The sequence below is a fragment of the Tyto alba genome, unplaced genomic scaffold, assembly GCF_018691265.1.
Source record: "Tyto alba isolate M040663 unplaced genomic scaffold, T.alba_DEE_v4.0 Super-Scaffold_1, whole genome shotgun sequence".
NCBI classification, from domain to species: domain Eukaryota; kingdom Metazoa; phylum Chordata; class Aves; order Strigiformes; family Tytonidae; genus Tyto; species Tyto alba.
In genome coordinates, this window is record NW_024881261.1 from 39,009,170 (window position 1) to 39,131,554 (window position 122,385).

General features: G+C 44.3%; 1 protein-coding gene across 9 annotated transcripts; it reads left to right on the forward strand.

Annotated features, from left to right (window-relative positions):
* Nucleotides 1-10,254: 10,254 nt before the first annotated feature.
* Nucleotides 10,255-111,377, forward strand: SGMS1 (sphingomyelin synthase 1). Of its 9 annotated transcripts, XM_032986682.2 has the most exons (7): nucleotides 10,271-10,313; nucleotides 39,440-39,558; nucleotides 95,750-96,586; nucleotides 102,025-102,142; nucleotides 105,662-105,815; nucleotides 106,546-106,712; nucleotides 108,720-111,377. In XM_032986682.2, the coding sequence occupies exons 3-7, from the start codon at nucleotides 95,970-95,972 to the stop codon at nucleotides 108,897-108,899; spliced, it is 1,236 nt and encodes a 411-aa protein (XP_032842573.2). In that variant the 5' UTR covers nucleotides 10,271-10,313; nucleotides 39,440-39,558; nucleotides 95,750-95,969; the 3' UTR covers nucleotides 108,900-111,377. The 9 variants fall into 9 exon arrangements, with proteins under 9 accessions (XP_032842571.2, XP_032842573.2, XP_032842578.2 ...); XM_032986680.2 differs by lacking the exon at nucleotides 39,440-39,558 and having other exon boundaries at nucleotides 10,255-10,313; XM_032986687.2 differs by lacking the exons at nucleotides 10,271-10,313; nucleotides 39,440-39,558 and adding an exon at nucleotides 11,856-11,959.
* Nucleotides 111,378-122,385: the final 11,008 nt, after the last annotated feature.

Below are 122,385 nucleotides of genomic sequence, written 5' to 3' on the forward strand. Positions count from 1 at the left end.
CAAGCCCCCCTATCTCCTCCAGCCAGAGTTCTGTCATGTTAGCCAGAAGAGCCATGCATTTTCACCCAGGGCTTTAGCCTCCGGTCTCAGTGCAAGAGTGCTAGCACTTCAGCAAACTCCATCAACAGGAACAGGAAGCCGAGCAAGCACGAAGGGCAGCCTGTGTTCCTCCTGCTGGGAGATCGTGGCAAAGATACGGAGCTCGGGGCCAAACCCACCCTTTCTCTCCTTGACTCAGGGAGAAGGAGGAGGGTTCAGCAAATCAGAGACAGCATTTGGCCCGCTGATGTTTTTGCACACTGTAGGTTGTGGGTCTTAGGTGGAGAAAAATGTTCTTTAACCAGCATCTTTCACTTTATTGCAATTAACTCTGTTATGCTAATACAGTCCTACTGATTAAAGACCCTAAACTTCCCTCTAATAGTCCCGAATTACTGCTAGGATAACAAGATTGCCATTTCTAAATGTCCTGTGCATGCCACCCAAATCACATTTGTATTCATGTACATATCCAATATGAATTATTCTTGCAACATTTACATCAAACATTCCTCCTGCTTCAAAAATACCATGCCACACTCAGTTAAAAACAGCTTTTCCATGTTTTAGCGCTCAGCTTAATACTATTCTTATCAGTCCTGCATTATAGCTGCAGTGTATTTAAGCGGACGTTGAAGGATGTTTGCAACACTTGGGGTACAATGCTGAGCTCTGGGGGACGTGGGACAGTGGGCGATGCCGATGAGCTATCCACTGTGCCTGATAGATCCTCATTGCACCAAGGGTGCGCGTCCGGTAGTACTATCACACCCGGTGCCCTGTGAGAGTGAAGCATGGAAATCAAATTCCCGATGCGGAGATAATTGCTTCTAGCCAGTGGCAGAGGCAGGGCTGGAGTGTGTCATGACAGCCACGCCACCGTGAAAGCGAGCGCAGCAAAGAGAGCGATCACCGGGAGGTCTGACAGTGCAGCTGCCGTACCGGCAGTGGCGTTCGGCGCAGCTGTGTCACACTCCCCGGCCCCGAATCTGCCTCCCAGCCAGCGGCACAGCACTGATGTGCACAGCCCATCTAACAAGAAGTGTTTGAGACACTTACAGCTTGTTTCAGGAGGGGGCTGCTGTGCTGACCTGAGCTTTAGATGATCTCTCGTGATGCCATGTCCACCATCCGCATTTTTATCCCAAAACGTAGCACAGCCTCTCACTTTGCTGGCTGCCAGGTTACCTGGGTGTTGTAGCACCTTTCAGGAGCAAGCCCATGACCTGGCTGACTCAGGGGGCTTCAGATTTAATTTTGTGCCTGCTGTCTCATTCCAAATCAAGAGCAAACATTTTTTGCTATGATAGACGATATATTAAATGTTAAAAAGATGGTGGCTGTTATTAATGAAATCGCAGTCTTTCCCAGCTGTGAGTCACCATAAAATTGGATCTGAGCTAATGTAATCTCAAGGAAACATAATATGCTGCGATCTTAGATAGCAGCAAGAGGCCAAACATATTACATATCTTCTTTCATGGTCTTCACAATATTAGTCCAATTTGCAGAACAAACACATTCAACCCTCAGCCCTTGTGCCGTGACCCGTGAATAATACTGCTAATAGGATTGACACGTCTGACCTGCACGCCGGGACAAAACTCGGGAATTTGATGGGAGCTGTTCCACTGCCTGCGTTCTTCCTGCGAAACCTTTGCCATCGTCTCCTCTGAGAGGCACTCGCAGCCCAAGCGAGGGAGGAGCGAGCTGCAATAATATCTGAGCCACCTGCAAGACAGATGCACTTTGCAGTTGTCTTGTCTTTCTTTCTTTAGCAGAAGCGTAAACAGTATTTTTTTACCCTGATAAATTTTGTAGCTACCCCGAAGGGGTTAGGCTCTTCCACGCTTGTCAGCAGTGAGGAAGTTACATGATTCTGAGTTTTCTAGGGTTTATACTATTTTCCAGTCCTACTCAAGTAACGTATGCTAGCTCCACTTGGATTTTGGTTTTAAATCTTCAAGTTACCAAAATTTGCCATCAAAATGAGAACCTTAGCATCAGTTTCTCTCCTTCTTCTCTCCTGCTTAAAGGCAGCATCAGATTATTGTATCTTAAGGCTGTTAGAGTAAAAACTACTAGCACTGAGGCTGGAATAACTTCTGATGCTCATCCTTGCATGGTGCCCCATAGATTTCTCTGACTTTATACATAAAGTTGTTAAGAGGGCCTCTGTCTGCTTTATGAGAGGATCTGGTGTTTCTCTGAAGGGTACAGAGGGAACTGGGCAGAGATTTATTCTGTTTGAATCGTGTCATTAATTTCCTTGGCTTGCTGCATGACAGCACCGGTGCTGGGAAGGGCGTTCTGGAGATCTCCAGTCCAGAGCACGACTACTGCCCACACTCGATCAGGACAATCGTAGTATCTTTGTTATTATTATTACAGTAAAGGGAGGCTTGATTTATAGACCTTATTCTAATTTGAGGAATAGGGCTCGCATGGTGACACAAATCACTCAGCAGCTTTAGGCAGTGAGTTGAACATTAACATAAATGATAACTACTAATCCTGCTGAGTACAGGCTCGTGCTGATGTTAGTCCTGTTATCAGAGCTGCGTTCACTAGGAACAAGAATCAATTTTTAAAATACAGATCTTTTTCTTCCTTTAGACTGGCTTGAAAGGCAAGTACTGCCCCTACAGGGAAAACTCAGAAAATCCAGTCCGAGAAAGAACTGGTGCCAACACCGCAAGGACAAAATCCCCAGAGCATTTGGAAATGGCAATTCCCCAAATCATGTCAGGTGAAGGATAATACAGGGTGCAACCAGAAAAAGCCTCCAGGATTGGATCCTGGGACTGAGCAGGAAGGAGAGCTGTCGCTAAGTGATGGGAACATCTCTGGGCTCAGCAGAAAACCACACTGGAGCTTGACTCCCGCTATCAGTGTGCTCCTCCTCCTCGGATGCAATGGATGTGTCACGGTCTGGAGCTCAGTGGCCCAGCACAGGGGGACAGCCCTGTACCTGTGCACAGTTTCACTCCAGACAGGTTCTGCCGAGTCTCCAGGTGAGGTGACTTGAAGATGATCTGGAGGCATCATCCTGTTTTTCAACCTGATGCAGGGTAGATGGCAGGTTAAGGGGGGGGACCATGTCTTTCTGCTCTGCCCCGGGGAGGCCACATTGGGTACTGGGACCAGTGTGGGGCTCCAAGGGATCTCCAAAGCAGCGTGAGCCTGAAGACACCCTGGCAGTGGTGGGTGGGGGCTTCACATCCCCAGGGATGCCCTGGCTCGCTCGGACACGGACCCCAGTGACCACGGACCCCACTGGTCCTGCTGGGAGCAGGGCTGGGCCGGAGACCCCCACGCCAGGGTTCCTCCAGCCTGCGATGGCCCATCTGACCCCGTGGTGGGACATTAATTTCAAGGTGACCATCTCCAGGACTTGCTGGAGAGCTCAGAGCTCCATGCTGGCTGGGAAGGACTCCTAGCAGACGGATCCATGGAGTTCCTGTGTGACTGTGGTAGGATGGAGCTGGGACATCACCGCTTCTGCAGCCGTGAAGCGCCCAGTCCCCATTTGTCTTTCTTCAACGTAACTGTTACACTGCTTTGCCCCAAGAAATCTGCCTCTTCCCGGCCTCTGCCATGCTGCAAATTCACCCTTGAGCACTTACAAAGATATTTCCTCCCATTCTCCCACGATTTTAGCCTGCTGCTCTCAAAATAAGCCTGCTGGCAAAGTGAATAGGAGGAGCATTCGCAAAGTAATCTTCTCCTCTTTCAAGAGCTGGGAGCTAATCAAGGCTCCTCCCAGTCAGTACAGACACAGTTGTGCCACTGCCCCTGTGAAATCCCACCTCGGTGGTGCCACTTTCCCAGAGCAAGGTTTTTGTCTTCTTCTAACTCCTGCCCACCACCTGGTTAAGGTAAATTGAGTTTTAACCATTCTGTAATTAACACCTCTTCAGCTGCTTTAGAGCCCTGCAGGGAGGAGGGTGCTGCAGTGGATTAGCTCAGGGCGGGTCAGCTCGGGTTTGCCCCAATAGTTCCTGTGTGTATGGAAAAAGACAATTTACCCTTGTGGGGTTAAATGTAGGTTTTACCAGGAAACGGGCAAGCAGAGCCATGCAACAGCAATGATTCAAACCTGCCTTTATGTTTATTTATTTACAGTTAACGTTAGGGGTAGAGGAAAAAAAAGCTTTTTGAACGAGCAGCACTAGCAGCATGGGAAAAAACAAGGGCTGCAGCATGTGAGGTGCGGGTCTGATAAGAGTTTCAAAGCAAATCAGATCAAAACTCCTGCCAGGGCCTGCAAGAGCACAGAGATAACGGCCCTGTCAAGCTGCTGCTGTAGCGCTGCCGTACCCCTCTCCTTGTACCACTCGCCACCCTCCTGCATGGAGAGGGCAGCGCGGTGCCCTCCATCAGCTGCGCTCCTTCTCCTCGACTCGGCGAGTGACGGCGTTAAAATCCTCCCGGCAAAAAGCACAGCTAAAAGAATTTGCTCCATGAACTGGCGCTGGGGGGCTGCTCTGGTGAGAAGCGACACACAACGGGGGAAAGGGTTGTGGGTTTTGCCAAGCCTCGCCGGGAGCCAGCGCTCGCTCCTTGGAAGAGGAGGCAGCACAGAGCCAGAGCCAAAGATGATGGAGAAAAGGGGGTGGGGGGATACGAAAAACCTGCGAGCCGCTGTTCTCAGGAAACACACCGCTGCCTGAAAACACTTTTTTTTTTTTTTGACCTAACAAGAGCAGCAAACCCCATTAGCAGTGATGGAAACAGGGAGGAGAATAATCTCCTGTGGTTGTCATGTGCTGTGGCGTGGGGGTCCCTTCGGGATGCTGGTGAGAAGCGTGTCGCTGGCTGAAGGGGCCGGGAGCAGCGATACCCGTGGTGGGAGACACAGCCCCATGGCTACTCATCGTCTCCCACCTGCCTCTGCCTGGCAGCAAGTCTGAGCTGCAGCTTTGAAACAAAAAAAGGCCCAAACAATAGGCCTCAAACCAAAGTTGACTTCTGAGTGAATTCCCCGACCAGCAACCAGCATCTTATCAGCAGCACGAAGCAACCAGCATCTTATCAGCGTGAAATGCAACCCTGGGGACAATCCCTGGGAACTGTAAGTAAACAACAGGAAGTCACTATAAATCCCAAATGTAAAGAAAAACAGAGACTCCTCAGAGGTGCCCGGATCCTGGCCAGATCCAGCCACGCCTGAGTGAGGCATGTCAATCCACCAGCTATCTCCCGTGCATTCCGTATAGACTTGTTTGTTAACCTGTATAACAGCCGGGCCCCCTCCCAGCACAGAGACCTCCCCTACGAGCGGGCGCCCTGCGTGGGACTTCCCAGCTGCCGGGACAGGCTCTGCGACCCTTCGCTGGGACGGGGCTCCCAGCTGGTGCACGGGGCGGGGGGGTGGGAAAGTAGGAGGGCAACTGGTGATGGATCTTTCTTAATCACTATAGCCAGCTTTATGTAGCAATGACTAGGTGCATTGGCTTGCTTATTCTTTCTGCTGCTTTACACTAAAGTAAAATAAGCCTATTTCTTTAGCTTGGTGTCTGTGTCCTTTGTGTTAACCCCGTCAATTGGCAAAACAAGCTTTTATTTCCTAGCCATTTTTAGGGGATCCCCTGTCATCCCTGTCACTATCTGAAGGGAAACACTTAGCATGGCACTAAAGGAAAAGTTGTACGGCCCACCGAAGGGATTAAATGGTGGTGCCATGGGCTCTCCTCTTCGTGCTCCCAAAGCTCCAGAGCGGTGGCCCAGTCCAGCCGGGATACGCTGCTTGCACTGGGGATGCTCCGAGCAAGTCAACGAGAGCCCTGCGCCAAGCACAGCTGGCCTCCAGAAAACCCTGTGAGTCCTCTTGGTAACTGTTGGATTGTTGCCTCCTCTGAATTGTCTTTCCTTCTGTCTTTCATGCCTCTTTTTCATTTTTCTTTCTTATTCTATTTATATGGGGAAATGGTTGCTATTACACTTTCTCTGTTAAGCGTATCTCCTTTTATTTCAAATTTCGACGCGTTTTCCCCCAAAGACACATGCTGTTTTAATGAGGAGCAATCAGCCATTAAAACCAAATTAACTAAAGAAATGAGTTTACGTATTTTTCTAACGATCTGAAATGAACAGGAGGAAAACTCTACAATCTTGCATTTATAATGCCGTTTGCAACAGATCACTGGATAATATCGCTGATCTGAGAAGGTGATGCCATCTCACCATTAATCACTTGCTTGAGCAGTAAAACAGCTGAATCGGAATCTACTGCATCCTTTGGAAACACGTATTTTGGTCTCTTGTACCATTTATATTGCAGGTAAGAGCCCTGCTCTGCAGTTTCTTAAAACCATGACATGTGAACGCCATGTGCCCTTTGCTTGACTCCATTCACGATGTATTTAACTCTTATTTTTCACTCTGCTGCCGCTACTGTTGTCCTTAACACTGCTTGTCACCATCAGGGGACAGGGACAAAGCCCCACAGGACTGCGATGTGCTGCACAAATTCGGAGCAATGACTGCTCCTGCCATTTCTAAGGCTTTTAAAAACGTCATGGTCAGTGCAACCCCATCTAGCTTCAGTGTTACCATAAAGTCACTGAAGAAATGATGTCATGTGGTGTCAAAACGATCCCAAAATGGCATCACGGAGGCACTGAGTTGATGATGCCATTCAATGTTAAATGGTATCACGGATAAATCCACTAAATAAATGATGCGACCTACGCAAATTCTGCAACCTACATAAATGACGCCACCTGATGTGATGTCATAAATACCATCAGTGAGTAAATGACATCATATGGTATCAAGTGGAGGTGTAAACGAAGGGACTGGGTAAATGGTCATTGCTGTACTGAAAGATGTACCTATAGTGAGTGTGGTAAGACAAAGAAGGTTATTGACATTTTATTTAAGTTAGTTTAATATTAGTTCATTAATAAAGTTTTGTGTGCTCATAGCAAATGTATTACATCTAAATAAAAATATATCTTCAAACTGAATAACATTTATTAAGTATTGATCCATGCCTAATGATTATTAATGATTGTGATCTATTAGCTTGTGATCTATTAGCTTGTGATCTACTGTTGATTCACTCATACGTACATTGATTCTGAATAATTGATTTAATCAAAGTATCAGCAGGAGAAACCCCTCCTGCTCCCTCAAGTGTACCTCTGTCCCACAGCAAGCCCCCCGAAATAATGTTTTCTGGTGCTGGCACACCCTCCCAGCCTCTTCCCCACCCTCGGCGCTTGGGGACTGGCTGTAGTTTGGCGGGAAAGGTTGTTTTCAGGAGCACAAGTGGCTCAGCAGGATTAACGCCAGGCAGCAGCCCGGGACAGCGATTTCTAAGCCTCTCAGACAGCCCTTTGTCATTCCCAACAGGGAGGTCAGGCTCCTCAGGCATCAATTTGCACAGCCTTCAGGTTCATATTATTCGCTGGAAAATGCCCATACAAGGGGAACAACCCTGGAAAGGAGGAGTTTATTATATGGTTACCCTGGGTGAAGTGTCAGCGACATTAATCCTATTATAGCATTAGTAGGATGGAGTCGCAAGAAATGATAGTCAGGGAGAAAACAGCACCCTGCTGAAAAGCAGGAACCGCCATTAGGAATATCTCTGTCTTGATAGCATCGCACAAGGGCAGCAAATACAAAGATGTAACGTGATGGGGATTGTGAAGTCCCCCCGTAGGCTCCACTGCCCCAGGGAGGACCCACCGGCACTCCCCAGCAGGCATTTTGTCCCTGGCATGGCTGGGTGGGAGCTTGGCACTTGCAGCAACAGTGAAGCCAGGCACTGCTTCCAGCAGGTCCCCTCCACCCTTGCCATCAGCCTTCCTGTTTTCCAAGCAGAAATGAGGCAGGGAGCGGTGAGCTGGCCCAGTTCCCTATTCCTCGTGCCTTCCTGGTGCAGCCATGCTCGGGCAAGCCAGCCTTGCAAACCTTTGGTAAGAATCAGATTTTAGGCCTGATCAGCTTGGGAAAATAAGAGAACCAAGCAGCTGGTATTAAATTCACTCACAAATAAATCCTTCCTCGGGGATGAGAGAATTGAAGCTGTTGACTCCTGGGTTGTCTTCTGTGAGAAACCCAAAAAAATATGAAGCAACTGAATCAAAAACAAGGCTGTGGCAACAAGTGCAAAGGGGGAGGAAGGGACCTGTCTGGAAAGGGGCAGGAGAGGAGAGTCATTTGCAGGCTGTGCCAGTGATACACATGGGGTTGGGCCTCCCTGAAAACTCTTTGCTTAAGGCAGTATTTTGTTAGCTCAGAGGATTTACAAGGTACCTTCTTGCTCTATAGGAAAATATCAAGGAGTTCTGGCTCAGCTCTAGAGGACTCTTGTCCTGTCCATGTGCCTGGAGAAAACCTCCTTTGCTTATATGACTGGCTCAGCATTGCCAAAAAGTTGGGTGACCCGACCATGGCACCTGCATTTCTCACTCATTTCCATGATGACTTCCAGGAGGTGTCTAGCAAAGAGTGGTAAAACAGTGGCCAATAAAATGCTCAGACTCTAGTCTCCTATTCAGATGAAAACGCTCCATTTATATTTAGCCCATGAAAACTGCACACAGACAACCAGGTGAAAAAAAAAAAAAAAAAACAAACAAACGAACAAACAAATCCACAAACTGCTAATTATTTGCTTGGGAGAAAACTCAAATGAAATCTCATGCTGGATTTCCCCAGACCTCTTCTCCTAAGCCATCCTCTTCCATCTGAATTTCCCCTCCTAACTACTAAGTAGTTTGCACAGGGCAAAAGCTGTTGCCTGGATCCTGAGGTCAAACAAAATTCGTTCCCTCTTCATCAGCACTGATGAAAAAGTGTTAAGAGCTGCAGGTCATGGCCGATTGCAAAATGTAACTTTCACACTGGCTCTAAATTGAGTTTCATTACACAGAGAATTCTCCCTCTTAATGGCTAAACTACATTTTAAGAAGCTGCAGTATTCGGTAGTTCTTTACAGAGGACCAGGACACCGTTGTGTTTCACCTGTCCTAGTGCATAGTTTACTATTTATCCAAGCTCTGTTTTCATTTTGCTTGGGTAATATCTGCAATCACTTGTTAATTAGGCTAAGTCATGAGGAGTTTTTTTATATTTCTATATGTTTACATGCCATGATCAGCAAAAACTGTCTCTTGCTTAACATTACGGTGACATACCAGCACATCCAGTCCCTCCCACACGTGTTTTCATCTTTCTCCTACCTGGGACAAGGGTAGCTGGATGTGGTGTGGCTCTGCTATCTCCACGATCTGCTGGCTAGCAACCACCTTGGAAAGATAACGAACGCCTGAAATACTGGAAAAGTTTTAATCAGACCTTGCAGATCTTCCCACACTGGGGAACAGACCAACAGAAAACCAAGCTCAGTGCACACAGGTATCCCCACTGACTCTGTGGGCACTGCAAAATGCTTTTGACTTTTCTGGATTGGGAAAAAAACCCAACTTGTTTGTATTAATAAGGCATAATTTGTGAAGCATGAGATTTGAAATAGGATGTGAGACATTGATGTTCATGAAACTAAATTTTACAGTTTCTACCTGGAGAAGATAATGTCCAGAAGCCGTCCACAAGCTAAAATGTCCTGTGACTTTAACTAAGATTTTATTAATAACAGCTGACTTCTCACATCTCCAGAGCACTTAATGTTACAATAAAGTGAGAGGAAGCCCAACGGCCAGGAGAAGCCCCGTTTGAGTGAAATAAAAGCAGACACCAGTTGGCTCCAACACCGCACCCTCTGGCCTTGCAGCTCTCAGGGTAGGACACACTTGCCCCAGCCCCGGATCGCATTTTCCCTGCAGAAAGGGAGCAGTTTCCCCATACCGACACGGAGCACAACCTCACCTCCTGAAGGACAAGGCTGTTGCCCGGTCCTGCTCTGTCAGGGTGCCAGCAGATGTAATACAAGAGCTCCTCACACCCTGCTGCACCTCAGCTGCTCCGAATAAGTTAGGCTGATGCCAGATTTTTTTTTTTTTTTTTTTCCACACTCTAAAGGCCTCCAGGTGGCTTGTTTTAAGGGAAAACAGTGGGTTTTTTTTTCCACAGCGCGGGGGTAACTCCCCTCGGCAGCGCGGCTTCTGTCAGCAGCGTTCCCACCCCCCAACCCCCCGGCCCCGGCCGCGCACAAGATGGCGGCGTGAGGTGACACGGCGATCACGTGACGCGCGGTGCCGCCCGCCGCCGCCGCCGCCGCCCGAGGGATCCGCCCGCCCGGCGGCAGCGCCGACCCGGCCCGGCCCGGCCCGACCCGCCGCGGGGCTCCGCGACTCCCGGTGAGCAGCGAGCCTCACTGCCGTCGCCTCAGCGCGGGGCCGGGTGGTGGGGCCGGACGGAGGCCCCGGGGGGGCGGCGGCGGGACGGGGCGGCGGATGACAGCGGGGACGCGGCCGCTGCTGCCCGAGGTCGGGCCGTGTAGCGGTGGGGACGGGCCGTGTCTCGGGGGTCCCGGCTTCTCAGCCCGGCGACGGTCCCCGGCAGCCCCGGGAGATCCACGGGGGGTGTCCAGGCCCCCTCACCCCCCCGGGGACGGCTGCGGTCCCTTCAGCCCTAAGTGCTCTGGGTAACTCCGGTCCCTTCAGCCCGGGGGGCCTGAGGGAGCTCTGGTCCCCTCAGCTCGTCGGTATCTGGGCCCCTCAGCCCCGGGGGGAAGCTCTGGTCCCCACAGCTCGGGGGGCTGCAGTCCCCTCAGGGATGTAGGAGCGGCTCTGGTTTTCCCAGCCCAGGTGCTTGGTGGGGTCTGTTCCCCTTCTCCCCCGAGTGTCTGAGTCCTCCCCGAGGTAAGATCCGGACCCCCCTACCCCAGGGGGTGTGGGGGGTGTGTGGTCCTCTCCGCTCGGATGGGACCGTGAGGGTGAGACCGGTCCCCTCAGCCCGGGGGGCTTCGGCCCCCTCAGCCTGGGTGGGGGCTTAGGGCCCCCCTCAGCCCGGGGCTTGCCCGGCCCCCCGCAGCTCGCTGGGGTGCGAAGGCTTTCCCGCTCCAGAAGAGGCCAGAGGCGCCTGCTGCGAGTGGGGAGGGGACCCGACCCACCCTGACGGCTTTTGGGGGGCCGAAGCGGTGGCGTTAGGGCTGTGCTGCCTCCCTGGGTCTGGGTGGCAAAGAAGCTGGAAGGCGGGACGGGGTAAGGAGAAGCCTCGCCATCATCAACGCCTTGGCAGGCGGGTGTGCTCCCTTTTTGCTTGTGAAATGGCTTTCTGAGTGATGGGCTGGATTATTTGGATTTTCTCGGGTGTATAATGCACGTGGCTGTCTTTTTACTCTGTTCCTGCTGGAGGCCCTGTTTTGATCAAGGTTTCTAATTTATTATGTCTTGTGTGAAAACCTCATTAAAGAAAGAAGGCCTTGGTGCCTTCAGGCACCATAAATACATGAGGCAAGGATGGAAAGAGAGAGAAAAGAGTATTATTTGTAAAAAATGGGAGCTCTGCCATACTGACATGGTGCTTATGAAGTTTGCTGATGCAGGCAGCCTCTCTTAGCGGAGCTGGAAATGGGATGTCGGTGATCGTCCTCGTGTCACTTTGGCTGGTGGCAGCACTGGTGCATCGCAGTGTGACGACAAGTTTTGTAGCGGTTCCTTTAGACTCTGTTCTTCCACTTCAGGTCCACATGAATGAGAGTTATTTCTGTTGGCTTTCATGACTGTTTGTGAACCAGTGTAAAATACAGATGTGCTGCCTGAGAATTCGAGTCGGTGGAAGCTCCGCTGTTGATCTTGGCGGGTTTGGGCTTGGCTGTGTTTATTTGTTTCGGGAGTGGATGTTGCATTGGAGTAATGTGCCCTTCTGTTTTATTTCATGTAGTATTTTGGTGGGCATTGGAATCACTTCAGCTTTGTGAAGTTGTTTAGAGTTTGGAAGGAGAACTCAATCAACTCTGGGTGGTGGCAGACAAAAGATAAAGGCTACTTTTACAGTAAAGGTAATAAACCCCCTTTAAATCCAGAGAGATTGCCTTGATTTTCTGGGTTTGTGCATGTGGGACAGGATTAAATTTAGCTCAGATGCCTTTAAACTGTGTTTGTGATCTGTGCAACAAGCTGCAATTCCCAAATCATTTATCACGCTTGTCTTTCACGTATCAACCTAGAGACAGCATGTTTCCACAGGTTTAATTAGCATGAAAACTTGCAACACTTCTAAATTTAACAAAACAAAGTACATGGATCATTTTCAGGACTTGGAGGTATTAATAAATACTGTTTGGTTACTGAGAGTTAACGGTATCCTTAAAAGTCAGTGTCTTGTTAATAGCAGCTTCTGTGTGCCTGTTCTCCCTCTATATCATTGCCTCTCTCAACACTCCTCAAGGTTGAATAGGTGCTGCTTTTAATGAAATAATTATTGAGTTCTCTTGAACTGAACATGTGGAGGAAGATCACTTGCGCTATAGGTGATGGCAACTTAAAAATTCTTCCTGTCTTCTGCTTGCTGCTGCTCTGCGTCGTTCAATGTTGGTTAATTAGTGCACTAACTATGGGTGGCCTGGGACTTACTCAGATTTAATAGCAATTTCAGTCTGGCCGTAAGGAATGGTTGCCAAATTTAAGACTTTTTAATTGGGGCAACAGGACATCCTGTAAAAAAAAAAAAAAATGCTCAGACAAAAATAATCCAGACCCTTGCTCTCCAGCATGTCAGGAATGGCCTGTTGGTAGTTAAAAAAAAAAAGTCTGTATAGCACCACCAAAAATCAAACTAGGAGACTTACACATGCATGTGAATGCTCGTTCTGTTGAACCTGACATGATCTCCTTCTCTCACAGTGTGGTTCACAGACACATATTTTGCAGGAAGGATTTTTAAGGCTTCATAGTGAGGTAGGTCCAAACTGTTCTTTGCTGAAATAGAGCAGAGCACCTGAATGCTATTTCAGCTGTAATTCAAGTGCAACACATCAAAAACAACTGTACCTGGACAAAATGCTCTGAAGTAGAGGCGAGCTTAAAATGAGCTCAAAAACCTCAGTTTTGAGAGGGTTTTTTTTTAGAATCTGAGGGTCACAAACTGAGCTCGTGTGTACTGTCAGTGTTTTCTGAAGGATTTTGGTGTCATCAGAGGCTTTTTGCACCCAGGACACCATCATGCAGACAGTGGCAGGCAGCCCTCTGAAGGCTGATGTTCTGCAGGGCTCCTGTGCTGTGGATTGGAAACTCTAGCTTTTAATACATCTTAAATTCCCAAATGTGTGGCATCATTCAAGTTAGTAATTAAATGCCCTTTTCCCTCCCTTCCCCTCAAAGGAAAAAATAAAGTCTGGGGGAAATGCAGAAGACTGAAGAACCAACTGGCTTTTGGTGGCACTTTCATCCCAAATATATTTTATATTTTTGAAAATCTACTTAGCAGAGGCAGTGTTTGGTGCAGGTTACTTGGGTTTGTTTTTTGTTGATAAAAAGAACATCCATCCCTAATAAGCTACTAAGTGTAACTGGTTTCCCTGTGATGTGTGTAGTTCATTAACATAAATGAATATTTAAACATCTTTAAAATGTTTGTCTGTATTGTTGCTGGTCTTATCACATGTGTTAATGTAGTTGTGGGGGGAAAAATCCCTGGGAGTACCACCTGAGCTTTGTTCTGATACGTCTTGACTGAGAGCTGTTAAGAGGAAAAAAAAAAAAAAAGTCTGATTTAGGAGACTAACATGTCTCTTGACTACATTTTAAAAGCTGCAGTTTTTTATTGCTGTTGCTGGTCTTTACGGTTTGCTCTTCCAAATCAGAGGAGCAAGACTTGTGTGGAGCAGAACATATCCTGTTGATGCTTCCTTCATTGGCTTGTGTGGTGGCTGCTCTGGTATCCAGTTACACATCCATATCCGAAGAAAAACACCAATAAATTTTGATTGCGAAAGCATCTTCACTAACCATAGGTTTTGCTTGTGCTAATTTGCTTAGTTTTAAACAAACAAAAAATACCTTCCTCTAATTAACCGTGCTTTTTTCTCTCTCAGACTTCCCAGCATGGTCTGCCTTCTCTCTCCCTGATTTTGAAGCTCTTTGGAGGTAGCTCGCTTTATTTCAATGGAGTTAAGGCGGTGCATAATGCCACTTGGAAAAAAGACTTAAAAGAGTCCCTGAAGTCCAGTAGCTTTGGGTTTTTCTAATGCAGGAAGCATAGCTGTGTGGAAATGAGCATCTTTCTTACCAAGCTGGGTGAGGCGCAGGTGTGCAGTGGGAGGCAGGGTAGCAGCATTCCTCGGGTGTGCTTGCTGGGCTGGTTTCTTGGGGTGCAGTGTGCGGTGCTGCATCCTTATGAGCTGTCTGGGACGGGGCTTGGAAAACTTAGCACTCCTGTGAGCATCGGTTGGTGTGGGTCAGGGGAAGGGTGGAGAGTGGGGCTCATCAGAAAAAGAGGTAGGAGGAAGCAGAAGTAAAAACAGCAAAAGGGGTTGTAATTCCTGGCTTAAGAACAGGAACAGCCTTGCATTAGGTATTTTGCCCCACAAAACCCAGCAGTTTGGAAGGAGATCTTGCCGAGTAGAGCAGCTGCTTTTCTTCTTTGCTTTCATATTGTGTGCAGCCGTAGCTATGTGGTGTATCTGGAGAGGGGAGTTTTGGCAGCCTTAGTTTAAGAAGGGTTTTTAATAGCTGTCATCTTTCCCTGTCCAGTGTAGGCTACACCTGTAATTTCCTTGACTAAAAAAAGAGCATCGTGTTTTGGAGTGTCCTACAATTTTCCTTGCTGGTCCATTAGTGTATTAGCTTAGCTTCGTGTGTGTTGAATGCCATTAAATGTCACTTGGAAATTTAATGTTGGGAGCACTGAGATTTGTGCTAATTGAATTTAAAGTCTTATACCTGAATTTGTTAAAATGGCAGATATAGACAATTGAAATGCTTTAATGAGAGAGTGTATAAGCGTTTGCAAATTTGCTCTTGTAGGTGAATCTAACAGTGCATTTGAGCAGACAGATCAGGTTTCAGTGAGGCTTTACTATTTTTTTTTTTTTATTACGATGTCGTGATAGCTGGCAAAATCCAGTATGTTGAATGTCTTCATGCTTGACGTCTGTTCAGGGTCGTCGTTGACACTAACTTAACCGTAAATACATCTGTAAAAATGGTAGAGATTATACAGTCTTTCAGTTCAAATTAAATTTCTTCTGCTGCTGCAGCCATAGTTTGAGGTACTAGTGGAAAAAGGGTAATCGCTCAGGCTGTTGGTCTTTAAACTCTGTTGTGCTTTTTTCAGTTGTCCGTGGGTCTGACTTCTATGTTTTTATGCATGAAATAACACCTTCTGTACCCGAGGGTTTTTTGGGTTTTGAGGGGGTTTAGGGTTTTTTTGGTTTGTGTTTTTTTTTTGGGTTTTTTTTGTTTTTTTTTTTTTTTTTTTTTGAGAAGACAGTCTGCACAAACTCTCTGGCATTTAACACTTCTTACTTATTCTTAACTTCAGCAAAATAACCAAGGATTAAATAGATGTAGAAGCAGCTCTCATCATCTACAGAAAACCCTACTGCTGTGCTTTTTGCAAGGTAGAGTGTTAAAGATACTACCCTTGATTGGAAAGGAGTCATAAAGATTTGTTCCTAGGCTTTCTTAGCAGTATAAATCTGTGCCTCCCTAGATAGCACAGTGCTTTTAGGAAGTTTGTCTTGAAACACTTCCATAAAATCTCTTGATACCACACTTTGACCTTCTGCCACTGAGCTGGCATTTTCATACGGGCTTCTGGCATGAGCTCTCCTGCCAGTTTCAAGTAAAAATCTAGCAGGCATTGAAAAGTTTGACTCTGCAGTCGAGCACTGTGCCAAGGTATAAAAGCCCTATTTGTACACAGAATGGCTTTTTGCTTGCTCTGAAGGCTTGGGTAGCACTTCAGTAACTGCGTAGGAATGGCTCTGAATCTACATACTAATGAAACAGCTCTGTCTAAATCGAGCTATAGTGTCTCTTATGGTCTGAAATCTGTACTTTGTCTTCCTTGGGCCCCTGTTCTTCTGCATTGAGTTTTATGTAGTCAGCTTATTGCTCTGGAAAACTTTGTCAGGGAAGTTAATTTAAAACTATTTGAAAGGCTTAAAAATTACTCCTGCTGTTATGATGATGAAAAAGACCTTGAAAGTGCCTTGAGGGCGATTGCTGCAAAAATACCTGCTCGGGTATGTGAATGGCATACGGTGCTCACCATTCACTGGTGAGGTAACTCCAAGGTGGCCACCTTCAGCACAAGTGCTGTTAGCCAGCTTGGCTAGTGATGGTACATCAGGGCTCAAGGTCTGCTTGCTTTAAATGGGAGTGAAAAATCCAGTGCCAACAGGTGAATCAGGCAGCGTGGAGCTCAGGGTGAACTTTGCTGCTACCAGGGGGTGTGTGAAGAATATAAAGTGCCAATGGCCTGTGGGTTTTCAGTGTCTGGGGAATAAGTTTTTAGTCAAATACCTAAGTGAACTAAGACTTTGAGGAAGGAAGAGGAACATACATGTTCTTAAAATGTTGAAGTTGGGTGTTGGGGAGGCAGGGTGCTGAGCAGAGGCAGTGGTGGGGTAGGTGATGTTGAAAGCTGCACTGTGACCAAAGCAAGAATGGACAGAAAAAGGTGAATGCAAGCATGTGATGGTCTCTGCGAAATAACTTGACAGAAGACATTGTTCTGTTTCTATCAGTACTTTTGGGATGCCAGGATATGCATTTAACAGAAACATGGTTTTATGGAGACTTGCTGTGCTAGGAGAAGCTCTCATTTGCCGAGAGCAATACTTAGTAATGGGCTAGGGTTTCTTATCTACTCTTCATGAAACAGTGCAAAAGCCTTATTTTGCAGTAATGAGCAATTATCCGCAAATTAACAAAATGACTTCTCAGATATTGCCTTTGTTTTTGTGCATGTACAATTTCCTATTTCAGTTTTTCTCCCTTTCGAAATGTAAATAGACAGTTTATCAAAGGACATCTTAAAAACAAAAAGAGGGCCTAAAGCATGCTTATGAACAGCAGATTATTTGCAGTCTGATACTTTGTTCAGAATTTCTTTGAGAATGTTTGCAAGAAGATGAGTATGTATGCTGAGAAGACACAAACCCATGTAGCCACATGTCTTGTCTCCAAGCAGCTGTAACGTTTTTCAGGGGGAATGCCAGAGTTCAACTGAGAGCTCAGTAAGTATAAGTAAGTGATTATGAGAATATTTGTATAGATGACAATCACAAACAAATTTATGTTACTCCTGCTCAGAGCAAGACTAACCTCAGAGGTACATCAGGTGTTTCAGGGCCCACTTAGGTTTTGAAAATCTCCAAGGAAGGAGATGTGTTGCTGTGAGAACCTAATGTGGGCTTTGGGGTCCCCACCTTGTGTGTAGAGACAGTCTGTCCCGCAAGCTTTCTTCAGTGTTTCTCAGTGCCAAGGTGGGATGGGAGTGGAGGAGAGGGAAGAACCTGAGATACAGATGATACTTAAGATACAGGTACACCAGATTTATGCAACAGAAAAGTCTGGTTTCTTCTCTGTGCCCGCCTAGCTGAGCTGATGTTCTCAGTGAACTACCAGTTACTTCTTAAAAATCTTAACTTCAGAACGGTCCTGCTTAACTCACAGTTCACCACATCACAAGTGAATCGACCAGCATCATTTTATAACTGCCTACAGGGAACTTTCCTTGGCCATTTTATTGAATGGCTGCCAATCTTTAAAATCCTTTTATGATTCTTCCCATTAGACTACTTCTTTGCTAATATCACACGAAGTACTTAAGAAGTTAAAAGAAGATTGTTTGCATTAACTTTATAAGCCCTTTCACACTGGTAATAGTGCTTTAATACTGTCGATTTGTAGTTGGATATGAGCAAATACTTAAAATAATTGTCCACTCTACAAAAAAACTTGTTGGCTTCATGGATTGTTTTGCATTTTATTCATTAACAATCTGGGAATCGTGTTTCCATGTTCAAGATTTCCTTTTTTGTCTTTTCACTGTTGTAGACTGAAAGCAGACTATATACTAGAAATCCCAGGGAATTTCTCTATTCCTTCAAGTGGTTCCACTGTAATAGCTATGTGTTGAAATTCATCTGGCAAGGTGCGATGCCATAATACTAAATTAATTATTTGTGTTTACATGCAGATTGGGTAATAACCCAGCCGGTTTGGCCCCTCTGCTCTAAGCTTTGCAAAAACTGTAAATAATGCTTTGCCTGCTTCCATCTAGCTGCTCTTTTTAGCACATGTTTTAGTGTGTGATCTTTATATTCGTGCAAAGATATCCTGACACCATTGTGAATGGGCTTGTACAAATGTTCCTGTTAAATGCTGCTGTGGGGACACTGAAGCTCTAACCTTTCAAGGTGAAGCTTCCAAAATCTGCCCTCGCTGTGTGTGCAAAACTCGCCATAGCAAATTAAAAAGCCAAAGCAGCTTGATAATTATAAAAATCCAAGTCACGTTTGAATTTACATAAATTTTTCTTGGAATCGGGTACAGTTTGTCTAGACAGCTTAATAATTAACAAACTATATCTGAACACTTCAAAGCACAAATAGGTTTGGAAAGACAATTTTTACACTGTGTGAGAAGGATTTATTTTTCTCGTGACCTGCGTTGAGGTGAAACCTTTATATGTTTTGTAGGTAAGGTGCTACTGCTTGTAATTGCCTTGTGTTTCCAGCTGCGTTGTGCATAGTTGGACTTTACAGGGTGAAGTGATTTCAAAGTAGCTGGATATACAAATGTACCCTCCAATAAATATACCTTACCCCTTTTTGAACATCAGAAAAAGTAACTACACCTTATAGTCTTGGTTGGGGCACACAGTTCAGTCCCATCTCTTCTGTAAGTTCATGCATAAATGCTATCATTAAGACTTTGACTAACTGCATGGCGTTTAATGTCCATGCAAATGCTAATCAGGATGGCACGTTACTTTCTCAAGGATCCTAGCTGACTTACTACATGTTTTCATTTAAGTAACAGTGAAAATCTTTTTGATATGTTCAGCATGTGGACCAACTCCAGATGTTTACTGGAGATGAACCGCTCGAATTTCCTAGATTGAGGGAGACTGGTTTTCACCATTACTCTCTGAGCTGGTGGTTGCAGTGGCAGGGTGGCTCGTGGCAGGCGGAGGCCTCCTGCCCTCGGACCCAGGTGAGGTGTGGAATGCCTTGGAGCTGTAAACTCTAATCCCTATCACTAAATCCCTGGGTTTAGGTGGAGAGGCTGTAGATTCAAATCCCAGAGAAACCAAAGGTTCAGGTACATCTGTTCCAAGTGAGCTTTCTGGGATGAGTTAACTCATGATGGTCATAGAGCTGATTTCGCTGCCTGCCTTCTCTTCATCTCCCCAGCTTCCAGCATTAACCAGTGTCCCAGGAGGTTGTGGAGAAATGCATTGTGGTTTATCTAGCAACGCAGAGTAGGACCTTATCACAAGGGAAATAGCAGCACAGTCAGTATCAGCATGTGGGATGGTGCCCACGTTTTCTGCCCTCACTAGCACTGTAGTAACTGACTTTTCTTCCAGGTCTGTCACGCAAAATACTCATGGCAATCTTTGGCCACCCAAGTGGAATAACTTCTGCAGTAACTGTGTCAACAAACATTGTGACTAATGTGGTGGTGGTGTTTTTTTTTTTTTTTTTTTTTTTTTGTTGCTTTTTTTAAAAAAAACACACCAGGAGAGGCAATTGTGGGTCTGTAGTAGACCAAACTGAAGTGAGTATTGCTTTTGTAAGAGGTGGCAACTTAAAGTGCTAGCAGGCAGTGAGTAGCCAGTGCAGTGACACGACCTGTGAGGACAGCTGGAAATGCTCAAACTTGCTCCTTTCCCGGTACTTACCTGTGTTAGGATGGTTAGGATAAAGCCCAATGCAGTCTTAAGTGCTTGTAGGTGTATTTTAATGTAACTCTCGTATAACGGACTATGTCATGTTCCTTTAGTGCAACTCGCTGCTATCGGAAAGAAGCGCCCCAGTGCTGTTGAGTCTCTCTGCCTGGCCTTGGTGGGTTTCGGGGTGCTGGAGCAATGCTTTAGCACATCATCATGGGGAACTGGGAGATCTTTTCCCTCTGGGATAAGGGTCCCTCTGCCCAGAGCAGTCCTGTCCCTCGCTCCCCCAGGAGATGCCTGGGGATTTCTCTGAGCCGGGGCACAGCCTTGGTGCTTTGGCACTGGAGAGGGTGTGGGGCTGGTGGAGCACCATGTTCTTCTTTCAGCAGAAGGGGTTAAAGTGAACAGAGGTGCCATGACTGGGGTATTGCTAGGAAAGGATCTGCTGTCAGGGGAGGAAGCAGAAGAGCAATGGTGGAGGACACATGCAAGATGTCATTGGGGTATTAGTGGTGCCTGGTCTTAGTAAGATACAATTAAGATACTGATGCTCCTACACTGGTGCTGTAGCAGCCTTGACTAGCCCATCCTGTAGGAAGGGATTTCAGCACTTGTAGTGCCAATTCTCTGTATTGTAGGTAAAGTGTATGTGTGTGTGAATGTATGGCTTGCCTTTGGTGTGTATCCTAGACACAAGTAAGTATGAAATCAGAAGTATGATTTAGGGTGAGAGCTTGCAGGCACAAGGGCTTCGGATGTGCAGCTGTGTATAGTTCTCACATCCTTTTGTCTTTGCTCTTAATGGTGCTGATAGAGGCAACACAAACTTCAGCTAGAAGGAAGGAAAAGTCTGTTTATTTCCACAGGCACTGCGAAGTAAAATGTCTGAGGTATATGAAGAGCTGAACACGCTGATTTTTCTGTGTTTGTAGCTTTAAAAATGGGGGAAGAATTAAAATAAACAAAAAGAGGAACGGTCTCTATATTGGCTTCTCTGGAGGCAATATTATTTTCTACTGAATTGGAGGATTTGTTTTTTTTTAAGGACTGCTTTAAAAATGTTTCCGCTTTTTACAAAGCAGAGGTGAATTGCTCTGTGGTCATTTATGTGAAATGACTTGCCTATGCTTAATGATAACCCACATACTTTATTTGTGCTGTACTTTTTGGAAAAAAAAAAAAAATCTCAAGTCAGCCCCTTAGGAGACAGATTGTCTTGTACAGGGCATGTTAGATTGTCTTGAACAAAATACCTTTCTTTAATTGATATTTTTATTGCTATGGTTTACATTCACAGGGTGAGGGCAGCACTGTTCCTCCAGTGGCTCAGACAAGTGTTAACCACAGGGAGGAGGAGGAGGAGAGCTGTTCCCTTATCTTAGATACCTACAAAGCTGCATGCTTAACTTATTCCTCAGGTGTAAGTATTGACATGCAGTATATGTGCAGTAAAGTGACACGTTTTTAAGTACAGCGTTTAATAGAAGTATTCTCAGCATGACTTTGCAAATATTCCTGATTTGAACCTCCCAGTTGTGGTGGTGCTTGTCATCAAACTGAGGGGAGGTTTGTACAAGGCTCTGAAATGCAGCCAATATCACACACTTTCGAATCATCTCTTAGAGTGGTCCTTCTGGCCTTCCTGGACTGGTCTTCTCACCGTTCCTCCACATCTTCCACCTCCTTGTGTCCATTCCTGCCTTCCCAAAGCCTTGTCATCCCCTGTGAGACATCTGCTGCCACCACCTTCCCCCTGGGCTCATAGATGTCCCTGAGAGATGGCTGCTACCCGAAGGGTAGAGGGAAGGAAGCAGAAACCAAGACTCTCCAGCTACTTGTCATTAAAGAGCAGGGACAGCAGGGGGATGCGGGGAGCCCCAGCTGAGTGCGCGGCAGGGAAATCAGACCCCGAGTCATGGAGGAGCATCTGCTGCTGTGGAAGGAGAGTGCCTTGGCTCCTGCTTGGAAAGGGTGAGCCTTGGCCCCACCGGGAGCACATGGCATAGGTACTGCTAGTCCTGCCTTGCTGCCAGGGGGGATCCGGTGCTGCGTTTGGGGCTTTGGATAAGGTGAGAAGGGAAGGGGAGCTTGAGATTTAAACAACAGCTGCCTTTGCCAGATTAGTCTCCAGGTCTGTGTGGTGTCTGTATACTCAAAATGTAGGAATACTGTTCTGGCAAGTGTTGTCAAACTCAGATTCTCTTTTCATGCTTACAGGCAATTCATTTCCTAGAAATTTCAGGGAGGGGATGAAAATGTTGTTGTAGATTGTTTGTAACAACTGGCAGTATGTGCAGCTGATCAAGCATAAACTGAGGGCTGTTTTTTGAATGTGCTAAAGCAGGAAATGGAGCCTGGCTTGGTAAGGTCATCATCAGAAATTTAGTGTCTGTCTTGATTTTTCTTTTGTATTATAGTTTACAGATAACGTTTAGTTTTTTTCCTTTTAATGAAACTGCTTTTGCAATGTGTGTCAATCCATCTTTAATCCTACGTAAAGAGACCCATGGCTATATCTGATGAGAGCAGAATCTTTTGGGACTTGAGATGTCCCTTTTGCAGCTACCAGCTCAGCAGTTAAGCCTGTTACAGTAAACCCTTTCGTTGTGCCATCCAGGTTGTTTCTCACCCTTCCCCCGGTCAGGCTGTTCAGCAAACACCCCTCCAAGTTCAGGGTTTGGGAGGACACAGGAGGATTCTTTGCCACAATTACTGTCCCTTCCTTTAACAACCAACAAACAGTATGCAGAGCTGCAAGGGAGAGGAGGGAGGATCCTCATCCTGTTCGTTGCAAGTGTGCACGTTTGGATTTTCACCAAGCTGTCTGCGATGAGCCTGAATAAAACTAACATGTGAAGGCATCCCAGTTATGCTCTCACCCAGGTTATACATGCCACTGTGCCGTGCTTGCTCTGCAAGAGATCACCCTGCATTTTACACCCATAAGTGCAACCAGGATCATAGTTTCTGGGTTTCAAGGAGCTCTTCTTTACCCAGCAGACGTACGCGTGAGGCTGGAGTCAGGGATAAGCATCCCCCAAGGGCATGGGAGGGAGAACTGGCTGCAACTCCTGGCTGGGCAGGGCTGCCTCCCCTCCCTCCCTGCAGAGGGGATGGTCCCATTCCAGCAATTAAGGGGAATTAGCAGTTGCTTGGCAAGCCCCAGGACTTTGCCGATGGCCTTTAGAGGGTGGAACGGATTCCTGTTCCTGACCCTGAGGTGTGTCTTAGTTTTGGAGCCTGTGGTTTGGGGGAGGTGGATCCAAAATCCATGCTTTTGCCAGATCTGAGGCCAACTCGCTAGTCAAGTCTGCAGTATAAACATTTCTTTTGCTGAAAAATAGAGTATGTTGTGCTGCTGATATTTCTAAGGACCTGGGTGCTGATGGCACATAAATTTCTTGCTTATGTTGGGAACTGAAAGCGGGCGATTCCAAAAACAAATCCTATAAAGCAGAACTGGTGGGTTAATGTCATGTTGGGCTGCTCAACAGAAATGGCAGGAACAGCCATTTTCAGGTAGGTTAGTTTAATGTGATTTAGATGTTTTTATAGCACTAGCACTTTTTTTTTTTTTTTTCATTGTTAGGTTACTGTTAGCTCTTTTGAACAGGAAGTTGTGGGGTCTTCTGTGCACATGGGGGAAGCACCTTCCTACTGACAGTGACTCCTTGCTCCCAAGCACAAGATTGCTCTGCAGCTGCAGCAGCACTTTCTCCTTTTCAGGAAATTGTAGCTCAAGTTTCCTCTGTCTTTTCCATTATTTTTTTGTTTTTTTTTTTTTTTTTTCAGCGAAAATATGTGGTTTTGTTCAGGTCAATTTTGCAAGTACATTGCTGGAACTCAGTTTTCCCCTTTTCTGCCAATTTAGTGGTTTAGCACCTTTCATAAGTCATTTGATTAACACTTAAGACCGGGAGAGGCTGTTTGGTGTTTATAAAGCTAATGGAAAACTTGAGTAACAGTTGCATTCTAGAAGATGGCCTCTCAAAAAGGGAAGTAGTGCAAAAGCCAGTAACGTTTTCCTTGTTGACAAACTTGTTTGGAAGAGATTATTAATCCCTTATGTCTGTGCAGATGCAGCTTTTAGGCTTCCAGCTCTTAGTATTTTTAACAGGAGCAGACCACAGCAGGGAATTCCCCCCTCAGTCCAATCCAGTACTTTGGTTTCTTCAGGGAACTTGCTTGTCACTCTAAAACCACAGCTTGGTAACTGGATACGATATCAAAGTTTGCCACAGAAACGCAGCTCTTGCTGAAATACTAAAACCACAGTAAAAACTCTTAAAAAAAAAAAAAGTGTAAAAGCATTGAGGTTGCATGGTGAAAGTGGGGGGATGAAGATTAATACATGGGGAGACACCGGGGACACTGAGTTGCTAATGCAGGTCAAAAGTAGGATGGTTATACTTCTGGCTTTGGGGCCTGAGACTTTTAAAATAATGTTGGTGATGGGGAGGCAGTAACTTGGCAGTTCCTCTCTCCAGAAGAGCTGGCTGTGCCCATCAGCCCCGTTTGGTTTGTGCAGCAGGAGACCTGTCACATCTCTTCTTGTGTGGCTCCTCTTTGGAAGTGGTCAAAGTTAAATCAGAATCTTTATGTATTTAAACTCCAAGTGTATGTTTGTTAGTTACATCAGTGGCAACTCTCTGTATTGAACTGTTGCTTCTGGGAAAGAGCCTGCTGCGGAATAGCCAAGGCGTTGTGAGGTGCCCAACAGCTACACAGGAGCCTTCAAGTGCATCTCGCAGTTGCTTTTGTAGCACCTGCCCAGGTTTGCTTGTCCTAAAGGGTTTTGCTCTGCCTTGAAGGCAGAGGTTTAGCAAACAGAGCTCTCTCAAAAGCAAACTCTTAAAGTCTATCTTTTTTTATAAGGAGTTCCTAAATGAATACCGATCATGGTTTCCCTGAAGCCTGGGAGGTAACCATCTCTTACCATTTATTTAACTGCATGGAGAGATGTTGCAGTATGAATGAATGCTTTTCAATGCCCAGAAGAAACAAGATTAAAAATCAATTGCTGTAACCTGGCAGGGGTGTGGTCTATAAAATTCACCTTCCAAATGGATTGCTTTTTGGTCAAGACAGGGTAAAAATCTTTAAGTATGTGAAACAAATTTCTGCTGTGAACTATGCGAACCTTTGAAAGTTGGAGTAACTTTTGTGACTGGGAAGTTTCAAATATTTTTTTTTCTTCCTTAGAGCTCAGCTGTACTTTGTTGCAGGTGAATCAGAGTTACTTTATTGATGGACACATTGTTCTGTCCTCCAACAGAGATGACCCCTCAACTTCCCCCTGCCCCCTTGCGATCATCTGTCACTTGTTAATGTGTGTGTTAAGCCCACTTAAAAAGCATTCCTACTGAGATTTAGGTATCATTTGTATCAGGCTAAGGTCGTATTGATTTCTAACAGAGTAACTGTTGCCCATCAGCCACTCTTGCACACTGCTTTGTAGAGTAAAGCACCCCTGTCATTCTCACAGCCATAGTCTCCTAACCTTGCTTTTTGCTTGCAATGAATTAGTCAGGTTCAAATCCAGCTTGAATTCATTGCCCTCGGTGCATGTATGTGCAGGTCTCCCTTCAGGCCACTGCAACAAAACAATAAATGAATCGCTCCTCCCAGGAGACTCAAGTCCCCAGTCTCAGGAGAAAAAAGTTTCAGCTGAATTTGATGTATGTGGCAGGTGGCAGCAAAGCCTCACTGGGATTTTGAGGTCCATGGCTCCTCTGAGCACGGCATATTGTCAGGAGGGTTGCTGCTGAACTGCTGTGTTTTACAGCCACGAGGGAATAAACCACTTCCAGCACACTGATGCAGAGCCTCTGCTTGCTTGGCCTCCGAAGACCCAGGGAACAGGCACGGTTTGTGAAACTAGGGAGCGGGCTGCACCTCAGCCAGGTGACCGAGCTCCTCTGCAGACCCTGCCGTGGCATTTAATACTCCCAGAGGGCAAGTATGTATTGAATTACTGTGCCATTACCTGTATCATGCTGCTCTGGTGAACAGATCTGCCTTTCAGCTTCCTCCTCCTTCCCACTGATAACTATGGCACTAACACAAATAGCAAAAAGGAACATGTAAGACAATTTTAGTGTAATAGCTCCACTTAACCCCTGACTTGAAATAGGTATGAGAGATTTGAGAAGTTTGAAAAAGAAAAAGCCTCACTGAAACAGGGGAGGAAGGAACTGCAGCAGAGCTACAGGCTGTCAAAGCTTGTACTTCTGGGTCTGCTTGTACTTCTGGGTGTGCATCCCTTCGTGGCTAGCTGTCCGAGGTGAAAATTAGCTCTCTATCAAGAGAAGCTGCTTCAGGAAAAGGTGTGCTTGATATTGGCCAATTGTCTTCTTTTTCCTTAGCTTTACGTTCCTCCCTTACACAGAACTTGCTGCCCATGTCTCAATGTGTAGCTCTGTTGCTTTGATGCATACTTCTGGTGTACGTTTCCAGTGACCTGAGAATAAAGTTCCTTAACTGGTGGGAAGCATCGCGTGTAGGAAGGGAGCAGGCCGCTGTGGGAGGATCACTTTGTATTTAAACATTGTGTGAGCTTAAAATGGAGGTCTGGTGTTGTATGCTTCTGTACCTTCCTCCTTCAGACCCGTGGATTCTCCCCAGAGCCAAGTTTTGTTACTGCCTTTGGCTCACATAACTTGTAGTTAGGAACGATCTTCGCTAACTTCTAAATTCTCATCCCAGAGATTTCCCTGCTGAACCACCACTCTGGAGTCACCTGCTCAATAATACCCTCTGGGTCTTCCTCTTCCATACCTGACCTAACTTCTTCAGTTGTATTGGTTCCCTATTAAGCAAGAGGTAAAAAAGTTCTAGTTTGCAGGATGGCGACAGGCTCTTTGTAATCAGCTTGTGACTGCAGGGAAACAACATGTGAAGGTGACATCAGTGTGACAGTATAAATCTTGCCACCGTGACTCCAGAAGTGCTGAATGTGAGTTGAAGGTATAGCTAATGTAACTAAATGTGAAATGCAAATGTCTCGTTTTTGGCGTTTCCAAGTTTGTTTTCAGTGCTGTTGTGCCTGTGCCCACCCTTTCTTTCCCTCCTGCATCAGATGTTATAACCTAAAAATAAAATGTGTTGTGTAGAGGAATGGGAAATGAGATAGCACAACCAATTTCAGCTTTCATTACTGTCACACCGGTGTTTGCACTGTTTGGAGAGGCTTTCTTCTGGTCAGTGAAATCCATCTAGGTCAGAGCAGTGCAGACTGTTCATCTGCATGACTCTTGAGACTGAGCTAATGCTCATCTGCTCTCTGGCCTGTAATTAATTCAGACACACACACACACACACACACACACACACACGCACCCTCCCCGAAAAAAAAAGGGTGAGGATTGAAGAAGGCAAAAGGTTGTTAAAACCTGTGAGCATAACCCTTGTAAATCTCTGAAAGTGAAGGGAATAGATTTCTTTTCTATGCTGCCTTCTTCTGCAGTGACTTGAAAAGGTCTCTTGGTGAGGGGGTGATGAACTGCAATGCCACTAATTTAAACCACTGATAGGGCACTAGCAGTGGTTGTTTGCTCTGTCTGTGGTAGACCGATGACTTAATTGGACTACCCGTGATAGCTGTGTCATTTTACAAGTGTTTGGAGAACAATTTGAGTGAACAGGGAGGTTGAAGGTCACTTTTATATTCCAGCCTCTTTGTCTACTTCAGTATTGACATGTAAATTTAACAGTACAAGGCAACTTTGCCTATTGCTCTTTGTACTGGCAGCAAAGACTAAAATCTCTATGGCTTTTAGTTTGACACACTTGAAAATTGCTACAGCACAGGTGCTGTTTGCGTGCCTACTTACAAGTGTTTCAGAATCAGGCTTTCTCTCCTAGTGGGTTTGTAAAGCATGTGTCTCTGGAGAAAGAAAGAGATGTCACTTAAAGATTTCAGGGGTACTGTGAAACCTGGAGGTACATGTGATCCTTTTGGTATGAGAAGCCTGCCTTTCTGCCCCTTCTCTGCTTTCAGAAGTGGAGTACAGTTGTTCTTTTTAATAGTTTTTTTTTTTTCTTCTTTACACTAGGACTTGAAAATCCTGTGTGACTTGCTGCTTATGTTGTTCGTACTTCAGGAGTGCTGCAGATGGTTTTGGTTTTGGATGTTACATTTGAGCAAACCAGCTAATTCTGGCATTTAATATGCCTGGTGTTAACTACTTTTCTCCCTGGTGTAAGAAAAAACCCTGGAAAATTAAGTCTGGTTTTACTGTCATGTGGCTGTGATGTGCTCTTGATCTTGCAACTTGTTCAATAATAAGCAATAATGCACTCTTTAGCTTTTTAGAGCAAGACTGAGATTCTCAGTGTTCTCAGGTAAAAGCTGTGATTATTTCTGCAGGCTAGTGCCAGAGGTCTCATCAGAGACCCATAATAAACTTGCTAGTTTTTGCTTAAATTCATGTACCTTGTCTAGTATTCTTATATTTAAGTGTTGTACAAGACTAGTCTTGAAAAACAATCTTGTAGTGCTGAAGTTAACCTCATGGAGGGTAAGTACCAAGTTGACCAAAGTTTATTTCAACTTACTTTTCTGGTGGTTTTTTTGGTGTATTGGATTGTCTGGGTTTCACTACTTGCAGTTCCTGTTTTTCTGGGCTCTCTGATCACACCAGGCAAATTGCAGCTTGTAAGGCAGTATGAGTAAAACCTGTGTGAAGGTCCATGCATTTTTTAGTACCTTAGATGGAAATGGCTTATCAAACTCTAGGGCTTATTTTTATGCACATACATTTTTGGTAATGTCAAAACTGCCCCAGTGCTGTATAAAATCTCCTAGTGTTTTTTTAACATAAAAATATGAAAGTATGTAGTATTACCTTGCTGTAAACTGGCATATAGTGAAGTTAACAGAACAGGGAAACATTTTCTTGCCTTCTAGCTCACTGTTTTAAAAGCTTAACTTTTTTTTTTTTTTCTGTGTACGTTTGGTTAATTCTACATTTGTCATGTAGTTTGAGATAAGTCTATTGATTAATTAGCCAGTTTATGGAAGTGAGGAACTGGTGCAGAACCAGCCTGTGTCTGGGAATTCCTGGCAGGAGCAAACAATGAATTCACACCCCAAGAAAAGCATAAACCTGGGAGCCTGCAGAGCTAAGTAAGGAGTCAGTACAGAAAAATTCACTAATCAATAGCTACTACAGAACCAGGGGCTGGAGATAACTGTTCCCTACCCCCCCCTTTTTTTTTTTTTTTAATGTTGTTAAACCCAAGCTAGGTATCCTGGCCTTAGCAAGAGGGTACAGCGCATCTGATTTAGCCTTTGCTGCTCTACTCAAACAAGAATCAGGAATCAGGTATGTTGAGAGCATGGAGCATGTCCACAGCAGGTCTTTAAATGAGAAGAACTCTGAGATGGAAAGGGAGATGCTTCTTTGCTGCTTTTGAAGAACAACATTCTTAATATTCCTGTCTTATAGTTCTGTACCGCTGGGATAATTGAGTTGTGCTGAATTGTGATTGTTGTTTGAAAATCTCCCCTGTCAACTGTCATGCTTTTGTCTCTGGTGACCTATGTGGTTAATTCCTCTTGTCTTAAATAACAGCCTAACTAATGTGCTTTGTGCAGGTTTGTTTTTTTTTAAGGTGGGTATGACTGTTGTAAGACTAAAGTGTGGTAGATGATCTGCTGGCTAGCTGGATTTCGCTACTGCAAGTTAAATTATGGACCAGGATGCAGAGAAACACCATTTACTTTTATATTGGCTTTGCAGAGCCCACTTATTGGTGAAGACCCTTTGAGTTTTGGTTTGCCCTGCTGCACCATCAGGTTTTTCCTAATGATCAATACGATGATCTGCTCTGAACAACATGAACAGGAGTGAAATGGCATCCTTGCTTTGTCCTCTGCTTGTTCTCAGCCTTCATATAATAACCCTTTTTAGCATATTCTTAAGAGCATTACACTTTGCTTTCTGTTTGTAGTTTTGCTTTAGCAAAATAAGGCTTTACAGCTATAAAAGACCAAGGAGGAAAGTTTCTGCCAATATCTGTAGGAGTTGCAGTTCTCTACTGTGCAAATGCTGAAATCTATGTCTTGCTTTAATGTTTCTTGGAGCTAAAATATTTTTGGATAAACAAAGCTTTTCACACACTATATAAACCTCTTACAAGCAACCTTTACCTTCAGAGTGAAATGCAGCCATCGTGAGCTCTGCAGTGTGGACAAGGATGTCTAACATAGTTGAGGGCCAGGAGTGGGATGTAGTGGGACAACGTGTCATATCTAAATGTTAATTTTGATTGGCTTATCACATTCCAAGCCATTTATTGTATGAAAAATTACTGGCATCCATAACCAGATTAATTTTTATTTACGGCACAGTTTACAGTAGTTTTTCTCCCTCAGATTGCCACTGAATATTGCTGTGCAGTAAGCAGGAGCAGCTAGACATGTATTTGAGGAGTGCTGGCTTAATACCAGCCTGATCAGGTTCCACTGTAGAAAAATAGACCACAAGTGATGGCAGAAATGCATTGGTAAGTAGATCTGGTAGGTATAAACCATAGCACTGACACTAGCAGATGTGCGTTTTCCTGGTGTTAGCCAGCGGCGTTGTCATTTGTCTTTCAGGCAGTGCCTTGCTCGGCTGTCATCTGTTGGGATGGTTGTGGCTCTGTCCTTTTATTCTGTAGGCTGTTTAAATCCTACTGGAAATATGAAATATCTTGTTGACATTTGTTGAACATTGCTAGCAGCATTAGAAGCCAAAGTGATCAGGTTTTTGGAACATTGAGATACTTTTGCTTTGCCAGAGGTGATGCCTCATGAGTGAGTGTAAAAATCAGTTGTTCTGTCACTTCTAGTGCTTGAAAATCTTAACGTGGCATTTTAGGAATCATGGAGGAACCTACTGAGATAAAGTCTTATTTCTGTATAATCTGTCTTGCAGAGGAAAGGTACATTTCTGATATTTGTTATTTTATGGTAAAAGTTTTCTAAAACATCTCCCATGTGTTATTACAGAGGGGAAGAATGTCCTCAACCTGTGGATTGTAACCTGGTTTGTGTTTACGAGAGAGCACTGAGGGAGGAAACCCGACAGCTTGTGACAACTTAAAAAAGTTAGACAGTAGTGTAAACATACCTGCTTGAATCTGTAAGCAGCCTAGAAACCAGAAACAAGGGTTTCTTTCTACCCCATCTGTGTGGGAGACGGGATGTGGCAGTAATCAGAACCCCAAGGAGTGGGCAGTGGCACGCAGACTCCCCTCTCCACACAGTGACAGACGTGTCAGGCTCCTTGCCAGATAATGCAATGGACACAAAAAGTTTAAATGGGATCAAGTTGGGGGGTGGGGGGGTGGGGAGGGAAAGCTGAGCAGGTATTTGGATGAGAGATTGCCCAAGGGTTACTAAATAGAGGCTCAGTAAACTGGAGCTGAAAGTACTCAAAGCCTCAGAGCCTTGTCTGACACAGGGCATGCTGTTCTAGCTGCTCTTACACATTGATTCAACTGATGTAGCAGAACAGCTTTGAGGTTGGTTGGTTTTTTTAATGTGTATATTTGTTTTGTTTTGTTTTTTGTTGCGTGGGCATATAATGAAAATAAAAGCCCTGAACCTTGGGGTGAACTGAATTTGAGGGTTGTAATAGTGGAGGCAAATGCCAAACTTTTAGTTGTGTGATGGCAGCACTGAAGGGAATCTCTGTGAAAAGTAATCACTGATCTTGGGTATGCTGGCTTTAGCCCAGAGGTGCTGCAAGAATGATACCTTCTGTTTTTTCCATTTCACAGCCTTTCTTTGAAATTTTCCTGGGCAGTAAGGTGACTTGAAAAGCAGGGTAAGGTGGGATAGCTGCCCAAGCACTGCATATGTGGCAGTGTTTGCTGTTCTGATATCAGCATAATTATCTTGCAAATCTTCTGTTTAGAAGAGACCCACATACAAATTACTGAATGATATTTTAAGAGCACGAAGAGTCTTGAAGAAGCCTCCTTTATAAATTTCAATGTTGCTAACAGCACATTTTTGTATATTCAGATCTTTAGCTGCTGCAGTAACATAAGGAAAGCTGCTGGGGCTCATTTTTAGTGTATTTGCCAGATGAGCAGAGAATGTGTTTAGTTTTTTTTTTTTCTGTTTTTTCCAGTCAAGTTGGAGGTCTTGGTGTGTTCCATGAAGCAGGTAGTTTTTAGCTTACTTGCAAAGCTTGAGCAATGAACAAAAAACTTGTCAGCACGTCTCTCCAGCTGTCCTGCTAAATATCCCCTGACCTCCCGGCCCTGGAGAGCTATCAGCATCCACTGGTACTTCTGGAATTTGATGCACTCTGTGCAATGTACCACATGTCCTCGGAGGAGCAGCGAGGCCAGGGTGAGCTGATGTGTACCTGTGACGCAGGGCGGCTGACAAAGGAGACATTCAGTCACCAGTGGAGGATGGTGTTCCAGAAGCAGATCTGAACTAATGCTCTTAACTCTGCTGGAGCTGAAAAAACACATGACAGATCTGGTTTTGTGCCCTGGTTATTTGCCTTAATCTCTTTAGACTGCACAGTCAGTAAATGACCCTGTCTCTCCGTTCTGCCCATCCTCCCTTTGAGATCTGCATGTAAGCATACCAGCATCCATCCTGGTCTCCCCCTCTTCCCGTGCCATCATTACCACCACTCTGCAGGAACCGTATTCCAACTAGTGAAGTCTCACACAGTGATCATTCTCGTGTCAAAAGCTGAAAAATCTTAAATACGAGAAATACAATTTCTCAACTCTCTGGTCAATGAAGGGTACACCTCATTTTGCTAAACCAGTTATTGTGATTTCTCTCTTTGCGATAGCTTTGTATCAGCTATTAATTTTTAAAGATGTGCTTGCTAAGGTGGAATATATCTAAGGGCCTGTTGTTGTTTCAAAGCACTTGCAAAATGGGAAGAGCTAGGTTTAAACTGCTGTGGTTTGCTTCCGAGTGAGTAGATAACTTGACAGGAAGGCTTTTGGGTGTGATTCTGATGCGTGATGTTGCTTGCAGGTCGAGGTGGATCGTTTCTGTCTGTGTCCCCTTAAGAGGAGCATGTTGACCGTGCTTGCATTGGAGTCCTCAGCTTTCATCCCAGCTCCTGTAAAGCCAGAATAGGTACCAGTTGATGGAAAATGATCCGTGAGATGCCAAACACCGGTGTTTGATTGGTAAAAATAAGCAGTATAATAAGCGGTTTGAAGTAGTTCCTGTTGGTGGCAGAAGACAGGAAGCTTCACTGGTGTTATGGTCTGTTCCAAGAGTGGCAGCGAGGTCATTAACTCCCGTTGTACCCTGCGTTCCTTATCGCTAACATGTTTGCATAATGAGCTCACAGGGTATGTTGTACGCAGGGTCACAGGCTGAAGGGAAGGCTTGTCATTGCCCAGTTACTTTTCGGGAAGAGGCATGTGACCTCTTATGAGTAGGTTTACTGATCTCAAGTGGAGGGAGCCCTTTGTGGGTTTGCCAGTAAGCAAGAGGTGTGTTTCAGAAGCAAATGTTGCAGCAGACAGGGTTGCGTTCAAAAAGATGTTATAACAGTATGCTTTGAGATGATTTATCAGAGCTGAGGCTTTTAAGAAAGTCCTTTTAATAGATACATGTGTGTGTATATGCACTAAGTGGACTGCAAGTGGGAGCTGTATGTAGTGGGAACTTCCAAATGCTGATCCAGAAAATATGATATGTCTCGATAATCAGATTATCTAGATAGGTCCAACAACGAATAACCTGAAAATGAGTTAGTTGCAGTGTGTTTCATTTTATTAATATTTGTTAGCCTAGTAATAACTTGCATTTTTAGAGTTAACTAATCTTAGCTTTTTATCTTCAAAGTATTTTCAGGTGAATCTGTGAAATTTTGAGCGTCTCACCCTGTAGGGACGGTTGAAAATATCAGTATGCACCAAGTCACTTCTCTGTCCTGGCATCCATTTAGCGTAAAGATTTCCAGGCACTTCTGGAGCGGTTGGCACCCTGGGTGGTAAAGGAGACTCACAGCAATGTTGGGGCCAGAGTTGGGGAGAAGAGGGTGTCCTGTATGGTGTTTTTTGGAAGGCTGAACAACAAGAAGGTGGGGAGGAGATGTGAAAAGCAGAATGATAATTTTGGAAACAGGGAAGGAGTCAGTCTTCTGTTAGCAGAATTGCTATTTGTTGTGTAGTCTTGTGTTAGGCCACCTGTGACATGACCTATAAATAACAGACAACAGGCAAAGTGGGTTTTGGATCCGGTTGTTTCTGCCTGGAAGCAAATTCCCCCTTTGTTGTATCTCCTCTCTCTGCCATAGTTTAGTAAGGTGTTACCGGAAAGTGGTAATACATTCACTCTCTAAGACTCAATTTTGGCATTTTAGAAAGCAGGCATTCTTTATTACAGCACCGGACACAGAGGGGATAGCTCCTCCTAATGTGTGTGTCTGAAAACAAAATCAACAAGCATTTATACTACCTTAATCGTACATATTAATTGCATTTTTATAATGTTTTTTATCATATTCATAACTTTTCCAGGAACTCATTAGCATATGTTAATGTCTCTTGTGCATGTCTGTCGGAGTCTTCAGGTGGTCATCGGGGGTCTTTAGATGAAGGCTCGTAGTCTTCTTCATTGTGTCTGCCAGTTGACCCTGACTTTTGCACAAACTCAGTCCTGTGGTCATGTAGATCTTGTCCTTCATGGCTGGTCTAGTCTGGGTTTGTTGCTAATTTGCAGCTTCCTTACCTTTAAGTTTATTTGCACCTGCCACTACAAGGCTGAACCGTCTCAAATAAGATTGTTTACGAGTTCCTCACCCTACAGTTATTCTAACTTTTCCTCAAGATCAGTATTTGTTCTGCAGCACAATGGTTAAGTGGTTAAAACATCTTACACTGATCTTAATAATTCTATTCCACAAATATCTATTTTCTGATAATCTTATTATATAAGTATCAAAGGGACTTCAAAAGTTTGTCATCATAACTGGTGTGCATGCAGTCTTCCCCCCCCCCCCCCCCCCCCCACTTGTAAAAATTGTACTTCACCTTATTTACAGCATAAAATGGAATCAAGACTTGGTGGTATATTGGCTGGCTTTGTACAAGCTCTAGTGCAGAAAGTACGCAGATGTCTTAAATGTGAGACTGAGCACAACTGTGTACTTCTGTGAAAAAAAGTGCAGATTTTAACAGTGAAGTTAAGTGTGCTTGCTGCACAGAGTATCTTTCATTTGTCACTGAAGTCTTTTGAGCCTCCTCCCCTCAGTTTTGTGCCCAGTCTCCTGTTCAGGTCACTGGGACTCTGGAAAGAGCTAAACAAAGGTAATCCCATGAATAAATCTTGCAAATTCATATAACGACAGCTTTCTTGGGGCTTTGGGACACTAGGAATGAGTTTGCAGTGTGCTAGCTGTTTTGCTACCATCTTTTCATACAAGAAAGTTGAAGGGGATGTTTCTGGGCTGACTCCCTTAGTGCTTCACCAAGTGCTGATTAAAAATGCAATGTGTCTGGCAGGGGGGAATTATCTCTAAATCTTCCTAGAGTGGAAAGGGGAGCTAAAAATATTCTTCTTTTTTACAATTAAAGGCAAAAATGTAAAATGGAAGTTACCCTAAAAATATAATAGCAAAAGCTGGTGGGGGGAGGACGTGTGTGCGGCAGGAAGGAATATTTTGATAATGGTTTGCTGCTACAGGTCTGTCTACAGAAAACAAACGATGATCATTCTTCCCTTACATACCCTTTCACTGGGAGTGAGCACTACATTACGATTAGCTGTATGATTTTATTGTCTCCGAAAGAAGAGTGCAGGGGCAAACAACTGTAGGTGCAGAACAATTTGCAAAATAGTTTGGTGATTAGCGTACCTTTGGAGATGTGTTCTGTGTAAGAACTCCATCACAAATTTTACTGCTTTCTGTGTTCAAAGAATTAACTGTGAGGGGGATTAAAATGACATCTTAGACATCGGCTCAACATTCTCTCAAAATCCCTTACATTGTCTTTAAATCAATTAATTTGACTTCTTTAATCCACAAGCCTACTGAGTTGGTGAGCTCGCGCAAGTGATCTGTTTAGGCTGAATTTCTCCAGTGTACTTTAAGAAGTACTTGAATGTGTCTGGCAAATGAGAAGCAAACATGCCAGTGAAAGGTGGAAATACGCCTGCCTTCCCATGCTAGAGTGTGAAATGAAAATGCTGCTCTAATGGCTGAGGTGCCTTTTCTAAGTAGCAGTTGGTAGCCAGTTAATCCAGCCTTTGCAGACATTGCTGACCCTTGCTGTTTATGTTGGATAAGGAAGTAAGACAACAGCCTACTCTTGCTCCTTTTGCAACAGTGCTGCTTGCATATATGTGTTAAGTGGGAAGGAAAAGGAAGAGGAGAATCTTCAACTCCAAAGCTTCATGTCTGTGCTTTGCAGGCACAGCTGATGTACAGCACAGGGAGGAGGAGACATTTTTACTTCTGTAAAGTCTCGAAAAGTGGTCCTCAGTACTTAGAGGTGAACATTTACTCTCCTAAATCATGTGGGCAGTTGGTTCACTTGTAATTCTGCGTAGATACTAAGGATGGCCGCACTCACCTGAGAAATATTTGAATATTAATAAAAGAAATGATATGCTCTTTCTGGAAATCCTGCAGGTGTCTGCAAGCTATAATCTATTTAAATGCACTAGGCAGAGATACAGCTTCAGCTCCAGCTCTGCGCCTGTCTTGAGTCTGAGGCTGTGCCGGCTGCAATTTGTTAGATCAGGTGTTGTGAAACGGTGCATCCATTCTGAATAAGCTGGCGGTACTCTAGAGGGTGTTTGGGTGCTGTTGACAGTGACTGGTAGTTCTTAGCCATCTTGTGATACGGAGAACAAGACTGGCAAGTAACTTCAGACATTAATCTTCATAGCAATCAAAACCGTCAGAATTGCTTCTCAGGTGGTGCTTCTGCATTAAAGAAATGCTGTGGATGTTAGAGCGAGTGGTATCATGGACAGAGCTGAAAGTCGTCACGTTAGATGCTAAAATAGAAGCGGGCTTCTCTTGTGCTGTTATGGCTCGCCATTGCTTAGCAACTCCAGAAACTGAACTACTTCCATAAAGATATTAACAGGCAGTTGAAGGAAACTGGGCCCTGAACTTGGCAGCCTATATCCCAGCAGAGCAGAAGCCGCAGCTGTGCAAACAGAAGGGCTTTCCTCTGGGGGAAGGAGCAGAGCATGGAGGAATTTGACATACAGGCTAAATGATTTAGGTAAGACAGACCTTTTATTTTCTGAAAAGTATATAACAAATGTTAGAATTTTTCAAAAAATACAGTGAAGTTTGCCACAAGAAAGATAAGAATGACCTCTAATCGAGACTTGCCATACAATTCTGCTATCAATGTAACTTTTATAGTAAAAGAAGCTAACTGTTGGTGTGAATTGCTTCTGTTTTCTTCTGTTGGCTCAGAAATAATTCTGTATGTGGCAGAAAACGTGTCTGTACAGGGTCTGCATGGCTTTATACCGCAGAGCAAGAGGCTTCAGCCAGTGTGGAACATCTCGGGAGCACTTGTGGTGCTCAGCAGCACATGCTGATTCATGACTTGCTCATCGAAAATGGGTGTTTACATTTGAGAGCCAGTTTACGCTCTGTTGGCTCTTGGATAGGGGGAAATGTCCTTCCTGGAAGAGCGGGTACACAGAGTTTGGAGCTTTCCCTCTGGAAGCAGGGAGGGGTATGGCAGGCTGGCTTTCTCGCGGCTCATACTGATGCTGCTCTCAGCAGATGGGTGGCTTTTTGGGCTTCATAAACTTGGCAGATGAGTGAGTGCCAGCGTGCAGAGAGTATGATATGTTTGGGAGGGTGGCTGTCGTTATGAGATAAGAGTGCAGTTACTCATGGAAACAGGGCCTTCCTCCTTACTGAAGACACGCTGGTGGGTGTTTGTGGGATGGATAACTTCTCTTACGTTTTGTAAACATTATCTCTTATTACTAGAATCCTACAGCAAACAGGGCAAGGCTTTTGCTGAGCACCTCTGTCGCTGACAGTGCGCCATGGCTCTGTCTGGATGGACAAAAGCCATCTGACTTCCAGCCTGTTACGGAGAGGAGTCTTCTGGCTGCTGGAGGCTGGCCTGATGCGTGCTCAGGGTGGGTGTTTGGAGGTGGGGGTGCCTCATAGCACCCTCCTTGAAACACTTTGATGGATAAATCTTGAAGATGAGGCAAGAATGACATGTAAAAACCAAAAGCAAATTTCCAAGTAATCCTAAACATAGCTAAAAGAGATGTCCAAGAAATCAGAATTACCATGCCTCAGGCTGCTTGCTTGCTGGCAGTTACTTGGATTTGGTTCTGCTTCAGCAAGCAGAATTTTATCTCCTCCAGCTCCTCCCCAATACCGCACCCCCCCCCCCCTCCCCAGTATTTTAATGAAAATGTATGAATTGGAGTTTTCTAAGTAATGTGAATGGAGCAGGGAGACTATCTGATTTTTCCCTTATCTGAAAGTTTCATTGACATAGCCCTACAGAGCCTCATGCAAAAGGGGGCTGGTTTTTTTTCTTCTGAATCTCCCCCCTGGTTTTGTCTCCCTTGAAAGCTGGGGGGGGTTGGATGAACAGTGTATTTGCTTCCCAGCCACAGGGCTGAGTAGGTTTCTCTACTACTGCTGACTCTAATGTTTGGCTGTGCAACCGTTAGGTAACGGATGGAGAAGCCTGTAACCTGGGTGCTGCCACTTGAGGATTTTGGACATGTGCATTTTGATTTTTACATTTTGGTTTTCCTTTGGATGCAAGTGCTTCCTCTCTCTCACAAATGATCTTGGTTATCTTAAAGACTGTCAGAAAAGGCTCTCTGCCTTCCTCCTTTGTTCCCTCTGCATCAGCTTATTTGTCAGCAAAGACCTTTTATCTTGGGTGATGCTTGGTTCAGAGCCTGGGTGACTTTACCAGCTCCCTTCAAAGGAAATGCTGATATTTATTTCTTTAGCTTGTGCTCCAAGTGGCGAAGTGTATCCCAAGAGTTGTTCTGCCTGATTGCTCTTTTAGTTAAAGAAAGGTGCTCTGGATATCGCTGGAACCGGGTGTGGATTTCAAGAATGAAACACTGAGTTTCCCATGATGTTGGGAGTAGACAGCTTCTGGTCTATGGACCAAATCAGGTGGTCAGGGACCCATTTCTAGCAGCTCCCTCTCCTACGCTGTTCTAGGGGTGACAGTCTCATCCAAACCACTCTTGCCTTGGCGCAGACGTGGGAGGAAAATGAGCGTATGTCCAAGCTACGCTCCTGCAGGAAGGCTGGAGCATGTGGGGAGCAGTGGATCTGCTCTCTGTGGGGTGCCACAAAATGAATAAAGCAGCATTCTGGGCCTCCTTCAAATCCAATGAAAGCTGCTCATAGGCCTTATTTGGACACAGGGATGTTTTATCTTTCTGCATCCTTTGGGAAGTACTATTTTTAAAATGCATCTGTCCATGATAGCATAGTCTTTACTGTATATCCCAGCTACTGGTAGACATTGAGGTCATCTTCATATTGTAATAGCTCCTAATAATTTAATGGAAGGCTTGCTGTTAGCTCTGCTTCTCTTAATCTGTAATTATTTTTATTTGTGGGTTTTGCTGTTTGTTTGGTTTTTTTTTTTGGTTTTTTTTTTTTTTTTATAGTGACTCTTATGACTATGTGAGAAGCAGCCAGCAGCAGATCATCTGAGCTTTGACTCTCATATTTGTAGTGAACTTCTAACCTGATGAATCGAGTGCTTTGGGTAGAAAAGCTATTTCAGGTAAGTAAATGAAGTTTGCATTTTCGAGCACGTGTGTGTTGGAGTGGTGTGTTTTTTCAATACTTTGTTTACTGTAAACTGATATTAAATGTGACCTGAATTTGGGTAAGTTCTTGTTTTGGACTTGCATGGGCTGATAACCATTTTGCTTTGGATTAATCGTTTTTTGAGTGTGTGTCAATGGCAGTGTTCAGCACTGGCAGCAGTCAGCAGTCCTCACCTGTGTATTTGTAGTATCAGACTTGCTGTCCTTCAGCTGAGTGGCACTGTTTCTGATGGCACCTGTACTGGCAGGTTTCTTCAAGTGAGGCTTTCATTTAAAAGCATGGCTTTGTAGATAATATGATTCCTTCCATTTTCTATTAGCTTAGATTTTGCTTGTGCCAGCCTGACACTCTCTTCACTTCAAGAAAAAAATTTTACATGCAGTCTTAACTCCAGTAGTAAATTGTATAATCTTAGGAGAAGGCAACTGAAAGATCGCTTAGATCAGTTCCTTTTTCCTGCTTCCAGGCAAGGATAACTAAGAGCAAAACTTGAGAAGATGTGGGTTGTGTATAAATGCCCCAAAACCTGGCTTGTGAGGAAATAGTTGCCATCCTGGCTGTTGAAACTGGGCTGATAGATAGATTGGGTAGAGAGCCAGACTGGTGGCTGGAATACCCAGTTTCTGTTCCCAGTTCTGGCTTTGACATAGATGAATGACCTGCAGAGGGAAAATAAACGGGGTGTATGCCCTTTCTTGCTGCTTGTAGTTATGTTTTTGTCTTTCAGTAATCCTTTGAAGCTGTGTGAGGATTTGCTGAAAGGCATTTTAAGATTTTTGTGGTTTTGTTGGGCTTAATCTGTGCTGGAAAGCTCCACGACTGATTTAAGAGCTAGAGCGGGAGGTGTCATAAAAATCAGAAAACAAAAGTGGAGTTATTGGGCATAGAGGTTTTGAGAAAGAGTGTGTTTTAAGACCTGTTATTTGTGTGTAAACTGAGCGACTAGCACATTGAATGAACAAAGTCTTTCGTGCCTTCCGTTCTTAGTTGGGAAACCTGCTGCCTTTTTCTCAAAATGTTCTTGAGTATTAGTGAGACTGAACGAGCTGATTCTGAGAGGCTGTGGTGAGGAACAGCGCAGAAAAGCAGCTTTCAGTTGTGATTCTTCCTAATGCAGTTGTAAATCTTCCTGTGGGTGTGCCGAGCAAATTTGGTTTGGGGGAAGTTGTTTTTAGCCCCTCTCTTACAGATGTCACAGTGCTGCATGCCTCTAAATCTCGAGTGTTGTACAATTAAGACGTCGAGTAGTGCTTCCACAGATACTGTAAGAAATACCATCAGTAACCAGAAATAATGAGAGGAATGCTGTAACTGAACATCAACACTGCTGAAATTGAGGGAACAATTTTTTTTTGTGTGTCACAGCTGAGGTGGATTGTTATAAACAGGTTTTAATTTTGCAGTTGCTGCTTTCTGAAAGCTGGTGTCTATGTGATAGTTGTTCTGGACAAACTGTAGTATTTAGGCTTGTTTTCATCAGTCATGAAAAATTCCTACTTTCCCCACCCTCCTTCAACTATATAAATATTAAGAGTGGAAGATGCTTTTACTAGACACAAGAAGCTTATGTCATTGTATTGATTCAACTTTTGTTTCCCCTGGGTCCAATGCACAGACATTATGAATAATGCAGTAATCTGTTACTTAAAGTTTAATGCAGATTTAATAGGGGTTGAACGTCAACAGGTACAGTGCAAAAGGTGTAAGACCTTCATTGTTCCATGCTAAGTGAAAAAGATTCAGACCAAATACCATTGAGCCTCTTGGCATACCTTGTAATTTATGAGCAGATATTACTTGCAGATGCCTTGCTATCCGGGACCTCTCTATTTTTCGTGTCTCGGTATATGGCAGTGTACATTCCAAGCTCGTAGAGTCACAAAACACGTGGATGACTTGTTGCTGAAATCTAGGGATCTAATACCAAGATACTTCTGTCTCTTCAATGACCTTTTCTTCCTCCTCTCTGCTCCTTTTTCTTTTCTTCCTCCTCTCTGCTCCTTTTTCTTTTCTTCCTCCTCTCTGCTCCTTTTTCTTTTCTTCCTCCTCTCTGCTCCTTTTTCTTTTCTTCCTCCTCTCTGCTCCTTTTTCTTTTCTTCCTCCTCTCTGCTCCTTTTTCTTTTCTTCCTCTCCTCTTTTTTTTTTTCCTCCTTTTTCTTTTTTCCTATGAGTATTATTTTTTTTTAAACAAAGGGAAAACATCCCTTTCCTCAATTGTTAGCTTTGCAGAATTTGAGCCTTAAAATAATTGAGGAAGTCTTTTGTTATATAAATATACTCATCCTCCAGCTTGGCACGGTATGTGCTTGATATAGCTGCTTGCTGAATTCTCTTTTAAATTTTGACTTCAGTGGCTCTGAAGGAGAAACCCAGCATTACTTTTATATAGTGCTTAACGGTTCTGACCATGGCAGCTCTCTGATTCAGAGAGCAAAGCAAAGGCACTGACTGCTGTGTAATGACAGCGTAACAGTGACTATTTAAAGCAGACAGTGCAGTGTAAAGCAGTGGTTTATGGCTGGAACTTACATTTCTGTATCTCTTAATGATTTTTGTTTAAGCTTGTTACTGTCAGGTATGCTTATACCTAACAAATTTAACACCATTGGAACAGAGCCTCAGCCTATGTGGTATCTTTTGAAAGTATTTTTGCTGTGTGTGAATACAACAAGGGCATGGAATGGTTAAAATTAATTCCAGTGCAGACTACTTGGTAGTTTAACAGGCACCAAAATTTTAAGCAATCAGATTTCCCAATTAAATGGGCAACAATTCAGTAGACCAGATGATTTAAAAAAAAAAAAAAAAAAAACAAAAACACCAAAAAACCAAACCCCCAAACAACCAAAAAAACCTCCAAAACAAAAAACCAAAACAACAAAAAATAAACTCACCCCCCCAGCCGCCACCCTGTGAAATGTCCAATGCATGACAGATAATCTTCATTAAAAACAGTGACTGGTTTCTTGGGTGGTGTTTTGTATGCATAAAAGCACCTTTTGGGAAATTTATTGATCATGTATGTAACAATGTGAATTTAGAGGTGGTTCTGTATCCTCTGTAGCACATGAGTTTGTTGTGACATTGACTTTTCAAGTAATACCTTTGCTGCCAGGAATGCCTGAGTTTGAAGTTGCTGATGACTGAAGAAATGACGTGGCAGGTTAAAGCCCGGGATCTGCTGTGTAAGCACTGCCTTTATTCACCTTCTGCACGCAGTAGGCAACACCTTTTACAGCACCACCTGGCTGACCTGCTGCTGGTTTTACCCTTGCTCTCTGGGAGAGTGTGGGGCATCCTTCTTGGCTCCTGTTTGACCTCCTACTAAGCTACACACATTTCCCCCCCACACACACTTTTTCCAGATGCACGTTTGCTGCACGCATTGAAACTGTTCTATAGAAGTGGGAATGGCAAGTGGATGTTGCAGGATCTGCCTAGGTGGTTTCAGTACAAACACGAAGTCCACACGTTGTGTTTTAAAAATGAGGAGGATGAAGAGCGAATCCGTGCGCTCCCCTGGGAGTGTCTGAATGCAGTCTGTGGTCTGATGTGCTGCTGCTGCTTCCTCCCATGTTAATGGAGCAATTGTGAACCAAGATATGAGTGAGGAGTCCAAGGAGAGAAGTGATGGCGTAACATCTTGGGCACTTACCCAAAACTGAAGTTTTAATTGAATTTTGGAGCAGATAGCGTATGTTCCCTGTGCTCAGTTTATTTGGATCGATCGGGTTTGGCTTTGTGAGATTTCCTAGCCATTGTTGCTTATTAAATAGCTTGGCTGGTTCTTGGTAAGCGAGTAGCATAAAGCAGGTTGCTGTCAATAGTTTCACTCTTGTCTCCTAATTCATTTGCCCTCAGACACGTAGCTGCTCCCTTGTTTCTTGGAAAAGGCAAAAGATGTGCTAGCAGGAAATGGCTGCGGTTAACGAAAATAGGCCGTACCTGCTGCTGATTAATCCAAAGGGGGAATCTTCTTTTTCTGGATTTGTCAACTGAATTAGCAAATGACTGTTCCTTGTCCAGAGGCTGGCTCCGAATTACTTTGATTTATAGTTTAGGAGCCCAATAACAGGATTTCCCATAAGGGTGTGCTCACTAATTCTCTCATGTGTTCAAAGAGAAAATAGGTTTTCCATCTTGCTTTGTATCCTCTTTGTTTATGCTCCTTTTTGCTTTGGCTTAACGTTTACTGTACTCTGCTCTGGTGTACATGAGGCTTCAGCTGGGATTTGTTTGGCTAATGCCATCCTGACTCCTTTCAGGTGTCACATCATTTACCTGAGATGTCTGGGACAGGGCACCTAGCAAATACCCAAACAACCACCACAGTCTATTTGGGTTCGAGTTCTTGAAGAGTGAATGTAAATGCATTTAATCTATCTTAAAGGCACGGCTCTCTTGCAACCCTTTTTGCTTCCTCTGGAGGCTGAGCAGCCGATGTTAAACTTGGGTCTGCTGTGCATGACTGTTCCCGGAGCGTGCAGTTAAAACAGCAGCTATCGCGTTGAAGTGCAAATGTTATTTTGTGCTGATGTCATGCTGGAAATAGTTCAAAATGTCTTGTTTATTTGGATTCACAAGGGGAACTCCATTTTGCTAATCTCTAATCTTGGTTTGCACTTTGGTTTGTATCTAATAGTTTCTTTGCTTTCAGCAAACCTGTATTCAGCTGGTGCTGAAGCATTTAATGAATTTGGGCATCGTTTTAGCTTGCAACATGGGACACGTAGACTCTGATGGTGATACTTCTGGGTTTTGTGCCTTTTGGGAAGCTGCATTATTAATCAGTTGTTTTTCCCCAACTTCAGCAGTTATATGGATCCAACAAGCTATGCTCCTGTGTTGAACTAGACCCTATTAAATAGCTTTCTCTTATTAGATAAGTATTGACTAGTTCATTCATTATTTTAATGACAGACGTAGTTGTTTAAAATTACTCCATGATTTTGCAGTTTTATTATTCCACAGATGATATGGTTATTTGGATTCTTGCACAAGATGCTTTGTTTCAGTTCGTTAAATGTTCTTCTCTGTTCTCATAGATTTGTTTTCAAGATGCATTAAAATAGAAAGGGATTTTTTTTTTTGTGGCCTGTGCTCCCCCTTCCTCTGCTGTCCCCATTTCCAATGAATAGCTGAAAGGCTGTCAGCGATTGTTTTGACAGATTTCCATGTACTATTTAGGAAGACAAAGTGTTTTCTACTATATTTTGCTCCATGATGATAAATATGTTGCAAAGAATGGGTAAAATATTTGGTATTAAAATGCAGAGGGACTTTGTAGTCCCAGTGGAGGATGTCTGTCTGCTCTGTCACCAGATTCCTCCTCTGTGACTGGCTCAGTTGTTCAAATCATGTTTGCGTCCAAGCTACATCTAGGCAGACTTAAATATCATCTTGTCTAGAGCATGCTCCTACCTTTAGGTTCCTCCGTGACCTTTTCTGCGTTGTGGAGCTTCATTGCAGCCATCTCCAGACATTGACACATCACTAAATTCCCCAAGCTTTACTAGTAGTTTCTTGGAAAGTTCGTGTAAATATAGCCTTGGGAGCTCCTTGAGGTATATGGCATATCTTGAAAAGTGAGTGGCAGAAAAGGTAAAGAGCATGCTTTGCACAAATGCTGCTTTTATTATTAGGATATGTTAACTGTACAAGGTTGCTTCAGATTTTTCGTGAATGCTGTCGCTGATCCAAATTAACTGATGCCCTCCTCAGCCCAGTGCATCTACTTGTATCTGCCCCCTGCCAAAGATTTGGATGGTCTACATCTGACAGCATAACTGCCCTGCTGTAGTACTGGTTCGTCAAACTCTGTCTGCTCCAAAAATAATAATCTTGCATGAAAAGCATTTAAATGAAGCCAGCAGCAGGTGCAAAATCGAGCACAGTAATTAAGGCAGAGGTAGACTAACAGGTCTGGCCACAGCAGTCAACATGGACAACATGCAACTCTCCTCAAATCAATAGTAGCACTCAGCTTGTTCTTCCTCTTGATCTTTTGTGTTGTTCTTTTTTATTTTTTTTTCCCCCCCTCCCCTGTGTTTTAGTCTTTCGTTAGGTTTCTCTAGGAAGGCAGCTGAATACCAAGAATGCAAAGGCACTGACTCCAGTTTTGCAATGCTCTACAGTTTTTGCTGATCCTGTTTAGAGTCCCCAGAGAGTTGATATGGCAAACCTGATGCTAAATGGATGATCTAATTCCCAGTGAATGTTGTGATCATAAACATTACCCTACATCATGGAAATTATTTGAAAACTGATGTATATTCCTCAAGCTGTCAGTTGTCTTTCAGCATCCCGGTTGTGCTCTTTTATCTTTAAATGATTGTGCCGAAGCTCAAATAAACTTACCTGTCAGCAGTTATGAGAATGTCTCTTTTCATCTCCAGCTGCTCCTTTATCATAGCTATACCTGACAGTTTAAAAGCTGTTTACAAAGAAGATAAGGCAAGTAGCTCTGTTGTAGCTGCTATTTCTCTAAATGATTTTTCTCATACTTCAGTAATATTCAGCACGAGGTTGTGTTTGTGCTTTGTGAGGATGTCAGCTTGCTCAGAGCCAACATGCGAGCTCTCTGCTCGTAACCCCTGAGGACTGATGTTATGAGCAGGTCTGTTGAAGCAGGGCAGCTCTGTCCTTAAATCACTGCTAGCTCTGAAACATCACCTACCAGTTAGGTTTCAGATTTATTAGCAAAGTGGTAACGTCATGGAGCCGAGGCCCAATTTTTTAAGTGAATTGACTTGCTCTGGTTTTACAGGAATAGTTGCACGGGTAAGTTGCATACAGTATCCTAAGATAATTTAATCACAGATATTATAATCACAAAATTGCAAGTGGTGCATGAAAATACACTGATTTCATGCCCACACCCCTCAAGATCTTCCCAAAGCATTCAAGAAAGGTTTTAGAATGAATAGACTTCTCCCTCATCAAATATTAATAGTGTTATCTACAGTGAGTGCTACATTAAAATTATGAAATAAAGCAGTATACCACAGGGATAAAGAGCTTAAAACTGTTGTGACTCTTACTTGGCTACATTCTGCAGGATTTAGTTTTATAGAATGTATATAAGGCAGTGTTTTAGCTCTTATTTACACAGCTGAAGCAGCCAGTATGAAAGTGAGCTAATTTCTATGTGTAGGGGGAAATATGTTGTGTACTCAGCTTCACAACTCAAATGCCCCACTGTTTGCACACAGAATTGCCTTGCCAAAAGGCAAGGGGGCAACAGCAGATAGTCATTATTTGTATTTCTTCACCGTAAAGCAGTGCCTTAATTAGGAAACTTTATTCTGAGACTCTCTTGTGCAATGAGTATTGCTAACTACTAGTCCAGACCCAGATCAAAACTTTGGCTCTTAAATTAATGATTTCTGGGATTGTCATCTTAAACTCCCACAGAAACCAAATGCAGATCATTTGGATTGCTGTTGCAATTTGTTAATTCAAGAGCTCTGGTGTTGATTGTCTTATGATGACGCGATACCTTCAGTGCTGTGGATTGAGCAGACTTAAGTCAGCATGGTTTGGGTGCTGTGTAGCTTGACGTGGTGTACGCTTGTCCTGAAAATGGTGTTTCGTGAGGAGTGCCTCCCTCTGAGCGTGTTCCTCTCTGCAGTTTCTAGCACAACAATCAGTTTTCCACAAATTTGTCTGCTCTGGAGGGGAAAAACACAATGTAATTTTACTAGATTTTCAGTCATTGTCTTGAGTCTCTGCGATAGCAGCAGGGCGGCCCGGAGGCTGAGATGGAGATCTGAGTTGAGGTAGGAGGAGAAATAGTGAGCAGGAGGAATTCAGGATGCAGGAGAGTTTTGAGGGGGAGTGGACAGTGAGTGACAATGCAGCAACACCCTGGCACCCGTGGCCATTCTGTCTTTTGCTCTGGAGAATTATTTAATGCTCACCTTGGCAAACTGTCTTAATAATCTTTTCCCATCCTTCACCCTTGTTTGGCTTGGTTTGACCTGCATGAGAAGCAGGCATTGGAGAAGGAAGATGCTGATAGCCAAAATCTTACTGTTCAGAAAGAGGCAGCGTGACTGCTTGCACCAAAAGATATATATTAGGTGTCAGTGAAACAGCCGAGACTTTTGAGGATGGTCATCTACTTGGTGAGCAAGGTTACTCAGGTATTGCAAGATTTGATACCTTGTTGTAAGAAGATCTACGTGTCAAGATCTCTTGCAAGTGGGCACGTGCCTCTGGTCAGGAATGCATACTGACTGGGCAGGAGGGTGTCCCTGTACAGTGTGAAAACTGGATGGAGAAATGCACCACAGAGGAGTGGCTCGCTGGAAGGGGGAGGGGAACGAAGCATCCAACAACCTGAATGCCTGAGGAGTAGCCTCCAGCAAGGCAGTGCGGTTTCACAGACCACATTCATAAAATTTGAATTTTGTAAGTGAGAACCCTTTTGAAACCTGAAAATCCAGATGAGGCACCCAAGAAAGTCTGTTCATGGACCTTTTGATTCTCTTTCTTCTTAAGCTGGGGTGCTGGATGCTCACCTGAGAGAAAACACAGTTATCACAAGCAGAATTAATCCATCCTTCCTGCTTATTCCAACCAGCATTCAAGATTGTGCAGTGGGAGTATGTGGCAAGTTGTCCCAAAGAAGAGCTTTACTTTTAGCCCACAGCCTTCACGGGATAACTCTAAAGACTTAGAAGGTTGTTTCTTTAAGTGAATTTACCTAAACTGCAAATTTTTGTCTGCTGCTTCTTGCTTGTGCAAGATGCATTGTCCCTGCAAAAGTCTTGCTAAATCTGAAGTTCTTTCTCTTCTTTCTCAGAATGCATTTGTAATCCCATTGTTTGTCAGTAAAATGCCCAGCTAAGGATTTTTTTAATGTTTCTGCACCGATTCTTCAGTTTTAGCTGGAAAATTCTTATATTCAGCCAGTATCTTCTTTTCTGTGGTAATCTGGGGTGGAGTGAAAATCAACACTTCAAAGCAAATCTCTATTGTCATCCTGTGTTGGGAGGAGCTTGAGGTGCTGAAAACTGTGAAAAAGATCTGTGTGTCAGGCAGGAGTTTCAGGATACAGCTCTGCCCCTTGGTGTAATGTGATTATTAATGACACACAAAGTGTTGGGTACTCTGGAGCATGTGTCGAGCATAGGTGAGGTAAGGAACCAGGTATGTGGTACAAGGTCAGTGAAGCTGTAAAACAGCAACTGGTTACTAATTAAAAAATCAGGTTTTTGTTTTATTATGCACCTGAGTAGAGGTCATTTTGCTGGTGGTGCATCAGGAAATAATACATACGGGTGACCAAAGTGTATGTGTGTGTATGTATATATATATTTTTCTTCACAAAGCACAAGCAGCTTGAAATGCACATTCTACTTGTTTTCTGTGGAGCCCGTGGGCTCTGAATTCAGGCTTGCCAGCTCTGAACGTGAGATCCATGCTCCCTTCTTCCAGCTGCCATCTTCCTCTCTCCTTTTTTAGCTTCAGCATCTGCAAAGCACTGATGCTTTTGCTCCTTCTCCTCCAGGGTTTGCTTGAGCTGCCAGCAGACCTGTCTGTCACACATCTGCAAGCCTGAGCAGCCGTGCAGAGTAAGGGTCAAGGATATGTGTGAGGAGGGGAGGTGCTGATCAGATTCTCTGAGCAGAAAAGAGGGACTGGGGTGCCCATTGGGTTGGGGTGCTTTGCAAAAATGTGGAGAACCCTGGCTTGGGACATATAAAAGAAATAGATGGCTCCTGAGCCGTGCCTGGGCGGCCAGGGGTGAGTGCTTTAGCACAGGGAAGTGAGAGGATGGAGGAAGGCTTCTTCACGCACAGACAGGGATGTGATTAATGCCTTGCTCTGCTTGAAATGAAGTTTTGGAAATGGCCACTGTGAGGGATTTAAGAGATTACTGCACTTTCCAGGCCCTTTCCTGTTTCTGAAACCTAATGCTTGTTCATGCAACAGTGGCATGATGCAAAAACGTTACTACCTGTGGGTTTTGTTCTGTTCTTGGGAGGCTTTTTTTTTTTTTTTTTCTGAATTTGGAGATCTATACACTGAAAATAGCTGCAAAGTCGAAGTAGTAAATGAATTAATGTTATTAGTGAAGGGGTAGAGAACAAAACAACAAGCTACTGTTATAAAAAAAAATAAAAATTCCATTTTCCACAATTCCCTATGTCTTGAATGCCAGCTAGTCCTCCATCTCCAGAAAGAAGAATGTTCAGCAAAGGATGGTGAAGGTAACCAACGGCACGGAGCAGCTGTTGTATAAAAGGAGGTAAATAAACTTTGACTCTTCAGCATGGAGAAGAAAGGATTGTGAGCGGGGGAAGTGAGAAGAGGAATGTTATGCAAAGCATGAGCAGAGGATGACTGTACCCAGGCCCTCCTCATTCAAAAAAATAGTGTTAAATAAACCAAGGAAGCAACAAGCTTGTAACAAGGGAAAGTTTTTCTTTCAGTAACTTTTCTTTTGGTGGTGCACAGTTATGCTGCAGCATTCCCTGCTGCAGAATGTTGCTGAAAAGTTAGAAGTTCAAAGGAGGCTGGGTGGAACCTAGCCGTGGCTATTGAAGACACAGTCTGCTGGCTCAGGAATGGTTATTAAAGCAATGTTTTGAAGAAGGTAACACCATCTGTGTTAAACCTGCTGCAGAAATGTGAACCTTCATTTTGTAAGTAGGTAATAAATAATGCTTAGCTGTTTTCAAATGCTGTGTCGTATAGATGTGTGCTAACGCAGGGGCTACAAGTTGGAGTAGCAGATTACATGTGGGATTTCTTGGCTTCTATATTATTTGATATTTTTGGTAGCTAATGGGAACCAGGCACATAGTAGCAAATGATTCAGGTGCTAAAAAGTTGGTGTTTAAGAGCAGATTATAACAGCAGTTTTCTTGGATAATTTGCTGTGATACTTTACCAAAGTTGTGCAATCTGGAGCTAATAGGAGAGTGCTAATAGCTGGGTAGGTTGGAGTGGCAGTTTGCCAGCTGGTGCCTGGGGTAGTGATCAGGTTACCACGATGCAGTATTTCAGTCTTTCCCTGCAAGCTCTGTTTTCAGAGTGACGTAATGTTTGGGTAGGGCTGAAACTCTGAGATTGCACCATGGAAGTCACAGGGGCCATTTGGAGGGTGAAGGTTTCTGATACCGTGCATCGCTTTTTACTACAGAGGTGGTTTGCATGGCTGGCGTTTGAAAGGACCAAATTTCCATGGGGATTTTGGCGCTTGGCAGCATGTGGGTGTTAGGAGGCTTTGGGAGGTGGAGGAGGATGGAGGTGGAATAATGTCCTTTGAATCAGAGCTGTTTTGACATGCTAGAAAGAAATTGGCAGCTGTAAAAGGAGGGAGGGGGGGGGAAATTAAACATTGAACCACTCCACAATATTGTGTAGAGAAGGAAGGCTCGGAGCAGGAGATGTTTAAAAATTTATACTCGACTGAGTGGGATGAAAATCAAAGTGTAGGTAAGCATGTGGTGGGGTCAGTTCACACGCTGCGCGCGCACACGGCAGCTTTGCAGCGGCACGCTGCTAAGCAGCAATATCTTGAAAATTGAGAGAGTCTTGGTTCAGTGGGCTCCATCCCAAAGTGTGGATTTGGTGACCTGAGTGATAACTTTGAGAGTAAATTGTAAGTGATTTGTCCCTCTTCTGATCTCTCTTGATCTCTGACTGCTTGTGTCTATTGCTGTGAAGTGGCTGCTTCTGTATTTGTGAACAAGGTGGAAACTGCTGACCTGCTTTTCTTCTGAAAGGCAAGTGATAGTTCTTACTGAAGGTACCAAGGGCACTATTTCTGAATGTGCTTGGAGTAAATTTACTGTAAGGAACTGAAAAGTGTAGATGACTGTTGGAAGGGAAAGCATATATTTACTGCACAGTGGCAATAGATTTATAGACAGATAGTTTGGTTTATAGATAAATATTGTTTGCTTGTATTTCTATAGCTATAAGCAGTTAGCAAACAGGATTTAAAAGTCTAAACTTTGCTATAATTTAGAGACCTTTTTACATTTTTTTTTTCTTATCCCATCTGCCGAGTTCTTCACTCATGGCTGAGATGTCACGTGGCACCAAGAGAGCCAAGAGAAGTGACGCATCTTGGTATCCCATGGTAACTCTCCCTTTCCTTCGTTTTTAGCTCATTTGATTTGCTACCAGATAGAATAACCTGACTGTGGGATTAGATTTGCTTTGCTCAGAAATAGGTGAAGGTTAGCTTGCAGTGTTTTCAGTCTCTAAAATTATTTGCACATGATAACCCAAACTGTCCTTTAAACAAAAAACCAGACAACATAACAAAACGCAAGCAAACAACCCTCACTCCAAAACAAAATTAAGCACTGAGAAGCTCCCCACCCTAACTTCTCAACATGCAGGAAGTATCAGTCGTGGCTTTTACTCTTTGTCAGCCATTCAGAATATTGAAGCTCACCTGGGAAGACTTTGCAAACCACAAGTAGATATCCTTCAAGCATCTGCTGGGTCCGGAGGTGAAATTCTCACCAAAGCTAAATTTGCAATTCAGGTCTTACAGTTCACACAGACTCTGCCGCTGGAAACTTGTTAGGTGATGCTTTCTTTTTTTGTTTCCTTTCTTCTTCTTCTTCCCCCACCCCCATCAGTTGTCTTTTAACCTCTGATTGTTATATGTAGTTACTGACTGCATCTTAAATAGAAATATCTGATGTCTCCTGAGAAAAGCTCTTGGTTTTGCATTCAGATACGCTGATATTCTTTAGAATTCTGATTTTTTTTTAAAACGTGTCACTTAAACTCATTTTTGCTTCTATGCCTAAATATCCACTGCTAACTTTATTGTATTAAAACAGCAGTGGTATGATTTGGTCAGCCTGAAACTCAAGGCTGCAAATACAGTAGCCCTTCATGCAACTTAAAAAGTGGGTATAGTCTTTGTAGTTGTACATGAGAGACCTTGAACCTCCTCTTCTTGTGCGTTGTTTCCAAACCCTCCTGGACCCTTTTTCTAAGTGCCTTTAAGCACAGCTAGTACAAATTCTGCTAAACCAGTGTAATTCTGGCTAGACTTTGCTCTGTGGATTTGATTTTTTGCTTTGGGAGAGGGAAGAGCTTTCAGAGAGCCGGTTTATTCCTTCAGGGGGGAGAGGGAAGGGTGGTTTTGCTCACATGTAGCTTACATGTGCGGGAGGAGATTGCAGTGAAGTTTTGCAGTGTTGCAGGATTTGCATTTGCTGTTGCCACAGCTACGGGTGAGTTTATGGCATTTCAGTTCCCTTAGTGGAAGGATGGAGCTAGGAGTTTTCAGAGTTAAGGTACCAGTGCACGGAGATGACTCATTTTGGTGTGTCCAACTGGTTTTGAATCAGTTTTTGAATGAGTGGATGCGACCGTGGTGCTTCTCTGCAGGAGGCATAGAGACGTAGACTTGAGCAATTTTTTGCTTCCTGGATTTGGGGCAGTTAATCTGCATGATGTTTACTCTTAACAGGCTGCTAAACTGTCATCTGCTATACAACACATATACAGGCACCCGCATATTTGGAAGGTATTGCAAGACTTCTCAGGTATGCATGGGCACTGTCTTCCCGAGCTGTGCCAAAGCAGTGTGTTTCTCTGCTCCAAACAGGTATTTAGTACACAGCACTGTTCTTACTGCAATGGGACTGAATTGCCTGCTGTTGGATTTTTCGTTACGTGCAGTCCAGTGTGCTAACGTGAGCTGGGGGTTTGCATCAGTAGTGCTGCATGGCTAAATCCAAACAATAGGCTGCTTGTGGCAACTGGAAGTGGTAGTGGGGAAAAAAATGCCTCTTCTGTAATTGCAGGGAGAAAGGAAGCCTGTTTGCAGCAGGAATCAGCAAGAGTTTTTTAAGTCATACTTTACCTTTTTTTCTCCTTGCATTCTCTGCATAGATTATGATGATTTAAGCGTAAATTGCTTAGGCAGAAAAAAGCCCGTCTTTTAGTTACCGATTGCAGTAGCTTTGACTTAGAAGTATACAGAAATGCTGTATCTTTCTGAGGATGACTGCATGTGTGAGAACTATTTTATTTTGAGAGTGCATCTGTGCATGTCTGTGAGCTTATCTGCTGAGCAAACTCCTGCATTTACAAAAGACTTCTAACAAAAAAGGTGAAATTAAGGATTAATTCAGGAGAACCTGCTGGTGGTAAATTTTAACCCAGTCAGTACCAAAAAATAGTCTATTTGCCTTTTGGTACATTTTATGTTCTCTCGTTTGGATAATAGTGTTGACCTTGCAAATACTAGTTGGATGCAGAGAGAATTCAGGCGTGCTTCCCGAACTGGGCAGGCTTTCGTGGCGGTAGGGGAGAAGGAATGGTGCTGAAGAAAAAGATCTGAGTTGGCAGTGTGATGAAAAAATAGAGCAATGTAATAGAAGTATGATGTGGCAAACTGCTGTAATGCAAAAATTATTAAGCGTATGCTGCTGGTGACTAGGTTGGAAACAAAAACCAGCGCCGGGAAAAAAGCGAGGAGCTTAAAGTCCACAACTAAAGATTATGAAAACAAGTAATAGCAAGTTTGCCTTTGAGGACAGAAAATCCTACTGATGTTCAGAGGCAGATGGGTTAACATCCTTTCAAGGTGGGAATATTTGTGTGGACATGGGTTTGATGTCAGGCATAGCTTCTCTGTAACCAGATGTCTGCCATTTTAACGATTTTAAGTAAGGGTGGGATATTTAATAGGTAGATAAAATAATTGGATTATACTTTCATCTAGGTGAGATTAAAAATAATCAGCTACCTTGCAAGTCAAGCTACTTCTTTTTCCCCAGTGAAAGCCTGACTTGTCTATGCCTTTTACCTCCAGTATTTCCTGCTGCTCACGCTTGTCAGTCATGTTTCATAAGCTGCCTGTGATTGTTTCTACATGCTAAACTGCTCTTAATCTATCTTGAAATGATTAACAGTAAGCTATTTCCTCTATAATATCCTATGCAAAATACTACTACACCACTGTTAAAAAGTGTTAGACTTCTTGTACAGAAATAAGGTGTTCACCTGAGGAAACTGGAGGATTGCAGTGATAGTTAGAAAAGTTGGAGTTGGGGAGAGGAGGACTGAGATGTGACAAATTCAATTAATACAGGGATCTTAAATTTAAATGAAGAACTGAATCTGAAATGTGAGCAGGTGGCACTATTTTTCCCCAATAAATAGCTGTAATTTGTAGGTAACTTTTAACTGGCGTTATGTCTAACAACCTAGAGTCATCTCAAGTTTTTATTATTGCACTTTGTTGGTACTATTAAGGTTTTGAATTACTGTGTGAGAAAGTGCATTTGTATTGATGATGTACTTAAGTTTTTGCTGTGTTGTGAAGGTCTTTGTCTGCCGTGGCTGTTCATTCTTGGAGCTGTGGGGATGTAGGTTTATGGTTTAAAAAAAACCAAGGGAGGAGGACACTCTCAAACCAAGCTGTGTACTCAGTAACCAAACTACAGCTCTGATACAAAGGGAAGATGAGGTCTTATGCCGGCACAGATAAGAAATGAGGTCTCTAGGTGCTGTGCTCAGCCTGCACTAACATTTGCTCTCTGGGGAGAATTGCCATGGTCTCTTCCCTTCGTTATCGTTTCCTATGGCAGTGCCAGTGTGGGTGCTGGGGGGCAGCTGTGAAATTTGGAATAGTGTGAGGTGCCTTTGGGTTTTAAGATGTCCCATGCTGCAGGTACCACTGTACCCTGTTGTCTGGTTCTGTGCATCTGCCTCCGAGTATGTCTGTGTTGTCACTGTAGTTGAGTCTAGCTACAAAATGGCTGTGTAGACATCCTATAAGGATCTGTAGGCTCCCGTACCTCTTATACTGTCCCTGTTAAAGGCCTTGGAGATGGCCAGGGAAGAGATGGTGCAGGGTGCCTGGATTAGAAGGGCAGAGGGCTGCTGGTCACCTGTTAAAGTAGTGAGATGAGGACTTCTTTGGACCCAGATAAGCAGGGATGATCTCCCTAGACAACCGTCCCTTTTCTGAGCTGTAGGTCAAGGGGAAAGGCATCATCTGCTGTTGGTTTGCCTTCGTGCGCACCCTGCAGACTTGAGATAGGGGAATTTAGCTTTCATATTACAAGGAAATGCCTGTTCAGGTAGCAAGTGGAACAAAACAAGTAGCAGCTAGTATAACGGGCAGCATATCTGGCTCCAATTGAAGAGTCTGTCGACTTCAGAAAGTATAGAAAGATGTGTCATTCAGCTTGTGGGACTCCCATTAATGTGTGGTGAGCTTGGAGGGTGGAGACAGAGACTAAATTATGGATGTGTTACTTGGATTGATGGTAATTTGGAAGAAGACTGTAGGCTATAGTGTAGCCAAGTGTGCCAGAGTTGTGAGACCCAGGAATACTGCTTCTCGCTGCTTTTTTTGGACATGGTTGGCTAAGGAATAAAGGCAGGTGCTGACATGGTCAGAATTACTGGGGAAAGCCTTTTGGCAGCAGCTTTTCCTTTCAGGCAGCTGCTTGCCCTGGGGACTGGCCAATTTTAATTTGGTTTGGATTTTTTTTTTTTTTTTTTTGGTATTTTTCCTGTTGGCCTCACAACTATCAAAAACACACCCCTGGGGTGTCTGAGTTGCACCTAATGAGTTCCCTTTATGGGAAAGAAAATAAAGAACATGTCTGCTGCCCAGTAGATCTGTATCTGTGCATCTGTCTGGAGATCTTGGACTGGTTCTAGTCCACAGTGACATCGTGTACCACCATGAGGAGCATCTGCAGGTAATACCAGCTGCACAAAGTCTGTCCTGAAGCTTCTGCTATGAACATTGGGCAGTCTGGTCTGAACAGGGGAGGGCTTGAGCAGTTACCTCTGTTAAGGTTTTTATGGTCTGTTCTGCTGGTAGAAGTGGAAGGAGTGGGCCTGGGCAGGAAAATTATTTTTGAATCATGATAGCGTATCTGGTTTTGATGCATGAAGATGCAATTAAGGCTCGAAGAGAAGTTTTTTGAACATTTCTGGAGAGTTTGGATGGATGAAACAGCTCTGCAGGGACTGACGGAGACCGTATGAACCCAGAGAAAAGCTTATATGGGGTGTATTGATGTGGGGTATTCCTCTGTATTCCTAGAGACCCACACCCTTCAACGTGGAAAGGTGAAGAAATAGGGGTTTCTGCTCCCCACTGTGGATTATAATACCAGTGAAGTTATTTGTATTGGAAACTGTTATTTCCCATGGGAATCCATGTCTCCTTCCTTTCTGAGAGGCTTCATTTCTTGCACAGTCTAGTCTGACACTGTAGTGTAATGTAATGCTTCCAGTACGAGAAGTTAAAGTGATTTTTATCTTTTTTTTTTAAAAAAAAATCCTTGAGTCTCAGAATTACTTTTGAAATAGCACAGACAAGAGACAGTCTCTACATGGATTATTCCGTCTCTTGGGTTTTGGTCTTTTTTTTTTTTTTATTGGCCCTAAAAACGTTCACATGTTAAAATTAAAATGACAGCCACTAATAAACATTTACCATTGAATTTTCTGCAGTCAGCTTTCATTTAGCACTGAAAGCCCTGGAAACCTATGATTCGCTTCTAGATGCTGGAGACAAACTGAGTGAGCACAGCTCCTGGGCATGGCACTGGGGACTGCAGCAGATCTTGTTAGGTGTTTGCTCGTTTTTTACCATTTTCTTACAGAAATGCGTGATGGCTGTGGAAACTGGAATTTTCCTTTACCGAGTAGTGTAGCAAATATGGTCTTCCACTGTATTAACAAATAGTCATGCTCTTAACATCAAGAGCAACTAAACAGTGCAATGAATTAGAGGCTTATGGTGAATGTCTTGCTATTGCAAGCAATTTATAAATAATGTAGTTTTTTTCTGCCAATATTTTCTGAAGTTTGTGGCATCATTGATCACGAAGTCCTGTAGCTTCTCTTACCCAGGAGAAAAAGCTACTGTGTCAGTCTTAGTCATGCTGCCCTGTTGCACCGTGTATTTTGGGAAGTAACACAGTTATTTTTGTCACTGGATGAACTATCTAAAACTACAGTGGGTTTCCTGTTGGGTGAGTCCATAATGAAAAGGCTGACTGTGCTACGTTGGCTTGATGTTGTTCATCATTCAAGCGCTCGGTGTTGGTGTAAGGATGTTCCCTGGGCATGAGTTTAGGCTTTTCTGATTTGGGACCACTCAGAAAATACATGTGGGGGGACCGGTCGTAGCTGCCTCAGCTGCAGTCTGGGTATCACATATCTGCTGCTTTGGGACTGGATGGAGTCCTGGCTCCCTCTTTGCCTGCTGCACTGTTGCCATATATACCTCTGTGTGTATGTCTGCCTATGTTTCTGCGTTTGTTCTCTAATGATACCCCCGAAACTTCAGCAGAATGTTCATGATTCTGCTAGCAGCAGCAACACGGGCTGGTTTGATGGGTGGATCTCACAAACCAGTAATGTGCTGGACATGCTGGTATCCCTGTTTTGCAGAGCAGATGCTGTGTCTGAATGCCAGGTGCAGTCTGCTGGTGTCTCACAACTTGAATGTGACTCCTGGAGAGGAGGCACTCTGTTACTGTGGAAGGTAACTCTTTGCAAGCAGGTTAGCATGTATGAAACCTTTCTGGCTGGACCCAAGTGTCTGCTTTAATCGGTAAATAGCCCTGAAACCTGCTGCAGAGTACTCTTTAGAAATAATTGAGCTGCTCTTTACCTAAAGAGAGTGCCAAGAGTATCAGAGATGAAACACAAATGTAGAGGCTCAGTATTGCTAGCCTGCAGGCAGAAAAATCCACTTCTGTTCATTGAAGCAGCTCATGGCAGCATTACATATAAATACCAGTTCCTTTCGGAGGCTTCTCCTCATTGCCTACAGCCAAAATTTGACGGCTTCCTAGTGTTGGTGGCTGCTAATGGTGAGATTAAGCAGCAGATTAATTGACTGGGAGTAACCAAGTGTGGTTTGATTATGGAGGATGACCTACCTTCACTCTTCTGCAGGAGATGGAGTTTGGGGGTGCTGCCACTCCCACTCCTTCCATGAGAAGCAAAATCCCCCATTTAACAAAATGCCAGTGCTGGGGTGCATCATAAAACCAGAGTTGCTAATGCTTTTATGGCAACGAGGAGATGAGTTAGACTGTAATTAGCAGCCTCTCTTTTCCCCTGCAAGTCCAGAGAGGATTCTGTAGTTATTTCTGTGTTTAGGTCGTTCTGCTTTAATGGTTTTAATTTGATATGAAACAGTAGCTTATGTCGCCCAAGAGAAAAGTACCATATAAATGGGGTTTCTTGAATGCTGCAAGTGTAAAGAAACTAACTCCTTAGCCTCACTAGGATGCGTTGCTTTGATATTTTGAGATGCTGGTCTAATTTTCATCTTCACAGCTGTGGGATTTTTTTTAAGACGAACTGTAGGTGAGCTGAGAATCTGAGCCCCTGTTAAGACCAGGAGATCAGTGCAGTGAATTTATATTGTTTCAGGGCTGTCTCTTCATGCATCTGTTGCATTATACTAAAATTTAGCTTGGCAGCTACAAACAGAATAGTCTCTAAAAACCTTCCCTAGCTCCACTATGAAACATGGTATTGCTTAGAGCAGTAGACCCTACCAGAAAATGTACCTTTGAGCTAGCTCAGCTTGGCTCAGGGTTCGGACTAGCTGACCCCCAGAAGTCCCTTGCAACGTGGGGTGGTCTGTGGATCTGGACTTGATGACACAAGGCTAACACTGAAAATATCCCTGGCAAGAAGCTGGGATTGTGGGTGGCCTTTAAATCCCTGTGAACGAGCACGTGCAGCGAGTCACTTGAAAGACCGTAGTGTTGTCTTCTTTTGCTGGGTGAAGAGACCGCAAGTGCTCTGGCCACGGATGTGACAGCTGTCGTGGCAGATTTCAGCTGTGCAATCCTTCTCCCTGCTCAGCCCCCGGTGTTCTTGCTCTATTTGCAAAGAGAGGAGAAGGAGGAGGAGGTGTGCTAAACTGAGAACCAGTCAAGACAAATGCACTAACGGATGGATAAAACATGTTTTATCTTGAGCTTTTGTACAAAACCCTGAATTCTGCATGGACACTTCCCTGTTCCTAAACTTCTTTTTAGGGTGAAATCTTAGTAGATAGGATCAGTTTTGTACTTCCATCCATTACCAATGATCCCCGCTGGACTTTTTTTTCCAGACCACCTCCAGCTCTGAGAACAGGGAATGTTGGAGTTTTAAAAAAATTACAACTTAAATTCATCACTTGGCCTTAACATCAAAATCGTTAGGACTTCTGTTTTTGTACACCAACGGGAATTAGGTATCTACCAAGTCTATGAAGATTTTCGCTAGTAAACCTAGAGGAGGATGACCATGTCTGACTCTTCTTGCTTCGCTATGAAAGAGGAGAATCATCCTCTGGGTTTTAGAGGTGATACAGAACATTTGTGGAGCTGAGGGTTTTTTAAAGCATTCATCAAAAAGGCAATGTTTGTTTGTTTTGTTTTTTTTTTTTTTTTAAAAAAAAAACAACACAACAAAACTTGAGGGAGATGGAGACTGTAAGAGAGTTTTGAGAAATCTGATGATACCCAGCAGTCTGAAACACCTGAGTGGTCTGTTAATGTTCTGAGTCTCTGATCCCTGTGTTGCATTGAGATAGCAGAGTTTGAGCCAAGCCACAGCAGAGGTGAGCCAGCAAGTACTGAAAACTGAATCTCAACCTCAAGAGTGAGATATGGCATGTGTTCGTTGTTTCCTGCTGAGCTGGTGTGTGATCTGTCGACACCGACATTGTGGGTTTCGTCCATGAGTGGTACCTTAGGCAGGACTGAGATGCTTCTGAATACTTGTGTTTGTCATAAATGATATCTTGGATGTGTAAATGATCACAGAATCACAGGCTCATTGAGGTTGGTGGGGACCTCTGGAGGTCATCTTGTCCAACCCGCCCTCATCAAGCGAGGTCACCTAGACCTGATTGCCCAGGAGCACATCCAGTTGCTTTTTTAATATCTCCAAGGCTGGGAGAGTCCAAAACCTCTCGGGGCAGCCTGGTGCAATGTTCAACCACCCTTACAGTAAAACAGTTTTTTTCTTACGGTCTGACATGTTTCAGTTTATGCCCTCTTGTCCTGGCACTGGGCACCACTGAGAAGAGCCTGGCTCCTTCCTCTTTGCACCCTCCCTTCAGGCATGTGTGTACATTGATTAAAATCCCCCCTGAACCTTCTCTTGACCCAGTTGAATAGTCTCCCCTCTCTCAGCCTTCCCTCATAGGAGAGATGCTCCGTGCCCCTAGTCATCTTAGTGGCCCTTTGCCGGATTCTCTGCAGTATATCCACATCTCTCTTGCACTGAGGAGCGCAGAACTGGACCCAGCAGTCCAGGTATGGCCTCCCCAGTGCTGAGCAGAAGTGAAGGATCCCCTCCCTTGACCTGCTGGCAACACTCCTAATGCAGTCCAGGATGCTGGAGGCCGCCTTTGCTGTGAGGGTGCATTGCTGGCTCATGGTAGCTTGTCTTCCAGAACCAAAGGTCCTTTGCAAAGCTGCTTTCCAGTCCATCAGCCCCTAGCCTTGGTGCTTGGCATGATTCTTCCCCAGGTGAAGGACTTTGCCTTTCCTTTCTTTGAACACCACGAGGTTCCTCTCTGCCCTTTGCTCCAGACTGCCAAAGTTCACCCAGGTGGCAATGTGAGCATCTGGTGTATTGGCCGCTTCTCCCAGTTTTGTGTGTCCTCAGCAAATTGCTGAGGGTACACTCTGCACATCATCCAGGTCATTATCGAAGAGTTTGAACAATGCTGCCTCCCATGTCCAACCCTGGTTAGACCAGGAGTGTCTGGCCTCCAGCTGGACTTTGTGCCACTGATCGCAACCCTCGGAGCCTGGCTGGTCAGCCAGTTTTCAGTCCACCTGACTGCCCACTTGTCTAGTCCCTACTTTGCCATCTTGTCTGAGGATGTTGAGAGATGGTGTTGAAAGTCTTGCTAAAGTCAAGACAGACAACAGCCTCTGCACTCCTCTCATCCAGCAAGCCAGTTGTTTCATCACAGGAGGAAGTCAGGCTGGTGAAGCATGACTTTTTTCCCCCTTCATAAATCCATGCTGACTACTCCTGATCACCCTCTTGTCCTCCAAGTGACTGGAAACGGTTTCCAGAATTATCTGCTCTCTCCCAGGAATGAAATGAGGCTGACTGACCTCTAGTTCCCCAGATCCATTTCTTTGACCTTCTTGAGGGCAGGAGTGACATTTGCTTTCCTACACTTGTCAGGAACCTCTCCCAGTTGCCATGATTGTTTGAAGATAATCAACTGTTGATTGTCAGGTGCCTCTCAATGACATCAGCCAGCTCCCTCAGCACTCGTGGGTCTATTCCACCTAGTCCCATGGACTTCTGTATGTCTAGTCTACTGTTTCCTAACCTGATCCCCTTCTGCTAAGGGTAAGCCTTCCTTGCTCTGGACTTCCCCTGTGGTCTCAGGGGCCTGCAATTCCTGGAGGTTGGTCTTACAGTCACCCTTCACACCCCTTGCCGGCTTCAACTCCAGATGGGCTTTGGCTCTCTCAACCTCATCCCTGAGTGATTGGTGCTCTCAGATGCGTCCTGGGTCACCTGCCCCTGCTGCTGTATTTTGTTTGCACTTGGGTTTGATCAGGAGCTCCTTGCTTCTCCGTGTAGGCCTCGTGCCATCTCAGCTTGATTACCTACTTGTTGGGATGGATCGTTCTTCAGCTTAGAGGAGGTAATCCGTTAGTGTCAACCAGCTCTTCTGGACCCCTCTTCTCTCCAAGCCGTGGGATTCTTCAAGCACATCCCTGAAAATGCCAAAATCTGCTTTCCTGAAGTCCAGGGCTGTGATGCAGCTTTTTTTCCCAGCTCCTTTCTCTCAGGATCCTGAACTCCATCATCTCATGGTCACTGAAGCCAAGACTGCCCCGACATTCGCATCCCTGAGCAGTTCTTGCTTGTTTGTAAGCACAAGGTTCAGCAGAGCACCTTTCCTTGTTGGCTCCTTGATCACCTGTGTTGAAAAGGTGTCATTGTCATCAGTCCGCTCCAGAAACCTCCTCGCTTGCTTCTGCCATGCTGTGTTTTCCCTCCAGCAGCTAGCGAGGTGGTGAAAGTCCCCCACGAGCACACGTCCTGTCCTTCGTAAAGAGCCTGTGTGCATCCACGTGCTCATCCAGTTGTATGATTTATCCCACCATGTCTCTGTGATCACAGGGATTGTAGCCCAGCAAGTGCAGGCTGACCTGCTGCCTGTTCCCTGTGCTGCATGCAGGGTGTAAGAGCACTGCAGAGAGGCACCCAAGGGTGCAGAGTTCCTTCCCAGGAGCAGTATGAGAGCTTTCCATATCTGCGTACACTCCTTCAGGTGTGTGAGTGAAGATGGCTTTCCTGAAGTTTAGTTGGACGTCCAAAAATGGATGTGAGCTGCCGAGCAGAAATAGCACATCTTCTGGCAGAAGCCAGGAATATGTGAGAAACTCCCTACAGTTGGATGGATGCAGTATTTATTTTGGATCATTCAACCTGGCTTTAATGTCTAAGTCAGCATTGTGCGTGTAGCTTTAGAAAAACAAAGACTATTTCTGTCTGATATTCTCCCCTACTTACGTCTTTCTAATGTAACTGAATATCTACAGAAGGGCTGTATTTCTTTCTCCTTCTCCTCTGGCGTGTGTCTATATATACACCCTGTGACGTTGCAGGAGTGTTTGCTTTGGAAGAAATCTCTCCATCTGAGCCAAACCGAACGTGCAAGATAAAGGGTTCCTTTCTTCTCCTCTTAGTGAGAAGGGGGGCCTTAAGAGTGATAGAAAATTGTCACCTGGGAAGGACAGGAAGCCTTGTGAAGGTAAATGGCCTTTTTCTCTCTAACTAATCCAGTAACAAACATGCCCACAAAACTGAGTTTTTAATTATGGAATTGTACTGGGGGGCAGAGGTGTTAAACACTGGGGTGGTGATTTAGAAAGGACCTGTGAAATAAGTTGATGAGAGCCTTTAGGTTTGAGGACAATGGCTCTTTAATAATCCAGCAAGACTGTCTCTTCAGCTGCTTGCATAGCAAATTTAAAATTACACAAATGTACATAGGTGATGCAAAGAGGCTTTTCTCTTCCCTTCCCAACCCCCTTGCTGCCCCGGCCCTTGTTATTGCAGTATGGAAGCGACTTCATTATAATAAAACTGAATTTCAACTTGGCTTTATAACCAATGCAGAGCTCTGACTTCTCAAAAACTTCCCAATACTTTCGATTTTTTATTATGCTCAGTCTAAATCTAAAATAATGAATTTGGATGAAAATTTTATAACGGTCTAGATTGAAAAGTCTATGTTGTGTTTGTAGGATGGATTGCATAAGGCCCTTTACTTTTGGTTTAAGTACAGGTTTTCTGAGGTCTGAAGCTGCATTTGCTACTTTTTGCTACATGTGAGCTGTAGAAGACACAGAAAGTAACACTTCAAGGCTTGAGATTTTCTAAGCAGGGTGTGAAGCTGAGCAGGTTTGAGCACTGTATTTCTGCAGAAATGGCAGTCACCAAGCAAAACTAACAGGACTGCGTAGATAAGCAACACAAGAAAGCATGTTCACCTCTCTAGAAAGCTCAAGTGTTTACCCTTTTGTACTCCCTACTAGATACTTTAAACTCATTACAGAATTGCATTTTGGTGAACTGTAATTGCAGGGGTGAAACCTCTTGACAGTGATTTTTATGAAACACAACACTTAACAGTCAGTGGAAGGTCTGCAGAAATCTTGTTCTGGATTAGCTCTCTTTGGTGTGGATGAGAAAGAAATTAATCTCTCCTTACTCTACGAAATTGTAGTGCACAGCACAATAATACCCAAGTAATGTTATCCTTCGGGAGTAGTTAAGAAAGGTCTTTAAAAAGAAATGGTCAGTTCCTTTGACTCAAGATTCTGAGAGGACGGGAAAGGATGGGTGGTGTCCACAGTTTGATATCCACATCTACCTCACGCAGCTTGTGCAGAATCAGCTCCAGTTATTTCTGAGTTTGGGTAATCCACTGGGAATAAGCAAGAGGCAGCAGGGTGTCGAGCAGAATGATTACCCTTGTCTGTGCTTTATTCATGCAGGGACTTGCAGGATCAATACTGAGTTCACAGTGGCGTGATGGTCTCCTGTGTGGGTTTTGACAAGACATACGTAGTCTTTCTGTTGTGACTGGTGTCAAGAGCAGAAATGAAAGTGTGAATATGGTAAATGCTAGGCAAAATATATTTGATGAATGCCAGGGGAAAGGTATTTTGCCATGGCTTGATTTAGCAATTGCTGCTCTGTGTATGCTACGGCATAGTATATTTACTGGAAAAAAAAAAAAAAAAAAAACCAAAAAAAACAAACCCCACACTTTTAGGGTTTTTTAGTATTGAAAGAACTCCTAGTAGTTTGTCTAGTAAGGCTTTATATGTGAACATACCCTTGGGCATTAAAACTAACTATATCAATAGGAAGTGAGTTGAAATGAAATCTGTTACTTGCTTGCAAATCAAATCTGTGTGCGTTCATCCTTCTAAAGTACCTAACTCCTGAAGAGATTTAGAAATTGATACGCATCGAGCCTCATCTGATGTGAGTGGATGCTGCACTTAAGCAGGACTCAAAATGTGCCAGAAAATACAGGCTTCAGGTTCTGCTTGGGATGCACAATGCCTTTTGTGGTCAAAGCTGCTGAGACTTGGCTTCAGTGGGAGCAGGATGAAGTTCCTTCAGGTCCCTATTCAGGACCGTGCTCAGCGTTGTAGTTTAAGACACAAATTCAGGTGCTTGTGGGAAAGCGTACGTAGAAATATAATGAATTAGGATTTTAGTAAATGCTGAATTTTTTTGGGGGTGGGGGGCGAATATGTGTGCTCCGAAGCAGAGTTTTAATGGTCCTGCTGGAACAACTAGGCTGTCATTTTTAATGCTTACACAGAACTGATGCTTGTGCTTTATAGGAATAAGCTGCACTAGAGGAAACTACTGCTCAGTCTGTAAGTGTGTTCATCAGAAGGAAAACCCATAAATGAATCAAACGTCCCATCTTTAAACAAGCAGATGGAAGTAGAAGATAGTGCTGGTGTTTTGTAACTTTGATGTAACAGAATCTCTTAATATTTTCTGTGTTTGTACCTTGCCATATTTTGTGTTCTGTGATCATACTGTTTGCTTCTGTGTCACAAGTGATGCTTCCCGCAGGAAACATTATACACTTCCCTTGTGGGGCAGCCAAGCCTCCTGGGCCTGGAGCACAAAGCCTGTGCTAGGCAGCGAGCAATTTTGTCTTTGTCCTTTCTTGTTTCTCATATGCATCACAGTGGTCAGAATTATAAAAACTAGGTCTAACAGGCCAGTGCTTGAAAATGGTGACTGGGAACATTTTTATCACACTTTGGTAATTGGTACAGAGAGAAGTACAGTTAAATTTTGAGATATACCAAACCCAGCCTGTTCCTGTGGTGGCATTGCTGTGTGTTTCAATTTTTTGGGAGCGGTGTAAGGAGTCATATGAATGCACTTCCCTGATAAGCCCTTTGAGCCTTTAATGATTAATGGCTTGGGCTTCCTGAGTGCCATTTCTTCTTCTTGACTGCTCTGAATTTCTGGTCAACCTTTGAACCCAGGAAAACTCGTGGCACTCGCCGTGTGCTGCGGGTGGAAGTCACAAGAAGAGGATGTGTATTGTGATGATGGGATCAGCTCACCCGTGTGTAAAGCAGTGATAAAGCCAGCTGCACCAACACAGGATGTTGGGAATACAATACCCTGCCATCTTCACAAATAGCTCCTTGTTACTTCTGTTGTGTTGTTCCCTTTACCCTTGGGATGGAGAAAGTGGGTATTTGAAGCCCTGATTTGCAATATTAACCCACGTTATGCTTACTAATGAGTAAGGTGTTGGATAGGTGGGTATATCTGAGTCAGTGCCGTTTAGCCTGTGAATATTTACTTTCAGTTACATAGGAAAAAAAAGGAGCTGGAGGCAGTGATTAATCGGTAACTGGCTTGTGTTTTGTCTGCAGTCTTTAAGTGGGGTATGTCATTCTGAGTCTGCTACCTGGGTACGATAGAGAAGATGCTCGTTGCATGAACAGCAGGTGTAGGTCAAATACTTGGGATAATTAACCATCCTGTTGAGGTGACCCAGAAATATATTGCAAATTACTGCGTTGAATTTCTCTCTGGTTTTGTATTCTGTGTGACTCTTACAGCGTGCCAACAAACACTCAGGATGTGGAGACTGGGTTAGTTTATCTTTAACAAGAAAAAGCCCCCTCCACACCCAGGAGACCTGTTGTTGACCTCTAGCACAAAACACGATCATGTATTAGCTTTGTTTTCTGGTTGGTTGGTTGGTTTGTTTGGGGTTTTTTGTTGTTTTTGTTTTTCTTTTTCCGGTTGTGGCTTTTTGTAGTGTTTAGATGGGAGTTTTTTGTTTTGTTTTGTTTTTTAAGATGCTAATTTTGCTTGTACTGGAAACCATTGGCTCCTTTTAGGTCTTCCAGGTTAATAAGAAACTCTTCTGGAGAGCAAGAGATACTATCAGCAGAACATGAAGTTAGTATTTGCAGAAGGGTGCAGTGATGCTGCTGAAGCATAAAGTCAGAGGAAATGGCCAAGTCTCTCTACCCCTCCTTGGCATAGAGGTCAGCATTAGTACAATTTCAAATTCTCATTGTTTTAATGGAGGGATTGCTGGGCAGGCCTACTAGCAGGTGGTACCATGTGTTAATGAAATGTGCATTCAGTATAAACTCTTTTTTTTTTTTTTTTTTTTCTAAAAGAAAAAGCATTTGCCTTGCAGTGCTTTCTGTAAGCTCGAGTATGGCCATTTTGGCTCTGTTTATACATAATAAATGAGTGACTTGCTATATCCAGCCAGCCATACTTAAAACAAGCAAGGGTATTTTCCTGAAAGGTTCTTGATTGCTCCTTGGGTGATGGCAGCAGCTGGCATCCATCATAACATGACATGTTTCTGGGTAAAGCCAACTTGTTCTGTCAAAAGCTTTAAAGAAGCCAGAGCACCTGATGTGTGCCAAACTACTGGCATACAAAACCATCAGTGTTGCAGCAAGATGTGGGGCAAGTAACAAAGGAATTAACTCTCTGATGGACAATTAAATGGTACTACCAGTCTGTGTTCCATTATAGTATTTGATGAGGAATCAATCTGTTGCCTGCCTGTAAACAGAGGCCTTTGGGTTGAAACTTTGCGTCTGGAAGAAATACAACCAAATTGACATTCTGAGGCAGTGACTTCTTTAGCCAGAGGATTTTGACACACCTGGGTGATGAAACCTCTTGGAGGAAAAAAAAAAAAAAAAAAAAGTCAGAGGAGTGGCACTTCCCAAGGTGGGAATGCTGTGGCTGGATGTGGGAGGCAGTCGGCCCTGCCATGTGAAAAACATCTGACAGTGAGTTTGAAAAGGGTGTCTTGTTTCCATTTTCCTCTTTTATGGAAAGCTTCATTCTTCTGGGCTAAAATGTGACAGTGGTGGTATTAAACACTTGCTTTGAAGTGGTTATCTGGTTGCACATCTCCTGTATGACAGTGAATTGCAGTAATGCAGTGTGCCGCCTTGTTTTTCCCTCCTCTTGCCTCTGGAGCGGTGCTGGCTGTCAGAATTCGTAGTGCAACCCCAGCTTCTAATGGCAGAGCCACCGCTGAGAAAAACCTGGTTGTTTCTCCAGTGAGCTCTAAAGGGCAACCGTGGTGTTTAACTGGGAACAGCAAAAGGATGTACAAACCCTGCAGCCCAGGGAAGCACACGCATTGAGCAAAATTTTATCCGTTTACAAAGATGATGCCAGTTAGACGAGAACTCCAGAGATTTAAGCTGCTTGCATGGCTTGGACAACACAAGTGGCACAGGGGCTCAGTTCATTGGCAGCAAAAAGCCCTGTGTCCTGGCAGACCTTTGGGATGTGTGGGGATCCCACTGGTGTTTGTACCACCCTTGTCACAGCGAGTGCATGGGGATGCATGTGTTCGTGTGATCCCTCAGAGCTGCCGCAACACAGTGGAGTCCTGCGACCGTGCACGGGGTCAGGTGCAGAAAGAGAGTGAACTGGGAGCTGCCCAGGAACAGGTCAGCCAGGCAGAGCATCGGAAAGTTGCAAAACTGGTGCAAGGTCAAAGTACAAACACATGTTCAGATACAACAACACAACATATTTCTTAATTCACTTCTGAAGGAGGAGCAGGGGATGTTTTCAGCTGAGTTTCCAGAAAACACTGGTTTGCTACCAGGCTGTGTGATCATCCTCTTTGCAAGTGATTTAAAATACACCTTCGTTCTTGCACACGTGCTTAGGCAGGCACTGCTGAAATTAGCTCCTTTGTTGGAGGAAAGATTTTTGTTCAGGTAACTTGGTTCAATTTAAAAGCGGATTGAGCTTTTTATAGGAAAAGAAAGAGAAGTGTGGTTTCCTCTGGACATTACTCCATGAGTCCCATGTTATATGACATGGCATTCCTCTCTGGAAACTTAATTGCTGATGAGTACATCAGTACTCCAGAACCACACTTGTTTGATACACCTAAACACTTAATCTGGCATTTCTGAAAGTTCTTTTAATAAATACTTAATAGATTTTAAAGTCAACCTTTTAATGTTTCTAGTATGTATCAGAACACCATTAGGGTAAATTTAATGACATTTTTTCCATTTCAAAAGTAGCCATTCATAAGAGCTTTGCACATAAGAAGTTGTAATGGCTGTTTATGCTGTAATAGAGGTATAATAACAATAAATATTATATATGTAATAATAAAGTTTTAGGTTATTTCTCAATAGGAAAAAATATAGGACGGGGGGGATGTCCATTGTGCCTGTTTCTTGGTTTCTGTTTTTTGTTTTTGTTTTTCAAGCTACTGGCCTGTTCAAATCTTGTTATATCAAACAGGAAAATGCATGTTTTCTGGTTGAAAACCCTCAGAAGATAGGGCGGAGCAGTGATGGCCAGAACAGGTTTGTTTTAGTGATGAGCATTTTTGCATCTTTAATAAAAAGTGCTTCATCTCTGGATCATAAAGCACACGTGCTGAAAGGTCTCTATGAAAGCTGTTCAAAACTCAGCAATATCCCTAGTTTTGTTTTATTTACTAAGATGTTTCAGCTTAAGAAAAATGATTAAAAAACCCCAGCTTGGAGCTGGAAGGAATAATAAACTTGGTATAAATACTAAGCAACAGAATTTGTTGCATTCACAGCATCTATGGAGAGATCTGTGTTACAGATTGAACAGTGAGTTTGCTATAAATTAGGTCACTTGTTTTGGGGAGTGAAAGTGCTGAAGAGTAATAAGCGGCAGTTTCAGAGTGGCATGGGTTGTTCAGTGTATTGTGAACCCACCAAGCAGAGGGTTTGATGCTTACAGCAAACAGTGATTCAGTGCAATAGCTAATGCTTCCTTCCAGATGAGCAGATAGTCACATGGCAGTTAAGACCAAATAGCTTCGCTCTGAGGAGAATGGGCTATATATTTCAAATAATTTTTAAAAATTCGTCCTCGTGCTGTTGTTGAATGTGGTGTTTTGAAGCAAATGAAGGTCAGAGTAGCCTTTTAACACTCCTGTAGCACACTTTTTTCTGATACATCAGTAACCAGAATCAGATTACTTGAAGGGAAAAAAGAAGACCAAAAGAAAAAAAAAAAGCTTAGAAGGTTTTTAGGATACACGATGTGGTGGATGCTTGGATTTATACTGCTCTTGTGAAGCAGTATGAACATACGTGCTCTGGCAGGTGTTCGTCCTAGAAATCAGTAATTGGTCTTTGAACTCGGACCTGCTTTTGTTCTGGTAGTGGTCCTTGGGAGCCAGCAATCCACGTGCCTCCCTGTTTTTATTTTTTCTCACCTCTGACTCAGGCTTCCTTCTTCTTTACACCGAAATATTTTTACATCTTTATGCTTTTTGTTTCTCATCCATGCCCGCAGCTCCACTGGAGGTAGTGTCATTGCTGTTTTCCTTCATCTGTGTTGTGGTGCTTGGGCCTTGGGGTTGAGTTTGCTTGGTGATGTGAATGAGTAGTGATTTTTTCACTTGCACTAGACTTTACTTCCCGCATTCAGTGCTGGACTTCATCTGCTAATATATAGTTTCTTTGCTAATGGGCAAGGGTGAGTCAATATAGTCGGCTTCCTCTGACTTTTTGTGATGTTTAGACAGATTTAAGCTGTCAAGGTAAGGAAGACCTTTCCCCTCCAAGGCTTTTGGAAGGATGCTCTGTTGCCAGTTCATCTGGTACTTAAATTACCAAGAAACATTAGTGCTGAAGCTTGATAGAAGCTATTTCTCTTAAGTGCCATCAGTCAACCTCAAATCTAGTTTTGTCCCATAGCTCATGTCCTGATCAGGAAAGCAGCAAACAGGTCAACACTCAGTGGCCATCTCTCTTCTTCAGGCATTCTTATGGTGATTGTTATCCTCATATTAAAGCATGGTGTGGAAATGTGGAGATGAAGCAGAGCAACAGCCACTTAACTGAGAGCAGTACTCCCAGATGTTCAGTCCTGTAGAAAGAAAGTGATGTAAGCAGTTCAGGCTGTCTACCATTTTAGCCCTTAGGCTAAAAATGTCCTGGCTGAAGTGTTTAGGGGGGGAAAAAAAAGAAAAAACAAAACACCAAGAAAAAAACACAACACAAACCAAAACCAAGCCAACAATAACAAAAAAAAACAAAACAAAACAAAACAAAACAAACAAACAAAAAAAAAACAAACCAAAGAAAAAAGCGAAATCCCCCAACAAACCAAAAAACCCCATAAAACACCTTTGCAAGTACTTTGGCAGAGTTCATGTTTCTTTTTATTTGTTTAGGGCTTTACAGGGTATTAAGTTGTATCTGTTTGGACACATGCAGTATTTAAATGCATAATGATTAAACATGTTGAAAAGGTGTTCCCAAAGCTTGCTTTTAATTACCTGTAATACTCGTCAAACTGTCCTCTCTTTCCCCTTCTGGCCCCACCTCGCTCATGGGAAAACAAGGCTGGCTTCATTACATGCCTTGAGGTCACTGAACCCATACAGTTGTGGATGCCGAGGGAAAAAATCGCAAGTATAAGATCTGCTGGAGTAATAAAAGCACATTTTTCTCAAATATGAATGCATTTATTGTCACAAATAAGTTAAGTTTGCCTCTGTCCTCACTAGGTGACTTACGCTGTCCCATGAGGTGTGTATTGGCCCAAAGTAGACATGTCCTCTACATCCTCTACATACTATTGGCTGTGGATTCCTTGTTATGTATTCCAATTAATCCTTTGGTTCCTCAGATATATGCTCAGTGGGAGGAATTTACAGAATTGGTACGGATTGAATTACGTTTAAGAAATCTTTAGGTAATAAGTGCTTACCAGCTCTACTCTAGAGTCCCTCCTAGAAAGAGGGACTGAGGTAGGCCAGATGCATCCGCCAAGTGTTACGGAGCTCCAATACTAAAAGACTGCTGGAAAAAGACACAGGGAGCTCACCAGGGGCTCATCCACACTTCCTGTCTCTCCTCAGATTTTAAATAAAATGGACGGAGTTGGGCTTGACTCTCCAGCCTGTTGGAGGTACAGCTTACCTGTTAAAATCTTTCCTAAAAGAGCTATGGCTAAGGAAACTGATGGTGAGTTCACTTGAGCCAGGGTTTGCCAGCTCCCGTGTTACTGATGATCTGCAGGAAAAGGAGAATGAGCCTATGTGGTTTTTAATTCTTGCATTAGGCAAAAATCTATCTGAGAAAGGGACAAGTTGGACTGTTGAAGTGCTCTTTTCCGTTCATCTTTAAAATGAAAGATTTCAAAATTAATTAAAGGCAGGGCAATTGACTGGACTCACTGACACAAGATGCTCGCTGTGTTCTCCTTGGATTGTGGCTTGCAGACGTACAATTTGATGGTCAGAGTCCTTCATCAAAACCTTCTCCCCACCCCTCTTTTCACCAGTATTTGAAGGTTACTGACAAACCCATGGACTTTTTTGACTTCTGGACTTTGTGGAGGAGCTAATTGTGAACAGTGTTGCATTTGATACCTGGCTGTCTATGTGTGTTAGGAACAAGGATTGGTGGGCCATGCCCAGGAGCATGTATCTATTAAAAAAACCCCACCAAACCAACTACTTCTTAAAAATACTTATTTTCTGTACAAGATTATTATGGAAGGATTTCTATGTGCAGCTTCTGAAAATGCTTTTTCTACCCTGTATTTCCACAATGAGGCTCTGGAGATTCCTTGTTCCTTGGTATTACTGGTAACAGGCTTCTTTTATTGGGATGGAGTTCAGAAAACCTGGTGCTGCTATTTGTTAATGCTGCTGTCTCTTTTTTTTTTTTTTTTTTTTTTTTTTTTTTTTTTTTTTTTTTTTTTTTCCCTCCCTCCACATTATTTCCTGTGTGGAATTGAAGCAGGCCACTTCATACACTTCTGCCTTCACTCCTGGACAGTATCTCTCTTGTGGCCAGTGGACTGCGTAGAGTCCTTGCTCTCATGTAATCTGGAAAACAGTCTGCCAGCGCTGCTCATCTCATCAGTCTTTCCAATATACGGCCTGGCTCTGCTCTGTATTGTGGTTTTTGTACTCAATGACACAGCCCTCCCTGCTGCCCCGAGGCGAGTGGCCAGTAGCTGTCCTCCACTCCCTCTCCTGCTCACCAGGGATGCTTCACACTTTCCTTTCCCGCTCGTCTTTGCCACCCGCTGTGTTTGTGGGCAGGAGTTGCTAGCTTCTTCCGTCCTGTGTGTTCCCAGTCCTTGGTGTGTCTTTTGGGATAAAGGCTTGGACGCGTGCCCACGGGGACCGGTGATGCTGCCTGCCCGGGGACTCTGCCACTGGTGGCAGCAGGGGGATGTAGCCAAAAACTTCACTGAAAGGTTGGGGAATTGGTTCTTTTGCTTTGTTTGAGTGTGGTGAAATATGACTTTTCTTGTTTTGGAGCATTTTTTTAGGGTAGTACTTAACATCTGGCATTTATATATATATATATATATATATATATATATATATATATATATATATATATACTGAAAAAATGATTCCTTCCTCCCAGCACTGACTCTTTCAGTTTCATAGTGTCATCTTGAGTCTTTCAGAAGTAATACTAATGCAAGGCTTTGCTCTGGGCTACTTGCAGACATTAAGAATCGATAGGACCTGAATTTATACGATAATTTTATTTCCTCCCCCCCCCCTGCTTTTAGCTGTTATTTTGCTGCTGAAACCCAGAGCTGCCACGAGGCGTTACACACCAGCTGCTGTAGGAAACTGCAACCCTCCAGCCAGGCTCCCGTTCCTCCTCCTCCTCCTCCGTCTCCTCCTCTCGCCCGCTGCTGACGCACTCGGCGGGGTGAGACAGCGTGGCCGGGAGGGAGCGGCAGCAAGGGCCGAGCGTTGGCTGCATCTCCTCCAGTGCCCGCTCACCACTCGTGCTTTTCCTCTCCAGGCCCTCCCCGAGCGGGGCTGGCGAGCAGAGGGCAGGGGAGCCTTGGCGAAGCCCGGCGTGAGGCTGCCGGTGCGGGGAAGTTGAAAGGCAACTTTTAATTTGAAGGAAGTTTGGCTCGCGAAGGAGACGCCGGCGAGATCCTTGGGCCCGGGAGTTGCTCCGCTGAAGAGGCAGAGGGATGGCAAAACGTTTCAGCTTGCAGAGGCCTTGCTGCTCTCTGCCTCTCCTCTTGCCGTAAGCGCTCTGGCTGGCTGGCAGCTGGGAAGGGGAAAAGTTGGCTGCTGTTATCTGCTGCCTGATTTCCATGAGTGAGTAGCTCTTCAGCTTTGGATGATCCTGTTTTAGTTAAAAGGCGTGTTCGGCTGCTGGTGAGGGGCCAGGGGCTGTGTTTTGGAAGCAAGGAGGACTTGTATACAATAAAATCTCAAGTATGGCTTTTGGGCATTACTATTTTTTTTTTTTATTTTTTTTTAAAGGTGGTACTCAAGCTTGTAATTAGTCTCTTGTTTGTTGGTTGGGGATTTTTTGTGTGTGTTCATTTGGGTTTGGGGTTTTTGTTGTTGTTTATTTTTTTCCAAATAAAAGCCAGCCAAGCTGCCAGCCACTGGGGCAGCAGTTATGTGGCTTGTGACTACCCTTGTCTTGTCCTCCTGAATTGTGTCTGGCATGTTTCCACCCGATGAGTTCCTCTCTCCTTACAGCTGGACACTGAGGCTCAGTGGAGTCTCTCCTTCCTTTCTAGGTTGGGAGCTTTTGTTTGCAGCACACTGATAGAAGGTAATCAGAGTTAGGTGGCGTGGGAGCAGTGCCTGCTTGCACAAACTAAAAGTCAGGGACAAGCTGCTGTCCCTCTTGCCAGCCTGGGCACCTCTCCCCACCCCTAAGCCCATACTTAATTTCTGCCAAATATCCCCAGGATGATTGCAGTGAGTGTTTATATGAAACATTAAGAACAAGAATGTATTTTAGACTTTATGTGGGGTTTTTTATCAGCTGTACATAGGAAGAGGCACTGCCATAAGACTGTGCTGTTCCACGTGTGGTATGGTGTCACCTGCCACCCAAAACCGTGAATGCTTCAGTTGTAGAGGAGGGTGACCCTGGGTGTGTAGAGGAACACAGTGAGTCATGGGGAAACCACAGAAATCCTCTTGGTGAGCTGAACCCTCTTCAGAAAGAGGAACTTAACTTTATCCATAAGTTGTGTCTTAGATATGCAGCTTAGTCTTTCCATGGTATGTGATCTTGTTTGTGTGTTTCTGGCATAGCCACCTTTTCTTCTTGTCATAAACCTCTTTTGAACCGAGTGCTTTAATCTGGAAGCTTTCTAATAGATTTATAGCGATGAGATGAACAATGTTTTTTTTTTTTAACTCCGCTTTTGGGGGAAAAAACTAAAAAACCTGTGCCTGGAGTAGCTCATCTCTGTGTGTGTGTATTTATATATATGTTTGTGTGTATATATATACACACGCATGTATACACACAGAAGAGCTACTCTAGGCATTGAGTTTTAGTCGGTGTGTGTATGTTTGTGCATATTTATATATATAAAAAATAGTTTTTTAAAGCAGGATGGGATAAGAAAGCTTAGAGGAGCATTAGTTTCTTCCTGTCCTTTCAAGTAATACCACACCTACTTCATTTGTGAGTTGATTTGGTTATGCAAATGAAGGCAGGAAGGTAGACCATAACAAAATGCACTCTTATCAAATATAGTGCTTACAGCACCGGCAGGTAAATCATTAACACATGGTCCCAGTGCTTGTAAAAGCTTCCAGAGAGGTTTCTTACACCTGAAATGACTTCTTTTTCAGGAGGTAAGATGTGAAATTACTTCCAGATCTTGGTTTCATGCATGGGTGTCTGCTGCAGTTTCTGTACTGGTTAATAAAGTGATGTAGTCCAGTGGGTTAGGGATGGGAGAGGACCTCTTCCCCGTGCACAAAGGAAAAAGTGCTTTCCTAGGAGAGCAGCTTTCAGCTAAGGCAGAGGGGTAGAACACAGCATGCCAGGCTGCTTGGTGGGATCAGTTCATGAATTGCTGTTGTGCCGGAGGAGCCGTAAGTGGATGATGCTTCACGTGAGCAAGAAACTTGTGCTCTGAAGCAGTTGGGGCAGGGGGGGTGGAATCAGGGTTCGACTCTCCTTCGAAATAACTTCAGGCCAGGAAGAGTTTTGCGGAAAGTGGCGACTAAGACACGTGGTTATTACCCACAAAGCGACAAGAGCAGTGTGCTTTCCTGGGCTCCTGCTGGTGCGGGTGGTGGGGAGGAGGTTCTCAGTCCTGCCTGCTGCCTGTGGGTATGAGCCGCTCTGTTCGTGGTGGGGTTTCTCTCCCCTGCTCCACGGCAGCAGCAGCAGTGTGGCAATTGCTGAATCACATCAGTTTCTACCGCTTGCCTACCTCTAAATGCGGTAACTCATTAATGAAACTGAATTTTGGATGGGTCTATGGCCGGTGGGCTGTTTTGCTCAGCAGTTTTGTTTCCTGGGATCCTGTGATTCAAATCTGTTTGAGGTAGGCAGATTTGCTGTGGGCTTTGCCATGCCTTAAATCCACACAAGCCTTCTGTTTAACCTGACTTTTGTTTCTGTAAGCATGTAAGAAATTGATTTCTCCAAGGCATTTGATACTTACAATCTGTAGAGTGCTGTCTGCATTTGTTTTGATTTTTTTTTTTTTTACTGTTTGCAATAAGCCTATTTTGTGCGAGTAACTTGAGCTATAGAAAATACGTAGCATATGAAAACGCATTAATATGGAGAATAGCAACAGTTGTCTCATTTGTAATGTCTGCAGCTGTTGCTTGGACAGAAGGAAAAGGGCTTAGCTCTAGAAGGGCTTAAGCTGTTCTAGTTGCCCACATCAAAACTTCCAGCTAAACTCTTAAACTCCCTGAATTGGCGTTGGGATTGTGCCTTGCCCTCCTCCCCAAGCTGTGTTTGTTTTAGGTGTCAAGCTCTCAGCCAGGCTGTCTTAGGCCAAACGTCTGCCTCGTCCTCCGAGGAGATTTTCAGTTTTCTCACTGGAGATGCCTGGTCCTAATAAGACCTTGGAGAGCACAGCTCAGAAACCTGGACCTCACCTTAAAAAACAAAACAAAACAAACCCAAAAGCCTGCTTTGTGCCTTTCCATATGGCTCAGTGCTTTGCACAGCCTGTTCTCTGCGTCCCCAGGTTTCCATCCACCTATGAAAGCTCAAAACTGCTCTTGCTGCTCAGGAAGGTGCCCTTTTTTCCCTGGCTGACTTTACAGCGAGGCTGCACGTTATCTTTTTAAAGCTGAGCTTTTTAGACCTGTCCTACCATGTGAGGAGAGAATTCAGGGTTTGCTGTGTGTTTGTTACATCTAATACCAAATGCCTGAGGGAGCAGGTATCCAAACCTGGAGGAGAAGACAAATCCAAACCTTCCCCCCGAGAGATGCGAGTTTGTTGAAGGAGGTCTCTGTGCTGGGAACACCCCTGCAAGTGCTCTCAAGTGCTGTGTCAGATGGTAACTCTGGCTTGCGGAAGGCAGGAGTGGTCCCTCTGTCCTGGGCAGCTAAGTGCAGAAGCAGGTCTATGCTGGCAATCTTTGCTGAAGCCTCTTTGCTTTGAGGTTTTAGGGACGAGAGGTGCTGGTTGGGATCTCAGCTGGTTTACCTGTGTGACCACGGGGGACAGGGAAAAGGAAGACAGCCCCGTTCCCTCTCAGCTGCCTTGAGCTGCCAGTTTTGTGGTGGCGTTTGGAGCATCTCTGCTGCCCCTTGTGCACTCGCTGCCGGCCTCTGGATGATTCTTTGCCAGGAGAATTGGCCTGATGGAGCACTCGGTTGTCTCCAGCTGCTTTCTGCAGCTGTCTGCATGGCAGAGAAGGTGGGGGAAATGACTCTGGTTTAAAAATAGAAAGGCAGATTAGGAAATTTGAGGTATGGTTTCAACATACAGCCGAGCTGCTCTGACAACTCGCTGCTGCCACCGAAAGGGGAAGGGCTTGCTTACGCTTGTGTGACTGCGCAGACCGCTGGTTCAGCTGCCCAGCCCAGCAGAAAACCAGGAAAAGAGGACTTTTTCTGCCCTGCAATCACCCAAGCGCAAGAGAGAAGGGTGGGGATACGAGGCAGGAGATGCATCTGAGAAAAGGCTTGAACTCTGCTGGCACAGGTAAACCAAGTTCAGGTGCACAGGGGCTGGAGCTGAATTCAGGTGAGCAGCTCGAAGGCTTTGCATCGGTAACGTCAGCTCTCCTGCGTGCTCAGCTCAGGTTTAAAATCGCAGCTACAGCACACGCGCCGCTGCTGCTAGCTGAGGCTGAGCTAATTCAGGTTAGTCTACCCACGTTAAGAGCGAAGCCTTAAGGAGATTTACTTTGCTGTGTGATTCATTTGTATTCTGATAGTTTATGGGGAGAGTTTGAGCAGTTGGGAAAAACCACAGAAAAAGTACTGGGGCCTTAATTTCACTTACTAAATGTAAATGTCTTGCTTCGTTATAATATTACACTCTTATTACTTTATTTTGCAATAAGCATGTGAAGTGTCAGGAGAAAGGTAGTTAACAGACAAGCCAAGAGTGAATACATTGTGTGCTTTGTAAGCAGCAAACTTTTTAAGCATTGCTTTTAGGAAGTGGCCATTGTGCAGTGTTTTGTCAGCAGCTCTTCGCTCTGCATTTTATCACTATTTCTCGTGGTTATCACTGGTCCTTGTAACTTTGTCTGGATATCTTTTCTGTTGCCTTTCCTAAACTAAGGGCAAAAGCCAGTTAAGGAAATCATTATTTTCTTTGCTGAAAAGTTCGTTTCCTGGTGCTTTTTTTGTCTTTGGTTTGGGGGGGGGTTGCGTTTATTTTTGTTTTAACTCTCTGTCAGTCTTGAGAACAGTGGGATTTCTCAAGCTGCTCATTGCTTCAGATGAGCTCCCGTTGGTGTAGTGCTCCCAGCTGCACGTCGATAACCGATGGAGCACCCTGTTCAGTGCCAAATGAAGACAGAAGTATCCAGGGGCATTTCAGATATCCTGGATAGCCATCCTAGATGGATCCTAAAAAACAAGTGTGCTGTACCAGGTATTCACTGTGCAGGACATGGTGAAGGGAAAACAACAGTTAATTCAACAGAATTCAATAATGTTTAGCTGTAAGTTAACACTTTCCCTGGGCAAATGAGTAGAAGACAAACAGCATTTATACTTTTCAAGGATCTGTAGTCATAAGCTGTAGATGTAAGCGTATCTAGAGCTTCGTGGAATTCAGTATCGAGTCAAATTTTACCTCTTGGTTTGTGAAACTGGAGTTATTCTATGTTTTAACAGTGAATTTAAGAATTTAAGTTACTCTTTCAGCTTCTGGACAAGGATTCTGAAGGGAAACAGCTAGTTTTACTCAGTTGCATTTCAGAATGCTTCAGGATGCTTTCTCCCTTGTTACTAGACTGCTTTTCATAATCAGGAGTAAAAATTCATTGGTCCCAGTGATATATATAACACTTTTTTTTGTAAATTTAAAAGATCACTTAGTGTTCAAGCAGATATTTCACTAGTAAGAATGTTGACACAATTACACACTTTATTAATTTTTAAAAAACGTAAAGTTGAACCCAGTTAAATCCAATTTATATTGGGGAAGCAGATGCTTTGGGATTGTGAACATTAAGCATTAGAGGATGAGGAGGATGTAGTAGGAGGACCACCAGCTAGTTAGTTTTGATGCAACTTTGATTTGAGTTTCTTCATCTTCTCAGCTCTCTGTGTTTTTTCCTTCTTATTTCTAACTCCTTTTGTGCTTTGAAATTTTTTAATCTCAGCCACATGCTTTTCTTTAGGGACATTGGTTTGTCTGTTCTAAATTAGTCACACCCTACCTAAATCCGCAGTGAAATCCTGACATTGTTCAGTCCTCTACAATGCATTTGTATGTTGTACTTGGCTTAGAACAGCAAAGATCTGACCTGGGCAAGCCTCGAGAAACTTTGTTTTGTGTTAGTACAACTGCAGAGAGAGAATGGAGAGGTGCTTCAGGTAGCGGGGGTATGTCTAGTCCTGGTAAACTTGAAGCTATGAAAAGCAAATAATACATTGCAAAAGCAAAATGAGAAATGAAAACAACTTTCTGCTATTCTAGAGTTTTCTTTGTCTTCACGGTTCTCCTTGCAGTTTCAGAAAACATAAGTGGTGCAACTGTTTGCTAGTGACTGGATTTCAGAGAAATGACAGAGCTCATCTGGGGAAGTTGGAATAGACCCTCCTAACCCCGGAAAACAGTTTGCCTGTTTTGATTTCCGAGCTACTAAATTTACATAAACAGCCTTCTCCCAAACCATATGTGTTTTCAAATGATAAAAAGATCTTCCCTGTATAATTATGTAACTGTCTAACAAAGGGACTGTTTGCAAATATTTTCCCTGTATGCGGTGGCCTAGCTTTTGCAACTTGTGAGGGAAAGGTGGGAAAGGAATTGATCCAATAATTGAGGGTTACTTAAGCTAAAAGCACTCAGTTACTGAATTAGATTTATCTGGGAGAAAAGTAATGCAGGCTCAGACTTTTGTTGATGTTTAATGTTCTGTAACGGTCCCAGGCATAATTGAGCCATCAGCACAGGAGTGATCCTGTCAGAGGAGTTTATTTTGAGTGATTACAGAGCCTGCTGTGGCTTTCATTTCAGTGCAGCCTGAGCTAATTGATGAACAGGGACATAGTTTATTTACAATTCTCAGGATCCTTTCAGAATGATTCTCCTCCTTTTAAAAATCCTTGGATGGGGAGGATTAGGAGGCTGCTGAGGCTCATTGGGCTGCCAGTGCTGCTGCCTGTCTGTCACAAAGTTATCTAAAATATTCTGCCCTATGTTTCAGGTGACGGTGTTGCACTGCCATGGTTTTAGCAGCCTCTCCATTTTCTCCTAAGCCTGTTGACCTTTAATCTGGAGCGTGTGTTGGCTTGGCTGGGGAGGGAGGGTCTGTCACGCGGGGCTGAAAACAAACTGCAGAGAATGGAGGAAAGGCGAGAGGAAGGAACAGACGCTACAACTGCTGAAAAGAAAAATAAGGAAGGAGAAAGCTACAGAGGGCACACACCCCCATGCTGTTTTGTTGTCTAGGCCTCAGTTTAGGATGAATACTCCCAATTTTAATTTCTGATTTTTATTTTTATTTTCTTCCTGATTTTGCTAGATTTCAGAGTAATACAGTTTGTCTCCTACAGCTTGCTCTAACTGATGAATTATGGGTCTGCATCAATAAACCCAGCTTTATGCAGAGTTTTGAAATAGGGAGGAACTCCTGTCTATCAGTACCCTTCAAAATAGGTAAGCGGAAGTGATTTTAGACTCCGAAATCACTTTGAGTATGAAGATGACTTTCAGCTCTGTTGAACCTCTGAATAATCAGGGGAGGAGGCAGCCACAAGCTGTTATGTGGCTTTGGGTTTTCCCCATCCTTGGGGCAGACCTGCTATTTCTGGAGACCTGTTGAGCTTTATAGTCCTATATGGCAGGAAAGAATAGTGTGGAGTCCCTTAATGACCTGAGCACCGCTGTCTTGCAGTTCTGCATGTCCTGTCCTAGAGAAGTCACTTACACAGCTAGGCACAGTCTTCATCTTCAGCTCCTTAAGGTGGCCTTTAACTCATGGCCAGATTAAGTCCACTTTATAAATACAGAGTAGTAAAAAGGTAGTCTGAAAGTATGTCACACCACATACCTAATTTTAAAGGTGGTTTTCAGTTAGATACACAGTTTTCATGACTGCCAGCTGCCAGTTGTTTGAAAGCTGCCGTGCCTTTTGAATCAAATTTTACAAATATGAGAAAGGGAAGATGATGTGCACTGTAAACATGAGCACTGCAACAGTATTATTTGTCAGTCAACTGCTTGAAATAAAAAACATTAAGAAGAAGGAGATGGCAGTGATTAAGTGCAAGTCTTCTATAGGTAGCTATTACTCTTCCCCAGGGAAACTTGACAAAGCAATACTTCTAACTGCTAACACTTGAAATTGTAAAGACATTGTGTTTGTGCTCACATGCATGGCAAAGTGCTGGAAAACAGAGTTTCAATAGGGCAATTCATAACTACTGTCATGGCTTCAGGCAGCTTTGCAGAGAAATCTGATGGAAGATTTGTTTCAGCCATTCTGGCTTAATTACCAAACTGGTGAGTGTCCTGCCCATCCCGTTGCAAGTGTTATATATGGGGGAGATTCGCACCAAAATCATCTGATGTTTGTCTTGAGGGTTGATTCTGCCTTTCACCTGTTTGGCCTGGCTAAATAATACATGAACCAAAGCAGTTTCTGCTATTTCTAGGCGGTGTGGATCACGAAGGCAAACAGAAATGCAACACTTGTTAATATAAAACTTCCTTGCCTGCCAACTGACCCTGAATTCTGTGCCCTCCATTAAGGGACAGAAGTCCTGTTGTCCTCAATGATTTATGCAGCATCTACAATGACAGAGCCTGTTGTTTATGGAAGTCTATGCATTTATATTTTATATCTCCTTCTGCCCTTCATATTTTATTTAATGAAGAGTGTAAGGAAATTGGTTACTTGGCAAAAACTGGCTTTTAGTGAACTAAGGAAATGTAAGTTTCCTGATTTTTGAGCTGGTGCTCCCCTCCCCAGTGGCTGTACCACTTTTTTTCAGAGTCTTTCTAAATATTGATCCTTCCTCATTACTCCTCCAGAAAGTTAGGAGAGCCTTCAGCCCTGCTGTTGACAACCCACCTCCTGCAATTGCGTTGTGCCTTCAGGGAGGGCAAAAAATCCCCATAACAGATAAGAACACAGGATACTTTTAACTGTCCTGTAGCCCCTGGTTTTTCTGATCAGAGATGATCGTTTTTCCCCTTAAATCTTAATTCACATGGTGCCATGCATGGCACGTCTGGCATTTCAGAGGGGATGAGATGTTACCCATGTGCATGAGCTACACCCGGTGTGGGCTGCTTTCTGTACCGGCCGTTCTGTCTGCCTGTCCTTGATGGGAGATGCTCTTTTACTCCTGGGCTGTTGCTGTGAGGTCAGGCTTTTGTAATGTGGCTGGCAAAGACCGACTCAGACCAGCACAAGTTTGTCTCAGGATCAAATTAAATCAAGTCCCTACATTGTTTCGCTAATGACGTGAAATAAAACCTATAATAAAACCCTTCTTTTTCAGTGCTATTGTGGTGCCATGTCGGGTGAGCTGCATATTTCATCAGGACTTCTGCCATGGTAGTTTTATCCCCTCGCCCACATTAAATATTTGTGAATGTAGGTATTTTCAGACCCAGTGAAAAGGGTTTGGAGTGCCTAAGGGCAGATAATAATATACTTGCTTTGAAAAGCAGATTTCATGTGTATTTGTTCTGTGTGATCTCCGGTAATGCAGCCCCACCCTCACCCCAACAAAAATCACACAAATGAAAACAAATAAACAACCAACAAACCCGAAACACAAATTATTGTGACTGTTTAATTTAATGTCTTTTGGTATGAACACTTTGCAGTGCTTGATCGTGGCGTTTCCAAAATAGTACTTTTATTTCCATCAGTAGCCATTTCACCAGCTCTGTATTGCTTGCAGGACAGGCACTGGTATTAGTGGAGGACTGATGGTAAATTTTCATGATCTTTCTACGTGGAAGGTTTTTTTGTTTGTTTGTTTGTTTGTTTTTTGTATTTTTTTTGTTTTGTTTTGATTTATGGGCTCTTATTAAAATGCCTTATTTTATCGAGTTTAGATCACCTTGGGGGGCATTCTTAAGATTTACCTGAAAGATGCATGTTGGAGCATGGCTCGAGAACAGTCTTGTAGAGCGAGTCTGACCGTGGGGATGGGTAGGTAAAGCAGCAGCCGTGTCAGGTTGGCCCCGATCTGTTCTGTACTCTTAAAATACTCTGTTTACTAACGTATTTAGGAGGTGCATAGAGATTTCCCAGGCCTTGAGGGAGTACTGCGTGGTCATGGAGCCTGTCATGAGGTGGCTGCATGGGGTTTTACCACTGTCCCGCTCTCTGCAGTAACGTAACGTCCTAACCGCTCCGCTGCTCGGATGAGCCCCTGCACATTAGAAACATCACCATAATTGTTATTCCCGTGTGCAGCAGGGATATTGCGTCCTGCTGGCCATTTCTAGAGAGGGCGCCTTCCGAGTATTTACCTATGGGAAGGGCTTACTGCCAGCGAGCCTTTTGCATCTTGCTGCTGAAGGTTGATTTAAAGGAGCGTTGTGCTCTCCTGCACGGATGCTGCTTCATTATCTACTTTGCCATTCATCTTTTCGCTTCAGCCTCAGCAGCTTTTTCCAGCCGTGCTCTGCTTCTCTTGCAATCTCCCATCCTTTCCCACCAGTCAGCGGAGCTGTGACTTTGTGGCCAGCACCGGTCTGTCTGGGAGAGGGGAGCTGCGCTCTGCTTGGCAAGGCAGGTCAGAGTTTGGCTATTTTCGAGCTGCCCCTCATCGCCGTTACTGCCTTGCTTTCATTAATACCTTGCTAATCTGGGCTTCACCCATCTGCTTGCAGAAAGCCACAGCGTCCATGTGACGGCAGATTTAAATCCTTCCTCCTCTCGCTCCCTCTCCTTTCCTTCCCTGCAATTTATTTGGGTTCTTCTTTCCGTGGCTGGAAGGAGAATAGTGCCGCTGGGTTTCTGCAGTTCTCTTGCTGCTGTAAACGAGCAGGGCTTATCCTCCTTATTGCATCTTAACCTATTTGTGTAACAGGAGCTATGAAGCCCAGTCTTGTTTCTGCAGACAAGCAGCTCAGTGATCCTGTGGGAGTGACAGGCATCCTGTAATTGATTAAATGGTTAATTCCTGTGTCTATTTTCTGGGAAGGAATACTGATTTCTCCCTCCCCCTCCCCCTATATTTTTATTCCCCTCCCCCCCAAGGGTGGTCATGGCTTTTCAATTTCTAAACCAACTGAAATTATCTGAGCAATTTGATTTGTTTGCTGTGAGCAGCATGTGGATGGTTCACCGCGGGGAGCTACCGTTGTTACGTGCTCGATAAAGCGTACGCAACGCAGTGTAGTCCGTGGAGGCTTACAGTGGGGGGGATCGTGGAAATGACACTACATCTAACGCTGTGCCACAAGCTGTTAACTCCTCCCGCCTAATGTGTAATTTAATGAAAGCAAACACAGATTTTTGAGGAGTGTCTCATACAGTTCGTAGCATGCAGCTCAGTTTACCTTCTTTTAGTTAAATGAAAAGGTTCAGACCAGTAAACCAAGTTTGCGAGAGGCTGTGCACTCGTGCTGGCAGCTGGACAGTCGCGTGCTGATGATAGCAGGCTGGGTCTGATCCTTCCATACCTTCTGTGGCAGGAGGAGAGGTGGTGCACGAACAACCATCTCAAGAGGCATCTGATTTAAGTATTTTTAATTATTTCTGGTTGTGAGGTGTGAATGAACTGCCGACTGAGCTTTGCACACTATTTTGAGTCTCTTTGCAGCAGTTTTATGGGTTGTGGGTAGGTAGTGGATGGTAACGTTCCCCAGGTGGGGGAGTTTGTGAGCTGAAATACTGTTTTCATTAAATACTGTTTAAAAATGTAGTTTAATTTCCATGACATGAATGCAAGCTAGTCGTACTTAACCAGTACCTCGAGCCGACATTCTCTTGTTTGGCTGGAATTACAGGTTATTTTTTTAACTGATTTAATTGACGTGTCCAAAACCTACCAGTTCAGTGTGTGACTGTCACCCCGTCACCCAGTGTGTTCGGTGTGCCAGGTAGCGGAGTCACTACCTGCAGAAGAAAGGGTGGCCAAGAGCCACCTTGCCCGAGACGCTCCCTGGGATCGTAGCTGGAGTTGCTGGGTGGCTAATGGACATCTCCATCAAGATGTTAGGGCAACATGGCACAGGCACGTTTCCTATACCTCAAGTGTGTCACAAGGAAAAAAACCTAGAGGTAATTAGATGTCTGCAGGAGGAACTTAGTTCTGAGGCTTTCAGTCAGTTATTGAAATATTCATAGTTTCCACAGCAGTTAGCAAGATACAGGTGTCTTATCTTTTGTTATCTCTCCTTATTTGTGAATGTAGTTGATCATACCTTTAAGCTGAGAGGAATATTTAAGACATTAAGCATTTTGCAGACTTTGAACACACTATAAGGATTTCAAGTGATGCTGCTTGTGGTTTTGGGAATTGTCTGATACCTGGTAGTACAGACAGTCGCCATCACTGTCTGTGTGGAAGTAAGTGTGTTTTCAGTGTTGTTTTGTGCTCTTAAAATATCTGTCAACTAAAAATGTTAGGAACCCTTAATGTTTTGGAGAGGATGTTTGTGCGTACCTGTTTTTTGCGTTCAGTGCCCAATTGTTGTCAGAAGTAAGATTTAAGTAGGATTTGCCAGTGTCACAGGATAATCGATGGGAGGGATGGCATGTCTGATGTACATTGGGAGCAGCTGGGTATGAATAGTTGATGGTGTTAAGATCTGGAGTCCAATACAGAAATAAAGTTAATTTTCAGCACTGGGGGGGAGGAATATGTTGGGTTTTTGAAATCCAAATTCTGAACTTTGGAGCTTGTTGCAGCATCAAAGTGTCACATTCAGTGGCAGCAGCAGCAGTCCTGAAACACCAAGCGACAGTCATGAAATCCTCTATAAAAGGCAAAAAAATCGGGACCCTTAGAGCAGGGAACAGAGCTGGTCTGAGTTGCCATCCCTTTCTGGCAGCCTTGCTTTCGAAGGGGCTGCTGGATGGCTGGCCTGGGGAGGGGAGGGGATTCGTCTCTGCAGCTGCACTGAGCTTTGCTGAATGAACATGAGCGTGTTTCTGCTGTCAAGCTGACAGTGGCAGATCTCCACCGCAAACAACGAGATCTGGCATCCAGGCGGTTGGTGGCGAAGGGAGTAAAGAAAGTGGCTGAAGTTTGGCAAGCGAGCTGAGCGATGTTTTTATTGCGGGTAGCATTAACCACAAAAGGAAGATGCCAGGGCAGTTCATCTGGATTTTCAGTAGATCTGGCTCTAGTAAGACAAGTTCCCATTGTACAGATTATATATCTGTAACTTGCTGGCAATCAAAAATGCCTTTTTTTGTTTTTTGTTTGTTTCTTTTTGGGGTTTTGTTTGTTTTTTGTTTTGTTCCTAGCCTTTCCTGGGTTTCTGGTTGTTCTAGACCAACTGTGCAGTACGACTCTTCCTCTCCTTCATACAGATACATGTCTTCCAGATCTAAATATTTGATTTATGGTACAACTCTGAACAGATATTGCTGGAAGGAGGCGGATTGTGTGTTCAAAAATTGGGCTAGGGCTATTTATACTAGAAAAGTTCTTGAGTATTTGTGGTGTTCTGTCTTTCAGACCGAGGATCAGTGTGTGTTATACAAAACTAAATTAATAAAGACAAAGCCAGGAATCATTTTGTTTTACAGGGGTAATAGCATCGAAAATTAATGGTATGTCTTTTGAGTATGTTTATGAGTAGTAACAGCTTGCATGAAGATATAGAGATATTTGTATTTCAACTCTTGAGGCTTGGAGTATTTTTTGATCTGGGTCTGATGTGCTGGACTTCAAAAGTAGGGTGTTTGAACTAAAATATTTATATATCTAATGAAATATAGAAACATTATTCTAGGCTGGGATTCAGACCGTGTAAAGAGTTTTCTTTTGCTTTAGTTGTAACTCTGGGAAAGGCAGTTTGGAGGAAGCAACTTGTGGTCTGGATGCTGTCTAATACATGTCTAGTAACAAACCCAAATATTAAAAAAATATGACAATGAATTGATTTAAACCTTCAGTGAAGCTCTATTCTCACAGTAGTTTCTGCCAGCTTTCTTTTTCCCAATCTGCATGGCTGGTTTGGCAAAATAATGCTGCAGTATGCGTTTTAGAGCCCCACTACCATCCGTCACAAGACTGTCTTCAGTTTCCTTAGGCAAAACTTTCCTTTCTGTTTTGATAATTTATTTTTTAAGAAAATTCTTGCTGCTACTTTGATTCCCAGAGGCTCACCACAGATCTGACTTTCTAATAACAAATGACTTTTAGGTATTTAATGTAATTAAAAATAAAAAAAAAAAAAAAAAGAAAAAAGCCCTGAAACACTTCTATTTGGTTAACTGAGTTAAAATACAGAGCACGTCACAAACATTAGTGTCTCCTTATTTTCTTGTTTCCATCCTTCTGCCCTACCCCATCCTCTCCCCATATCTGTGCCTTGTAGGGGAAACCCCACTTTTTCCGCTTTTTTCAGTGTTCCATCTGTTTTCCTTCTGCAGTCTTCTGTTGCGTGTGCAATAATGTGAGGAGGTTTGCGTAGTTTCAAGAGGCAGGCAGGTGTCCTTCCATACTCTTTAGTAACGGAGTTAGCTCGGAGGTTGGGCGGGGACGTGGGACTGTGTTTCCAGCTCTGCTCTGTCTCTGGCTGACCCAGAGCCTGCGGTGTGACCCGGACGGGTGTTCAGCCACGTGGAAGACAACAGCCGGAGCTCGCTGCCGCCCGAGCCCAGAGCCCAGAAACCCTTTGCTGCGGGCTGCTTTGGCCCAGAAACCACATGTGCAAGGTCGGAGTTGCAGTGCGTGTCCTGGTGTCCGGGGGGGGTGTTTGTGTGTATATAGCAAAGTGACTGGTGGGGTGGGTGGGTTGAGTCCTGCTGTAGAAGTCTTTGCTGAAGAGTTAAAGATCCTGGTGTCCAAGCAGATTATCCATGTGTAAGGATTTGTGAAGGTCCGTTAGTGTTTTCATGCAACCCTTTGTGGGCGGAGAGCTGGAATAGTACGAACCCACTTTCTTTCAAGGATAATACTCTTAGAAGTTTAATATAGTTGTGGTTTTAGTTTGGTTTGGTTTTCCCCCCAGTTGAAATTAACTTTGTGATGTTCTCTGCATCTTTCTTGCACAGAACTAAAAGCACTTGGGGTGGGGAGTTGAGAGGTTTCCTATCGCAACAGTTTGAAAATAAGCTAATATGCATCCCCCCTCTGCTGCAGGTGTTGCATTACTTCACGATTTAGACATTAGGATTCCGCTATGCAACACAAAATGAGATGTGCACTTGGGTTGTCCCTGCCGTAGGCGAAAGCCCATAGCTGTCCTTGTGGGTGCCAACCGGGGCTCTCGTCCTGGTGCCTGGCTCTCCCTCCTGCATTTGAGGAGACTTTTCAGTCTGAAATAATTGTTTATAACTTAAATCAAAGGCAGGACTTGCCCTCCCTGCCCCATCCTTTCTGTCCCTGGATCACTGGAAGCAGGATTTCCGTAGTGTCAAAACAAAAGCCCTGCTTAGCAACTGCTCCCGTGATGAGCTTGCTGGTCAGGTGAAGCCTTCTCGTGAGTGTTTGCTGGTTTCCATAACTACTTCCAAAATGAAGGAAGAAGGGGGAGGAAGAAAGTTGAGCAAAAAGACACAGGGCTACGAAGAAGCGAAGGGATGAGGCTTCATCAGGTTTGGAGGGAAACGGTGTCTCTTATCACCTAGCACAGAGCGTGTGCATGTATATACCTATGCACATACATGCACGTGTGATAGATGATGCATTTTTGAAGCAGAGAGAGTGTTTTTCCCATCTGAAGATGAGCTGTTTGGTTGTTCAGATTTGATGCAAGTACTTTCATTTTGAAATTCTTGCCACTGAACTCGGGGCTTGGGTTCAGAGCTGTTATGCAGAGATCCCTGCCTGTGAGTGGGTTTTAATTTCTTATTTTTTTTGTTATATTAGGGTAGGAAATATATGGTGGGGGTCCTTTTCTTCTTCCTGTAGAATAATTTAGGAAAAATGGGCTGCTCAGGAATTTGTGTAGTATGCAGGCAATTTTTTTTCTCTCTCTGAACCTGCGTACGTAGCTATTCAGGATACGTGGGTGTTGCTTCACATACTGATCCCAGCCTCTCTTTTCGTAGTAGTAATTCTGCTTCCTCTGACTTTGTGTCTGCAGGACAATGTTTTCCATCTGGGACCGACCTTGGAAACCTATCTCAGAGTTCCGTGAAACTTGTGAGCCCATCTGTGCCTCAATTTTATACTTCACAGATATTTTGTATTTGCATATATTTGTATTTACAGCACAAAATCAGCTTTATTGTAATGTTTCAAAATGCCAGTAGTCTCTTGCTTGCTAGTGGTGCAGCCTCTTGCAAGGGGCGATCTGTGGTTTGGAGGCAAGGCTATCCTGGAGGGAGGGAAGCACTTCAGTACCTTGCTTGAGAGCTAGTTAGTGATATCCAGCCTGTAATTTGTGGCAGACGTTGCCCTTTCGCTGCAAATTGGCATGCAGAGGCGCTTTACAAGTACAGGACATTGAGTTACTGAGGTGTTGGAGCGTTATTGTTATGATAAAATGCCCATAGAGGAGGTGACTGTAGCAGTGACTCAGACCCTGCTGTTACAAACAGGTTTTGTGCTGTAGAAATGCAGGATGAGAGCTCTGGGCTTTCATCTGGAGTATTTGGTCTCCGTGTAACTTCTGCTCACCGCAGGGTTTGGGGAATTCACTTGTAGGTTGGTTTCTAAAGCATTAAAACTTCCAATTCCTACAGCAGGTGATTTTTCTCCTGCTTACGTGCATGCACACGTTATCAGTGTGCATCTCAGTGTTTGTTTTCCAAGGGAGAAAATGTCACTACTAAATCTTCAAACCGTGCTTATACCTGGACCTTGCTCGTTCTAACACTATTTTTTACTAATGATTTTATCACCTCAACTTTTCTGGGGTGCTTGGGGAGGATGCTCAGTGTTGCAACTGAAACACACCCACTGCCTCTGAAAAGATTTGAAAATCTCCTTGGCTCCTGGTGAGGAGCTCGTCGCGGTTTCTGAAATGTCTGGTTATTTTACTGATTTCTATAGTGACTGTTGCCTTGGCAGCAAAGGTCCTCGCTTAGAGAATAAAAGCACTGTACAAACATGGGGAAGGCATGATTTGATTTGGGAGGACTTAGGTTTTCTTTGGTCAGGTTTCAAAGTGCATTAGGAGGAAATTGGAGATGAACAAACTGGTTTCAGGGATCTTTCTTTGCTGTTTTAGGTGGATGTGGTTTTGTCTCATCAGTGTTAGTTGCGAGACATAATGCTTTCTGCTTGCAAGTTTAGAGATAATAGGGAATGGTAACCTGCAAGTCAGCTCTGGGATTGTGGAGGGCGGTTACTGCTCCGTGGACCCTGCAGCCACCCCAGACAAAGTCTTGTGCCGCCTGCCCCAGGGGATGTCTGTCGCTCAGCGGTGAGCCCCTGATGAAATCTGAAAATGGTGACGTCCGACCGGAGCGTTTATTTATCCTCCAAGCAGATCTAGACACAGAAAACTGCAAAGTTTTCTGCACCTGGGCTGCCAAGTCAAATGTGGAGGTGTAGCCAGCTGGTGATTTCATTGCTGATTATCTTGTCCTTTAACCAAAGTGGTGGATACTCCCACGTTAGGTCCTTCCGTGCAACCACATCTCCGCAAGGGGATGCAAAAGAGACCTGCTCTTGATACGCAAGGTTATGTAGTGTGCTCTCAAATACTTGTTTAAGCCACAGAGGTGGCCGTGGTCATGGTATTACAAGCCTCATACAGGCAGATTGAAATGGTGGTGGGAAATATTCCCTACTGGGAAAGTGGAGAAGTATCTGAAAGTTTTGGGTTAACACTTTGATGTTTGCTGGGAACAGGGGAAAAAAAAGGTCATGTAAACTTGAGGAGGTGGGAACTGGAGCATTTGCTGAAGTTACTTCATTCTGCTCAGTCTTGTGGTGTGGGTATTTTGAGATACCGGTTTTACACAGCGTCGCTATCATAGTGCAATTGGTGTTATTATGATAATCGCATTGTTATTTATAATTTATTATCAGCTACAGGCTCCTTAATGAAGCAGATCTGCTGCGGACGGAGGGAAATTGTTAGTTGCCTGGCCCAGGCTAGCGACCTGTATCAGAGCTGGGGACGCCTGGGGGGGTGCCGGTCCCCCTGCCCGTCCCCAGCCCTCCCTGCAGCAGTGGGACCAACCCAAGCCGGTGGATGTGTCCCAGCAGTAGCCAGTGCTCATCCCTGCCTCCTGTCTTCAGCTTTTGTGGAAACAAGGGGCCCAGTGAGGGCTGTTAGTCTCCCGTATCATTTCTGTGAACCTCACCCGATCAAGCTTTCGTGAACACGCGCTAGGTAATGAGGTATTTTTAATGTGACAAGATGGAAGGTTGTAAAGAAGCTGTTCTGCCCGTTCCTCCCCCACTAGACAGGCTCTGAAATGGAGGTTTGAATGATACGTGTTTGTTCGAGATGTCAGTTGTTTTTCCTTGCTTTAACTCTCAATGAAAACGACTCCCATCGCCTGCATCCTTATCAGAGTATTATCTTTCCTCTAAGCCTTCCTCCCGTGAATATCAGTTACTCCGCTTTTACTAAAGGTGCTCAGTAGTGATTTACAGGCTGGTGATGTGATAGCAGCGGGCTGGGATTGCACCTGGCCAGCGCTGCGCTCGTGCTCCCAGGAGTGCCATCCGTGAGGACTGGAGCATTCTCCTCAGGAGCTTCTTGCTCCTCGGTGAGCCCCACGCCATCATTGTCCATCCATCCACCCACAGAGGACCAGGTGGGGTGAAAGCGGGTGCCTCTGTGTGGGAGAGGGGATTTCTCATTTTTAAAACCAACGAAGACTCTTAAAAGATACAAATACATGTTATATTCCATAAAGACACAAAAATTGGGGTTGAGCAGTCTTTATTCTTCCGCGTGATACCTTTTAATAGCAGTACTGATGGTGAGTTTAAAGCACAAGCAAATTTCTGAATTGATTGTAGTTTTTAGCAGTATTGCCAAACCCTGCAGTTTTACTGCAAGGCGTGCACATTTGCTATTTCTTGTAACACTGCCAGGCCAGGTATCATGGGGTTACACCAGCATATTGTCACTCTTGTGCCAGTATCAGAGTAGTATTTGCAGCTGGCAGTAGATTTTTCTGTTGTTGTTGTTGTTCTTTTAGGCTCCATACAGAGCTCATCTTAAAACCTGCTAGCTTAACTGTGGCAGGAGGAGGTACAGCTCCTTACTTACCATGTATATGCCGAGTGAAGGTTGGCTGCAGGATCCTGAACAGTGATGAGTGCAGCCCTTTGCACTGTGTCCCTGGGATCCCGGATCCTTCAGCACGCAGGAGCCTTGCTGTGTGTTGTCAGGGGCTGGACGGAAGGGCTGGTGTGTTGGGAGGATAACGGTTAAAGGTCTGCTTTCCTCCTTTCTGAGTGGTTTGGGAAACTGTGATTCAGTGTTTAAAATTGAAAAGGTTTAATACTGCCCCACCTCGTGGTGTACGCAGCGTGCTCTGACAGCCCCAAATCCATGCTGAATTTGTAAAGCAGAACTTGGTGAGGCAGCTGATGTAGCGGTTAAATGACATGGGAAAATGAGGTCCTCCTGCAGGCTAAGAGCCCAGATGTTGTAACAGGATTAAAAAGTAAATAACTTCGGCTTTATCAAGGTTGTAAGGCACTACCTTCTGAAACAGCAAGCCTGTAGGGGAGTCTGTTAGTATTAGTTGTGAGTTTGATGCTGTGCAGTTTCTGGTGCTGCATATTATGTATTTCAACCTGAGTTTCGACCCGAGGACACACGTGAAAGTATGTTGTGCTTTCCTTCACACAGACACCAGTTCCTTGAGTTGTGAATTACAGGTGCATCACTCGAGACTGAAATACTGTGGACATCAAAAAGGCCGTGGTGTTTCCATCTCCTTGGCCTGCAGTGAGCACACAGGCATGAGTAAGTGAGGTAGCTCAAGGCTGACATCGCCCTTAATACACAGACTGAGGCCAAACGGGGAACTGGAGTCAAAAACATCTTCCCGTAACTGCTAGTGACAGCAACTCTCGCCGGCGTGGAGTAAGGGTGCAGGGTTTGTGCTTGAGCTTTGTGCTGCGGCTGCTGCCAGACCCAGGATTTCGGGTGCCCTGTGATAACGTGACTAGTGAGTACAGCAGAGACCAGCGTGGTGGAGAGCTGAGCTGCCTTCCTTCAGTCAGAGTCTTGTAGGAGTTTCTGATGTGGGTTAACATGCATAATTCAATCCATCCTTTTTTTTTTTTTTTTTTTTTTTTTTTTTTCCCCCCATGTTCAGAGCTGTGTAACTAAATACCGATTTGCTAAACACAACTTGAATAATGAAGTGATCTTTGGCTAAAAGCCTTCCTCGGTACATGTAATCCTACTGAAAATAAGACAGAAAGAAAATAGAGCTGTATCCGCTGTTTTAAAACAGGGCAGTTGTTCGCAAAGGGGAGTATTTGTCTTCCTCCCGGTTTGCTCTATGGATTTAAATACGTGCACATGCATGGTGTGCCCAGCAGGTGAGAGCTGGAACGCACAAAGGACTGCCAGTCCTTGGTCCGAAACTTTTTCTTTTCTCCATCACCAGACCTGGTTCATTCTGTGGAGAAACAGATTAAAAACCGGACCTTGCGTTTCTTGCTCAGTTTAGAGAGAACAGGTCCAAAAATATATTTATGTGTAGCATGGTCACATTTTGCGTCAGAGTGTAGCTCTGTATGTTTTGTACCGCTTCGACTCAAATCCTGCCTGTAGTGTAGATTATTTTGCTTTTCCTCAGTGGCAACTTCGCTCCCTGCGATGAAACACAAACAACTGGTAGCTTGTAAGAAGCTAAAAATATTCCGTAAACTGATAAAGGCATGATATAACTTTTGAAAATATGAAGTGTTTTTTCCCCATGGTGTTACTTTCTTTAGGTCACTTTGTATTTACGATGCCGCAGCCTCCTGCAGAAAAGACTTGGGCAGCCTAGAGACAGGGGTTCTCACTGTTTGCCTCTCTGTGCTCTGGGGAGGACCATTTTTTGTTTATTCGTTGAATAAACCTCTCAAACGTGGGAATTTGCTGGTGGAGTTCACTGCCACATGATTGCCACCGTATGCTGAGAATTTTTCTGCTAGTGTCTCAAAATTGCAGGAAGAAGCTCCAGCAAGTAACAGAGGTTCCAGCAAGTAACATGTTTCCCTGTAATTTTTGTATTGGAAGTGATTAGCTTTTCTAAGCTATTTTTGTAATTAATTTGGGTGTTGAAGTTTGTCACCTAGTTCTTTCTTTAAATCATTTTTAAGTTTCACTTTCATTTTTCTACCGGTTCCTTTTTTAGCCAAAGACAAACATTTATCTGAATTGTAGCAGTATAGCATGGAAACCATAAAATTTACCTTAAAATGCTGCTAAACATCTGCTAGAGTTCTGCAAACCTAAATGATTCTGTTTATTTTCCGGCTAACCTGTTTGGGCATTGATTTTCTTGCCGGTGCTGTGGCCCAGAGAGTATAACCGTGTTTATCTACATATTTTTTTTTTTTTGTGTTGCTGACCTGTAGAAAATATTTTTCTGTGGTACACTAGATATTTTTGCCTTGCAGAACAAAAGCCAGGCTTCCTATTCAATAACTAGTTGTAGCAGATTGCATTAAGATACCAGGCTGTAAGGAGGAGAGAAGGTTTGTTACATGAGCAACGCTAATGGCTTGCTCCATAGATCCTTAAATCCATTAGTACTGTGATTTTAAGAGGAGTTTGAGTACTGGTTATGGACCAGAGCTGCATAGTGATAGAAAATTTAGCAAATATAGATCAGGAGGGAGTCCTTCCCACAGCTGCAAAGTGGTGTTTATAATATGAAACTGTTAAAGCTCTTGAGAAATCAGCAGCAAGCTGGGAAAGGGCAGCCGTTGCGTGTACAAGGCGAGAGCTCAAATCAGTTAATCTTTTCCATGCCAGAGCCTTGCTATTCTTTTGCAGTAATTTTGTCTTTAAACATGAATTGCAAACTTTTGGTAAAAGCTGTTCTAATGACTGGTTTTGGGGTTTTCTTCTCCCCAGGAAGAAGGATGCCAACGCGAATATGAAGTGAACTGTTTCCTATGCTTGCCGCTGCGCCTGGGTGCTCGTGTCAGATGGTTAGAGATGGGGACTCGCCTCTTGCCAAACCGCTTCCTTGGACGAGATGAAGCCAAGGAGAAGCTTTCCGATGTGCTGGAGTCGCAGTGACTGCTGCCCAATTTAAAATCCATGTCAGACTGTGCCCTGGCTGCCTGGCGAGATGAAAGAAGTGGTGTTGTGGTCGCCTGAGGAGGTGACAAATTGGCTAACGGAAAATGCCGTGCCAGAGTATTGTGAACCATTGAAGAGCTTCACTGGGCAGGATTTGATCAACCTCACGGAGGAGGATTTTAAGAAGACACCTCTCTCCCGGGTGTCTTCTGACAGCGGACAGCGGCTATTGCACATGATTGAAACTTTAAAAATGGCTCACCACATCGAGGCTCACAAAAATGGGCACGTTAACGGTCACATTCGTGTCAGCACCACCACACGTGAGAATGGCTTTAGCAGTAAAATGAAGCTGAACGGGATGCCAAATGGTTATAAGAAGGAAATGATAAAGATCCCCATGCCAGAGCCAGAGCGCTCACAGTACCCTATGGAATGGGGAAAGACTTTCCTGGCTTTTATTTATGCACTTTTTTGTTTCATCTTTACCACAGTGACTATCTCAGTCGTTCATGAACGAGTGCCTCCCAAGGAGGTGCAGCCTCCCCTACCAGATGCATTTTTTGATCGCTTTGATCGGGTGCAATGGGCTTTTTCTATTTGTGAAATCAACGGCATGATCCTTGTAGGACTGTGGTTTGTTCAGTGGCTGCTCTTAAAATACAAGTAAGTAAAAATCTTTGGAAAACCAAGCGCTCGGGTACGCTTCTGACAGCTTTGGGAGGTCAGATACTGGTTTATATTCAAATAAAATGACGCTGCTTGTGATCTTTCCGATTTTGGTTTCCCGAACTGAAATATAAATCATGCCGTAGGCAAACAGCAGTTTGTGTGAGCAGCTTGTGCAGAAGGGAGAAGTTCAGTCCAACTGCTACCTAAGAAACTAAGGAATATCATCTCTGGCCTTGTTTGCCTGCACGATTAACTGGAACCCTTTTCACGTGTGAAAAGCCACGGACTGGCTGTAACGATGTTCTGAACTCAGCTGAGTGCCCTGTCTGTGTAGAGGGAGCGCAGCTCACACTGTTGTGAACACAGCTGCAAACCGGACTTGGGATCCATTTAGTGTCTCTGTAGTTTGCCTGATGTAAAGGCCTAACCTTACAATTAGGGTACTCTTAGACAAAACCAACAGGCCGTGGTTTGGTCTATGCACCTAAACAGTGCTGCGTGAAAAGGTGTTGAAGTATGTTTTCTGCCTGACGTTAGATGGGACAGGTAATGTCAAACACAAAGTATGTCAAAAGCTAATCATAAAATATGCAAAAGCATAGGTGTGCCATGAGTTTGCAAGGTCTTAGTGGTTGTCTGCTTCCTTGGTCATACTGCAAAGGTGAATTTGCCTGCCAGTGGAAGTAACCGACCGCTTACCCTCTACAAAGTGCATGTGGATGCTTACTTCAGGGTATTTATACTGCTCTAAATCCACACCTTGGGTGTCCTTACTACAAGTGTCTGATATAAACCCTCGTGCTGCCGTGGTTGTGAATGAAGTGTTCAAAGTCAAGTGGCTTTAAGCAATAGGAGGTGGCATATCACCTTTCCTTTCAAAAACCAGGCACAGGCATGGGTGTCCCCACAGCTGCCTAGCCCAAAGAGGATCTCTTCCTCTCCTCTGCTAATGCAGCATCTCATTCCTTATCAGACACTTTTTTGTGACTCCTATGTAGGAAACCGAGGGAGGAACGTAATTTGGGCCCTTCCATGAGAAAAACAAGATCCTTCAGTTCACAGGACTTCGTAATGACCTTAGAATTACAGATTTCCCCTTTTAAACAAAATAAAAGCAGAGGCCAATGGATCACTTGCCCTTATAATGGAGGAAGGCATTGAAACTTAAATGTAAGCCTGTAGTTCACCAGCTTCATAAGGTAGAGGCACCTTGAAAAGAGAGAATTGCTAAGCTGGGGTAGGACACAGCTGTGGATTTCCATAGGAAGGGGACAAATGTTTAAGTAATCCACAAGTCTGAGATGATGGTTTATTCATGTTTCCTGCTGCTTTATACTACTTAATGTATTTTATCAGGTGAAATTTTAAAACCATTGTACACTTTTACAGAGGTGGCATTCCTTAAAGGGAAGTTTCTTAAATGGTCAATTTTTTATTATTATAGGACTATAAAAAAAAAACCCTGTGGAATTGCTGTGGGGTTTTTTGGGGGGGGGATGTGGGGGGGTTGTTGTTTGTGGGTTTGTTTTTTGATTTTTTTTTTTTTTTTTTTTTTTTTAGTTTGCACATATGTACAGGAGGAAGGATTTACCCTGGTTTGGCTTCTTGTTTATGGCTGTAAGCTTCAGTATCTCCCTTACGTTGGTAGCTCTGGTGCTACCTACTGTGTTGTTCCAACTTTTCTCCCCACTGCTCCAACTGCCTGCAGTGAATGTAGGGGACCATTAACTTTCTTGGGGTCTCCGAGCAATAATGTTGCTCAAAACCAAGGGAAGCACCTAGAGAAGGTGACGTGGGATTGCTTTCAAGAGTGGGGTGTCAGATTAGTTGAGTAATATGAGGGATCAAACACCCTGTGATGGGGCTGGGCAGAGTCTTTAGATTAAGAACAGCAGAATCCATAAGGTTCTTGGAGATTTCAAAGCAGTAAGACATGGTTTGACTTGATGATAAAGTATGTTGGTATTATTGATAGATGTGAAGATCCTACCTGCCCCCGTCCCTCCTGTCCCCATTTGCTTTGATGTGTTCATTTTTACTTGCTTTAGAAGGGCTCTTTCTGGTGTTAGGGGAAGGTGTCAGGGAGTCACAGAGCTTTCCATTCCCAGTATCAGCCCTGGAATAGCTGGTCAGTGTTTGTGTCCTGGTCACATAATGCTTTGGAGACCGAAAGTCATCTTTTTATATGTCAGTGAGAAGAGGTATCAGAAGTCCAAGAGACCCAATCTGTCTGTAAGCAGCAGAAAGGGGAGAACTGGAGAGGTGCTCTCAGGAACAGGAGCCCAGTGAGGTTATCTGGAGGACCTCAATCTCATGGCTTCGGATGGTGAATCACTAAGTGTTATGAAAAGAACTCGGTCGCTTTTGTAGCGTGGGTTATCACCTCCCTTTGAAACTTAATTCAAGAATAAAGAGGGAATTAAGCCAGCTAGACCTTGCTCACTTCTCTGACCTCTGATGGTGTCAGGGTTAGCCATTGCCAGACTCACTTTGAGATCTGAAGATACGATGTGAAGCCAAAGGTGATTGCTGGGCGGGGTGAGACCTGGTTCCTCACCTACTCAGATGATAGAGATACCATTCATGGATGTCTCCAAGTGCAAGCTCAGGATCACGGGTGGACCAGCAGCATTGTTACCCATGAACTGAAGTGCAGCCAGTGGCTGGGTTAAACCTCTGACCAAAGGAGGCAGCTTCATAGTTTCAGACTTTTTGAAACACTTTTCTTTGCCAAGAAGTGAAATTCCTATTTCTTATCCTACCAGATCCATTCTTTGCCAGTAACCTGATTTCATCCAAGCTGAGCCTGCCTTCTCCCAAGCAATGGAGGACAATAAAGATGTGTCATTCATGATAGTGATCACTCAGGTCTTCCTTATTTAGTCCAGGGATTGCGTAACGATGTCAAATAGGACCTGTGTGTCGTCTTTCTTGGGCTGCAAAGTTGGGGCCAAAATGGAAGAGGGAGTTGGGTGTATCTGTCCAGCTAACCACAGTGCAGTGTTTTCCTTGGCCCCTGTTACTGCTTTCTCACCTGAAAATGAAATTTTACCTTCAGGTAGTAGATATTGGAATTTTTGGCTGGCTTTGGGGCAAGGCACTAGGTTTGGTGGGAGGGAATCGGTGACAGCTTGCTTTCACCATCCGTGTGGAATTGAGTCGATGACGTTGGGTTGGGTCGGTTGCTCACCAGAAGGCAGGAGCAGGGGGGGTGTGCAGGCCTTGGCCGGGGTCTCCGGGCTGCCCAGGCCTTTTTCCCCAGACACCACAGGGAGCTCGAGGAGTCCAGGCGAGCTGCCGAGGCAGAATTAACTTCTCTGGGAAGCATTCCCAGATGTTTTGGGAGAAGTACAATGCTGTGTTTTGGCTGTGTTTTGACATCTGATTCAGCCTGCACAGTCATGGGACTGAAAAAGCAGAGCGCTTACTTACCCGCATGAGGTGAGGTCTGGGGAGTTGTAGTAAAAGTTGTCTTGGCCAGTAACAAGCTTAGAGGTTGTACTTGCTAGCTGGCTCGTAATCACATACCAATCCTTTTGAGAAGGGAAAATATGAGGCTTTTTACTTTTTTTTTTTTTTTTTTTTTTATATTATAGTACACTTTGATGCAGACTTCCCTAAGCTAAAATATGCTAAACCCAGCTAAAACAAGTAGGTTTGTGAGTAACTTTAATTAAAAAAAAAAAAAAAAAAAGTTTGATGCTTGATAAAACACTGCTGCTTCTTCAGTCTCTCAAAATACAGTGCTGCTCAGTCTTTAATCTTGAGTACCCCCATTTGTCTTTATACCAGGTTATAAAGCAAAGCAAGTTCTTGTCTGGTTATAGAAGACAGACACAAGTGTGAGATCTTCACTGGATCACCCTTCTGAGAGAAAAAAATCCACGTACAAAGCACAGAGAAAAAACAGTTCCCCACTGGCATGGTGCCTTCCGCTCTTGAGCTTCAGTCCTCAGAGCTACATTAATAAAATATAATCTTTAACTCCCAGCTTTGTCCATGTTTACACCAGAAGGGGGGAAGAAAAACCAAGAAATACTCTGTTTCAATAGCAATAAGCACTCGAGTGCAAAATGCATTTACACTGTAATAGCTGAAGCTCTTCTGATAAATCAAGACACTCAAGTTGTTATTGATCTGGCACTGCAAAGTCATACTCGGCCAAGAGTGGAGCACTACAGTTTAATAACTTTGCCAAAAGCTATTAAAAATAAAAAAGATGGCCAATTTTGAGCTTTGAAAGAGCTCTGCTTGATAGAAATACTTTTTTTAAAAAAGTGAATGCTTCAAAATAGCAACAAATGAATGCCAGGATGTGTTGTGACCCTTGTATTCCCCAAATGATCATAATTGTAAATTACAACAATTTGATATCAGCCGAAACCAACAGGGTCTGTAACCGGCAGGATGCAAAGGCTTGATGTGGTTAAAGTCAGGGACGTCTGTAACTGGATTTGACCTTGATTTTTGTAGTGCTGGCAGTGATTTCTCTTTGCTGAACTCGGTGGGAGCTCACGCAGAGGTTGCTCCCGTCCTGATGGATATGCCAGAAGGGGTTTAGCTGTCGTAGCCCTTTCCTTGTGACGTTACTAGCTGGTACGGCGCGGTGAAACTCAGCAGGCCAGTTTTGGGGCTGGCTATCTGTCACTCCTGAGTTGAAGCTGCAGCTCTTTACCCCACGTGCTCTTGGTGGTTTTGCAGAACTGCATGGCGGTACCCCAAAATTGCGTTTGCGCTCTCCGCATACATCAGCGACTCGCTGGCAGCCCTCAGTGAATAAATCTCTTTGCAGCTATGGCTGCTTGCCTTGCGAGTGCCTTCCTGTGCAAACACCCTATCCTGTAGCCAACGCAGCTCTGAATTTGTATTTTGGAGGTTTCATTGCTGATGTGAATTGCTTCCTCTTAACTGCTGCTCAGGAAAGATGGTTCTCACTCGTTTGGATCATAGAAGCTATTTCTTCTCAAGCAGACCTTTGTAATTACTAAATGTGTGTGTCAGCTGATACAAACTTACCGCTTTTCACTTTATAATGAAAATATAGTAACTTTATCCTCTGCCTTGAACAGAAAATTAGTGACTCCTCAAAGCAAATGGAAGGGTGTGGGGCATGAAATCCCTTTTAACGTCTTCAACACTAAATCTGTACAAGCTTTTGTATTCTAATCCTTGTATTTCCTGTAATCTGCACCTTCAAGGGTAATGTTAGTTCAGTTGCTCTTGTGTTTCTGACCTGTAAAGCGTGGGAATATTGTAAAGTAATTCAGTATTCTCAGGTGTAAGCTGATACTGTCACGAGTTTCAAAAACATTGAGAAGATAACAGTTGGTAGTTTATTTTATTTGCCTCTGCATATTTTGTTTGCATTGAGTGACCTCCTTATTTTCTTTCCTCTTTTTTTTTTTTTTTGTTGTTTCTTTTTTTTTTTCTAGGTCTATAATTAGCAGAAGATTTTTCTGTATAGTTGGCACTCTATACCTGTATCGGTGTATTACAATGTATGTGACTACACTCCCAGTACCTGGCATGCATTTCAAGTGTTCTCCAAAGGTAAACTACTTCTTGCTGCCTTCCCATATTTTAATCTATATGTTTTCCCCTTGTCCTGCTGTTACCAAAACTGTGAGCAACACTTTCTCAATAATTGCTACTAATTTGAAAATACCAGTTTGGCATGATGGGGACAACCTACCTTCTGCAGATCATCAGCTTCCTTCTTGGTGAAGGTGTTGATGGTTGCTTAGGGGCACTGTAGGCATCCCCACCCTTTTCAAAGTGCTAATCTATGCAATTTCTGTAGCATTTTCAACACGATCAGCATTTGTCTATCTCCGCCGAAGCAGTCAAAGGTATGCAACCTGTGGAAGTGCCACGTGTGACTCATTTATTTCTAAACGCTTCAGCGTGTCAAATCCAAGTATGATTGGTATTTTACAATGGCCCAAAGAGGCTTTTCTAAGGCTGGTGAAACTGCCTCCTTTGCAGCTTTTTGTCCCTGCGTATATTTTTGCAATTGTGTTAGCACAAGGAGTTGCCATCTCCTCCCCGATCTGGCGCTGACTCCTTTTGTTTGTTGTGCCAAGGAAGAAAATGGGCTTGTGAAAGCTGTGGCTGAAACCAAGGTACTGAGGCCGAGGTGCTTAGGCAAGACCCTTACAGTCAGCCTTGAAGGGTAAATTCACGTGCTGGAGGTGGAGATGGGACAGGGGGGGTGGGTGGTGGTGTCGCCTCCATCTCGTATCACACAAGCCTTAGTTGTAAGCGTGGTCCTCACTGCAACCTGCTGTTTGTGGTGGGGAAATGCAGCCTCATGCAGGCTGGACTTCTGCGGCGGGGCACGAGGTGAACGTGTCGGACACAAGTGCTTTTTGTCCCTAGCGGTTCATCGCTGCACGCCTGCCCCTGTTGTTTGGGCAATAGCTTGATTTAAGCAGGAGGAAGGGGGCAAAAAACCCAGTAGTTTATGTGAAATATCTACTGCACGCACGGTCCCAAGGGCTTTGTGTGCACAGCCGTAGGTTAGATGAGGTTAGTAAAATCACTGATTCGACTCTGTACACGTGCTGTCGGTGTCTGGATGAGGATTGCTGGTATGCATAAGCAAAGACAAAACGCTTGGGTTCCTCGGGGAAATAAAGCCAATGGAGGTGCTGCGCCGGTTGTTTGACAAGGCACGGCATTTGCCAAGCCATGTGTGGCCTTTTAGAGACCTCAGTCTTTGGTAAAGAGAAGTGAGTGGGAGAGGAGTCAACGTTATATTTGATCAGTGAGCCATCGTGGAATTGAGAAAGAAAGAGAGAACACAGGTATTTATGGGCTGAAGTGAGTAAATCTGCCATCTTGGGGAATTTAGTGTTGTCAAGTCCATCTTATGACTCAAGTAAAGACCAGCCTATGTTATCCTCTTCTCTTGCCCTGATAAGACTAAGCTGTCTTGAAAGCTAGAGTCTTTGTCTATACACATATAAATATATATCTGTATATATATACAAATATGTATAAATATATGCATATATATATAAAAAAATACGAATATACTGGTGGGAAAAGAATAACCTCTCAACACCTTATTGAGTTATATATGACTGTGAAGAGTAGGCTTTGGGGAGCATTTTAATATTTTGTAAGGAGCTGTTAGCAGGAGATGTTTAATTGCTGCAAAGGCCCTGTTTAAACCTGTCAGAAATTAGTAACTTCCACTTCTTAAAGCAAGACGAAGCTTTAAAATAACAGAAAAACACGCCTGCAATGGCCAGCCAGGGGGATCTGCGTTTCCTTCTGACTGTTAAATGATTACCATGGATTTTAAAACCTCGCAAAATGAGGTAAGGGTCCAGAGCATGTTGTAGCCACGTGGGTTGATCTAGTAGTCCTGCTCCTTCGAGCTCAGGCGGTTCCCGTTTCCCGCTGGGTCCTGGGGGTGCCGAGTACGCCCTGGTTGTGGCTGCCCCACAGCATAGGCTTTCTTTGTGGATTTGTTCAACATTTGGGCTTATTTTAGAGCTGGGAGCAACAAAAGCAAAGTCTCGTGACAGTGCCAGCAGCCCTTCAGTCACATGGGAGGAGGGAGGAGGGGTGTCCTCACCAGAAGAACTTGGTTTGCTTCAGTTTGGCTTTCCAAAGGCAGACGGAAGTTTTTTCAGAAATGCCCTCTGAGCCAGCATGGTGAGTCGGAGGCGGGTCGGAACAAACCCATCAGCAGGGCTGGAGGAGTGTCCCCCTCGCTCACGTTGCACTGTGTGAGTTAAAGCCAGCGCAGAAGTTTGGCACCGTGCACTGACAAACACCACGTATGTTTCTTTTTGAAACGTGAAGTGGAAAGAAACGATTCTGAAGCATTTCCAAGGCAGGGCCGTGGGAGGCCTTAGAGTTTGGAGCGAGACACTCTCTCCTGTGCGCTGAATCTGGGTTTCAGCAGCTGGACGTGTGGCTCGGGCAGTTCGTCACGTTTGCTGTTGGATTTTTATCTGTAGGGCCTGTGCGGTTACAAACAAGATGAATTAAATGAAGCTTGATTTATTTTAGAGTGTGTTGCCTCTTGAACAGAAGGAAAAACAGATGTTTAGAGAACATGACAATATTCTGGCTATAACTGGAAATTTTTAAAATTCCTTTTTAGTGGTAAAGCTGAATTTTGGAGACAGTGTTACAGAAGTCATCAGTTTTCCAAGAGTTATTATTCAGAATCTCACTGTATATATGTGACATTCATATATATATATATATATATATATATACACACGCACGCACGCAGATTCCCATTGTATATCCCCAGTGCAAGGATGTAATGAAGAGAGAGAGATCTGAACCCATTAGCTCTGCTTGAAGATTCCCACTAAAAGTCATGTTCCTGCACAGCCACAAACATTAGGAAAAGCTGCCAGGAAGACCAGGGAGAAAGATGAAGCCTTTATGTGGCAGCAGCAATAAGTACTTATAAATAAATAACGTAGAAAACAATTTTTGCTCACCTACCTGTTTTACCATAGGTGTAGCACTCTGAGTGTAGCCACTGATAGGAGTCTAACAACTTCTGGACTGTTTTTTTGCCTTGGTATTATACTGGAATGTTTTTCATTGCAACTGGAAATGTCCTGGTGTAAAGGGTTTTTACACACATATATCCATAGACAAATACGTGTGTAAATAAAATCTCCTTTTTTCCATGCCTTTTCAATCTATACGGTGAGTGTAGGGAAAACAGTAGTCCTTTGGGATACTGTATTTATAGGGAAATTGGAATCATTTCCTTGGTTCTTCATCCATTGAATACTTTAAATAGAACAATATTTTAAATGAATGGGTGGAGGTGCATATGGCCTGTGCTCCCATGAGCATTGGCTATAACAGATGCAAAAATGAACTCATGTCTCATATCCAGACTTTTTCCCTCTAGAAATGTGCTGCTGGCTTTTGGGAAAGGCTGTGGATTTGCTGATGGATCTTGTGTATCAGAGCAAAAAGAGAGAATAACTGAAAGGCAGAGTTCCTGGCTAACACCATTGCTTTAAAGTCGGAAAGGTTGGCGTTGATATTTTACTGTGCTTTTATGTTTTACTCTTCCACCAGCTTTTTGGAGACTGGGAATCTCACCTGCGAAGGATAATGAAATTGATTGCTGGCGGAGGGTTGTCCATCACGGGATCCCACAACATGTGCGGCGACTATCTGTACAGCGGCCACACCGTCATATTAACTCTTACATACTTATTTATCAAAGAGTGTAAGTTTGTTACTGTTAATTTGGAATTTCCTGTTGTGTAATTCCTCGCTAATTGAAGAATTGCTGTTGTGCTGATCGGTAAATACAATTAAAGTAAAAATGCACACTTTTTCAACTAAATAAAAATAATAGAACTGCAAAGACATAGGGCTCACTGAAAAAGAAAATTTTGGAGACTAAATAAACCTCTTTACCATGTAGATGTCTGAATTAAACATTTTATTTCAAAAAAAATTTTGTTTGGAATATATTGGAAGCCTTCATTGCACCCTGCCTGATGAATGGTATTTCAGCTCTGTGTCCCCTAGTCTAGGGAGAGATGAATGCCTTGCTAAATGCAAGGTTGCTTATTTTGCGAGAATCAGGCCTTAATGTATGCGCTTTACCTTTTACAGAAGGCAAGAGGAATGGATTACCATTTATTAGAATCAATATTGAAATGCAAATCAGTTCATTTTACCAACCAGGGTATAGTATATTGTTATGTCTTGGGCCCGTTTCTCAGAGATTTCATATCCTTTCTATTTTCCAAGGATCTGATTATCCCTGAGTGCAGTTTTAGGGGAACGATACTTGTTTTGTGATCCCAGCATCCCTGCTCTCAGTCTTCCTGCAGGCGTTGTGCTACCCCCTTAGGGTCGTGGTCCACGTCCTCTGCCAATTACAGCAGTAGTCTTGCGTGACGATAATGTTGCGCTTTGAAATAATCGCCGCTTGTGCTTCTTTCCAGATTCCCCACGGCGACTCTGGTGGTATCACTGGCTTTGCTGGGCACTCAGCATGGTTGGGATGTTCTGCATCCTCCTTGCTCATGACCACTACACTGTGGACGTGGTGGTGGCTTACTACATCACTACAAGACTTTTCTGGTGGTATCACACAATGGCCAACCAGCAAGTGAGTTTCTCCCGGTCTTTGGATCCGCGTCACTCCACTTGCCGTAGCGTGGTGGTGGGCGAATAGCCACACTTTGCCTTGGGCCTTTCTGCAGGAGTAGGAGCGGACTCACCTGTGTCTTGTGGAGCATCCCTCTCTTCCTCCCCCCCCCTCACACTGGGTTGGCAGGAAAGAAAGAGGCATCATCAGCCGGGTTCATCTTGCGTCTCGACCACAAAAGTATCTGAAGGTCCAGCCACAGACAGGCAGGCCTCTCTGCTTCCGCTGTGTAGCCTCAGTTTTTGAAGTCCTTCTGAATGGCCAGTCCTTCAGTTGGCCAGTTTTGTGATAGCAGAGCAAACCATTTAGATGTGATAAGGTTTTTTTTCCTTGTTTTTTTTTTTTTTTTTTTTTTTTTTGTTTAAGCCAACTGGATTTTCCTTGTATTCTGTGGCTTGTGCCCTTTAGTTAGACGACATGGCTCTTGAAGAATAGTACAAAGCTGCATTAAAAATGAACCGGTTTTTGAGAACGTTTCCAAACAGTGGTGAGTTCACCTGAACAAAGGAAATGTTTTCCTGTTGGAGGACAGTGCAGCAGAGAACAGGCTGCTCCTGTCCTAAGGCCCCTGTCTGGGAAGGCATGGAAATGAGGGTGGTGAAGGAAATACTGAGAACGAGGAGCTGCTCGGGAGGAGACACAGCACTCGACAGGAGAGAGCAAAGTGTGGTTTGTAATACTCAACCAGAGAGCAGCAGTAAACGATTCAAAGGTCGAATGAAGAAGTCTAAATGAGGTCTTTCTTACTTTCCTGCCAGTGAACTAGATCAATGGGAGACGTGCTTACAAAGCTGAGGAATGTGGGAGAAAATGCCCAAGTCTGTCGTCCATGGGAAAGACCTAGTGAGTTAAGAGAAACTTACTCTTAGGTCTGTAACAGGAAATTGGTGTCCAAATATTTTCTGTGCCACGTGGAGAAAGATATTTTGCTTATCTGTTGCATATGACTCCAGTTAGTTATGTTTAAGAAAGACCTAGTATGATGATAGGAAACTAGTTAATATTGTGATGGTACAGATTCTGAGATCGTATCGAGGTCGTCTAGCTACCATGTCACATTATTCCAGTGGTTTTGATGCTACTTGGAGCAATGCACCACAGTCAGGCCCTGTGGTACGTTTTTACCACCAAGTGCCTAATTGCAGAGAACGCACGTTGATCTTGGACCCCTGGGGAACCGCTGTGATAGCAATCTGCATCCAGGCTTCCTAACTCTTGTCATGCAGCACCAGCCTGACTTCTGCTCTTCGAATGGGCTCCTGGGCTCTGTCAAAACAACGGTGCTGAGCGGCCCTGCTTCCAGGCTGGAAGCTAATGAAGTGGGGATTGCCTTGAGTGCTAATGAGGTGTTGCTTCAGAAGAGCCCTTTGCCTTACTGTGTGGAAATGTACCTGTTTTGCTGCGTGATGTGACTCAGAAGATGGGGAGGGCAGGGCAGGGTTCCTCCTTACCTCCTAGATGGGCTGAGGCATGCCTTGCTCTGTGGGCACACAGCCAGGCTCCCAAGGGATTCCTGAGCTACCTGTAATTTCAGAGATACTTACGGAAACAACTGTGCTTTGGGCTGCTTGGTTTGTTGTGGGGTTGCTTTTTTTTTTTTTTTTTTTTTTTTTTTTTTTTTTTTTTCATTTTCATTCCCCAAGGAGAGGAGACACTGATCTTTTGGACCATTCATTCTTTTCCTGTGCGACCGTTGAACAGCCGAGGTCTTGGAAAACAAGGGTGATCCCCACTCGACAGCAACATTTCGTGTGCGCGGGGAGGCAGTGGGAAAGTAGCTTGGCTCCTCTTGATCTCTGTCCATGCAGATCTGTTCGGGAAGTGCTTCTAGATATCAAAAGATTCTTGGAAGCAGCTGTAAGCAGACGCTGCTAATGAACAGTAGCAAGCGACGTGCAACGAAGTCATGCAAGTAAGTGACGTGCTCTTTTGTAATTCTCTTTTTTTTTTCTGGTTATTTTTGTGCAGGTGCTAAAAGAAGCTTCCCAAACTAACCTCCTTGCAAGGGTCTGGTGGTACAAGCCCTTCCAGTACTTTGAAAAGAATGTCCAAGGAATTGTACCTCGCTCCTACCACTGGCCCTTCCCCTGGCCGGTGCTGCACCGGGGCAGGCAGGTGAAATACAGCCGCCTGGTGAATGACACATAACAGCATGTCGACAGACAAAATGGGGGGAAAGGACCTGTCCCAAGTGCTAAGAACTTCATACAAGAAGATGCCATAAAAAAAAAAAAAAAAAAAAAAAAAAAAAAAAATCGACCGCTCCCTAACCCTTTCTTTTAACAGTTCCCTTGACTTAACCTATTCAGTTACCTGGTAAGCACTGTGATCTTTTTTTCTCTCCAAAGGATCTGCGTTGGACAACAATAAAGAAAATTTAACTTATCATGCACTGTTATACATTTCTTGTTAATAGATTTGGGATTTACATTTACCCATCACCATGTTCCTTTGTATATGATGCGACAGCATAAATGAAAGCTTTTATATCATAAGTTCTGGTCTTTCCAGTCACGTCTGGGAATAAAGCATATTATTTTCTTGGGAAAACATACTTTTCATATCTCTTGCCCCAAAGATTGGGCTGTAAGCCATTTTCTAGCAAATGACTATATGAAGGTTTCTAAATACCTGCCTTGGGTAAAATTGAGAAATCTTTCTACCTATTGCACCGTGCTACAAATAAGATGATAGACACAGGAAGGTTTGGTAATCGTGATTTTGTAGAATCTGCAGTGACTGTGTCAAAAAGTGGAGGGGAAAAAAAAAAAAAGAAAGAAAAAAAAAAAAAAAAGCTGTAAAGTGATTTTCTAAGTATTTCCTAACTTTATTTTTCAAAATGTGTATGAAAATTAAAAAGATTTTTACATGTCAGAGAATAGAGTTAAAATTAAAATTTAAAGAAAATGCTTCTTGGGAGAGAGAGATTTGTCTATGTTTCTAGTGCCTTTCTTGTCTTGATTGTATGGTCAGTAGGCAGTCTTAAATGTTTTTATTTAAAATAAAGTATTCCATGAAAGCAGAATTATATATACTGTATAATTACTAATTTTTGCATTTATAGCTAAATTAAACTGGAAATTTGCTTATAATGTTGAAATTGCCATGTGTAGGGGAAAAAAAAAAAAAAACAAACAAAAAAAATAAAACAAATAAAAAGGGTCCGATCTTGCTCACACATTGTGGGCAGGTCAAACTAAAAGGCATCACTTTATTGTCTACTTGGTAGCTGTATTTTAAAAAGAAAAACAGCCATGAATTCCTGTTTTTTAAGAATTTTACAAATGATCACTGAGTGAACTTATGAATGGTTTCTCCATCCCGTATTGAAATGTTGTTGAAAAACAACAAAGATAATCTATTTCTTTAAAATATTTGTGCAGAAACTGCATGTAATTATAAGTTTCACTCCTACCATACATACTGTATGTTTGGGGAAGTATTCTATCCTAAACTTGCCAATGTGCAGAACAAAATAGTTTTTTTAAAGAATGAAGAAGAGAAAATATATATATAAATATATATATATCCATTCTGTATTTTACGTGAAGCAGAGTTATCTTCTGTAGGGTTTTTGTGTATTCACAAGGTGATATTTGTATTGTAAAACAACAATGGTGAAGGAAAATAAAAAGGCTTTTGAAAAATGTAGTTTCCTTTATCTTCTTAATATTAAGTTTAAATTTAAAGCTGGGTTTATTCTTCTAAGCCTTGCCTTTAATTTTATGTGTTATTGCACTGTAGGCCATCAAATTTGGACTGTATGGAAACTGCATTGAGTTTTGAATTGCTGTTCGCGTTGGGCAAAACAGTGCCTTATCTGAAATAAATGCTATGCAATAGATTCTGATCATGCGGGAGCCGGGAGCGGATAGGAGAAGCCTTCCTGGGAGCCATCACCAGGGCTTGAAAAATCTACCCCAAAACTGCTGGGATGGTGCGCGTTGCAGGGTAAACATCCGGGACCCCAAGGTCTATCAGTCCTGTCACTTAAATGACACACAAAAAAAAAAAAAAAGTGAAATTTCTGTGAGTATGTGGTGGTGAAAATGTCTAAAATGTCTGTCCTTCCTTTGTTTTCTGTTTTGTTTTTGTTTTGTTTTTTGTTTTTTTTTTTGTGGGATGGTTTATCTCTACTCCTCTGCCCCGTTCCTCAGCCTTGGCCAAAAACTTCCTTGAAGAATTCATGGGGTGTTACTTCTGCTGCTTCGCCTCGCTGTTGCTCAGGATGCTAAACAAGACCAACCCGTTTCTTAGCAGTTCTCTCTCCCTGGGAGAGGGAGGGATTTCTTCATGCCCCGTGCTTCTCAGCAAAACCCTTTGCCAACAGCGTTTGCAGAGCAGTCTGCGAATTTCAAGGAGCAGCTCTGCATGCTTTACCTTCAATTCATGGTATTATCTTTGCAACTATGTGATTGAAAGGCGACTTTTTTTTTTTTTTTTTTAAAAAAAAAAAAAAAAAAAAAAAAAGCAAACCCACCCCGAGATGATTGCTTGAGAGAATTCACGCTCCCAGACGTAAATGACCGAGTAGATTTTTCAAGACCTGGCTTCACGCACATCAAAACCATTGACACAAGTAAATGTATGGATGTATGCACATGACATTAAATGGAATCTGCTGAATCCTGCATTGTAGTGTCTGACTTACTGCATGGACCTTGCTAAAACACGGTTTCATTTCCCCCACGGCCGAGCTGTGCTTTGGTCGAGCACGCTGCCTGGAGAAACAAGGCTGGGCCAGCAGGGATGTGGGGCGCCGGGGGGGGCTGCACTGGGCTGGAGGGGGGGGGAACCTGGGGGCTGGGGGCTGCGGCGCTCGTGGTGCCTCGCTCTGCTCCTTCCCCCCCTCCCCCGCAGCCTGCTGGGGCACCACCCGCTTCGGCAGGTGGGCGACGGCAGCGCCGCGGGGCGTGCAGCCGCTCAGCGTTCAGCACTGAGCTAACAACTGGGGAGCCCCGAGTTTCCACACCCACCCCACACACCCACACCCCCCCCGCCCCATCGAGCGCTGTCGGCTGGGTTTCCCCCCCGAACCACTCAGCTGTGGGGACATCGGCGGTGATTCCTCGGCCTTCACGTTCGGGAGAAGCACAGCCAAAGGGCGAGGGTGGTCTCCCGCCGGCTTTGAACACCCACGCTTGCTTTTTGAAATCTGTATTTCCGCAGTCCTCCGGCAGCTTCCAGGGGCAATCCTGTTCCCAAATAGGGGCCGAGCCCCTGTGTTGTCCCCTTGCCCCAGAGCGCCGGCGAACGCGTGCCGGGGCGGAGCACGAAGGCGGTAAAAGCTGCGATCTGGGGGTGGTGCTGCCTTGATCGGAGCGAACGGAGCTCTCTTGACTCTTCCCACGTTGCGCCAGTGAAGGCGTCTTCGCCTGGCTTGTGGCTGAACGTGGAGTCGGTTAGTTTGAGGGCACCTGTAGGAGGACAGAGAGGAACAACCTGTCGTCCAGCGTGGATTTCAGGAGGCTGGAACTTGAAAGAGGGATTTCCACCAAAAAAAGCTGGGAAAGGTCAGATTAAGGTGGAGAAGGACCCGGCAATTGTCTGAGTCCTGGACAAACAGAAACCGAGATCTTTGTCAGGAGGGTGGGCTTTGCTATCGCTGAGATCCACCTCGATTTAGCTTTTAGTCCTTCCAGGCGGGGAAAGTTTTAAGACACAGCAGCAGGAGGGTTTTGAGGAGCACAAGCCAAGCAAGGGCAAGGATCCCCTTTGCTTTTTCTGTACTCTGAAAAGAGCAATTAACCCCCATCAATCTGCTTTTCCTCAGGGGGTAGCTCACTGTATTACCCCTTGGATTTTCCTTCTAGTGCCGGGGTAGCAGAGTGGACCCCAAAGACAAGCCATCACGAGTTCCTGTTTCAGCTGCTTTTCCCATCCAACTCAGCAGATACTGGGAGGAAATATTTGCTGGAAGGAGTTACGGCTTCTTTTTGACCATTTGATAAGGACACTCCTTCCACAGCCAGGCAACCGAAATAGAGATGAACCCTCTGTGCCGTGCAGCGTGGTGTTCCCACACCTCTCCTCTGTAACCTGGCAGGAATACGCATCTTCCTTGTAGAAACCGAGCAGATTTTCCAGCACTGGGGCATCCTCTTAATGTCATTTCTGCCACTGCTTATCTGCGTGTGCTGGAGGCTTGACAGGGAGTGTTGGCGAGCGCCAGGGTTTGAGCACCACACCCTCTGCACATCTGTCCCGCAGCCTGGTTCAAATAACTTCAGCGCACCCCTAGCAAGGTTTGGGAGCAGGCAGGGATCCCTCAACTTGCCTGCAGAGTTTTCGCCTTGGCCCTGGCGGTTACTCTCGCCGTGTGTAGGCTGGGGTGAGCATAGAGCAGCCCACCTTGTTAATCTTCTGGTCGGTATTTGCCCGGAAAAAAACAGTGGGATTTAGCTTGGGAAGGACCTGCCTGATTCTGCATTGCTGTTTTTCGATCTCCAGGCCCAGGGGTAAGAAGGTTTTTTCCCAATCTTGTGCCGGAGCTCTTCTGCTTTGCACGCGCTGCTTAGCTCTTCCTCAGAGCAATGCTTTCCCTGTGCTTTCCCTCATCCCAGGTAAGGGCCATACCCGTGAGGCTGCTGCCGTCCGTGTTCGAGCAAAACTTCCATCCCGGGGCTGGGAATGACTCAGAAAAAGGCTGGTTTGGGTGCAAAGGAAGATGACGACACCGAAGTGTTTGTTTTCTGACAGGTGCTCCCAAATGCACCCAGCCACCTCGTGACCTTGTTGCAGGTTGGTGAAGGGGGAACGGGTTAGCTTGGGGGAACGTGCTGTGGGCAGCAGACAACGGGCTGAAGCCAGAACTGGCTGCCGTAGCGTTTGTGCTGATGGCTCCTACGCTCCTAAGCACCGAGAGTGCTGCCATCTTAGACTCGGAAGTCTCTTAACCGCCTTTGCTCTCAGAAGACCTCTGCCAAAACAAGGATGTCTCCCCTCTCTGAAGACGGGGACAATCCTCCAGGTAGTGCCATGGGGTTGGGCTGCTTTGGCGTTGGCCCCATCCCCTTTAAGACGTTGGGGACAACTTGCTGCAAGGCTTTTCCTGCAGGCTACCTTCCCCCCCCCTCCCCGGAAGGGTCAAAGCAATCAATCCAAACCTTGCTTTTGCCCATGTAATGCTTTAATGCATCTCCCTCTCTGGGCTTTGCAAAGCAGCCGCAGAGCCCACTTGTCTCTCCTTTGGACCCGTTTATGATGCTCTGGGTGACTTTTGGCCGACGTGCTCCTAACCCAACTAATAATTGCTTCTGCTCTGGCTTCACCGCTGGCTGCCTGCTGCCGCTGCACATGCCAGCCACAGCACAGCGTTATCATAACTGCTGATTTTCATTTTCCCTGGGAGAAAGGTACCCTGCCAGACAAGTTATTGGAGCAACCCTTTGTTTCAGGTTAATTTTGGTTCACTTCAGCTTCTTGCAGGCGGAGCAGGTCGGGTGTGGTGAGTCTGAGTTGTGAGTCTGAGTGCGGAACAGGGATTTGTGTTTGCCACCTGGCAGGGTGGGTTTGGCTCAGGCAGCCATCCGCCGGCTAAGCGAGCCTCAGCTTTCCCTCCAAGGTGACATTTTTTTTTTTTTTCTTTTCCTCTTAATATTTTATAGGCTTAAAGGAAAGCGGAGGGGGCAAGGAGCTCGGGATGTTACCTGTTTCTCTGCATTGATGTCTCCCCCCTTGGCTAGAAGATTCAGCTCTGTACCTTCCAGCAGCAAGGGAGACACTGGTTTATTAATTTTTAGACCTTCCGTGTACTTCCGCGCACTGCCTGCGTTTTGACAGAGTGATTGAAACATACCTTCCCATTTCATCTGGCAGCCAGATTGCTTTGTTATTGTTGTTAAATCCGCAATTACCTTTTTGGCAGAGATTTTGATACTTGCTCCAGTACCCTCCTTGTCGCTTGGTTTGTGTTGCTGTTCAGGGAAATGAAAATGTGGCTCTTTTCCATGTCTGTTCATTTCTACTCCCTGTTCAACCCATGGGAGGGATGACCTGCCCGTGCCTTGACATGCGACCTCCTCATGACGTTATTCTGCTATTTAGCTCATGGGAAAGTTCATCCAGGCTAGGGAAGGCAGAAAGGGGGATGCTTCAGTTTTGAAAGCAGGAACATGACGTATGAGACAAGGAATGCGTGTATGGCCTTTTGCTGCTGCTTCAGGTGATTGATAGCAAAATATTTTCTGTTGGTGGTGAAGCTTTAACCTATTTGCATTTAATCTGTGGATAGGTTTAAGGTGCATGATCTGGGGAATTTTGCGGCATCCCCGTGCCTGAACATCAACCAAATATTAGACAGGAGCAAAAAAGCGGCGGGACTTGGTTGTCCAGAAGGGCTGGAGGGCCCTTGCTCGTACCACATTCCAGGACAACATTTTGATAATGTTTGGTAGATATCCCTTCAGTTCAGCTATCACTCGGCGATCTGCGAGTGACCTCTGACTTCAGAAACCATAATCGTTCCAGTTTTGCTGCCTTTGCAAAAGCCCTTCTCCCCATTCAAGCTCCCCTTCCTAAGCTTTCCGCACGTGCTCCCAGCCACGTTGTCCAGCAGGAAAGGCGCCGTTTACCACCGCAAATAGGTCTGATCCCACTACCAGGAGCATCTTCCAGCTACATCATGGACCTGTGCCATTTCCACAGCACAGCGTGCTGTCTCCCGATAAACTGCAAGTACCCGAATGCCGCATCCTGCAGAGCTGTCTGAGTCTGTCCTGGAAAAGATCTTCACCCTGCAACCAGCTGTTTAGCACACGTGCAAGGACGGGAGCTTGAGGCCCTTGAGGGACACCAGGTAGCCCAGTGCTAGGACTGCGGAAGGTTTTTGTTCTGCAGCTCTTTATGGTTTTCTGTGCAGCTCTTCTGGTTTTACGTAGCTTTGGCATCATTTTTGTCCTCCTTTTGCTTCCCCGTTGAAGTTTTACATTTCACCTCAACTCGCAGAAAGGGGTCCGGAGCTTAAGTGATGTAGTTAGAGCTGGCTTTAGCTTCGTTTTCTTGTGTCACTCAAGCCCAAGCTCAGCTTCTGTGAGCAGGCAAGAGGCATGTCCGCAGCCAAAGCTCCCGTTGAACCCAATGGGATGAGCTCTCCCAGCTCCAGGGTGGCAGGTTTGACTTGACCAGAAGAACTAGAGATTTCATAAAGCAATTAAAGGTAGCTGCACTAATACCCACCTGGACTGGCAACCTGTCCACCATGCTCAAGTTTTCCAAATACATACTTGAAGAGCTCGAAGCCCAGCTCAGATCTTGGTGAAACACCTGAATTGCTGCGTTGGCTGCTAGAGGCAGAAGATGCTCCCGAAGGAAATCACTGCATGTCCCAGGTGTGGGGCAACCAAACAGAGATCTTGAGAGAGATGCTTGGTGCTTCTGGGTCAGTCTGTGTGCCAGCCTGCTCACGGGGCTGTACTTGATCCCGGCCATCATGTCCATGACTTCAGCCCTTCACCCAGCAGAGCTGCCTGCTGCTGCTTGGAGCAGGCATGTGAGCGTTTCGCCCAGGAAAGGTGGGAAAGAAAATTCAGGTGGTACTGCCTCAGTCAACCCCTGGTGTGTGCTTGCCAAAGCGTAAGCAGCTTTTTGCTGACAGATCTGTGCAGAAACGTTATCTCCTGCCATCAGGATCCTCCTACGTCCATGTAGAAAGGACTTTGGCCATTCTTTATTAAATAAACAACATTATCTACGAGACCTCATAATTGCTTTTCCCTCCTCATATCCAGGATCCCAGGCTTTGGTGAACATCTTGGGTCCATACAAGCAACATGCCCATGTTGAGATGATGGTTGTTTCAATTTTCTGCTCAGGAACTGGCCATGGTTTAGCAAATAGGTTTGAATCAAGGTTTCCCTCCTCCATGTGACGATGCCTGTGACATGCCTGACCTCAGCAGAAAATTGCTCGCTGCTATGGGCTATCTGCAGTGTCTTCTCAGGAAAAAAAATGTTCGCTCCCCAGAAAAACATAGTGTTGATGCAGCTGGTTTCAGTGGCTGCAGAAATCCAGCCAGACTTTCTGGTTTCATAGATGGAGGCACAAAATGTTCCAGCATAATAAAGAAAAGCCTGGCAAGCGGTCCTTCTATTTGGGTGTGGGGTGGGGAGTTTTTTGTTTGTTTTGTTTTGGTTTTTTTTTTTTTGAAAAAAGAAATGTCAGTCTCTTCATTACCCATCCACCCTTTTAAGACTCCCCAGCAGAGGCAAACAAAAATTCAACACAGCAGATCTGTCCTCTTCCCAGATCTGTATGTGCAGTGAGTTACACCGGCTGATGGACTCCTTTTTTTTATGAGATTCATTAAGAGAAAGGCAACAGAATTGGTGTGAATCTCCAGGAGGGCTTTTTGAAGAAAACATTTGAGAACTTCACACCTCATCTAGCAGACCAGAGGTAGGAGGCAACTGTGTTTTCCAAACACAAAGCAGTGGGTTCTTCATCCCAAAGGTGGGGCTGGACTTGCTGGTAGAAAGTGAAATTTTAATTATAATGCAAATGAGCTTGTGTTTTGGTTTTGGGCCATTCATGCTGCGATGTCACTGGTCTGTCAACCAAAACTCCACCGGGCATGGAAAAATTAGATGGTTGGGTCCCGGTGACAATGAGCCGTGTCAGAAGAGCAGAGATCCTTTAGAAAAGGGTTTTGTCCTCCTGCCTCAGTGAAGGCAGTCATTACTTTAATCCTCACTGCTTAAACCATTGCTTTTATTTTCTATTTTTAACAGATGAAATATTTTCTGCTTCTTTGGCTTAGGTAGGACGTGGCAAACACAGCCCTATTCCTGGTGGCAACAAAATGCCTCCTGCTGCGATTGCATCCCGCGTTCCTGGCTGGCCCCTGGAAACCTCACACATCTCTGTGGGTTAGGCAAAACCAGTTGTTGTGAGGAGCATTACGGCTTTGTGTGAACATCCACCACATGGCAAATTCAGGTGAAACCTCTCTGAGCCTCCATTTGGAAGGAGCTCAGACAAGAGCAAGTATTAAAACTGGAACAAACCGCGCTGTGAGACCACGTGAAGGACCATGAAAATGAGAGGGGAGAAAAAGAAAACCAGCCTGGCTTTGGGCTATTTCCCTTGAGAGGAGTGGGCAGCAGGGAAGCAGGGCTGACAGAGCATCACCTCCTTCCCCGCTGTGGTCTGTGGAAAAGCCAGTGCTATGATAAATTCAGGGTTAAAATGAGGGTAGAGAGAAAAGGAAAGAAAGCAAAAGGACAGAGGAAAGGGTCAATTTCCTGAAATGATCTGGTCTTGGTCTGAAGGGGTGAGAAACTTAAAAAGAGGAGCAGGAAGAGAAAAAAATGTTTAATTGGTTTACATTTTAAAGCAGATTTGCCTTTTTTTTTTTTTTTTTTTTTTTTAATTTTCCTGAAGGATCATATATAGAGGTGGTTTGATTCCTCTTTCTAAATGATTTGAGAGCACAACCTTCAATGTATAAGGAAATGTACATTTGCAAATCTATGTTTACTGGGTTTCCTTCTCTCAGCTTTGCCTTGTTGCTTCAGTGGGCCAATTAATCATGAGTGGCTTTAGAAGTTTATCTTTTTTAATTAAGGGCACATTAACAAAATATTTTTAACTTTCCAAATGTATGAAATGTTTTTAAGAAAGGAAAAATAACATCATTTTATCCTCTGAGGTCTCTTTATGCGGTTTACCTACAAAGTTGTTCCAAACCTGTGTTGTTTAATCCCACAGAGTGAGAGGATCTACTGTCTCCTGAAGGCTCCTCGTCAAATATTTTCAAGTAATAAAAACTTGGTACCTGGTCTCCTATGAGAAAACAAAAGCATGTGTCAGGAGAAGTCAAGACCAGCTGAGCGTTTCCATCAGTTGATTGGGTGGTGGTGTCAAACCAGGTCGGCTTGCCCCAGCTTTGCTGGCTTGTGCTAAAGTGCTCTGCAGCACTTGTGCTGTGTCTGCAGTTACTGGATGTGTCTGGGAAGGGTACAAATTGATATTGTGTGATAGCAGTGATGGGTAGAAGCCATTTTTCAGTAGGATAATTATTATAAACAAAATGTAACGTTCTTTAGTCTCGTTTAGCACAAACTGAGAAGGAGAAAGAGTTGGAGGACTCTTGGTCTTGGGAAAGAGGATGACCTTTGGGAAATCTTACAGCTTATGAGAAGGTAACTTGTCATATTACAGCATGATACCAGCTTGGATTGATGCGTAGGGCCAGGTTGTCCAGGCATTGCTGGACAGGGACCTCACAAAACAAGTAATTTTGCTGGGTCTGCATGCATTTGACACGTGCACCTGCTCTCAAACCCCATGTTTTCTCCCACCTCCAACACAGAGCATAATTTCAGGGATATCCTGACTCCTCCAACTATGACTACTCTTGCTTCCCAGGCTCTAGTTTCCTCTCAGCCTGGATCTGCAGAGTTACTGATCTTGACCATCAGTGGTTAAGGGGCAGGTTCATGAGCATCTTGCCCCTGACAGGACAGCTTTTGCATAGAGGTTTCATTTTTTGAGCTAGGTGAGGTGTGGCTGCTTTGGGGTAAGCATCGTGCCTCCAGTGGGACCACAGTCCTTCCTCATAGTGGTCTTGTTGGTGACCTGTCTGATGTGGTAGACATGAGGTGCAGAAACCAGTGGGGAGGGTTTCTTCTGAGAAGTGCTGGCAATATTTCCAGGATTTCTCTTCTGAGCCAAGTTGTGGTTGTTTCTCACTAGACTGATAGTGGCTCCGAGGTGCTCCAGGGTGCCTGTTGCACCACCATGTGATGCATCTGATGACCTCTGTGTGCAAGGTGGTCACTTTCCTGGGCACTATCTTGGTAACCCACCTTCTCTGGCGGCACCGGGTTGCATTTCCACAGGCAGAAGAGAGTTCAGGGAGGTTTACCAAGTCCTTAGCACTTTAGCTGAGATCTTTGCAGTCCAGAAAGTCCCTCTTCTGTACCAAAAAGCTTGCTGCTTCTGCAGTCCTGAGCTGCGATGGGTGGACATGGTAATTCCACCCTGGGGAGGTGGGGAGCTGTGGGTCCCCATAACCTCATTGAGCAGTCTTTTTTTAAAGGAAAACACTTAAGGTACTCCCCAAAATGTGTTTTGAGCTGCTATCAGACCCCATTTTTCTCCTCCACCCTCAGCAACAGTTGGGTTGTCCTTTCTGGTGTTATAGAGCCACAGTGAGGTCTTTTCCCCAGCTTTTTTCATTTCATGGGGTGAGACTAGCAGGACACACCATCACTAAACCAATTCCTTAAAACTCAGTGTCTTAAGTTTTCATGATAATCTAGCAAAGATACCACCTTCAGGAATAGCTCTTGCTCTTCCTGCCAATGCACAATGTACTTCTGGCTGATCTCTGTCCCAGGAACTTTCCCCTGACAGCAGACTGATCGTCTGCTAGAATTTTTTTCAAACGAGGGTCTTCAGCTACCTCCAAGGCCAGTGCATAATTTGGGACAACCTTGTCGACCCAAGGACCGGTATTCCCAGAAGCACAGGGGTGGCTAGGGATAGCTGTCAGCCCACATGGCAAAGCAGGTTGGCAGGGGCAAGCGTGTTCCTCTGGTATTGCAGAGAAGAGATAACGTATCGGTAAATCTTGCTTGTCCCTACCAGCCGGTCCAAAAATCACCGAGTCAAAAGGTGATACTGAATGTGACCTTGAAGCAATGACTCAGACTGCATGTGCTCAATGCTAGCTGCAGTATTAACCTTTGGATTAGGGTGAATGAAGGAAACAGTGATGAAAGAGGAAAACTGAGATGTTTGCCTGTTGGAAGCTGAGTGGGAGGGAAAATGTCAGAAGTGGTCCCAGCCTTATATTCCCACCGAAACTCATGGGTGCTGGGGAAGCAAAGGGGTATTGCTTGTACGGTCTTTCATCGCCCCCCCTGCCAGCAAGGGCAAGCAGCTGCTCTCTGAGGCATGTGATAGGTCCTGTCATGTTTGGGGAGAACAAACTGTCAAAACCCTTCAGATAAAGTGTGCTTTAACAGCTGATGAATTTATGCATATTGCAACCTATCTGGGTCTAAGAGGAAAACAGACGGAGAAAGCTGGGTTTTAATAAATAACATTTTTAACAAGTAAAAATACATTAATAAAATGTATTAGAATATGTTAATAAAATGTATTTTACACTTCATATACAACTCTGTATTTAAGATCTTCTAGTAGAGTTTGGAAATGCTGGGGACTAATCTTCCATGAGGATTCAGAGTCACAGCCAGAAGGGAAGCAGCAGCCATCCCACAGGCTGGTCAAGATGTGATGAAGCAGAGAGGAGGGAAAAAGTCCTGTTCCCAAATCCCTTGTGCACTGGAGCCATTCAGTGCAATCCTGGAAAGGTTCTTTTAGAGAGGTAGGTGCTGCTCAGAATTTAAAATAAGCGCACTAGGAAAAAAACCCTATCGTCTCTTTGTGTGGTAAAAATTATTGATTGGCCTCTTCTTATCTTGTGCAGTGCTTGACGCACAGGGTTATAACAGCAATAATTTTCAAGCTGAACTTCTCAGCTTGAAACAGGTTTCGACTTGGGAGGCATTCCTCTAGACGCTGGGACGCGCAAGGGATTGCAGGTAAGTTTGGATGAGATTTCATGGGGATCTCACAGGACTAATGTCTTTTAGAATTACTTTGACAGTTTAATCGGTTGGAAAAAGAAAACTGTAATTGCTTATCATGCAGATGTGCTTAAGGCTGGTGGTGTGATATTGATTATCTGGATGGGTCATGGTGCCGTGCAGCTGGCTGACAATGCCATGCTTGGAGAGTAAAAAGGGGAGGAAGGAAACCTGTAATATTAGGTTTATTGCCATTAGAAAAGTTGCTAGGTGAAATTCAGCAATGATCATGACTGCCGTAGCTTACCATGACCAAAGAAGCTAATAAGAAATATCGCATATAGCAAGTCTGGGTGACCACCTGGCTCCCCGGGGATGTCGTTTCTTGTTGCAACCTTTCCAAGACCAAAAATACTTGTTTCAGCGGTTATTTTCTACAGGTTCACTGTTTTCAGGGCATATCACCTCCGTGGAACAGGCTGCAGGTGTGAGCTTTACCAACCCACCGTCAGGCAAATGTTACTTCCAGGAAAATTAGAGGCTCTGCCTCGATCTTCCCTTTCTAATTGTGTGTCCGTCCTTGCCCACCTCCACTCCTGCGATGGTTGGGCCCCGGCAGGGCTAGTGCTGCAGCTGCAACAGGCTGCTTGGGCCGTGTTCAGGTGAGGCAGGGACACCCCCAGGGATGGAGACCCCTCGCCGCTCCGAACAAGGAACCACTCCTTCGGCGCAGTTATGTGCTTCGGTCACAGGCAGAGAAATGGGATCTGCAGTAAGTTTTATCTACTAAAACGTCTAAGGACACGTGGAAGCGTCCAAAACTATTTTAAAGGCTTATTTCTACCTTACACAGCTGCTTGCAGGAAGGGCAAAAGGCAGATCTTTGCTCCAAGTGCCACTTCCCAGCAGGCAAGACTGAAGCCCTGGATGCATATCTCAGGTGCCAGAGTTTTTATGAGGGGGGGAAATATGATCTTTTCCCATAGCTGTATTTTGAATAATTTTTCTTGTTAATCTTTAACCCCAAATAAACTTCTGTCCAAGGAGGAAGAAAAATATTCAAAAAGCAACCGAAAGTGCTCTGTATATGATGAAGC

Bases quoted from the DNA above. Each gene is read 5' to 3' on its own strand.
- SGMS1 (XM_032986680.2), top strand. From the start codon at position 95,970: ATGAAAGAAGTGGTGTTGTGGTCGCCTGAGGAGGTGACAAATTGGCTA. The intron at 105,816-106,545 runs GTAAGTTTGTTA...GCTTCTTTCCAG, and splicing joins ATACTTATTTATCAAAGAGT to ATTCCCCACGGCGACTCTGG. The intron at 106,713-108,719 runs GTGAGTTTCTCC...ATTTTTGTGCAG, and splicing joins ACACAATGGCCAACCAGCAA to GTGCTAAAAGAAGCTTCCCA.